We start from the raw sequence: 143,534 nt of genomic DNA on the forward strand, positions 1-143,534 counted from the left end.
GGTTTTTCTGTGCCATTCCAGGACAGACGGCCCCGAGCGGCCGGTGTGAGGCTGGGTTTTATTGCTGGAGAAGAGCAGTGTCTTCGGTAAGTCTGACTCTCGCGTAGATATCTTTTGCCCCCTCTCACTGCACATCCCCAAGAAACAATAGTGACACTTCTACTTGTGTACATATTTGTCTGCTCCAGTTAATTATGCAAAAACCCAACTCTCTTGAGAGATGCTGGGAAAAGTAGAAGGAAAAAGGAGGGCACCAGAAGCAGAGTAGATAAATCCAATTAGGGCAGGAATGGGAATGCTGTGGAAAGAATTAAAGGGCCATTCTGGAGAAGATCTATGTGGTCAGGAAGAGTTGACACCAGCCTGATGGTAGATGATCAATCCCTTCTACTTACATCCAGTAATTTACAGCATGGAAAGGAATGTATATTCAGTCCAACCTCCTCTTCCCTTCTGCTTTTATACCGCAAACATAAAAGGCCCTTCATCAAAGCTAAAAAAAGACCCTATAGGAGTAACTCCATAACAGCAAACAATAAATGAAGCAATGTTGTCATTCTGTATGTTGCAGACATATCGGAAAAGCTCAGTAGGATCTTCAGCCAATACAACATACCTGTACACTTCAAACCCAAGAATACACTAAGGCAGAAGCTTGTCCCCTCCCCCCAAGACAGAAACTGAGCAATGTGGTATATGCAGTACAATGCAGTGAGCCATGGGCAGATCTGTACATTGGGGAAACAAAACAACCACTTCATAAGCACATGGCACAACAACATAGGAAAACAAACACATCAGGACTAGATTCAGCGGTCCACCTGCATTTAAAAGACACAGGCCACTCTTTTGAAGACACCAAAGGCCACATTTTGGATAGAGAGGATCCCTGGTCTGAAAGAGGGGTCAAAGAGGCCCTCTATGTCAAAATTGATCAGCCTTCTCTTAACAGAGGGGGCGGGAAACAGCATCATCTATCTCCAGTTTACAACACAGTCCTTTCAACAGTTCCAAGAAGGCTCCATTCCCATTTGCACCACTCAGGTGACCCCGACAACATGGATAACCCCCCCTCTCCAGGTGGCCTCAATGGCTCTGTAAAAGAAGGCAAGTGACCAGCTGTCTGCAAGGAGTATAAATCCTTCCATTCCCCACCATCCAGTCAGAGCTGAAGAAGCTTCTTGGATGAGAAGTGAAACGTCTTCAAAGAAAGTCCAGTTGCCTCTTGAAAAAGCACCTTTGGGACAACTATGACTTGGGTGGCTGAGGAGCTCCATGGACACTCAAATGTAAAGTGATACTAAGAAAGCAATAGAGGTTCAGCATTATGGAAAATTAAATAGGGAGGAATGCCTCTGTCCTTTATCATCTTTCACTCAGGTATATATTGTATATGTATCTATGTAGCTCTTCTCTTTCAGGTGCCCACTGATGGAGTCACTGGGAACATTTGTCCACCAGGCACCTATTGCCCCATTGGATCATCTGCACCCATCCTTTGCCCTGCAGGAACCTACAGTAACACCAGTGGGTTGAGCTATCAGAAGCAATGCTTGGACTGCCCACCTGGGTGAGTGTCAGCCTTCCCATGACCAGATGAGCTAATTCTATACCTTTAATGGGTATTTATAAATATTTAAGTTTTGTATATTGTTTTATTTGTGGTCTGTACACCGCCCCGAGTCCCTTTGGGGAGAGGGGGCGGTCTATAAATTAAATTAAATTAAATTAAAATTAACCCACAAGGTGTAAAGCAATCTTCTATGTGTTGGACAAGTGTATGGAGGATACTCAGTTAGGGAGACTGGACCAGACACCTGTAGGGAAGTTGAGTCAGGTGACAAACATAACGTGAATAGCTCATGAATTCTGCTACACAAAAAATCTACCTCCTAAGTATTATATCTGTTGGAAGTGGAATTTCAATATTCTGGTGCAGGCTTCCAAATTTACATAACAATTGGGGAAATACAATTTCTGTTATAATGTATGAGATGCATATAATTCTCCTGTTTCATGTTTCAAGGTGATTTGGGGGAAAATGGTAATTGGAACTGAAGAATTAAGTTATGAGCCATGCTTAATCTCTGGTTGAAGTCCAATGATGAATAGGGCTGCATGTCATCTAGATTAAACACACCAGAAAGCGAGGCTTGGCTGATCAGGCTAAAAGGGTGTCTGTTTCAATATTTCTTTAATCTCCCTTTTTTAAAAAGTCAGATGCCTCTGGAATGCATACAAAGAAGGTCTCACGGTCATAATTATCCTGTATTAGTTGGTCACCTTTCCCCAGTGCTCAATAGTCAAAGTCAACTTGCCTCTTTTTATGATTATGATTATTGAAGGCATTATTAAACCCACCCTTCATCTATTTGTTCAAGCCTTTTGGGGGGACGTGGTGGCTCAGTGGCTAAGACGCTGTCAATCAGAAAGGTCGGCAGTTCGGTGGTTCGAGTCCCTAGCGCCGCATAATGGAGCGAGCTCCCGTTATTTGTCTCAGCTTCTGCCAACCTAGCAGTTCGAAAGCATATAAATAATGCAAGTAGAAAAATAGGGACCACCTTTGGTGGGAAGAGACATCTTCAGACAGCACTGGTGAAGCTGGAAGCAGATTCAGACAGTGAGGAGATTGGGGAGGAATATGGGCCAGTCCTGGAGTCTGGAGAAGGCTCTAATGAGGGCTCTGTGTCAGAGAGGGGCCAAGGCTGTATGACAGTTATCAGCTGGCTTCGGAGTCAGACATCAATGAGGCAGACGAACAGCTGGAATCTGTTCCCAGTGTGCGCATGCGCAGAGTTGCCAGACGAAGGGAACAGCTAAAGAACAGGGGTTGTCTTGGGAGTAAGGTCACAGGTGGACAATGAATGGCCCCTCCCAGAGGAAATAAAAGAGGAGTGAAAGAGGAGAGGAGTTTGCAGGAGACAATTAGTTGGCTTAATTGGTTTGTGACTCTCCGAGACTCCTGGCCAAGTTTTGCAGAGATCGGCCTGGCAGCTCTCCAAGCCAGATAAGGTCTGTGACTGTAAATCCTCCCTTGAAAGACTTTGCTGGATGTGAATGAGAAGAATTCACAGTCAATTAATACAAGGGTTTTTTGTTGGGACAAGGAGTTTGCTTCATGCTCTTGGGAAGCCTAAGTCAGAACAGAGCAAATGAATATAATAAAGCTTTTTTTTTTCATTCTAATATTAGGCTTTATTGTGATGGAACAAATACCGTAGCCCCAACGGGACCGTGCAAACCGGGTTATTTCTGCACAGGCTCTGCCAGAACCGCTACCCAGATGATGGTCAAAGAAGGGCATTATACTCTGGAAGGGGCTTTCCAACCTGAACCGTGTCCCCCCGGGACTTTTCAGCCGGTAAGAAGAGTCAGAAGAGTCAGAAGAAGGGACGTGGCAGCTCAGTGGCTAAGATGCTGAGCTTGTCGATTAGAAAGGTTGGCAGTTCGGCGGTTCGAATCCCTAGTGCCATGTAATGGAGTGAGCTCCCGTCACTTATCCCAGCTTCTGCCGACCTAGCAGTTCGAAAGCATGTAAAAAATGCAAGTAGAAAAATAGGGACCACCTTTGGTGGGAAGGTAACAGCGTTCCATGCACCTTTGGCGTTTAGTCATGCCGGCCACATGACCACGGAGACGTCTTCGGGCAGCGCTGGCTCTTCGGCTTTGAAACTGAGGTGATTACTGCCCCCTAGAATCAGGAACGACTAGCACATATGTGTGAGGGGAACTTTTACCTTTCCCTAAGAAGAGTCAACGGAATACAAATGACTGCATTGAAGCTTCAGTTAGCTAATAAGCAGCCAGGATATTTTCAGCATGGAGCACAGAAGGAGACGTTAGACTTATTTGCTTTGGAGTGTGCTGATGTATAGGCCTAATTAGGAATAAAGAGCAACATAGGAAAGACAGCCTACCAGCTAATGACAGTCTCTTTGGGTGATTAAACAGGAAGTTGGCTCATCTTTTGTTATCTCAGAAGAAGCCCTTGCTTTGAGTTGTTAGGCCTGCTCCTTTTTCTCATAACCAATGATTTGACTAATTGCTTAAAAAGCAAATGATCAGGCCATTTGAAATCTGTTCTGGGTTCAGGGCCCTGCGTCTCATCTACATAGAATGATAATGATTCCCTTGCCACCTTCTGCTTCTCTTCTTCTTAGAATACAGATTTGAAAGGGACCTTGGAGGTCCTCTAGTCCAACCCCCTGCTTGAAGACCTCCCAGGTTCCTTCTAGCCTGATGATTCTACGATTGTATAATTAGCAACTGGCTTTGTGATTTGTTGGGTGAATAGAAAAGAATAACAGAGTTGGGAGGGACCTTGGAGGTCTTCTAGTCCAACCCCCTGCTTAGGCAGGAAACCCTACACCATTTCAGGCAAATCGTTGTTCAATCTCTTCTTTAAAACTTCCAGTGTTGGAGCATTCACAACTTCTGGAGGCAAGTTGTTCCACTGATTAATTGTTCTAACTGTCAGGAAATTTTTGCTTCTCTCCTTGATTAGTTTCCACCCATTGCTACTTGTTCTATCCTCAGGTGCCTTGGAGAATAGCTTGACTCCCTCTTCCTTGTGGCAACCCCTGAGATATTGGAACACTGCTATCCTGTCTCCCCTAGTCCTTCTTTTCATTATACTGGACATACCCAGTTCCTCCAACCGTTCTTCATATGTTTTAGCCTCCAGTCCCAAAATCCTCTTGGTTGCTCTTCTTAGCTCCCCCTGGATGGTGATCAGCAAGAGGATGACGAAGGAAAGAAAGTCACTGTAGAACAGTGATGGCAAACCTTTTTAGCACTGAGTGCCCAAACCGGAACGCACGTGCATATGTGTGCATGTGCCGGAGTGCTGGAAACCTGAAGACCAGCTGGCCGGTGCGCATGTGGACATCACCCAGCTTGTCTCTTCAGGTTTCTGGCACATGCCTGCACACTGTCCAGCTGGTCTTCACATGCACCAGAGCACCATAAACTCAAAACCAGATGGTTGGTGCACACATTCCTGGTTTTTGGCTGTTTTTCTGGCTGGTTTTGGTCCAAAAAGCCTTTAAAAAGGCTTTAAATGAGCCTAAAAACACCCTGGAAAACAGCCTGTTTTGGGGGGCATTTTCAGGCCATTTTCCAGCACTCCGGTGCCTATGAAGACCAGCTGACTATGCGCATCAGAAACCAAAAGAGCCACTGGCGACAGCGCATGTACCGACAGAGAGGGCTTTGTGTGCCACCTCGGGCACACGTGCCATAGGTTTGCCAACACGACTCTGGAAGGACATCAACCTCATTTCTTTTACTTCATCTCAGAACTCCTGAGCCTGGGAATGTCGGGTTTTGGAGACTTTTCTTCATTGAAGCGTCAGTGGGATTTGCCCTCTCAACCTCCTCTACTTCTTTTCATTCCAGAGCCTGGCTCAATCCGCCTGCAGAGAATGCCCAGCTGGCATGTTTTGCAACCACACTGGTCTGGTGGAACCATTGGTTTGTCCCAAAGGGCATTACTGTCCAGCTCGAAGCATTCTGCCTCTTCTTTGTCCAGTGGTAAGTTCTAAGTAGCAATAGCCCTTAGACTTATATAGCGCTTCACGGTGCTTTTACAGCCCTCTCTAAGTAGTTTAGAGAGTCAGCCTCTTGCCCCCCAACAATCTGGGTCCTCATTTTAGCCACCTCAGAAGGACGGAAGGCTGGGTCAATCTTGAGCCTGGTGAGATTTGATCTGCTAAATTGCAGGCAGTCAGCAGAATTAGCCTGCACTACTGCATTCTAACCATGGCAGCACGGCAGCTCTTCTATAGAATCTATGGATACTCCTTCAAAAACAATATACATTGATCCTTTCTTTACATACATGGGAAGTCCTCAAATTGCAGCCCTAATGGAGCCTGCCCAGCATAGTTGTGAATTGGGTCATCCCCAGGATTGACCCAATTTTACAACCTCTTTTTGTGGCAGTTGTTATGGAAACACTGCAGTCATTAAGTAAAGGAATGGGTCAACTAGGCTGGAAACTGCAAAACTGCTACAAAGCAAGTCATGCCACACTGCAAAAATATGGTCCAAGTGTTGAGTCTCCATGAGACCATAGGGAGGGGGCGGCCATTGGGACATGAGGTTGTAACCAGGTTGTAAGTACCTCCAGGTACATCTGCGGTAATTTCATATGGTCACTAACTAAGTGACCAGTTGTAAGTCAAGGACGACCTGTACTGGCCCTTAAGAAAACTTCCAAACCTTACAGAAGACTTGCACCTGATTGATCAATTGGCCAAGTCAATTGATTGATGTACCCACAATTTTTCACCCTTTTATTTCGGGACTACAGTCGATGACTGTAGTAGGGACTACCATAGGGATGCGGTGGCTCAGTGGCTAAGACGCTGAGCTTGTCGATCAGAAGGTCAGCAGTTCAGTGGTTCAAATCCCTAGCGCCGCATAACGGAGTGAGCTCCTGTGACTTGTCCCAGCTTCTGCCAACCTAGCAGTTCGAAAGCACCTAGAAAATGCAAGTAGAAAAATAGGGACCACCTTTGGTGGGAAGGTAACAGCGTTCCATGCGCCTTTGGCATTTAGTCATGCTGGCCACATGACCACGGAGACGTCTTCGGACAGTGCTGGGTCTTTGGCTTACAAATGGAGATGAGCACCGCCCCCTAGAGTCAGGAACGACTAGCACATACTGTATGTGCGAGGGAGACCTTTACCTTACAGTCTATGGCTGTCCTGAAAATTCCAGTGAATACTGGAAATTCAAACCCAACTTCCAAATTTTCCATGTACCCATACAATCTTGGGTTTCTGGTTTGAAAGCTCGGTGAATGAAATAAAATTGTCTTTTATCATTTCTATGCCTATAATTCCTTTTACTCCTGACACATTTTCCTCCTTTTGATTTAGGGCACTTATTCAGATACTTTTCATGACACTGGACCAGGGACCTGTAAGCAATGCCCAGCGGGCATGTACTGTAGCAAGGCTGGCTTGGTGGCACCTGAAGGACTTTGCCAGTCAGGTTATTATTGCTTCCAAGGATCTACAAATGCCTCACCAGTAAGTCAGTGCTAACACCCCCTATCCTGCTTCGTTTTAATAAGCTTGCCCCCCAAAAGAGGGGGTCAAATTATTCTCCAAAGCACCAGAGGGCAGGACAAAAAATAATAGTTGGGAACTGATCAAAGAGAGAAGCAACCTGGAGTTAAGGAGAAACTTCCTAACAGTGAGGACAATTAACCAGTGGAACAGCTTGCCTCCAGAAATCATGGGCGCGCCGCTCCCTCACTGGAGGTTTTTAAGAAGAGACTGGACAGTCATTTGTTTGAGATTGTATAAGTTCTCCTGCTTAAACAGGGGGCTGGACTAGAAGACCTCCAAGGTCCCTTCCAGCCAGTGGTGGGGTTCAATTTTTTTTACTACTGGGTCTGTGGGCATGGCTTTGTGGAAGTGGCTTGGCTTTGTGGGCGTGGCAGGAGAAGGATACTGCAAAATCTCTCTCCCCACCCGACTAACCTGCTTTCAAGCACCGTTCTCCTGTTCAGGGCAACAAAAGAAGATCAGCTGGGAGGCAGCAGGGCGGGGCCAGCCTATTTGCTGGTTCTCCAAACTACTCAAAATTTCCACTACTGGTTTTCCAGAACTAGCTGAATATCACCTCTATTTCCAGCTCTATTCTATTCTATTCTATTCTATTCTATTCTATTCTATTCTATTCTATTCTATTCTATTCTACTCTACTCTACTCTACTCTACTCATCTGTTTTAAGTTCAATATTAGTAAATCTATCCTAGTCAATTCTGCAAAAGCAGAGAGGTCAGTTAAAAATGAGTCACCTGGGCTCCACCATCTTCCCTGAGGAGGGGCCATGTTCAATATTTAGCATTTCCAGTCCTGAAAAACATGGACTGAAAAACCTGGATATGTTGCTTGTCAATGTTGACAAATGATCTGCTTGAATACAAGGAATCTTTCTAGACTTTTATCACCGGTGGCATATGTCCAAGGTCAGTTTCAGATTATTGTTTTCTAGGAAGGAATATTTCCCAGTTTCTAGGCTCTTATCAAAGGGTGGCTCAGGGGCTAAGACGCTGAGCTTGTTGATCAGAAAGGTCGTCAGTTTGGTGGTTCGAATCCCTAGCGCCACAAAACAGAGTGAGCTCCCGTTACTTGTCCCAGCTTCTGCCAACCTAGCAGTTCAAAAGCACGTAAAAATGCAAGTAGGAAAATAGGAACCACTTTTGGTGGGAAGGTAACAGTGTTCCGTGCACCTTCAGCATTTAATCATGCCGGCCACATGACCACGGAGACGTCTTTGGACAGCGCTGGCTCTTCGGCCTTGAAATGGAGATGAGCCCTGACCCCTAAAGTCAGGAACGACTAGCACATATATGCGAGGGGAACCTTTACCTTTACCTTCATGTTCTTATCTTGGAGGTGAAAAATGCAGAAAAGCAGAGAAAACAAAGCAGATTCAAGTAGATAACAAACAGGTAAGAAATAAATCTAGCTGCTTATAAGTTCTAGTTTCCAACAGATTCTAGGACCATTTCAAATAATAAAAATATTGCTTGGTCTCGTTCCAAGGAAAAGAAAATTCTTGTTCCTTCTCAAAGATGCTTTGAGATACTTCCTGCCTTCCTTCAAATCTGGGAACTTGGCAGAAGTTTTGCCAGGAAAGTCATGATCAGCTGTAACTAACCTTGGACCATCCTTGATCAAAACCCTAAGTAGTTCCTTCAAGTTTTGAAGACTGGATGGTTTGCATTAGAATGACTTTCTCATGCATAAGTTGGCTTCTTTCTCTTTTCTAAGACCGGACTTCCCTTTGGAGGTCTATGTCCTGCTGGGCACTACTGCCCAGCGGGCACCAAAGACCCCCGGGAAATGCCCTGCCCAGTTGGGACATGGAATGAACAGAAAGGAGGCCGAGATTCCACCTGGTGTCGCCTATGCCCACCTGGGTATTTCTGCAGCAGTCCTGGACGTGTCTCCCCTACAGGACCTTGTGCTCCAGGTGAGAAGATAATAGTGAAATTGCAAGCTCATCTTTGATTGCAATTTGGAAAGGAAGTCTCGTAATATGATTCCTTCCCTAGAGGAAAGCTGACAGTTTTGCTTCTATAAGTGCTTCGGCTTATTGTGGCATCCAGAGCTTTAGTAATTTCAGCTTTGCAATCTTAATGCATTGAATTTAGGTCTGTACTTGGGCCAGGAAATCTACGGGCTCTACTGCGTTCAAAGCGGCGAAGCCCACTTCAAACTAACTTTTCTCTCTTTCCCTTGGATTATTGAGACTCTAAAGATAATGATCCAAAATCAAAATGTAATTTAGAGAGGTTGGAGTCCTGGATTGTAACAGAGGAATTAAGCCTTGAGCAATTATATATTTTTTATACTTCCACCTGCTTTGGATTTTAATATAATACACATTATAGACACGTCCTAACCTATTGATTTGGGAGATAGCTACTTCTAGAATTTCAGCACTAGAAATTGTGGGAGTTATGATCCTATTCAGCTGCAAGGCACCTGACTAGGGAATGCTGGAAAGATGAATAATTTTTTCTGCTCCTTGTTTTTTTCTCTCCTCTCAATGAACAGCATTTGCCTTCCAGTTTGTGATAACAAACTTACCGTATTTTTCAGAGCATAAGATGCTCTGGAGTATAAGAAGCACCTTAGTTTTTGGGGAGGAAAATAATAAGAAGAAAAATTCTGCCTACCAGCATCCATGGTATTCAGCTGACACATAATAACAAGGTCAGCCAATGAATAGGCATAGCAACTAAGTCAGCCAATGAGGGCTATTTGGACTCTGAAACAGTATTTGCCATGTCAGCAACAAGGAGACAGGAAGGAGCCTGGCTTAGCCAAGAACTGAAAATGAAACTGCTTGTGTTTTGCTTGTATTTACTGCTACCTTGGAAAACCTGCTTTTGGTAATGTATTGTATATTATTATTATTTTGAATCCTGCCGAATCAGTTACTGTGCTTTCTGAATGTGATCGCTGCTGCAAACTCTGACCAGCCAGGTCAGCTTCAGCACTTATGGCAGCCTGATTCAGCATAGACTGTCAGAATACCCCCAATCAGCTGTTCCAGGCAGCAGGGGTTGCCACAGACCATCACTGCCTCCATGCCTGGCATTTTTGGCTTCTGTTGGGGCTACAGTCGGTGTATAATATGCACCCAAATTTCCACCCTCTTTTGGGGGGGGGGGGAACATGCGTCTTATACTCCAAAAAAATACAGTAATTCTTGAGTCATTGGCAATATGCAAATTGATACATAATAGAAAACTTTACAAATCTGAAAGTTTGATGTTTCCAGGGTAGGTTTGTATTTCTGCTTTCTTCTGCAATGAAATATGATTTAATGCAATTGATTTCCCCTCTGTTTTCAGGGTTTTACTGCAGGGGTGGGACTCGTGCAGCAAGACCAATGGACAGAGTAACTGGAGACTTGTGTCCTGAAGGTCACTTCTGCCCTGTAGGGTCAGCCATGCCGTCTCCATGCCGAGATGGGGAATACAGTGCAATAACAGGTCAGCTGTGAAAAGGAGGACTCACACTTCGCTGGTAGGAATTGCTGATGGATTTCAGCTGGTTTCCTTCACTTTAACCTCAGAGGCTCAGAAATGAACCTAACTATTTTGTAATACTGTAATGTTGTGATGATGATTCAATGACGATGAGTCAGCAGGGTTATTTAACTGTTATCACTTTAAGAGGCTGTTTTATAAGAGAGGCCCTGTGAGGGCATCTCTCTATCCCTGTGTGCTTCCGTGCTGTAATTGATGATTGATTGCCTGACTTTGCATAGTACATGTATGTATATATCCCTTGTGGCTAAACCACTGTTTGAAAGGCAAACCTCTGTTTACTGTATTTTTATCCTGGTTTCCTAAAAATAGTCACACTGTGCACACTCTGACATTTAGGCTTATTACAAAACCAGTTCTAATTCTGTTTAGGTTCTCCCAAAGTTCTACTGGTGCTTCTTTGGAAGTTCTTGTTCTTCTTCTCCAGTAAGCCAACCTAGACTGTTGTGCTAGGATTTCTGCTGACAAAATAGGAACAAGATAAGCAGCCTTGGGATCCATGTCTAACAAAGCTACATCTTGAGATTTAAGCTAAAGGAGAATTTGATTGAATTCACAAAGAAGAACCAGGACAGTGGCTTACTTCATTTTTTCCTCTCTTCCCCCAGGCCAAGATGAATGTTTCCCCTGCCCAGCTGGTCTTTATTGTAAAAACGGTGTAAGATATCAATGTCCACCTGGATTTTACTGCCCACCAAGGACCGGGGTCTCCTTTTATCCCTGCCCCCCTGGGACTTACAATCCATCTGCTGGCATTGCTCACGCTCAAAGATGCCAGCAATGCCCTTCAGGTGAGCTCTCCCGTCTCTGAAAAAAAAGCCACTTTCATTTCAGTCTATTTAAACTTTGACTGAGATCTCCAAGACTGTGGGCATTGATTGTCATTTCTTCAAGAACATAGCATTTCCAAGATGTTTAAAAACTTGTCCGCTAGATTTTGGAAATATAACCAGACCCCGGTACATATTATCAAATGTGGTGTACATGTGCAAAGGAGAAGAATTATTGGACAAAAGTACATACATGGCAGTAGTGGGATTCAATTTTTTTTACTACCAGATCTGTGGGTGTGGTTTGGTGGGCGTGGCTTGGTGGACATGGCAGGGGAAGGTTACTGCAAAATCCCCATTCCCTCCCTATCAGTTGGGACTCAGAAGGCAGAGAATAGATGGGGGTGGGGCCAGTCAGAAGTGGTATTTACGAGTTCTCTGAACTACTCAAAATTTCCGCTACCGGTTCTCCAGAACTGGTCAGAACTTGCTGAATGCCACCTCTGATACATGCTTAGAAAAAATGTCAGAGCAGCACTTAGTTTATAAGCCAGAATTATTTTTGTTAGGCATAGTACCAGAAAAGTATGATAAAGAAATATATATATATTTGATATTACATGTCTAGACAGCAGCAAGAATTGCATTTCCACAGCACTGGAAAAATGAGAAAACACCTACAGAAGAAGATGTAATTTAAAAAATTAGATTGTGCAGAAATGGACAGATTAACATTAAAGATGAAAGAAAAAGAAGATACAGAGTTTTTTCAAACATAAGATTTGTTTTATAAATGGTTGGAAAATAGAGGTAGAAATTAGGAATGGGAAAAGTATTATAATATAAGCAAAATGAATAGCTGTTCACCAAGCAAGTATGTATGTAATGTGAAAATGTATAAATACGGTAAAGGTAAAGGTTCCCCTTGCACATATATGCTGGTTGTTCCCGACTCTAGGGGGTGATGTTCATCTCCGTTTCAAAGCCGAAGAGCCAGTGCTGTCCGAAGATATCTCCATGGTCATGTGGCTGGCATGATTAAATGCTAAAGGTGCACGGAACTCTGTTCCCTTCCCACCAAAGGTGGTCCCTATTTTTCTATTTGTATTTTTTACATGATTTCAAACTGCCAGGTTGGCAGAAGCTGGGACAAGTCACGAGAGCTCACTCCGTTACACAGCACTAGGGATTCAAACCGCCGAACTGCTGACCTTTTTGATCGACAAGCTCAGCGTCTTGGCCACTGAAACACCGCGTCCCAGAATGTATAAATAAACTGTTTTTAAGAAAGAACATAGCATTTGCATTGTTGCACGTGGCAGGGCCAGAGCAGAGTATGTATCCTTCTCAGTTGGGAAAAAAGGATCAATTTTACTTTATTCAGATCGCTTTGTAAGTTGAAAATAGATTATTTGTGTTTCTATCCAGGGATGTTTTGTGGGGAATCAGGGTTGTCTTATCCCAGTGGTCCCTGTTTGCCAGGATTCTTCTGCAGTACTGGTAAGTTGTGTGTATCGCCTCTTGTTTTAAATTCCAGTTGTACCTATTCTTTTTTTAAAAAAAAGAGTGTTGCAATGGATTGTGCATCTTATGTACATAATCAACAAGCTACCATTTTAACCCATAACCACAGACCTGCGGTCATAGTGACCGCAACTGTTTTTCAAAATGTCCGGAGCACCCCTGTTTTTAGAAATGGACCATTCCGGTTGCGAATAGCTTTTGTTTTCCCACCAATAATCGCGCTTGAGTCAGTTATTTGGTGTTTTCTGTAGCGGCGTTTGAATTTGAGTTGCGGTCATTGTGACCACAGATGTTTGTTAACATATTTCTTTTCATAACGTCGGGGCCAAGTTTTCCGCCAAAAAGAGTGCGATTTGGTGACCCAAACTTCGAATAAACTGTTCTAAAATGGTATGGAGAAGCAGAGAGTGATCTGTGTGAAGTGGAATCCGATTGTGGTGAAAACTTTGTAATGGGCGATGAGGAACCTGCCACCGATTCTTTCCTCAGCGATGCTGAAGCTTCCAATGAAGTTGATGACCAGATACAACCTACGTCGTGCAATAATTTATATGGCAAGAACGAATCCAAATGGTCTTCTGCAACATTTAGAAGCAACAGATCCAGAACATCTAGAAACAATATTGTTGTGCAATTTCCTGGATTACAGCCAGCAGCTAGAAATCTCGGAAACTCCCCTACTCCCCTAGAGATTTGGAAATTATTATTTTCTAAAGAAGTTATGAGTGCCATCATTCAGTGGACCAATGCAACAATGAGAGAAGTTGATATTTGATTTACTCCTCTATACATGAATGTTTAGATCCAACCATGAAAACATCGGATGTCTTTTTCCTACTGAGGTCATCGTGACCTCATGTCTGTAATAGCATAGCTGAAATTGTACCTCTGTGGTTAAGGGTTAAAATCACTGTTTGTTAGATCCATTACTCAAACTCAACCAGGAATTCTGAATGTCCTGAGCTAAACATAGAAAATCATTTCAGCAATCAGGATTCTGGGATTTCCCATCTCTTCCTATCTCAAGCTTAAAACCATTTTTTTTTGCCCTCCCCAGGCTCCGGAGGCTTTCCCCGAGCCTCCAGGAGGGTGAAAATGGCTTCCCCAGCCTCTGGAGGGCCAGAAACGGGTCTGTTTCAAGACTTCTGGGAGGTCTATTTTCACCCTCCCAGAGCCTCCTGCACTTGTCTGGCATGATGAACGGGCCATGTGGAGACTCCTGGGAGTGGTGGGGTGGGCAGGGCCAGCCGGCCCTTGCAATAACCAGTTCGGCAAACTGGATGCAAAATTAACATCTGATTTGCCCAAACCGGTGCAAACCGACTGAATCCCACCCCAGGCTATTTCCAAACATCTAACAGCTAGTATTTGATGTAGACTTCTAAGCTAGTTACCGCTATTTCTGTTCTGATGTTTTTTGTCTTGGCTTTCTCTTCAGGCTCCAGTGTCCCAAATCCTGATGGGATCACCAATATTAGTGCTGGAGGCCCATGTCCAGTGGGGCATTTTTGCCCCGCTGGTACTAGAATCCCTGTGCCGTGTCCGGCAGGTACTTTCTCAGACAGGTATGGCTCTTAAGAACATATGGACTGTGATTACTTGGTCCTCTTGAGAAGGAAGTGCCTCCAGAGGTTGTGAATGCTCCAACACTGGAGGTTTTTAAGAAGAGATTGGACGACCATTTACCTGAAATGGTATAAGGATTCCTGCTTGAGCAGACGGTTGGACTAGAAGACCTCCAAGGTCCCTTCCAACTCTGTTATGCTGAAGGAGAGGGAAAGGCCATACATCATAGCTTTTAATACAATACAATACAATAGCAGAGTTGGAAGGGACCTTGGAGGTCTTCTAGTCCAACCCCCTGCCTAGGCAGGAAACCCTACACCACTTCAGACAAATGGTTATCCAACATCTTCTTAAAGACTTCCAGTGTTGGGGCATTCACGACTTCTGGAGGCAAGCTGTTCCACTGATTCATTGTTCTAACTGTCAGGAAGTTTCTCCTCAGTTCTAAGTTGCTTCTCTCCTTGATTAGTTTCCACCCATTGCTTCTTGTTCTACCCTTTTGTGGATGAGCCAAGCATCGTGTCCAGGGGTGGGATCCTACTGGTTTAACAACCGGTTTGCTGTGCGTGTGTGCACAGTTTAGAGAAGACTTACCTTCCGGATTATTGCTTGGGAAGGAAAACAATTGAGGTGTGGCAATCAACTCTGCCGTGTGACTCAACTGAAAAGATAAAGTAGGTAAAGCGCAGGGACAGGTGGGCAGGTCCACTTGCTAGTGGGAGCGAACCAGTTCACTCTGGTGGTGAAATTCAAACAGTTTTACTACCAATTCTGTGGGCATAGTTTGGTGCGCGTGGCAGGGGAAGGATACTGCAAATTCTCCATTCCCTCTCCTCTCCTGGGGAAGGATGCTGCAAAAATCCCCATTCCCTCCCTACTCCTGGGGAAAGGATATCGAAATAACCTCCATTCCCACCCCACTTTGGGGCCAGCCAGAAGTGGTATTTGCCGGTTCTCCAAACTACTCAAGATTTCCGCTACCGGTTCTCCAGAACCTGTCAGAAGCGGCTGCATTTCACCCCTGATTCACTCCCAGCTGATCATCCGAACCGGTCTGAACTGGTAGAATCCCACTCCTGATCATGGCTCCTCTGGATTGGCAGAGGCAGAAATCCTGATTTTGCTTGGTGAACATAATATTGGCATCTCTAACCCAAGTCATCATTTACAGAGTGTCAATTAAGGGATTTGCTAGCAGATCCAAGCAAGATCTCTTGCTTGAGGAAGAGGTTGCGTCAGAAGACTTCCAAGGTCCCTCCCAACCCTATTATTGTATCTCCTATGAAGTTAGCTGGGAATTCTTGTCTCCCCAGACTGTATCTTTCGCTTGAGACCAGCTGCATTGCGTGCCCACCTGGCTATTACTGCTCCTCTGTTGGCCTCTCGGCACCCTCCGGAGCCTGCTTGGCTGGCTACTACTGCCTACCTGGAGCCACTACACCTTCCCCAGCAGGTGAGAGGGGCCAGCTGGCATCCTGCTGCATGTTCTGTCAGGTAAAGGTAAAGGTTCCCCTTGCACATATGTGCTAATTGTTCCCGACTCCATGGGGCAGTGCTCATCTCTATTTCAAAGCCAAAGAGCCAGCACTATCCGAAGATGTCTCCGTGGTCATGTGGCCGGCATGACTAAATGCCAAAGGCGCACGGAGTGCTGTTCCCTTCCCACCAAAGGTGGTTCCTCTTTTTCCACTTACATTTTTACCTGTTTTTGAACTGCTAGGCTAACCGAAGCTGGGACAAGTAAAGGGAGCTCACTCCGTTATGCGGCGCTAGGGATTCGAACTGCCGACCTTTCAATCGACAAGCTCAGTGTCTTAGCCACTGAGCCACCGCATCCCATGTTGTGCCAAGCAGGGTGCAAATCAGTCTCTTCTCCGTGCAAAGTCCCCATCAGATCCTGTTCTCCTTTCCTTCCAGCACAAAATCAGCTGTGTGGGTGTTAAGCTAACTTCATTCACATTCCTATCCTACCCAATCTGGTTTTAATAGATTAATCAGACGAATTGATTGAAACTGCTTTGTTTACTAACGAGGCATCCCAATTAATCAGGACGTGGTGATGGGTGAGTAGTTGCAGGCGCAGGCATATAAGCATGCCTGTGTTGTGTTGCCTTTAATACAGGTTATTCTCTCTTCCCCTGCAGCAGGTTCAGGGGTAATCTAAATATTAAATGGGTATCACAGTGCAATCCTGCCGAGCATTGCGGTGGCCTAGAGGTGGAGCTCTCACCTCACCATCAGGAGGCTGTGAGTTCGATCCTAGGTAGAGGCAAACATTTCTCTCTCTGGGCATGATGAGAATATATCTGCTAAATATAACTCCTCATTGGCAACAAGAATAGCATCCGGCCAGTAATCACTCAGTTCCATTCAGTTGTCCAGACTCCAACCCGCACGGGATTATGTGGTCATTAAAATATGATGATGACTATCAGTGCAATCCTTCCCAAATTGCTTAAGAATATATCCTGGACACGGTAGCTCAGTGGCTAAGATGCTGAGCTTGTCAATGAGAAAGGTCAGCAGTTCGGCGGTTCGAATCCCTAGCGCTGCATAACAGAGTGAGCTCCTATTACTGGTCCCAGCTTCTGCAAACCTAGCAGTTCGAAAGCATGTAAAAAATGCAAGTAGAAAAATAGGAACCACCTCTGGTGGGAAGGTAGCAGCATTCCATGCGCCTTCGGCGTTGAGTCATGCCAGCCACATGACCACAGAGACATCTTAGGACAGCACTGGCTCTTCGGCTTCGAAACGGAGATGAGCACCGCCCTCTAGAGTCTGGGAATGACTCGCACATATGCTAGCCCTTACCTTTACCTATATCCTAGCAGAGTTTGTATCCCAGAGTTTGCTCCGACCATAAGACCTGTGTAAGACTCCAATCTTGGCAGTCTGCAAATGTAGGTATATTTGCTCCACTGATTACTCATCAAACCGGCTTAGTTTAAAAGGAATTAAACTGGAGGGAGGGGCACTACCTCGATTTGCTGGGGGGGGAAATAATAGAAAAAAGAAGCTAATCTAAAATGGCTTTGCCAGACCACTGTCCCAAATTTCAATCTTCCAAACCTTTTCTCCCCGAGGAAGCGAAAACTAAATTGGGTTTTCATTCACCTAAGAATTTGAGGACAGAGAGTAATACACGAGTGCTTATTTTTGTTTTCAAGCTTCTCTCTCCCTCCCTGCCATTCCTTTATCTTATTTCTTGAGGAGTAGAAGCATCCTCGTAGATTTCCCATTCTTTCTTTCTTTCTTGTAGGGTTTCCAGAACAAGGAGGATTTTGCCCTGTGGGCCACTATTGCCCAGAAGGAACCAGCCACCCTTTCCCCTGCCTTGCAGGGACTTACAATAACCTCACCACACAGTCTGTTTGCTCCTATTGTCCAGCAGGATACTACTGCCCTGAAAACACCACCAGTTATGATGGCTTCCCATGCCCTCCCGGGTTTTATTGTCCTGAAGGTAAGCTCAAAACTGAAGTCCTTAAAAGAAAATCCACAATTCTTTTTTTTTTTTTTTTTTTTTGATGAACTGAAAACAAATTCTGTTTTCCCGTTTGAGGAAAGAGGCGAATCTGATTTTAAAAGGGAAATAAATACAAAGGAAATATTTCAGAGTTTCACTATCTATCCAGATACAGGAGTGCCATCTGCTGACAGTTAGGCACAGTTGTGCAAAGTATCCGAAAGAAGCACATAACAGAAGTGGTAGGTTTCTTTTCTTCTTTTAAAAAATAAATTTTATTCACAGGCATTTGTGAATAAATGCAGTGCAGGGTCAGGCTACACCATTTACAAATAAAAAAGGCCCCAAAAAGAAGAGTGGTGTTAAACATTGATATACAAGCTAATAATAATAATAATAATGATAATGATGTAGTAACAATAGTTTACTGTAACCAAAAAGCTTTTAGCTAGGTTTCTTCTTACATTAAAGTATTGTTATTGTTAAAATACCTTCTTACTTTCAGTGCTAACATTTATGATCTTACTTTGCTCTAATTCCTACCTCTTGCTTCTATCCATCCATAGAATTTATTGCAAATCATATAATATTCTGTATCCTCTTGATCTTTAATTTTGAAGGTTAATCTAACCATTTTGGCACAGTCAATTTTTTTTCGAATTACAGCCTCCTCTGGTGGGGTATTCACCTTTCCCCAATATTTAGCATATATGATCCTTGTTGCTTTGTTCTAGAAAGAACAAAATTCTTGCTAGAGAGGCAAGGTCATCCTTTGTCTTTGCACCTCTGCACCTGACTGGAACTGGATGGGTGGAACTGCCAGTATGGCAGTGGGAGATTAGAGCATGTGATGGACTTGTGGGTGTGGGGACAAGATCTTGAACTTTCAACTGGGTGGGAAAATCCGGGAGCTTTCACCCACGACCCTGAGATTAAGAGTCTCATGCTCTGAGAGAAAGGAGCTGACGTTGCAACAACACGACGTGTGATCTCGGCGCTCCGAGATCGCAGTCGACACTTTTGCCATTGGACGGTCCATCTGGACTTAAACTGTCCCGAAGAGATGGTGACAGGGAAGAGTACATCTTGCTGATCTCAGGGACATCGCAAAGTCCCTGATTGATCCAAGAGAATCTCTTCTAGCCGGCGACAAAAAGCATAGCCTCAAGCTGCTGAAGTCAGGACAGTTCCACAATGGGAGGAAAAGCGGAAAGAGAAAGTGTGTCCATCTGGTGAGGAAATCTTATTTTTATAAAAGACTGCCCCAAAAAGAATGAAGTTAAATTAATCTGGTAAAGAAAAGGAAATAAGCAGCGGAATTGGGCATTATTGAACAGTGTGTTATCTTTTTCTATTTTTTATTTTTTCTATGAATGGAAGTTTTGTAAACATTTTTTCTTTTTAAAGTGAAGTATCGGATTTTCTTCTTTCATTTCTTTTTTTACCTATGGATTGAATCTTTCCCTTTATTTCTACAATATTTGTTGGGATGGATTTTTTCTTTTTATTTTGTTTCATTTAAGTATTTTGTTTCTTCTAAGGCTGAAACATAAAGCAGATATAAAAGGAATATAAAGAAATATGGCCTTGGGCTTATTAAAGGGGAGAGCTTATTGTTTTTGGATTGCCGGGCGGCTGCTCCAAGCCATTATCTAGAAAATTAGCATGACAGGAAAAATATTTTAGACTAACCTTCCAGAAAAGCTACTGTTATTGCTATTTTTTAAAGTTAGTTATTACTGTTTTTGAATTACTGTAAATATTTGATTTAGCCTGGAACCTGTGTTCTGGATCTTAAACTTACTTCCAATCTTACAACTAGGCCAAAAACACATTGCAAACATTGCATGTTTGAGGAATGATTTTGGTTTTTGCCTCTCTTTTGTTGTGCCCCAAAGGAACCAGATATGCCATCCAGTTTCCATGTCCTCGGGGCTATTATAATCCAGACCCCATGGCACAAAGCTTGGACAGTTGCTTACCCTGCCTTCCAGGACACTACTGTGGGAAGGAAAACCTAACTACAGTTTCAGGAAAGTGTGATGCAGGTGAGGCTACAGGTTGAAGAAGAAATGTTTCTGTACATCTGCCAAAATTATCCCCATCTCTATCTCTATCCCCACCTCCTTCTCCACCTCAATCTCCATCTCCACCTTTGTTTCCACCTCCACCTAATCTCCACCTCCAGCTCCACCTTCACCTCCACCTTCATCTTTACCTCCACCTCCATCGCCATCTCTACATCCATTTTCACTTCCACTTCCACCATAATCTCCATCTCCACTTTCTTCTCCACCTCCACCTCCATCTCCACCTTAATCTCCATCTCTGCCTCCATCTCTGCCTCCATCTCCATCTCCACCTCTATCTCCATTTCCATCTCCACCTTAATCTCCACCTCCACTTCCATCTCCACCTCCATGTCCATCTCCCCCTTGACTCCCACCTCCAGCTCCATCTATTTCCAACTCTATCTCCCAGTTTCCCTAATCTGAGGAATCATTAACCTGTCATCCTCTGATTTCCTTCCTGATTAGAACCAGTTCTTCTGTGATGTGTTCTTTTTTTGGTTCGTCTCTTGTAAATCTCACCTTAGAGTAGGAAGGAGATAGGTGCATGAGTCTTTTACAAGACACTTGATTTTGGGATTTGGGAGCAACCCAACGAGCATTGGGTTTAGCTTTGTTTTGCTTTGTTTTTATAAAACATGATTTAGTAAAAAAAAATTGATGATTTTATTAAAGAAATTACAATGGATGTTTAAGTACCCTGCCTCCTTTTGTTGACCAAATTCAAAAAGAGTTTGGGCTGTGCTCATTGAAAATTAGTTGTCCATAGTGCAATCTACCATTTCTTCATGTTCTCCTTATTATGTACACTTATGTGCACTGAGAGCATATGCACCAAAGACAAATTCCTTGTGTCTCCAATCATACTTGGCCAATAAAGAATTCTATTTTATTTCTCCCCTAGGCTGGTTCTGCATTTTAGCTGCTTGGACCCCTCAGCCCTTTGATCTCGATAATTACACCAATGGCAACTGTCTTTGTCCAGCAACAGCCACGGGGGCCAAATGTTCTCCTGGGTCCTACTGTCCAGAAGGAAGTCCTGAGCCCATTCTGTGCCCACCAGGACTTTACTGTAATGCACCAGGTAAAAAGGCATGTGCTTCATTTCTGGATTCACATCACTCTTGGAGTATGAGATTAGAAGCTTTGTGTGCCCAGAAACTCTTTTTAAAAAAAGATTCTTGCAGAAATATCCATCTGTGTTGTTAGCAAAGGGTAGATTTTGTTTTTGTATGAAAAGCCCCAATCTTTCACCTTATTCTATGTTAGGTCAGGCCTCAGTTACGATCCCTTGTCCAATAATGGTCACATCTTAAGACAGTCTACAGCAGGTTCAGAGATGAGTGATGAGGCTGATTAAAAGTATTAAATTGTGGAGATCTTGGTTCTCTCTGAGCTTGGTTGTTTTCTCGCAGACGTTTCGTTAGCCTGTTAGATAGCATCACCCGTGCACAGATGATGTTGTCTCGTTGGGTAATAGCAATGGCACTTAGGCTTTGCAGTGCTTTACAGTCCTCTCTGAGCAGTTTACGGAGTCTGCCTATTGCCCCCAACAGTCTGGGTCCTCATTTTTATGACATCGGAAGGATGGAAGGCTGAGCTGGTCAGGATCGAACTGCTGGCTATGGGCAGAGTTAGCCTGCCATACTGCATTCTAACTACTATGAAGGGAAGGGAGGGAGGGAAGGAAGGAAGGAAAATTACAATGGCACTTAGACTTATATACCACTTAACAGCCCTCTCTAAGCAGTTTACAGAGTCAGCCTGTTGCCCGCAACAATCTGGGTCCTCATTTTACTGACTTCAGAAAGATGGCAGGCTGAGTCAACCTTGAGCCGGTCAAGATCAAACTGCTGGCTATGGGCAGAGTTAGCCTGTCATACTGCATTCTAATGACCGTGAAGGGAAGGGAGGGAGGGAGGGAAGGAAAGAAAGAAAGAAAGAGGGAGGGAGGGGAGGAAGGAAAATAGCAATAGCACTTATATACCGCTTCACAGTGCTTTTACAGTCCACTCTAAGCGGTTTACAGAGTCAGCCTCTTGGCCCGCAACAATCTGGGTCCTCATTTTACCCACCTTGGAAGGATGGAAGGCTGAGTCAACCTTGAGCCTGGTGTGACTCGAACTGCCAAATTGCAGTCAGCCGGCAGTCAGCAGCAGTAGCCTGAAGTACTGCACTCTAACCACTGCGCCACCGAGGCTAAAACATCTGCAAGAAAACAAGCAAGCTCAGAGAGCACCAGGATCTCCACAGTTCACCCTTGAGCTACAAGTATCAGAAATTAAAATTTATACCAAGAATTTGAAGAATTCAGGGATGCTCTTAGCTTTGAGAAGATAAGGCTGATCACGTCACCCTCTTTACGTACCTGGAAAGATTTGTGTCATATGAAAGCTATTGCCTGTTCTTGGATCCTCCACCAAGTTCTTTTCCGTAAGAACAATTGCTCCAGAGAGCTCGCAATCACAGTTTATGACAGAATACAGATGTGAGGAAATTTGCAAGTTGTCTTATAATTGCTTTTCTAATTGATTACTCCTGATATCCAGATATACAGTTTCTTGCATCATTAATCCTGATATTTTATTGTCATTTTTGCCGGCAAGCCATCTGGCAATCAATTAAGCAACGGATTGCACTTAAACACAAGTGACTATTGCGCAATCATCAATGGAGTTGGCATTGAGCTATTGAAGGAGGAGTTTGATGACTTATCAATCATGGGTGGGTTGGGAAGACAGTAATCACAAAGACCATTTCAATATTGTGGGTTGGTTGGTTAAACGTATGGGCCTCCTGACTCCATCCCAACACTTCGTTGCAGAATATACTGAATATGTAAAGAACCCCAGATATACGCTGTGCTTTACACACTTGAGTTAGTGTTGACTCCTGGTGACTGCCTGGAGAGTCTCTGCAATTTTCTTGGCAAGATTTTGGAAGTGATTTATCATTGCCTGATTCCTAAGGAGAGGGTTTGGGCCAATGTCACCTAGACGTTACCAATCCAGGCCTCCTTAGAAAGCAAGAAGCAAAGTCTTGGTCCCGGCAAAACCCCTTTTATTTACATGACTGTGAATTCCTTTCATTCAAGGCTTGGAAAACAGTCTTTCAGAGGAATGTTTATCCACACGCACCTTATCTCGTTTGGAGCGCTGCCAGATAACTAGTTTCCAAGCGCAGGGCAAGGCAAAATCTTGCACAGAATCTCTTATAGTCACCAACAGAAGTTTCCACTCTTGCAACGACCGAAGGAACGAATTGTTTCCTGCAAAAGCCCCCTCCCCTCTCATTCCTCTTTTATTTACTCTGGGAGGGGCCAATCACCTCCAAGGTTTGGCTCTACTCCTAAGTCAACCCTGCTTTCTCAGTTGTTCTTGTCTCTGGCAGCTCAGTGTATGCACACACTGGGAACAGGCTCCAGCTGTTCTTCTGCTTCACTGCTGTCTAGCTCCCTCTCTGTCTCTGACACAGAGCCTTCGTCTGAGCTTTCCTCAACCCCTAGGACTGGCCCATGTTCCTCCCCAACCTCCTCACTGTCCAATTCTGCTGCCAGCTCTGCTAGCCACCGGCGGACCACAACACAGATGCCTTTGTGCCTAAGGCAGGACTAGAAATCACTGTCGCCCAGTTTGTAGCCTGGTGCCTTAACCCGTAGACCAACCTGACTCCCTTTAACTTTGCAATTTCTTTATTTATTTTTGTCTTTTAGCGACCCCATAATCCCTTGCATCGGGGTGGTGTTGGGGCAACTGAATGGAGCTGAGTATTTACTGGCCAGATGCCTTTCTTGTCACCGATACAGAGTTTTGTTCAGCAGACATATTCTCATTGTGCCCAGAGAGAGAAACACCTGCCTCTACCTAGGATCGAACTCACAGCCGCCTGATTGTGAGGCGAGAACTCTACCTCTAGGCCACCACACCACTCTTCATTTTAACTTTGCAATCCTGCTCTGTAAATCCTGGCTCAGCTGACCTCTCTCTCTCTCTCTCTGTTTGTCTATTACCTTTCCTTTGCTGATATTTGTGCAAGTTAATGCTAAGAATCACCCTAAGTTTCAGTTTCTCTTCTTTCCTGCTTCTTCCTCAGGTTTATCAGCTCCAAGCGGTGAATGTGCTGCTGGGTTTCACTGCATTGGAGGCTCTTCTTCTCCCAAGCCGCTTGATGGGATTACTGGCAACATCTGTCCTCCGGGGACACATTGCCGTGAGTTGCATTATCACTTTCCTGGATACTTAAAGTGATCCGATTTCCAAAACGAAGAACCAGGACTAGGTTTAATTAATAAATTAACCAGGATTCACTTATAAAATTGTACACATTTATTAATTAAGCCATAACCTCAAGTACTAGCCCCGGTATAATTTGGATGAAAGAATCATCTTCTTTTAATGACCTCATAATCCCTTGCATCGGGGTGGAGTCTGGGCAACTGAATGGAGCTGAGTGTTTACTGGCCAGATGCCTTTCCTGTTGCCAAAGCGGAGTTTTGTTCAGCAGAGATATTCTCATTGTGCCTAGAGAGAGAAATATCTGCCTCTACCTAGGATCGAACTCATGGCCTCCTGATTGTGAGGCAAGAGCTCCACCTCTAGGCCACCCCACCACTCAATTTGGACAAAACTATCTGTGTTGCAAAACTTCTATTCTATTCCATTCCATTCCATTCCATTTCACTCCACTCCACTCCACTCCACTCCACTCCATTCCATTCCATTCCATTCCATTCCATTCTATTCTATTCTATTCTATTCTACTCCACTCCACTCCACTCCACTCCATTCATTTTCTATATTTTATTCTATTCTATTCCACTCCATTCCATTCATTTTCTATATTCTGTTCTGTTCTGTTCTGTTCTGTTCTATTCTATTCTATTCTATTCTATTCTACCAAAGACAAATTCCTTGTGTATCCAATCACACCTGGCCAATAAAGAATTCTATGAGGATTCTTCTGGCAAAACCTCCTGCTGGCAACGAATACTTATTTTGTCTCCTGCCTTCATGTCACTTTCTATATTCTGATATTTGCAGCACAATCTTTTCTATAACTTGCTTCTTCTGCAGGAGAAAAACTCCCGGCCACCTTGTAGAAAGGCTAGAATTTTTAAAAAATGAAGAGCATAATATTGTTATCTAGCACCTTTTTCTTTTCCTGATCTGGACAGGAGTATCTGGAGCCAGAACCTCGATGGAGGAAGAGTGTCTATTTCAGTTTTAATGGTTATCTAACCCTTGTTTCTTGCAACCTCTTCCCCCCCCCCAAGCTGTGGGGTCTATGGCGCCCCGCCTCTGCCCACCAGGGACCTTCTCAAATCGATTTGGCCAAAGTGCAGTCTCTGAATGTCAACTCTGCCCTTCTGGATTTTACTGTGAAGGTTCTGGATTGACCACCCCCACTGGAGAATGCAAGGAAGGTAGAGATATTTGGCACTCAAGATCTTTCTCATCTGTCAGACCTGGAAGCCATCTTTTACATTGGGCCTTCATTTTGCCACAATTTTCTACTGTGAGAAAATGGGAGCGGGGATTGTATGGCGTATGGGAGATATATAGTCTAAACAACATTCCTTTCTCAGAGTCAAGGACACTTTGCCCTGCAGCTGCAGTGGTGTGACTGGGAGGCGTCTCTTATTTTGGATGGTGTCTGATTGGACCATGTGATGGACATGTGGATGCTGGGCAGGAACTTGAACTTTCTTTTTAAAAAGACATTTATTTATTTTTTGCAATTTCCTTCTGTACAACATTTCCGCCTCGGTATATATCCTTTGTAAATGTACTTCTCCCTCCTTATTTCTGGTCCCCTTTGTCTATACACATGATACTATTATATACATTCCTTAATTTACAATCCTTCATTCCATGCATACATGTTTTTTTCATCTCTATTTATACCTTGCTAATTTCTAACTCTTGTGTCTTCTTCATTTCGTCCTTCCTTAAGCTTTACACCTCTCCTCTAGCCATTTGTACCACTCATTCCATACCATATAACACCCTGTTTCCTCTTTTTCTTTTATTTCTTTTGTAAATTTGTCCATCTCTGCAAACTCTAACACTTCCATTATAACATTCCCCTCTGTTGGTATATTATTAGTCTTCCAATTTTGTGGATATGTTATTCTCGCTGCCGTTATGATATGTATAATTAAATATTGTGGGTTTTTTTGTCATATTTCCTTGTAGATATTCCCAATAGAAATAGTTAATATCTATTTGCTGTTTAGTAATTTCTTCGAGCCATTTTCTTATTCTACTCTACCGCCCCGAGTCCTGCCTGGAAAGGGAGCGGCTAATAAATCCAAATTTATTATTATTATTATTATTATTATTATTATTACTCCAATATTGTTTAGCCTTTGGGCATAACCATCACATGTGGTAATATGTTCCTTAATTTTGCCTACATTTCCAATCGTCCGGTGATAAGTTCGGGTACATTTTAGCCAGTCTCGCTGGTGGGAGATGCCATCTATAGAACATATTATACATATTTTCCTTGTAGGCTACTGCCATTGTCAATTTATAATTTTCATTTCATCTTTTTTCCCCATTTCTCCCAATCAATACTGTAGCCAAAAAGTTTAGCTATAGGAACTTTCATTTGGGTGGGGAAAACCTGAAAACTTTCATATTCGGGTTTTCCCAGACATGCCAATAAATAATAAAATGGGACTTTGAGGAACCTCAAGCCTTGGAGTCTTCTTTCGTTAGAGATGTTACTTGTAACCCTGACATCACCTATGGCTGAAAAATCACTGCAGATTTCTTCTCTCCTGTTGCACTCAATCAGCGGCCAACTTCAGTTCTCTACTTCCTTGTTTCAGGTTATTACTGTGACAGTAAGGAAGGGCCTGTCAGCAATTATACCCTCTACCCATGTCCACAAGGATTTTACTGCCCCACAGGGACCCAGTGGGCCACACAGTACAGCTGCCCCCTGGGGACCTTTGGAGCCAAGCCAAGGTTAACAAAGATTCTGGAATGTCAGAACTGCCCACCAGGAAAATATTGTTCATCTCCCGGATTGTCAGGATCAACAGGTAAGGCAGAAAAAGAAGTCCAAGGTTAAGGATGGTATTAATGTTTTAGGAAGCGTATTTTGTATGCTCTGTGCCAAAAATGAAGAACTAGCCCCTTTGCAAGTTGTTGAATTTCACGTCATGGTAACATAATGGGCAGAGTGACTAAGTCTTGTATAGGTAGCCCTTGACTTATGACCATAACTGAGATCAGAATTTCCATTGCTAAGCAAAGCAGTTGTTCAGTGAGCCGTGCTCAATGTTATGACCTTTCTTTCTTGGCCTGGTTATTAATAGAATCACTACAGGCTCAGTGGTTAAGACTCTGAGCCTGTCGATCAGAGAGGTCGGCAATTCACTGGTTCAAATCCCTAGTGCCGCGTAACCGCGTGAGCTCCCGCTACTTGTCCCAGCTTCTGCCAACCAAGCAGTTCGAAAGCACGTAAAATGCAAGTAGAAAAATAGGAACCACCTTTAGTGGGAAGGTGACAGTGCTCCGTGCGCCTTTGACATTGAGTCATGCCAGCCACATGACCACGGAGTTGCCAGACGAAGGGAACAGCTAAGGAACAAGGGTTGACTTGGGAGTAAGGCCACAGGTGGACAGTGAATGGCGCCTCCCATAGAGAATAAAAGAAGAGCAAAAGGGGAGGGGAGTTTGCAGGAGACATTCCTGCATTCTTGCCAAGTATTGTGGTGTCTGAAACATATCGGCCTGGCCACTCTCCAAGCCTGATAAAGGTCGGTAACTGTGAACTATATTGAAAGACTGTGGGAGAGGAAAGACTTAGCTGGAGAGGACTTCACTCTAGATTAAATAAAAAGGGCTTATCGGGATGAGGACTTTGTGCTGCTGGGAAAGAACAAGATTTTCCTTTATGTTTAGGTGATTGCGCTGCAGGATTTTGGTGCCAAGGTGGAGCTCACGTTCCGAACCCAACTGATGGAGTATCTGGACAGCCTTGTCCTGCTGGGCACTACTGCCTTTCAGGTACAGGAACCTCTCCTTCAGTTTGGCTCCTTCAAATGTCTCTCCTTCATTGGCCAAATGGACCCATTGCTCTCCTTCTAGGAGCTCTCATTCCATTGACCTGCCCAGCTGGAACATGGTCTGGAGATGACGGGAACCCAGATCTCCAGAGTTGCAAGTCTTGCCCTGGAGGTTACTACTGCAATAGCACCGGCCTTGTGTCCCCATCTGGCCACTGTGATGCTGGGTATGTACCAGAGACGTCTTCATCTTTAATCTATGAATGTGAATATCTCTGTCTATATATGTGTGTCATATAATCTGTCAGAGTGTGTTGCAGAAATCAAATCCAGAAAGCACACACAGGTAACTGATTCAGTAGGATTCATTAGCTTCTCTTTATATACATAAGAACACATGAGACATATATACAATACCAAGAGGGGTTCTTCCAATGTGGTAGAGAGGAGAGATTAGTTTCAGATCCAGCAGCAGACTAGCTTTTGAGCCCAGCACAGACTCAGAGCTATAGAACTAAGCCACGCCCAGGCTCCAAAGTGTTTCAGCTCCCATTGGCTGATCTTGTTGCTTTGCCCTATTCCAGTTCATGAATATACTCTGACATAATCAAACAACAGATTCAGCTGCAGATATTAACTGTCCAGCTGTATTTTTTTTCTTTTACTTTCCCTTATTTTATCCAACCTTTTATTAACATTTGACATTCCTCTGCAAATTATTCCCTAGCTCTCCCTGATCCTTATTGAGTTTGGTCTAGTGGTGAAGGCACCAGGCTAGAAACTAGGAGATTGTGAGTTGTAGTCCCATCTTGAGCATTAAAAACTGGCTGGTAGACATTGGGCCAGTCCCTCTCTCTCAGCCCAACCCGCCTCACAGGGTTGTTGTTGTGGGGAAAATAAGAGGAGGAAAGAGGTCCCAATGTAGGTCCCATTATGTAGGTACCAATGGTTCCTTTTTCAAGAAGCAACTGGACTTTCTGAATTTTCTTTGAAGACGTTTCACTTCTCATCCAAGAAGCTTCTTCAGCTCTGAAGAAGTGTCTCATCCAAGAAGCTTCTTCAGCTCTTGATTGAGCTTCTTGGATGAGCTTCTTGGATGAGCTTCTTGGATGAGCTTCTTGGATGAGCTTCTTGGTTGAGCTTCTTGAATGAGCTTCTTGGATGACCTTCTTGGATGAGAAATTTTCAAAGAAAAACCAGAAAGTCCAGTTGCCTCTTGAAAAAGCATCTTTGGGACAACCACGATCTGGATGACAGAGAATCCCCATAGACATTGAGTATTATGTGTGCTTGCCACCTTGAGTTACTTATAAAAATAATAATGGTAGGATAAAAGCCTAACAGGGACGCAGTAGCTCAGTGGCTAAGATGCTGAGCTTGTTGATCAGCAGGGTCGGCAGTTCAGTGATTCGAATCCCTAGCACCGCATAATGGAGTGAGCTCCCATTAGTTGTCCCAGCTTCTGCCAACCTAGCAGTTCGAAAGCATCTAAAAATGCAAGTAGAAAAATTAGGAACTACCTGGTTTGTGGTCAATGGCTTGGGTAGCATTGAGCCCAAGATGCAGAAGTAATTCTTCTTGACATGGCCCCGTTGGTGGCCTCCTTTTCAATGACTGCAAGTGACTTGACTCTCCCTCATTATTAATCAATATTTGTTTCTCTCGCTACTTTGGTAGGTTTTATTGCATTGCAAGATCTGCCACCCCAAGACCCATGGATGGGATTTCAGGTGCCCCCTGCCCTGTAGGTCACTACTGTCCCTCAGGCAGTGCAGCCCCAATTCCCTGTCTTCCTGGCACATACATGGCAGAGACCCATGGAAAAGAATGGTGCCCCTCGTGTCCAGAAGGGAAGTACTGTATACCTGGTCATTTGCCACAGTTATGTCCCAAAGGTGAGTTTTCTAGTGGGCAAAGCTGTTTCATCTATCAAGACTCTGCACTGCAGAGATCCTTACATCCACACTTCCCTCACTCTGGCTCTTTCTTGAAAAGGGTGAGTTTCTAGCCATGGTGATATGTCTGCATCTTTATAGATATGAATAGATTTCCTTCTTTTCATTCTCTCTGTGAGTCAACAGGATTATTTTGTTTGGCATTCCTGGGAAACAAATGAGAGAACTCCCAAAATTATCAGCTTGTCAATCAGAAAGGTCGGCAATTCGGCGGTTCGAATCCTAGTGCTATGTAATGGAGTGAGCTCCCGTTACTTGTCCCAGCTTCTGCCAAACTAGCAGTTTGAAAGCATGTAAAAATGCAAGTAGAAAAATAGGGACTATCTTTGGTGGGAAGGTAACAGCGCTCTGTGCGCCTTCGGTGTTGAGTCATGCTGGCCACATGACCACGAAGACATCTTCAGACAGCGCTGGCTCTTTGGCTTTGAAATGGAGATGAGCACCGCCCCCTAGAGTCGGGAACGACTAGCACATATATGTGAGGGGAACCTTTACCTTCATAACTCTATGAATGATGGTTCGATCTTCAGATAATGATCTATTTCCCCAGCAAAAATCTGGGTCAGCTCTCAGTAGGCTAGCATGTCCTCAGAAGGGCAAAGATTCGGTCCTTAGCATCTCCAAGTGGGACTGTAAGAAAATTCCTATCTTAAATTGGGTGGAACGAAATCCGATACAAATCTCCTGAAATGAGTGAATCGATGGAATGTTTTGTTTTGTTTTTGTTTTTTTTAAAAAATGGCATGTGTAGGTGTGCATTTCCTTACCGGTTGCATTTTTCTCTCCCAAAGAATTAATCCGAGAAAAAAATAGTGTTTTCTCAGATGTTTTTCTCTCCAGGTCTTGAGATTAATGCTCTGCAGCACAATTTCCTCTTTTCTTACAAAAGAGTCTGTCGCATCTTCTTTTTGGTCCTGACCTAAAAGAAACACAGACCTTCATTATTTCCAGAAGCCTTTTTCAGAATTGCTCTGAAAGAGAGAGAGAACTTCTTTGTGCTCGTCTTCAATCTTGCCTGGGCTCTAAGGGGACCCTGCTGCTTTCACTACTTTGCCCATTTCTCTTCCAGGGTATTATTGTCCTCAAGGAACAGCTAATCCACTGCCTTGCCCAGCGGGGTCGTATAATGATTTGGAGGAGCAAGCCAGCTGCCTTCCCTGCCCCGATGGGTGAGCAGAGAAGGAGAATCATGACACCCTGTGCAAAAGAAGAACATGGTCAACAGCGGTGGCCCATTGAATGGGATGGATAAGTTGGAAAATGTTTGCTTTTGCTAAGGGCAACCAAGGGAGAAGGGATATTGGTGACATCCCAGTTGGGGTTGTGTATGACTAAGTGTGTCTTCATTTCGGCCTTTGGGCAGCCTTACTTGATTGATAGTTCCTCAGGTTGACTCAGCTTTCCATCCTTCTTAGATTGGTAAAATGAGGACCCAGATTGATGGGGGCAATATGCTGATGTTGTAAACCACCCAGAGAGTGCTGTAAAGCACTACAGAGTTGTATATGTCTAAGTGCTGTTGCTATTTTTACAGTTGTCTTAAAACAGAACAATTCCATTTATTTCCCAAGATTGTCTCATCTCAAGCCACCCCAAGATCTGGAAATTGGAAAGAGGGGTATTTGGAAGGCAACACCTTTTCTTTTTATTCAGGAACTGAATATTCAGCAGAAATGTCCCATGTAAATTCTGAGGACCAAGATGTTGGGGTTAGGGGTGGGTCACTGGTGTGTGTGTGTGTGTGTGTGTGTGTGTGTTTGTGTCCGTGTTGAATCAGAAATCCAAGTTTCTCCTCCAGCTTTTAGCAGAGGCAACTTGCATGATGCTGCACACTGAAGGTAGGGGAAATCTTCTGTCAGGCCTGCAGCCATATTCCTCTTCGATCCTTGGCCTGCCACAATTTCTATTATTCTACTATCTCTTTTCTACTGTGGGAAAATGGGAGGGAAATTGTATGGAGTAGATGCTATGTAGCCAAAACAAAATTCATTTCTAGAAAGCCAAGGTCATCCTTTGTCTCTGCACCTCTGCACCTGGCCGGAATTGGATGGGTGGAACTGCCAGCCTGGCAGTGGGAGATTGGACCATGTGATAGACTTGTGAGTGTGGGGGCAAGATTTTGAACTTTCTACTGGGTGGGAAAACCGGGAAGCTTTCAAATCCGGGTTTTCCCAGATGTGCCAACATGGCTCTCTTAATAAATTGGAACTTTGAGCAATCCTTTGCCTTGGACTCTGATTTAATTTTGGATGCTATTTGGAACCCTGACATCTTCATCAGATGTTAGGTGAAGGTGACTAGGACACTCACCCAACTTCTCTCTTTGGTTCAGGTGTGTCTATCCCTACTACTGCCCTCCTGGAAGTGCCCAACCACAGCCGTGCCAAGCTGGTTATATAGCCCTGAATGTATCGGGTCTCAGGGGCTCCTCAGATAAATGTTGCAAGGCCTGTGATGCAGGGACCTACGAGAACAATCTGGGTCCCCACCCACCCTGTTTGCCCTGCCCAGCGGGATTCAGCTGTCCTCCAGGTGATTAAGTGAGGTGCTTCTCACTGAAGTCTGTTCTTGAAGCAGTTCATTCAAGAAATGGCAATCCATGAGTGTTAGATGCTCCTCTGATTTATGAAGGAAGAAAGGAATCCACCTCTTCACTGTTCTTGTCAGCCTCACCCATGTGTAACTCTAACACTAGGCTACCCATCAGAAAGAGGGACGCGGTGGCTCAGTGGCTAAGATGCTGAGCTTGTCGATCAGAAAAGTCAGCAGTTTGGCAGTTCAAATCCCTAGCACCACGTAACAGAGTGAGCTCCCGTTACTTGTCCCAGCTTCTGCCAACCTAACAGTTCGAAAGCATGTGAAAATGCAATTAGAAAAATAGGAACCACCGTTGGTGGGAAGGTAACAGCATTCCATGCGCCTTTGGCATCTAGTCATGCCAGCCACATGACTATGGAGATGTCTTCGGACAGTGCTTTGAAACGGAGATGTCTATGGAGATGTCTTCTTTGGCTTTGAAACGGAGATGAGCACTGCCCCCTAGAGCCAGGAACGACTAGCACATATGTGCAAGGGGAACTTTTACCTTTACCTAAGAAAGAGGGACACGCAACAGGAACCTTATAAAAGGGCGTTGTAGAAGATTGAGGTGGAAAGGGGGGTTGGTGGGATGGAGAGCAATCTTGAGCATATCAAAGTAGTTGGGCCAAAACGTACGTTGACTCTTCTTTGATTTGTATGTCGATGGAGTTGAAATGGCATTGGAGAACAGTTAACAGGACTTCCAATCATGTTGACTATCTGGTTTGATCTGATCTGCATGGATTCAGTGCGAAACATATGCTGATTGGAACCGAATCATCAATTCCATTCAGACTTTTAACTCTTGACAATCTCTTGCGTTCATTTCATTCAGATGGTCAGGTCCACATAGGGGGAAGAAAGAGCAGACTTGACTGGGCCCAAATTCAGTCCAATCATGGATGGGGAACCAGGGACAGTCTGTGGGCTTTAGACAATGAATTTGATTTGGCCATTTGATCAATTCACGTTCAAATCTCTGCGTCTGATGTTTGCATACTCCTGGTGATCAGTGCCCTGTAACTGGAAGGAGCCATTTCAACCACTGATTCCAATCCTCTACTCAGCAATCACTCCCCAATTTTTTCACCAATTGCCCTTTTATCACAACTCAAGCTTCAAGACAGTGGAAAATTGGGGGAAATTGGTAGAGGGCTGCAGAGCTCCAGGCTAGACAACTATATTGTCTCATCAATATTCCTTTCTTCCCTTCCTCGATCAGGCACTGCAAGTTTCCTCCAGCATCCCTGTCCACCGGGATATTTCTGTCCTCTCCAGGCCTCTTCTCCTGCTCCTTGCCCCCCAGGCACCTATCGGAATAGCAGCCTGGGAAAGCACCTGGGGGAATGCAGCCTGTGCCCTGCTGGTTTTTTCAATCACATCCTTGCCCAAACTGGCTGTTTTCCATGTGGGAGCTCCTCAACATCACGAGAAGGTGAGTATTGTGCACTTTGGGATCACCGGGTGACAACTATGTGTATTTGTATTTATTAGTTTGTAAAGCATGCACAAGATAGCAGGTATAAATATAAACATGGATATAAACAAAAGAAATGAATACAAATAGGTGGGAACAGTAGGACAGGGACGGTAGGCATGCTGATGCGCTTATGCACGCCCCCTTTACAGACCTTTTAGGAATGGGGTGAGGTCCATCGTCAACAGTTTAATGTTGAAGCTGTGGGGGTTTGAGCATGTAACAACAGAGTCGGATAGAGCATTCCAGGCGTTGACCACTCTGTTGCTGAAGTCGTAATTTCTGCAATCGAGTTTGGAGCAATCATTTGCCCGTGTATTATTGAGGTTGAAGCTGAAAGTATGATAAGAGAGGTGATGTAAATAGAGTGGGTCTAACCGTTTTGCAGTTCCAGATTGCTCTTTTTGCATTATGACTGCAATATGGTACTGCCAAAATGGTGCTCCTAATAAATGGTTTTCTTTTGAAACTTGGCTCGAGGCTCATGAATCAATTAGGGCATCTTTCGGAAACCCGACAGCAACTTAGCCCACAGAAGGAAAGTGGGCAGGGCAACCAGCTCCCAAGGGACCCTCCCTAATTTCTTGGACTGTATAGGGGACGAAGGGGAGAGAAATGTACTTTCAGACTTGCAAAGTTCTGTTAATGTAACCTTCCAATACAGCAGAATCAGTTCACCTGGTCATGCTTTCTGTTTGATCTGCCTCGCAAGGCTGACACCTGTCGCTTTCTCTAGGTGCGACTAATTGCACCTGCCTTGGTATGCACCGGAGTTTTCAGGAATCAGATGGATCTTGCATCTGTCAAGCAGGATACCTTTATTATGATGAAAGAGGGGGAAAAAGCTCAGATAGCAACAGCGACCAAGATTGTCAACCTCAGGTGATGAAGGGTGAAGGGTAACTATATTCTGTGGGAGTGCTGGTGGACTTGCTTCTTAATTTTCCCCCCTTCTCTTTCTTCTTCTTCTCTTTCATCCTTTACTTCTCCGTCTTTTCCTTCCCCCCACTCCTCCTCCTCCTCCTCTCAGATAGAGGAACGCTGTTCTCCAGGGCAGATCCGTCTGGCATCTACACGCAAATGTGTCATCCCTGAACTGTACAACTGCTCCTTAATTTGTTATCCAGGGAATGGAGAACTTCACGCCGAGCTTGGCATGTAAGCTGCAACTTTCCAGAAAACACTACTGTGTTGGTGAGATGAAATCCACTCACCTGCTACCCCCTGAGCTGAAATCTAGACCATCCCCTCTGTGTCTTATTTTTTGGAATTAGATTTTTTTGTGGGGTATGTGTTCTGACCTGAGATAGTAAAAATCTAACTCTTAGTCCCAAAAACTCTCTTTTTATTTAAATGGCTGTGAATTATGTTCATTCACAGCCCATAATGATTCACAACCAATCTGTGAAGAGTCTGACAGAAGTCTGCCACTGTCTTTCAGGGTAAGGCTGATAAGCACCCACCTTTATCTCCCTTGAAATGCTGCCAAAGACCTAATTGCCAATTAGTTTTGCAAGGCCAAACGGAGCACAGAGTCAAAACAAAGCTTCAGAATGTAAACCGACTAGAATGAACAAAATTGCTTCCTGCAAAGTCTCACGTGCATTTGCTCCTCCTTTATGTCTTACGGGAGGGGCCAATCACCTCCAAGCCTTACTCCTGAGTCACCCCTTTTGTTGTAACTGTTCTTGCCTTCTGGCAGCTCTGCACATGCGCAAACTGGGAACAGGCTCCCCCTGTTCTTCTACCTCATTGATGTCAGACTTCGGAGGCAGCACATAACTACCAGATGGCCCTGGCCCCCTCGCTGCCTCCAATGCAAAGCCCTTGCCCGAGCCTTCCCCAGACTCCAGGACTGGCCCATGTTCTTCCCCAACCTCCTCACTGTCCAACTCTGCTGCTGGCTCTGCCGGCCGGCAGCTGACCACAACAGTATGTCTGGTGGTCAACGCAGAAGGAAACAGAACTTGACAAGCATCTCTGAAGTGTAATTTTCTCTAGCCTGGTGTCTTCCACACAGAATTCTTAGCCCGTTGCAGACTAACAAATCTAAAAAAGGCAAGTTGGAAGGCTGCCTTAGAGAATTCTGTTCTTGTAGCTTCTACAGTGTCCATTTTGATTTATGCCAGGGGTGACAAGCTCAAGGCCCGAGGACTGGATCCCGCCTATGGGGTGCTTAGATCTGGCCTGCAGGGCCACCCTGGAAACAGCGAATAACTGGCCCACAATTCTTCTGCCATCAAAGACGCAGCTGGGGAGGTGGCCTATTTTCACTGATAGAGGGTTGCAAGAGGCCATCGCAGCCGAAAATGTAGCTTGGAGGCTCATTTTCGCTGGCAGAGCGCTTGGGCCACCACAGACACAAATGACATCGAGCTGGCCATGCCCACCCTGGCCACGCCTATCCCGGTCCTCCCCAAGGTCAAACACAACCCTGATGTGGCCCTTAATGACTTTGAGCTACCGCCCCTTGATCTATGCTTTCCCACTTCTCAGCCCCAGATGTTGCTCTAGGAAAGCAAAGTTTAAAATCCTCCCTTCCTCCCAGATGGAGACTCATGCTGGTCCTTTGCTTTTCTTGGTCTCTTAAGATGTCACTGTGAGCGGTACGTCTCGGCCGAAGAGCTCTGCGACCAGCTCTGCTTGCTGCGATCCCCTAGACTCTCCCTCAAGTTTGGCCCGGAAAGAGTGCTGCTCCTCACCATCAAGGGGGGCAAGGAACGAGTGAGTAAGGGGATGTCTGAAGTATAGCCTGGATGATGGCGCGTGCTTGTGCTTTGCATGCAAGCTTTTCTGTACAGGAGGGAGCGACACTGAAAGAGAGTGACGACAATAATAGCTTTCTTCAAGGTTGCAGAGAAATCTTGGGAATTGCTTTGGAAATGATGAGAAGTAGAAAGGCAAAAGTGGTTAACGTAGAATCACAGGACTAGAACCGTGATGGCCAACCTATGAAACAGATGCCAAAAGTAGCACACAGAGCTCTTTCTGTGGGCACACGTGCCACCAGCTGGTCTTCACGGGCACTGGATGGCTGGAAAACTGCCTGAAAACGGCCAAAAAAATGCCCAAAACCCCCAGGCTGTTTTTTAGACCATTTTCAAGCCATTTTTGGGCCGTTCTCAGGTCATTTTTTGGGCTGTTTTCAGGCCATTTTGGCCTGAAAAATGGCCAACCAAACGGCCTGAAAACATCCCAGACAAATGTGCTCCTTCTTTCTCTTTACAAACCAGCATGGTGGAGATTCATGGCAGGCACTTCCTGTTCTCCTTCCCACCTTGGTTCTTCTCTGCTTTACAGGAGATACCAAATGTTCTTGGACCAGATCATCACTTTCAAGAAATCCAGCAGGTCCATTTAACGGTCTTCGGCCCCAGTGGTGTTTTAGGCTTCCTTCCCTCCAACCCAGACATGATTGATATTTTCCTCTCAGGTAAAATGTGAGATTTCGTCAGTAACGGAGGGATCTGCAGCTCACTTAAATTTTGCTATACTCCCCTCCCTTCTCCCTTAAAGGATGGCCATCCTGTCTGAAGCTAATAATAATAATAATAATAAATTTGGATTTATTAGCCGCTCCCTTTCCAAGTAGGACTCGGGGCGGCGTACAATGGAGCATATAACATAAAATACATAACAACACCAAACGTACATACATACACAACACATATACATATACACGGAGGAGGAAACAAATTACAACAATAGACAGTTAAAAATCTACTTTAAAATACCCCAATTGTAAAAACCCAATAAAATTAATATTTAAGAACAATTTAAAAAACAGTTTGGAGGAATGGGAAAATTACGATTGCGATTGAGCCAGGCCGGATAATTGAAAGAGGTGGGTCTTCAGCTGTACACGGAAGGAGCGGAGATCGGAAGTAATCCTGATGTCACGGGGGAGGTCATTCCATAGGGCTGGGCCCACCACAGAGAAGGCTCTGCTCCTGGGTGTCGCCCCCCTAATAGGTATCGAAGTCCCAACAACCTGAGGAGGATCACAGATCACTTACTCCTCTTTGAGCCAGTTTAACAGAGTTGGAAGGGACCCCCACACAACTCAAGTGGGGGACCCTACATCATTTCTGAGAAGTCCAGTCTCTTCTTGAAAGTCTCAAGTGATGAAGCTCCCACAACTTCCGAAGGCAACTTTTGTTCCATGGGTTGATTGTTCTCAATGTCAGAAAGTTCCTCCTTATTTCTAGTTTGAATCTCTCCTTGGTCAGTTTCCATCCATTATTCCTTGTCTGGCCTTGGAAAATAGTTTCACCTCCCTCCTCTCTGGGGCAGCCCCTCAAATATTGGAAGACTGCTCTCATGTCTCCCCTGGTCATTCTCTTCACTAGCCATGCCCAGTTTCTGCAATTGTTCATTGTGTGTTTGAGCATCCAGTCCCCTAATCATCCTGGTTGCTCTTCTCTGCACTTTTAATTTCTTTCTTTCGAAGCAGTTAGGCCAGTGATGGGGAGCCTTTTCAGCACTGAGTGTCATGCGCGCTGAGTGTCAGAGATGAACTTCCTGGTTCTAGCGTGCATGCACATCCAATGATCAGCTGGCTGGCACGCAGGAGAATAAGGCAATGATGAGAAGTTCCTAGCTAGGCAATAATTTATGATTCACTTTCCCACAGTGTTATTTTTTTTAAAAAGAGAACCAAGGAAGTGTATTTACTTTCACATGTTTATCTTTGCTGCTCTAGGAGATTCACAGCCAAGATATCGGCGGGACACATCACGCCAACATTTGCCTACCATCCCAAATCCTGTCGCATGTTTGGTGGTAGGAGATGCTATATTTTTCCAGCTCAGCATTAATCCCTCCAGTAAGTCCTGGCACCTGAACTCAATTGTTTTCCCCTTTGAAATGGACATGTTGGCTCAATAGATTCAGGAAATGTGAACAACAGTGTCTTTTAATCCAGGGCTGATGGGGGGGAAATTGTTGGTGTTGAGCTAACTCTAAATATTAAATGACGGTCAACAGACAACATTTTTTGGGCCATGCAGAAAAAAAAAAGTTAACTCATGCTGTGTAGAAGTCACTGTCTGCCAATTCTTCCCAGATCGGGCTTCTAGCCACTACCCTGTCTACCAGAAGGAACATCTTTATAATAGCAACCCCAACTGGGATTTTGGGGCATTCAGAAGGCTGGACCACCTCATCCGAGAAACCCAGCTCAACATTTCCAGGTTCGTTCAAAGGCAATTTCAGGTTTCTCCTTTTGCCTTAAGAAATTATCTGAGAGGTTCCAGCCTTAAACAAAAAGTAGAATGAATTCCTGACTTGGGGTTATCTATGTACTGTATATAAAAGACAAATACCACTCATGCATCATCACGAAATCTCCAGAACCGTAAAGCTTGCAAACTTGAAATTTGGCACGTATGTTCTTCTTGGCTTCTAGATGCTCGCTAAGAAAGGATTTTTTGAAATGACCATCAAGTCATTAGTATTTCTTATGGTATTATTAACACACTCTGATGCTAAGGAATTAGACGTTCTACTCCCTCTCCCCATCTGAAAAGAACTCTGTTCATACTGCCACTTGGGCGTGGGTGTGACCAGTGTGTGACTCACCTGGCTTGTGGGCTGGGAGTTTAGACATTCTACTCCCTCTCCCCATCTGAAAAACGCTCTGATGCTAAGGAGTTAGATTGAGGGAGAGAAGGGGATAACATAGGAGAGGCCTCTGTGGGGCAAGCCTGAGGGAGAGAAGGGGAGAGGAGAGGCCGATCGTAACCACTCATTTATTTTCAAGCTGTAAGTGGTGATTTATCAAGCCTGATCACATAGTTTCATAGTGGAGCATGGGTATTCAGCTAGTTACATATATCTGAGGGAGAGAATACTGAGATGATTAGAAAAAGAGCTTACATTTTAGCCAAAAAATGTATAATACAATACAATAAGTCAATAGCAGAAACATTTAGACAACAGGACCATTTAAAAATAGTGTTGAAATAGTTGGTGAAGTTGTAGTTTCCTGCACTGCTGCACACACAAAGGTTAGCTGATCGTCGCAGGGCAGAAACCCAGAAGAGGAACAGGTGACACAGTGCATGCCAGGCAACATGACTCCATGTGTCACTTTGGGCACATGTGCCATAGGTTTGCCATCACGGGTCTAGGGTGTTATGTGGCAGGTGCCCGTCTGTTTGAATTCTAAGTGCCAGAGCGCTTTAGCTTCTTCGTTTTCTGTTACCTGTGCCTATTCTTGCTTGCAATCAAATGATACTTCTTGGAGATGTTATTATTTCTTCCTTTCCCTCCTAATTAAGGTAACCTCACTGCTTCTTCCTATCTTTCCCTTTGATGTTTTCTCTGCCATGTTTTCTGGCCACTGCTGGTATTACATGTAAAAAAATCAGCTATGAAAATTCTGCAACTGCCCTCCAGATGTCGCCACACTCCAGCAGTTGCAACAGGCATACTCAATGGTGAAGCAAGATAGTAACTACAATTCTGTATCACTTGGAACACTTCTGGTTCCCTTCTCTTGCAGAAGGTAGTGAGGAAGTGGGTCCCCAGATGGGAGGGGTTGCATTCCAGAGACGTAAGAAGCCACTCTGCCCTGATACTATGTGCAAGACAAAAAGGATGAAGGCAGACCCTTCCTGATAGTTCTGAGTCTGTGGTAAATACAGATAGTAGAGTCCACACACAATAGCTGAGGAATTCTGGGTGGTGATGTCCACACATGAAGTGATGGAATGTAGGGAGGAAGTGTGTCCGCAGATGGGAGGGGTTGCATTCCAGAGAAGTAAGAGACAACTCTGCCCTGATACCATGTACCTGGTTCAATGGTAGTAACTCTGAGAGGGATCCTGGAGTCCTAGTAGACAACCATTTAAACATGAGCCAGCCGTGTGCAGCAGCTGCCAAAAAAGCCAACACAGTTCTAGGCTGCATCAATAGAGGGATAGAATCAAGATCACGTGAAGTGTTAATACCACTTTATAAGGCCTTGGGAAGGCCACACTTGGAATACTGCATCCAGTTTTGGTCATCACAATGTAAAAAAGATGTTGAGCCTCTAGAAAGAGTGCAGAGAAGAGCAACAAAGAGGATTAGGGGACTGGAGGCTAAACATATAAGAACGGTTGCAGGATTTGCGTATGTCTAGTTTAATGAAAAGAAGGAGTAGGGGAGACATTATAGCAGTCTTCCAATATTTCAGGGGTTGCCACAAAGAAGAGGGAGTCAAACTATTCCCCAAGGCATCTGAGGTTAGAACAAGAAGCAATGGGTGGAAACTAATCAAGGAGAGAAGCAACTTAGAACTAAGGAGAAACTTCCTGAAGTTAGAACAATTAATCAGTGGAACAACTTGCATCCAGAAATTGTGAATGGTCCAACACTGGAAGTCTTTAAGAAGACGTTGGATAGCCATTTGTCTGAAATGGTATAGGGTTTCCTGCCTAGGCAGGGAGTTGGACTAGAAGACCTCCAAGTCCCTTCCAACTCTGTTATTCTATTCTATTCCATTATTGTGTGTGTGAGAAGAAGGTGAAGGCAGCACCTTCTTAATAGCTCTCAAAGTCTATTGTAGATGCAAATAGTAGAGTCCTCAGACTGGCAAGGCTTTGTCTATAGGTATGAAAACAATAAAGAACTCAGATTTGGAAGAATCACCAGGTGTCATTCTTGGTTTTGGGCCTGACACAGCATAGTCCAATGCCTTTTCCCCCCTTTCAGGTTCAGCCATGTTTTTCTACAACCTGGAACCTACGTGTTTCGGGATAATGCTGTTGAAAGCCGGATGCTCATTGTGGTAGTGAATGAGCAAAGCTTGGGCTGTAATCCCCAGACAGCTTCCTTCCAACCTTCTTCTCCCTACCAGCTGGCTCGTCATGGAGTCTTGAAGCACCCAGTCGTGAATATTGCCCCCGATTGGCCAACTATTGCAGGTAAGGTCAGCCCTGTATGGTGCATGAGAAATATTCTATGGAGTCTATGCTGTGTTTGTCTTGTTATGAAAGACAATATCCTAAATAGGAATGACTGAGTTATTAACCCTGCGTTGGCCATTGTCCTCTCTACTTTGTTGTTGTCAGTTGCGAAGTCATGTCTGACCCATTGCGACCCCATGAACAATGTAGGCCTTCCTGTCCTCCACCATTCTCCCGAGTCCATTGAAGCTCATGCCAACTGCTTTGGTGACTCCATCCAGCCACCTCCTTCTCTGTCGTCCCCTTCTTCTTCTTTTGCCCTCAGTCTTTCCCAGCATGAGGCTCTTCTCCAGGGAGTCCTTCCTTCTCATTAGGTGGCCAAAGTATTTGAGTTTCTTCTTCAGGATCTGGCCTTCTAAAGAGCAGTCAGGGTTGATCTCCTCTAGGACTGACTGGTTTGATTGCCTTGCAGTCCAAGGGACTCACAGGAGTCTTCTCCAGCACCAGAGTTCAAAGGCCTCCATTCTTTGGCGCTCAGCCTTAATGATGGTCCAGCTTTCACAGCCATACATTGCAACTGGGAAAACCAAAACCTCTCTACTTATATTGGGCATATATGGCCTCTTAAATTCCCCACCTCATGCAGATACCCCCATGATTCACAGGAGTATAAGAGGGGGTGCTTCACAATCAGACTTGCAAAGTCATCTGAGCATCCCCTTCCCTCAATCAGGTCCATGTTTTTTTCTGCCCTTTCAGTTGTCCTTTTCATCTTGGGCTTCCTCACCGTGGTGTTGACTGCCCTCTTTTTCCTACTGCGGCCTCCCAGCTGCCCTCCCAACCCAATGAAGATGTGGAAGCCCCAATGGAGGAGTTTAGGAGAGTATCACATCCCATCAGAGTATGTGCTTATTAAAGAGAGGTGAGTGGCGAAAGCAAGGTCAGCTGGTTTGCAACCATGGATGCACCCCCAAAGTTGCCAGAATATTTTATTTCAAAAGACTTTCATCCGATGAGGCTTCTTCCCATTCAATAATCCCTAAAGTTCAGCAGAGAAGAAGACAAATACACATGTTCTGGGTTAACTTCTACTACCTCTAGTAAGTAATTTCCTCTTGGATATTGCTCTCCATTCGTGTGATGGAAGGTAGTGAGAAGGTGGGGGAGTGCATTTCAGAAGAGTAAGAGGCAACTCAGTGCTGACACCATGTGTGAGGGAAAGAGAGTGAGGACAGCTCCTCCTTAATAGCTCCCAGAGTATATTGTGGATGCAGATAGTAGAGTCCAGCAAGATTGTGTAGGTGTGAAAACAATAAAGAATTCAGCTTGGATGAATCACCGTGTGTTATTTTTAGTTTTGGGTCTCACAATCCAGAGTAATATTGATAAGAATATTACTTGTGCATGCTCCTTCTGCGCATGCGCCCGGCTTCTAAAACATGGCTAAATAGGACAGCAAAGAGCTGGGATGGATGAGCAGCCCCAGGTGCAATTTCCACTAGCGGTTCAGGTGAGTCGGTCCGAAACGGCTGAATACAACCTCTGGTATGGATCCCGTTGCCAAATATTATGCTTTTTTTCAGTGTGGTTAGCTTCTTAGACTGTGACTTATACAGGTGATTAGATGTGTGTTTTTCCATCTCTATTTCGTTCTCTTTCAATCTGTCATTCAGCCTCCGTTTCAGCACAACTCTTGGATCTCAAAGCTTTGGAGAAGAACTGGATGTTGGAGAAGAAAGCTTTCCTGGATTATGTAAGCATCTTGCTTGACAATTGGCATTCTCACAAATGGGTGGTGAAGGTTAGCTCTTTCCTCATCCTCTGGGAACAGCCAAATGCCGCTGATGGAAACATGCTTTTCTCCAGTTGGAGCTTGAGCAATGGATCCTGGTCTTCAGAAAAAAGAAGCAGCAGCAGCTCTGTTCCAAATTTGGTTTTCCAAAATGACTGGAGAAAGTCTGTCACCTTCTTTCAGAGAAGGTGCAATCCAGCAATCAACTTTCTAAAGGTGGGGAGTGGGGAGAGATAACTCTCTGGGTGCATTGGGAAATCCTGGCTTTCTTCCTCTATTCATTTACTTCATGATTGATACATGATGCATGAAACATGTACATGAAAACTGATAGATAGATGATTGACACACAGGAAACGTGTACCTGATAGATGATTGATGGATGATGGCTGGATTGATGGATGATAATGATAGGTGATAGATGATAGGTGAAATATGAAGCATGTACATGATAGATTATAGATGGTCGATAGATGACAGATGATAGACAAGAGAGGGAGGGAGGGAGAGGGGGCAGAGAGAATGAGTGTTAAATATTCCCTTCTCACCCTTCTGGGGGGTATGAGTCTTCTTCAATCTTGAGTCTGAGATTGGAAGTCTGAGGATTCTGTTCAGTGTCTTAGCTGTTGCTGGCACTGAGCTCTGATACAATTCCTGAGATCTGTTAGAGCCCCTCTCCCAGCTTAGGAGTCATAGTCCCAGTGTTCCTAGCGCCACTGAAATCACTTTGGCCTTGACTTTCCCCATCCTCCATAGTTCCTCCTTTAGGCCTTGATACTTCCCCAGCTTCTCATATTCCTTCCTGATGTTGCTGTCACCTGGTACTACTATATCTATCACCACCGCTGTCTTCTGGTCCTTGCCCACTACCTTATTGTCTGCTTGATTGGCCAGTACCTGCCTGTCCGATTGGATCCGAGAGTCCCACAGGATCTTAGCCCTCTCATTCTCATTGGCATCTCTTAGATGGACCTTGAAGAGTCTAGTCCACAGGTGTCAAACCCAAGGCCCTTGGGCCGGATATGGCACACAAGGTGCTTAGATCTGACCCACGGGGCCGCCCTGGAAACAGCAAAGGGCGGGCCCAAAGTGCCCCTGCCAGCAAAAATGGAGCTCGGGAGGGTGGCATGCATCCCTCCTGAGCTCCCTTTTCCCTGGCAGAGGGTTGCAGGGGGCTGTCTCAGCAGAAAATGGAGCTCAGGAGCCCATTTTCACTCGCAGAGTGCTTGGGCACCTAACCCTAACCCCGAACCCAAGTGATGTCAAGCTTGCCATGCGCACCCAGGCCCCGTGGCCCTCAATGAAGTCAAGGTCCAGTCCATACTACACTGAGCAGATGGTGACTTGCCAGCTCTTTGGTTGTGCTGTTCAATGTGTCATTCAGTTTGCATGTGGGAATGTGCATACCACATGCACATTCAGCTGAACCTGTAGTGGTATGGCAGCCTGGGTCACTGGAACCAGCAGCCACACAGGCCTGCCACGCCCCCGAACTGGTTCCCCGTTTGCTGCCGTCGCCGCCACCATTTTGTTTTTGAGTTCTGTGCACACGCAGAACAATTTTAATTGAACTACGCACGCGCACACAGTGCACATCCAGCACGCAAAGCGCCGCACAAGCAAACCGGAAATAAAGCCAGCCAGAACCCACCCCTGCTGCATGTGCACAAAGAGAGGCCTCTCGCCCATGCATTCTTGTAGATATAGTTTTACCTTAACATTTCCAAAACGAATTGCAATTGGTAAAGCGACAACGATTCATGGTGATTGTTATGCACGGGATTTGAATCGAAGCACTTTGTTCATACTTTGCAAGTCGCATCAGCTCTTCGGTCCGTTGCATAAGTGGGACCAGGAATTTACTTTTCCAATGTTGCTTAGTCCCTAAGCAATCAGAAGGGCGTGGAACGTTCATCTCCATTCTTCAGCCCTTATTTCCATACAGTAAGATTGCACATTATTAATATGGCTTTGAGACAGGTTTCAATATTTCCAGATGTCCCATATGCTGTTGGAGTTCATACCTGCCAGGTGGAAGCTCATTCTAATGCATTTCTGATTTTATGAGCGTTTTTGCTGCTAGGAGCCGTTGCTTTTGTTGTTCAGTGTATCCAGCTTCTCTCCTTGACTTTCTTCAAAGGTCCCCTAGCAAAGTTGTAAATGAGGATCACGTGACCCGAGTTTTGAAACCATCTGGGACTACTTGCCAGTTCCCCAGGGTGTGACTTTTGATCACGTGACCATGGGAATGCGGCAACAGTCATAAGAACGAGGACCAGTCATAAGTCATTTTTTTTAGCTTTGTAACTTTGAATGGGGATGTTCGGACCTAGGCTTCCCAAAAGCACGAAGCCGACTCCTCGTCTCGATAAAACCCCTTTTATTTAGTTTAAAATGAATTCCTCTCCAGCAAAGTCCCAGCCAACATTCTTTCAAGAGATTTCACAACTACAGACCTTGCTCAGGCTTGGAGAACTGCCAGGCTGATATCTACCAAATGCCGCTATGTAGCAGACAATACTTGGCAAGAAGTCAGGAACAGATCTTCACTCTAATGAATTGAACTAATTGTCTCCTGCAAACTCCCCTCCCCTTTCGCTCCTCTTTATTCCCTCTGGAAGGGGCCATTCATCGTCCACTTGTGGCTTTACTCCCAAGTTGACCCTTGTTCCTTAGCTGTTCCCTTCTCCTGGCAACTCTGCACTTGCACACACTGGGAACAGGCTCCAGCTGTTCATCTGCCCCACTGATGTCTGAGTCCAAAGGCAGCTGATAACTGTCGGACGGCTCTGGCCCCATCTCTGCCTCCGATGCAGAGCCTTCATCAGAGCCTTCCCCAGACTCCAGGACTGGTCCATGTTCCTCCCCGACCTCCTCACTGTCCGAATCTGCTGCCAGATCCACTGGCGGGCCACGACAAGTGATTAAATGAATGATCATAAGCTGAAGACTATTTTTAAAAACTCTGTGAGATCTTCAACATTTTCCGGTGGTGGCGAAGGAAAGCTTCATCCAGCAGATGGCAGCATTTCTACTCTTAGGAAAAGACCTTTGCTTAAAATAATCTGTAATTCACATTAGGAGAGGAAGTTTTTTTTCTTTTCCTAACCATCCTGTAGATTCTATTTGTTCATTTCTCGCTCAGTTCTCAGGAACAATCTCTGACTCACCTATCAAGTGCTTCAAGAGTAGTTTGGAACCATAGATGACTTTCAAGTGTGGCCACTTTGTCCTTCCAGATTATGTCAATTCTCGTACAAATTACAATTGCTCTTATAAATTTCAACAATAAGAAGCAAATATTTGCTATGAGCCTATTCCATAGAAATGAATATAAGCTGAAGAGCTTGCTACATTGAAAAGATTTCATAGCATTTAATAATCAGCGATGATTCATAATTTCCACGGTCTTTAACCTCTATTATGGCTTTCTGGATGCAAAGTTAGATCAGATTTTGAGGTACTTGTGTTGTATCCCACCAGCGGAGCTGGCAGCAGATTCAGACAGTGAGGAGGTTGGGGAGGAACCTGGGCCAGTCCTGGAGTCTGGGGAAGGCTCTGCATCGGAGGCAGAGATGCGGCCAGAGCCGTCCGACAGTTATCAGCTGCCTTCGGAGTCAGACATCAGTGAGGCAGACGAACAGCTGAAGCCTGTTCCCGATCTGCGCATGCACAGAGCTGCCAGGAGAAGGGAACAGCTAAGGAACAAGAGTTGACTTGGGAGTAAAGCCACAGGTGGACGGTGAATGGCCCCTCCCATAGAGAATAAAAGAGGAGCAAAAGTGGAGTGGAGTTTGCAGGAGACATTTAGTTCATTCCTGCATTCTTGCCAAGTATTGTCATGTCTGAAGGATATCGGACTGGTCACTCTCCAAGCCTTACAAAGGGCGGTCATTGTGAACTATCTTGAAAGACTGTGGGAGAGGAAAGACTTTGCTGGAGAGGAATTCACTGTCAATTAAATGAAGAGGGTTTATCAGGATGAGGATTTGGCTTCATGTTGCTGGGCAACCTAGTTCAGAACAACATGAGCCAAGATTTGTGAAATGTCCATTTAAAAGTTGACCCTAGTTATCTATGTTATCTTCCTGGTGTTCTACCTTCAAAATCTGATCCCAGATATATCTCTTTGAGCAGAAATATGGGCGGCATATAAGTTTAATAAATAAATATCCAAGTTTCGTATTGCAACAGCCTCAATATGTGGGGCAGGGGAGAGGGGAAGGACAATACAACTGAGACCACCTACGATCTGTGAGAGGATCTGGAAGCTTGCCTCCTTCATTTAATCATTTCTTCCTGTCTTGTTCTGGTCTTGGAGGTGCTAAGAAGGCTGACATCATATGTATCTTTCAGGCGGTAACCAGTTCGCAGTGAAAAATCTGGAAGATTTCAGTGTACGCACCTTGTATGACAAACTAGAAGATCAGAATTTGCATCTGGCATCCCAGCTTGCCAAACACCGGGCTGAAGTCTCAGTGTTTTATCGAGGAATCGGTCAGAAAATTCAAAGTCTTTGGGTCAGTATTTTGAAGCAGGAAGCATACACTATTTCCCACAAGAACTGACAATGCTGGGAACTGTATCCCCAAACATCAGGAAAGGTCGGAATTTGAAAAAGTTGCAACGGCGGGCTAGCACCAGCCTCCAGTGCAAGCCACAATGATGTCGCGCGGGTCATGACATCATCGCTTAAATATTAGCAACGAGGATGACGAAAGTTGCATTATTTGCACAAGGATGTTTTGATGCTAGTGATGTTACTTTCTTCCGCCTTTTCTTGTGGATGCTCATGAGAGATGATGTGGGGGAATCCAAGGCTGTGTTTCAGGAAGAAGAAGTAGAGATACATCAGCCTTGAATCGTTGCTGTGCAGGAAGAGATGCAGAAAGAGCTCCTCCCTAATTCTTGACAGTGTTTATCAGAGATTTACGCAGAGTGTGCTTTAGTCCAGCAAGATTCCGTCTATTGGGCGAACAGTGATTTAAAAAAACTACTTTGAGCATTTACTCATGCCGTTCTTGGTTTCCCACACCTGACCACTAGACAAGGAAATAATTTCAATAAAATGCAACATCACACCCCTAGGTATGACAAAAATTGGGACTTTTACCAGGGAACTAATGTAGCATTACATTAATATACGTACATGCATAATCTTATCATTGTTCTGTGTATGAGTTGCAAAATATAGTTTTCTGATTTCAGGATATGATACAGGAAGTGGATTTGAACAGACTGAAGGGCTCTGAAGAGGACATCTCAAACAAGGGGACCCAAGAGAGTGAGAATTCTCCAACGAAATCATCGGGGGTCTTGAAAGCCATGGGCTACTCAGGTGGGAAATATAGCTAATTAACATTACAAAGCAGAGGTGATATTCAGCAGGTTCTGACGGAAATTTTGAGTAGATCAGAGAAATGGTAAATACCACCTCTGACTGGCCCCGCCCCCATCTATTCTCTGCCTCCCGAGTCCCAGCTGATCAGGAGGAAATGGGGATTTTGCAGTATCCTTCCCCTGGAGTGGGGAGGAAATGGGGATTTTGCAGTATCCTTCCCCTGCAATGCCCACCAAGCCATGCCATGCCCACCATGCCACGCCCACAGAACCAGTAGTAAACAAAATAGAATCTCACCACAGTTACAAAGATCTCTTAAGTTTTCCAGTCTGGTCCAGACAACTAATCCCATTTAAAATCTGCCTATAATAGGATGGAAGGGGGGAGGTACAGATTTTTTTAAAGCCACTCTGTCCATTTCCATTGTTCAAATCTTCCTATGATGCTGCTATTATCCTTGGGAAGGACTGTAGAATGCCAAATATATTCTCATTCCCCAGGAAAAGTTTGTTCGCGTGAGAAAATACAGTTCCTTTGAGTGCTTAGAGGCTTCCATTCACAGCAATCCAGTCAATTTGCTGAGTTTTGTCTTAGGCGCTGAGTGGCAGGAGGCTACCGAATTAATGAAAATCCTGGGAATCTTGCTGCAAAAAATCCAGTACCAGAAAATAGCCATGAAACAAGAAAAGGCCTACAAATATGATGGTGCTAAGGATTTCAGTCTGGAGAAAAGTCAACGGGCTGCAGTGGAGAAGGAATGCATGGTAAGAATGAAGGCATTCTTGTAAAAACCTCCACTATAATTTCCATTACGAGACAATGATTTCTTAAAATGGTTTATCTTCTCCAGGACACCCACTTTCTGCAGCAGCTCTTGCTAAAAAACAGTGGAATACGTGCCTCCTCCTCTTCCTCCTCCCGTGGGTGTAAAGATGAAGGTAGGGGTTTTTCATTTGATCCTGGAGCATTTGTTCCCTTCCAGAAGCTACACAAGATTAAATTAACAACTCTTAATGTCTTTTGGGCAATGTTGTTCCAGTGAGCTCTTGTGGACCCACAACTCCACAAGGACAACATGCTTGTGTGAATGAACTTCAAGTAAAGGCCCTAATGGCAACTTCTTTCCTTGCCAACCTCCTATATAAAATCAAACATTTTTAAGAAGCAACACGTCGGTGCCCTTGCTCTTTTCCTTCTCCAGGTGATGGAGCAGTTTTTTCACTGGGTCCTCTGAAAATAGCTTCTCGTTCAGCAAGTCGTTTTTGTAACTAATGTCAGCGAGTAACTCTCTGTATCTAAGATTATTTTAGGAGGTCCCAAACCCCAAGGAGTCTTAGTAGATTGAAACAAATGATTTCAATTCATTTCAATCCATGTCATTGTCATCCCAGGAGCAACTGGAGAAGATGACAACCGTCTTTCTTTGAAGACCAGCAAAAATACCTTGGTCACCATGAACATAGCTGGTTTATCACCCCAGCGATTTGCGGTTTATCGCTTTGGCTGCACTGTGGCACACCTGATGGGAAGAGTCTTCTCTTTGCCAGCATTGGTACTCCTATTGGCTGAAGCCATCCCTCAACAGCACTCCAAGGGAGATCAGGAGGCCACTTGGCTTACCAAAGACTGGCACTACGACGCTAGCAACCATTTCCTCTACATTCTTTCATCACACCTGGAGGATGCTGGGGCGTTTGTGGCAGTGTTGCTGAATGCCATGGCACACATCAAAGCAGGTATAATGCATGGGTATTCATGAGCTTAGATGATTGGTGCCCTCAACTCTCCTAACTCTAGCAGGGAGATGCCTCCAAGAGGGCATCTTTAGCATCAAATGGAAGATCAAGTGACCACTGAACCAATTTTTCTATGAGCTTGGTTATTCCTTGCAGACGTGACATTACCCAACTAGGTATCATCATCAGTGGTACCGTATTTCCCCCAAAATAAGACAGGGTCTTATTTTCTTTTGACCCCCTGAAATAAGCCCTTGGCCTTATTTTCGGGGAGGTCTTATTATTTTTGAGGTGCAGGAGGCGGCGAGTGTCGTCCCCTAATGGCTGGTGCTGTGTTGCAATATTTTTGAGGAGGGCTTATTTTCAGGAGAGGGATTATTTTAGTGCATGCACTTAAAAGCCTGATGGGGCTTATTATCCAGGGAGGTCTTATTTTTGGGGAAACAGGGTAGCAGTGGGTAATGAAACATCTGCAAGAAAACAACCAAGTTTAGAGAGTATCAAAGACCTCACAGTTCAACCCTGAATTACCTCTTCTCTTCTACTAGCAGTTTTCTCTATTTCCTCTGAAACATCTCCTTTCAACTTCTACAACATGCTTCTGGCCAAATGTGATGGAATTTCAACTTTGGAGATGCTCATTTGGCCTCACTCACTTAGTAGAGTAAGGAAGATACTCAGAGAGGATTCACACCCTGGTCAGTGTCTCTTTGCACTTCTACCATCAGGCAGAAGACACCAAAGTATAGCCAGCCGAACAAACAGGTTTAAAGATCGTTTCTATCCTTGGTCTGTGAGACTTTTAAATACAACCACAATCACTCCATGCCCACGCTAGGTTTTTTCTTTCTTTTTCTTTCTTTTTTCGTTTCTGCTATAATTTTGCACCAGTGAGGCTAAATCCAATTTCATTGTATTTAAGTACAATGACAATAAAGATTATACTTATTATCTTGGGAAATAATTCAAGGACCTCAAGGGCCTTGAGGTCCTTGAATCCAGCCACCATGGAGTTCAACACGAGGATTTCGTTTCTGGTAACCATCACATCCGCATTACCATGCCTATTTTATTTTGTAGCATGAAACCCTTTCATAGGAAATTTATACAGGACTATCAAATACAAGGATGACAAACTATTGCCACACCAAGCCTCATCCCAGACCATTCCACCTTGTGGTTGATTGACTGATGTGTAATTAGATCCTGGGATTATTTATGGATTCTACTTAGGAAGCCGTTCTTCATTGCTGGAGTTTCTATAACTTGCTTGTCCTCTTTTATCTGCTTTGCATCTTAGGTAACATTGGAAACAAAAGGCAAGTCACTTTGCCTTTGAACACTTTCTTTGTCTTTTCACAAGCTCTTCTGGAATGCTCTTCTCACTCTTGCCCAACTTTGATTAATGAAGGGCTTAGCGTCACTGGGAATGCTTGATCTCAAAGAGTAACATTTGGGAAAGTCAAAGAAGGGACGATGGAGTTTCGAGGAGAAGAAATGGCACTGCCCAACCCAGAGAAACTGTCATTGTATGCATGTTTACTCAGAAGTAGTACCCATTGAGTTTAAGGAATTCATTCTCAAATTAGTGTAGGGTTCAGCTATGGGGGGCATATTTGAAATGTTGAATCGTGGACAATCTTGCCAAATATTTCCCTGGGGTCTAGGGTCATTCATGAAATGCTCAATCCTTAGAAAAAGAGGAGAGCTTGTTCTTGCCTTTTCTTTCAGATGGTTTGGAGATTGCTTTCTATTCCCAACCACCTTTTATTCATGTACTAGCCCATAACCCTGCGTTGTCTGGGTATTTATTTATAGAGGGAAAATGTCTGAACCAAGCATAATTTCTAACGTTGGATTTTCCCCCTTACCAGAGGGAGCCCCCTTGTGGAGTACTGTGAAGCCATTACCATGGCAACTCCACTGCGCTGTACAGTAGAAGCCATTTTATGGCAGAACAGTAGAAGCCATTTGAAGGCACAACAGGCTGTATCATAACAGAACACACACATTGAGAGGGTGTTAGGGGTGTCTTACCCCCACAACATTTGTTTCCAGAGAGTAAGTCATCTGTGTACCAAGTTTGGTTGAAATTACAATTGCTCGAGGCGTTCCAGAGTGATGCTGAAACACACACACATACTCACACACACAAAGAGAGAGAGAGACAGAGACACAGCCATTTGGATGGATGGATGGATGGATGGATGGATGGATGGATGGATAGATAGATAGATAGATAGATAGATAGATAGATAGATAGATAGATAGATGATAGATAGATAGATAGATAGATAGATAGATAGATAGATAGATAGATAGATAGATTTGTAGGATACAACACATGCTTCCAAGCAAAGACTGCACAATACCTTTAAAAACAATACTTATGCAGACTCTTGGAAATAAATTAGGAGAGGGATAGGAGCCAATATTTGGCAGTCTGTTAGCTTTGCATTTAGTGAGTTGATTAAATAAAGAGTATGGTAGACACTACAGGAGGTTTCTACATGGAGGTCCACAAGTGTTATTTTTGCTACTGTATTGGAGATCCCAGATTGTGGATGTAGGTTCTATTACTTTTGAATGAGAAATTTAAGATTATCTATCCAATGGACATGGTGGCTCAGTGGCTAAGACACTGACTTTGTCAATTAGAAAGGTCGGCAGTTCAGCGGTTCGAATCCCTAGTGCTGCATAACGATATGAGCTCCCATTACTTGTCCCAGCTTCTGCCAACCTAGGAGTTCAAAAGCATGTAAAAAATGCAAGTAGGAAAATAGGAACCACCTTTGGTGGGAAGGGAACAGCGTTTTGTGCGCCTTCGGCATTTAGTCATGCCGGCCACATGACCACGAAGACGTCTTCGGACAGTGCTAGCTCTTCGGCTTAGAAACGGAGATGAGCACCACCCCCTAGAGTCGGGAACGACTGGCACATATTTGCAAGGGGAACCTTTACCTTTATCAAATAAACCTTGTGGTGACTGGTTTGTCTCCATTTTTTAAAATCCATTTTTAAAATACACTCAGCCGTTGTCATTTGCTCTCCTTTGTATCTGGAGTTTTTGCTAGAAAGTTGGTTTCCTATTTGGTCAGGATGGTTGAAAGAATGATAGCAGGGGGAAAGGACCAAACAGAAGCTAGACTAAAACTTTGAAAATTCAGGGCCGTTGTGTTTTGAGAGTGGCCTTGTCAACCGACTCTTAGAAGATTAGGAAATTAATCTTAGAGGATGAAGAGAATTTCATTGGCATCAACCCCCTTTTTAAATTTATTTGTGTACCAGGCTCCAAGGAAGCCAACCGCATCACCCCTGGATTTTGGAAAGAGCTGAACAAAGGCATCACAGCTCTGGCAAATGCTTTTTTCCACTGTTCCCCGGATGGAGTGGAGATGACAGAGAAGGTAAATATAAACCTACAGCTGCCCTAATTGGATTTCCAAGCTGCAGTCATTTTTAATGATGAAGATGTTGGGGTAAGGATAGGGAGGAGATCCAGGCTGAAGTTTATCCCAAGTCATGGGTACTCAATATTTCACCTTGGGATAGAGCATCTCTCCTCAACCTATTTCACAGGGATATTGCGGGGATAAATTAGGGAGCATAGGCCTTGAGCTCTCAGAGCAAAGGAAGTATCTAAATGCAATAAATAAGGAAAACTGTAAAACTCATGGACTTACCTAGCAAACAGTTGTATTTGATTCTCCCTTTTTATCATAGTAAAGTTAGGATGATTCAGTGATTGTAGTATATGTATGTGTGAAGCTACCATGTTTCCCCAAAAATAAGACAGGGTCTTATTTTCTTTTGACCCCCAAAATAAGCACTTGGCCTTATTTTCAGGGAGGACTTATTATTTTTGAGGTACAGGAGATGGCGAATGTGGTCACCTCATAGCTGCAATATTTTCAGGGAGGGCTTATTTTCGGGAGAGGGCTTATTTTAGTGCATGCACTCAAAAGCCCAATTGGGATTATTATCCAGGAAGGTCATATTTTGGGAAAATATAATATAGGGTCTCCTGCCTGAGCAGGGGGTTGGACTAGAAGACCTCTAAGGTCTGTTCCAACTCTCTTATTCTGTTATTCCCTCAAAGAAGCCTGAAGATGTTACTCATGGCCCTTTCTGTGTGTTCCAGTTTTATTTAAAAGGATATAAAAGCTGCAGTGGTGCAGTGGCTAGACTGCAGTACTGCTGACTGCCGGCTGCCTGCAATTTGGCAGTTCGAATCTCACCAGGCTCAAGGGGTGAAAATTGAGCATCTAAAGATTTTGCTGTTGTTTCTGGGAAATCTAGTCCTTTTGAGGACCTGTACATTCCTTCTGAGTCCCTTGAACTGCATGGCAATCCATCCAGTCAGTTCTGGAGGAGATCAATCCTGATTGCTCTTTAGAAGGCCAGATCCTGAAGATGAAACTCAAATCCTTTGGCCACCTAATGAGAAGGAAGGACTCCCTGGAGAAGAGCCTCATGCTGGGAACAATGGAGGGCAAAAGAAGAAGGGGACGACAGAGAATGAGGTGGCTGGATGGAGTCACCGAAGCAGCAGGCGTGAGCTTAAATGGACTCAAGAGGATGGTAGAGGACAGGAAGGCCTGGAGGAACATTATCCATGGAGTCGTGATGGGTCGGACACAACTTCACAACTAGCAGCAGCAACATTCCTTGCTTTCTCTCTCTCTCTTTTAGAAATCACTGCAGAATCACTCACCGCTTTGTGTATCTGCTCGGTTGAGTTTTGAAGAACCGTTGAGCGTTCAAAAGTTGGCCAGGCTTGGCTTCCTTGAGGGAGATCCAGAAGAAAGGTACTTGAAACTGTTTGGATTGGATTAGGAGCTAAGCCCTGTGACAGATCAATCATTCGTGAGCTCACCCATTTTCTCTTCTTCCTCCTGTGCGTGGATAAATAACCCAACCCTTGATTAACAATTTTCATCCCGGGAAATTGAGGTGTGCGATTCAGGGCATGCCATCCAAACACAACACATTGGTTTTTGTTTTCGTTGCGTCACGGGAAATCATTACCCAATCGAAGAGCGTCCCGTTTTTGTAATCCGTACCCCATTTATCACTACAGACGCTTGGAGTCAGAGATCAAAAACAAAAGGAGGCATCTCCTAAGATCAGCAGGGAGCGCTAGAGACTTTCATCTCTGTCCAAAAAAAAAACCCCGTGGAGAATAGAAGCTGAATGCAGCCGTCAATGTTGCACTTGGAAGCTAGTGCTTAGAAGCAGTGATGGATGCTAAGCGCACCTCCTTATCTGAGCCTTTGATCAAGTCCAAAAACAGTGAGATCCAGGCTGTCAGACTCGGATTTAAAGCCAGCACGTTGGCAAGCTCAGTGATCTGTTTGAATATTTGGATCGCAAGGAGCAAGCCTTCATTTATAACACTTAGCAATAGCACTTAGACTTATATACCGCTTCACAGTGCTTTACAACCCACTCTGAGGTTTACAGAGATAGCATATTGCCCCCCCCCCCAACAATCTGGGTCCTTATTTGACCAACCTCAGAAGGACGGAAGGCTGAGACAACCTTGAGCCTGGTGAGATTCGAACTTCCAAATTGCAGGCAGCTGGCAGCCAGCAAAAGTAGCCTGCAGTACTGCACTCTAACCACTGCGCCACCACAGCTCTTATATCCTATATTAAATAAAATCTTATATTAAATAAAACTGGAACACACAGAAAGGGCCATGAGTAACATCTTCATTCTTCTTTGAGGGAATAACAGAATAAGAGAGTTGGAACTGACCTTAGAGGTCTTCTAGTCCAACCCCCTGCTCAGGCAGGGGACTCTATATTATTCCGCACAAATGGCTATCCAACATCTTCTTAAAGACTTCCAGTGTTGGGGCATTCACAACTTCTGGAGGCAAGTTGTTCCACTGATTAATTGTTCGAACTGTCAGGAAATTTCTCCTTAGTTCTAAGTTGCTTCTCTCCTTGATTAGTTTCCATCTATTGCTTCTTGTCCTGCCCTCAGGAGCCTTGGAGAAGAGTTTGACTCCCTCTTCTTTGTGGCAACCCCTGAGATATAGTCCTTTTTTCCATTAAACTAGATACCCAGTGACTGCAACCATTCTTCATATGTTTTAAGCCTCCAGACCTCCATATTTTTTATATCATGACAACCTTTTTGTGAAAGTTGGAGGTAAGTAGGAGAAATCATAGGTAGGCAAACTTACATTATATCAAAAGGTAAAGGTTCTCCTCGCACATATGTGCTAGTTGTTCCTGACTCTAGGGGGCAATGCTCATCTCCATTTCAAAGCCGAAGAGCCAGCGCTGTCCAAAGACGTCTCTGTGGTCATGTGGCTGGCATGACTCAACACTGAAGGCGCACACAACGCTGTTCCCTTCCCACCAATGGTGGTTCCTATTTTTCTACTTGCATTTTTTTACGTGCTTTCAAACTGCTAGGTTGGCAGAAGTAGAATATATATATATATATTCAAAAATATGTTTTTCACACTTCTGCAATAAATACTCTTTCCACCTGGAAATTGTGTGGTGTAAAAGAACAAAATTAGAGAATAGGAGGGGGTGTTGCTTTGAATGTTTAGGTAATTGTGACTCAAATCTTCCCATTTTCAACATCCTTTTATCTTTTTTAATGCCTCTCCTCCCATCTGCTTTTCTCCTGTTTATTGCACAGATTTTGAATGGTCTCTCCAATTGTGTATGGATAAGAGAGACGGATGGAAAGATGAAGTTAATTGCGCAACATATCAAAGAGGTTGAATCAGAAGGAGCTCAACATCTGAATATCCAGAGGAAATTACCAATGAACAACTGAAGCAAGGGGGATCTAGGATACTTGACTGTTTTTTTAATCCTTGCCTAATTTATTTAGTTTATTTTTTTGTTAAGTGTCATTTCTGAGCCTGAAAAGAATTGAAAGGACAGAGGCTAGTTATCTACATCTCTCTTGCCCTGTGATATATTGTGTATAAGGGAGCCATTTTTGCTAGAACTTATCTCAATTAAGGCGGGACGCCATGGCTCAGTGGCCAAGACCTTAAGCTTGTCGATCAGAAAGGGAGAGGAGAGAAAAGAGAGAGGGAGAAGAGGAGGAAGAGAGGAAAGAGGGAGGGAGGGAGGGAGAAGAGAGAGGAGAGAGAGGAAGGAGGGAGGGAGATATGGAGAGAGACAGAGAGAGAGAAAGAGAGAGAGATTTCTCTCTTTAAAACTTAATGCTGAGCTTTTAATAAACCGTTGCTCCAACTTCGTAAGAGTCATTTGTTTCCCTAGGTATGGGATGAAGTGAAGTATATAGGTTTGATTTATTCTATGGTCATCAAAAGCTCAGCATTAAGTTTTAAAGAAGGATATAAAGTCCAGCATAGGTTTCCTTCTGCAAAATAAGTTTAAAGAGAACTGAAGAATCTACGCTACGTTGAAGGGGCTGGTTTTTTTTTAAAAAAAGGTTGTTCAGAATATGTTATGCATTCAATGGTACATGAGAATTTATGGTTTTGGCTCATGGTGTAAGTTTCCAGTAAGCAAATAAATAAAACTGTCCTCTAATCATTATTGCAAAGTGTTGTTGTGGGTTTTTATGTCATCTAACACACATTTTAGAAAGCACATTCTGTATGGGAGCTGATATCTGGTAAAATTAGATAAAAGACAATAACAATTGTTTCTCCTTTTTTTATTTTCCTTTTTGGGTGGGTGGGAGTGTCGTCTCCTTCAATATTATTTACTTCAGAGTCTGATTCTGGAAGTTAAAAATTCTCTCTAACCTTATTGTTCCTTAGAATCCCCAGTAGGATTAATCCCAAACCAGAACATTCTCTCCCCCCTTCCTCTCCCTCTCTTTCTCCCCCTCTCTCTCCTTCCCTCTCTAAACCTCTCTCCCTCTCCCTCTCTCTCCTCCCTCCTTCCCCCTCTCTCCCCCTCTCCCTCCCTCTCCCTCTCTCCCTTTCCCTCCCTCTCTCTCCCTCTCTCCCTATCACTCTCTCTCCCCCTCCCTCCCTCTCTCTCCTACCTCCTTTCCTCTTTCTCTCCCTCTCTCTCCCTCCCTCCCTCTTTCCCTCTCCCTCTCTCTCCCTCTCTCCCTCTCCCTCTCCCTCTCTCTCCCTCCCTCCTTTCCCCTTTTCTTCCCTCCGTCGCCTCCTCTCTCTCACACACACACACTCCCTCTCACTCCCTCTTGCTCTCTCCTTTTCTTGTGGTTCTTTTTTCTCATGAATCATGAGGAATTGTTGGTCAGCTGATCTGAACACATGGCGACTTCTTTGTTGTTTTGCTTTCCCTTGGCTCGTCTGCTAGCCAAGATTAAGCATGTTTACCAGCCCTATAATAGGGCATTGTGTCACCCTTGGAGAGCAAACAAATGAAGAACTGGGCAACGGGGGGAAAATACGTAACCAACTTGGCTTCTAGTGAAAAGCTATTTTGAGAAACAATTCTTGAATTACTTTCATTTGAGAGAGCCGTATAGAATTCGGGAGGTGAGGCAGCTCCTTCTGCTCAACTGACGTACTTCTTCCTGGCCTTGTGAACCAAGTTAGTATATGCGATTTCTATACTGCCATCTTGAAATCCTAATGAAGGCCCCGAGTTTTAACATTTACTTGCTCCCGGATGTTGCTGGAAAGCTGTTGGATTGATTGCGCTGCGTTCTTACCTAAGAAAGAAGGTGAAAAATGCATTTTTTCAAGTCATGTCATCTAGGGAAGGAGGACAATTTCCTAGGAAGTAGGACAATGGCTTCCTCCATGGGTAGAAAAGTAAATCCCATCCCCCATTTCTGGGTGTGGGGTGTTTTCTGAAGCATGTTGTGCTTTGATGTTGGGATCTAACAACTCCTTTCTCATTGCGTGTCTTTCTCCCTTCAGATTATCAGTAGAAATGTTTATAACGGTTCTTCATGGAGGTAAGCCAGCTCTCTTTGTTTCGCTTCTGTTATATTCTGTCGATGAATCTGTGTCTGATTGAAGATCTCCATAGCTTTCCTAAAATTGCTCAGGTAGGTCTCGACTTACAACTATAACTGAGCCCAGGATTAGAGCTGTGAATCATGCCAGCCATTAAGCAGGTGACCATGGGATAAAACCAATTTTATGTCCTGTTTGTGGCAGTCAGTAAGCAAACAGGGATGTTGTTGGATTTCTTTCAACTTGGGTTCCGTTCCAAGTGGGGGAAAAGACACTGGAAACATGGAGGCTGCTTGGAAAGATGGTTTAATGGTGGACAGGACCACATGCCTTGAGTTCCTGAACCAAAAAGGGGGATCGCATGCTTCCAGATGTTGGGTGAAGAAGAAAAGAGACCGAGATGCTGAAAGTCCCTGGTTTTATGGCCTCTCTGTGCTTTGATCTTGATCTTGTATTCTGATTGGTTGTCAGACTCCCATGGGGCAATGCAGGGGCAACTCTCTAAGCTGTGTTTTGAGTCCAAGTTTGGTTGAGCATGGCTTCTTCCCAGGTGCCCTGTGGTGAGATGGGTAAAGGGCTAATACTATCATGCCTCAATCCCATCATCCTGAAGCTGAAGGGGGAAGATTTATGTAGAATAGACTGGCTCAGGCCTTTTAATGGCCCATTGACAAAGATGGTGGGTATTAAGAGTGAGTCTGCTTCCTGCCTCAAAACATGTTTCTCCATTTCTGATCCAGGGAAATAGAATATTCTGCCTTTTCAATATTTCCCAGGATATTTCAGTTTTCTAGGAGAGGGGTGGCTTTAACTTACTAACACTGTAAAGCAAATGTCGCACTTGTTAAGCAAACATAGAAGTTATTAAATGAATCCTTGGTTTGCCATGGACATTGCCAGAAATCAGATATAAATGCCAGTTTGCCATAAAATGCCATACATTGTGGTCCCATGTGCCCACAGGACACTGCAAATGCAGGCTGTTTAAGAAGGATGCCATTGGCAATCCCATGATTACAGGGAATGGGGTGGCCATAGGAACTTCAAATCTGGGTCAAAATTAACCCCAGGGAAGTCTGTCATAATTTTCAATGCTAAGCGACTGGTCCTAAATCAAAGATTACCTGCACCCAGTTTCATTTTATGTAAGTCTATCCCAGGGGTGTCAAACTCGATTTCATGGAGGGCCGCATCAGAGTTGCGTTTGACTTTGGGGGGCTGGGGTGTGGCATGGCCAGGGGGTGTGGCCAGTTCAATGTCACTCATCGAGGCTCGGTTTTTGGCTGCAACAGCCTCCTGGAGCCCTCTGCCAGAGACAATGGAGCCAGGAAGGCTGCATGCGGTCCTCCTGGGTTCTGTTTTCACTGGCAGAGGCACCGTAGGCCAGTTCCAGGGTGGGCCCATGGGCCAGATTTAAGCACCCCATGGGCTGCCTCCTGCCCGCGGGCTGCATCCAGCCCACGAGCCTTGACTTTAACACCCCTGGTCTAGTCTATCAAGCAAACCAAAATTAATACGTTGCTTCAGGAATCATCAGAACTGTTGAGGTTCACGATACTGGTCTGTGACTGCAGAAAAGGATTTGCATTGATTTGATTTGGGGGTTCATCCTTTCCTGCGCATACTGCAAAATTTGACTGCTGTTCATTGTGCTTGCTAGCCATTTTGGGTTGACGTCCACTCCAAAGTTGGAGAAATGCTTCAATCTTTGTTTTTTTTTCCCCCTTCCTTCCTTCCTTCCTTCCTTCCTAGAACACAAGGCTGATCTTTTTAATATACACTGCAAAGTCCTGATTTTGCTAGATGACATGAAATACCGCTGTGGATACGAAGATAAAGGTGACACCGCTATGAATGAATAGACATCATCTAAAGTTGGGTTTACATTTAAACCCAATGTCCGTAATAATGAACTTATTTGAATTCACTATACATTTGCCTGTCGGGTAAAGATAAACAGGGGCGTGTATGAAATATGATTGATCCATTTCTAAGAAAGGAACAAGGAAATAGAAGTCCCTTGTAATTCTATCAACGGGTGGTGGTTTGAACCGTATTTACCTTGTTCGGAAAGAATAAGAGGTCAGGGGACAATTTATATAAGCTACTTAACTTGAGGGTCAATTCTGAATTTCAGAGGAAATAGAGCTAGCCGATGAGAGTGGCCAAGTCAAGAATTTACTTCAAAACAAATATCACTATGCGACAGAACTCCTGGGAGAACGAGAGACGTACGTGCTTCTCTGTGTCACAAGTAAGAGCCTTGATTTGAATTTCCGCAACATCCAAAGGCAGCCTGGGGCACATGTCAAGTTGAAGACAAACTGCTCAGTTTCTCCAGTACTTAATCCTAGAACCAAGGACATACCATTTTCTTGGTTCAGAATAATTGCATGTGGATTGGATTCACTAGAACAGGGGTCAGCAACCCACAGCTGTGGAGCTGCATATGGCTCTTTCATCCCTCTGCTGCAGCTCCCTGTCACCAGTCGGCACCACAATTTTGAGAGGAGCTTCTGGTCGGTGGGGGGTGAGGGGGTTCAGAGCACGCCAGGAGGAGACTCTATGGCAAGATGTGGGTTTTTCAGCCCCACAATTGATTGGGCTTTCTGTTAGGACAGGTAGAGGAAAAAGGACGCCACACTAGGAGGAGAGTCTATGGTGGGGAAACCGGATTTCCAGTTGGCTCCAGAATTGAATGGGGGGGGGGCTTCTGGTTAGGATCTTTGTGGCTCTTTGAGTGCTTAAGGTTGCCGGCCCCTGCATTAGAACATAGAATCAATAGGACGGAAGGCATCCCAAGGGTCTTCTAGTCTAACCTCCTTGCTCAAGGCAGAAGACTTTATATCATTCCAGTCAAATGGTTGTCCAGTCTATTTTTGAAAGCCTCCAGTGATAAAAGTATCCACAACTCCAGGAGGCAAGCTATTTCATTGATTAACTCCTTACACTTTCTAGGATGGATCTCTTGTTAACAAGTTTTCACCCATTGTCCCTTGTCCCGTCCTCTGGTGCTTTGGATTCTAAACCTAGAGTATGCCTCCTTCAAGTTGCATCCATAACTCAAGTGATGACATTCATGTGACACTCCTTAGCATCAGAGCGTGTTAATTACTGTATAAGGATTTCTAATGATCTGATGGTCATTTCCAAAAAAAAATCCTTTCTTAGCAAGCACCTAGAAGCCAAGAGCAACATACGTGCCAAATTTCATGTTTGTAGGCTTTACTGCTCTGGAGATTTCATGATGAGTGAGGCGTACATGGCTTATACCAGGAGTGTCCAAACTTGGCAACTTTAAGACTTGTGGACTTCAACTCCCAGAATTCCCCAGCCAGCTCTGCTGGCTGGGGAATTCTGGGAGTTGAAGTCCACAAGTCTTAAAGTTACCAAGTTTGGACACCCCTGGCTTATACAGACAGACAGACAGACAGACAGACAGACAGATAGACAGACAGATTGATTCAGTGCAGAACTGGCTCTTTAAAACTAGAAGATCCATGCTGAAGAAGAATTAACTATAAGCTGGCATGCCAAACTCAATCAGGAGCATTGGCTACAATCTAAGTGCAATGTGAACTGCCTTACTTTGGTTTACGACATTTGTTTAATTGTTGGAAATCCACGAGGACAATTATGATTTCTCTGCTTCAAGTTTTATTTTGCCCTTCCATGTGTATCTATCAACTTTTTTTTTAAAAAAAGGAGAAAATTGTAGAAGGAACTACATAATGACAATTTCATTAAAGCTTTAGGGATTATCTTTGAAGGAAGTAGGCAACCGGATTTAAAATACTGGACATATTCAAATAAGATGCTTGCCACCTGAAAAAAAAAATCACATTTGAAAACACTTTTCAGTTTAAGGAGAAAGTCCTGATTAGTACACCTTATTTTGATTACTAGATTACAGCTGTTTCCATCTTCACGTTAATTGCTTTCTTACCACAGATGGAGAAAAACCTTCGGAGACTGAATTTAGGCCACTGTTGAAGGATGAGCACATTATTAACCCCAAGTTTCTAGGTCAGTAAACAATTTCGTTTCCATTTGTCAGTAAGACCCAAAATTATCTTGAAAATAAAACAAGGAGAGAAAAACTGGATTTCACCTGAATATGTTGCAGATGAGATGTGTTGGAAAACCTAGCTGTATTCAGATATTTCTTAAATTTTCATTTTGTTTATTATTTTTTGTAAAAATTCAAACCAATGGACAAATATAATATGCCTTTTCTTTTTCTGTTTTTTCCATAACGACAACCCTGTTGGGTGGTTTGGGGCGAGAGAAAATGACTGGCCCAAAATCACCCAGCAGGTGCTCCCTAAGGCGGGATTAGAACTCAAAGTCTTCTGGTGATTGGCCCAAATTCACCCAACCAGCTTTCACGCCTAAGGCAGGACTAGAACTCACAATCTCCTTGCTATATCAAAAGCCTATGAACAACATTATTCTAATTGTAAGCGTTTTTGAAAGTAAACGGTTGGCCTGAAACTGAACTTTAGTTAAATAATTACCAATCTTCCAATTAGGCTAATCGTTGCATTTCCCAGTTGAAAAAGCTAGGTTAATTCGGGTGAACTAATCATGCATTCCTTTTACATAAAGCTAAATTAGGAAGTTGTCAGGAGCAGAAGGGACCGTCCCCAAGGATGAAATCCAGAAAGAATCGTCGGAAGTCAACCTTGGATATTCCCCCGGCTGAAGGTACCGTAAGCTTGTTGTTATGAAAAAAGAGTGCGAAGCTTGGTTGATTAAACATTTTGTGATGCTTTCCATGGGCACTTACAACAAAAGGTTTGTTTTGTGACTTGTGCTTGTTAGAGAGATCTTGTACCCTATCCACTTTCAACAAACCAAGACACTTAGGGTTGCTAAAACTTCCAAAATCAGATTGTTGATTCGTGAGGTAACATAAAACAATAAGAGGAAACTTCATCTAGACTTTTTTATATTTTAACACATACGATCAGTGGCGAAATTCAACATTTTTCCCTAGCGATTCTGTGGGTGTGGCTTGGTGGTCCTGTGACTGAGTGGGCATGGCCAACTGAATGTCACGCCCATGCCCAGTCACATGACTCCCACCACCATCAAGCCACACCCACAGAACCCGATAGAAAAAAACCTGCATTTCTATTCTACCTATTTTCTGCCCTGGCTTGGTCTAATATCCTCTTGCTCTCCTTTCACACTGGTAGTGGAAATTGTGAGTAGTTCGGAGAACCAGTAGCGGAAATTTTGAGTAGTTCAGAGAACCGGCAAATGCCACCTCTGGCTGGCCCCAGAATGGAGTGGGAATGGAGATTTTGCAGTATCCTCCCCCTGCCACACCCACCAAGCCACGCCCACAGAATAGGTAGTTAAAAAAAATTCATTTTACCACTGAGGTAAACACTAATCCAAGTAATCCAGAAGCCAAAATTCTCAGTCAGATGAGAAATAACCATCTGATGATGCTACCTAGTTGGATAATGAACCATCTACAAGAAAACCATCAAGCTCAGAGAGCAGCAAGGACCTCAGAGTTCAACCCTGACCTGCAAAAGTTACATTCCATTGGTAACCATCTTTGATGGCTTCCCAAACACTGTAAACCAACCCTGTTTGCAACCTTGCTTATTTTGATTCATATAGTGGCCCATTTCACTTACATGACTCTGGACAGTTCACACGTTCCACCCGTGTTTGATTTATCATTGTTTCTTTCAATTGCAGGCACAAGAAACGCTTCACCCCGTGGCAGCAGAACCAATGTTTCTCCAAAACAGAGCAAGAGAAACTGACTGGGTGGGTGAATTCATAAGCCCTGCTATGTTTTTGGGAATGTTTTTGGTTTGTTGTAAAATGTGGATTGGAATAGAATAGAATAGAATAGAATAGAATAGAATAGAATAGAATAGATATTGGAATGTAGAATAGAATAGAATAGAATAGAATAGAATAGATTTTGGAATGTAGAATAGAATAGAATAGAATATACAATGGAATGGAATAGAATGGAATGGAATGGAAAATAGAATAGAATAGAATTGAATTGAATAGAATAGAATAGCAGAGTTGGAAGGGATCTTGGAGGTCTTCTAGTCCAACCCCCTGCTCAGGCAGGAAACCCTGCACCATTTCAGATAAATGGTTGTCCAACATCTTCTTAAAACCTTCCAGTGTTGGAGCATTCAAAACTTGGGGAGGCAACTTCTGTTCCACTGATTAAATGTTCTAACTGTCAGGAATTATTTTTCTTAGTTCTAGGTTGCTTCTCTCCTCGATTAGTTTCCACCCATTGCTTCTCGCCCTGCCCTCAGGTGCTTCGGAGAATAGCTTGGCTCCCTCTTCTTTGTGGCATCCCCTGAGATATCGGAGCTTACAGGTATCTGCTGAATTCCCTTGCATTCTCACAGGGAAAATATTTGAGCCAGGAAACTATTTTGAGCATTCCATAATCGGAGTTGAATCATCATCAACACCAATTAATTCATCAATGTTATTATCTGCTTTATGCATCACCAATTTGGCAGCTGTGAGTTTCATGTTCACTTATATACTTTTGTATTGCAGCATTGTTTCCCTTTTCATTCAAGAAATGTTTTGGAATGCCTTCTAAGTGCAGGCAATCAAAATATAACACTGTAAATAATAATAAAAAAATTGCATGCGAGCCTCTGTATTGCTTCATACAATGCTGAGAATCTAGAACGGATCCATGCTGCGTCTGTAATGGGATGTGAGAATATTCTTAAGGAAGAGGAGAAGCACAGCCTACACCCGTGGTGGCGAACCTATGGCACAGGTGGCACGCAGAGCCATGTCGCCTGCCACATGCGGCATCACCTGTTCCTCTTCCGGGTTTCAGGCGCACATGTGCATGCGACGATCAGCTGGTCTTCTGTTTTCCGGCGTGAGCAAGCACAGCAGTAATTGGAAGACTTGCTGGCTGCTGTGCATGCATGCGCCAGAAACTAAAAAAAACAACTCTTCCAGTTCCCGGTACTGACACAAACACAAAGGCCAGCTGATTGTTGCATGTGCATTAGCATGCACATTCCTGGTCGTGGCCCAGATAAGCGAAGTGCCATCGCCATCACTGGCCTAGATCATGGTCAGACAAAGGAAATCTCAAATCCAAAGCAAGAATATAATTTGAGAAAGCATCTCCTAGGTGACCTTCCCCGGTTCTAGAGAAGAGGAAGGGAAAGAGCTAGTTTGGCCTAGTGGTTAAGGCATCCAGCTAGAAACGGGGAGCCCGAGTTCTAGTCCTACCTTAGCCATCAAAACCGGCTCGGTAAGTTTGAGCCAATCACCAGAAGACTGTGAATTCTAGTTCTGCTGAAAGTTGGCTGGGTGACTTTGGGCCAAAAACTAGGAGATTGTGAAGTGTAGTACTGCCTTAGCCATGAAAACAGCTGGGTGAGTTTGAACCAATCACCAGAAAGCTGTGAGTTCTAGTTCTACTTTAGACATGAAATCTGGCTGGGTGACTTTGGGCCAATCACCAGGAGATTGAGAATTCTAGTCCTGCCTGAGCCATGAAAGCCAGTTCGGTGAATTTGAACCAATCACCAGAAGGCTGTGAGTTCTAGTTCTACTTTAGACATGAAACTGGGTGACTTTGGGCCAATCACTAGGACACCGTGAGTTCCAGTTCTCCTTTAGGCATGAAAGGTAACTGGGTGACTCTGGCCCAGACATTCTCTTAGACCAATTCAGCTCGCAAGGTTGTTGTTGTAGGGAGAGGAAGGAGTATTAGGTATGTTCTCGGCCTCACATTATTTATAATAATAATAAAGGCAGGATACAAATAAATAAATAAAGAGCAGGGAAGCCCATCCAATTTGAAAGATTCTGTTACCGTATCCTGTCAATATTGTACAGTAAATATTAAATACTGTATATATTAAAAACAGTTTTAATATTCATAACTTTGGTACTCAGATCTGGTCAACCTCAGTGACATCACCCTCGGTCAGCAGTCGTATTTTGCAAAGCCAGTGATTGAGTTCAAACACCAAGCCAAAATCAAACCAAACCAGCTCGATTTTAGCTTTGCACCAGTATCTGAATGCAGCTATTGTGGGATATATTATTGACAACGTTTCTAGATTATTTTCTTTTAAGCAAGGTGGAGAATAAATTTGCAGAAGGATCCAAGCTTATCTTTCTAATATAGAAATATTAATGTATGTTAAAAAGATGTGGAGACTCTAGAAAGAGTGCAGAGAAGAGCAACAAAGAGGATTAGGGGACTGGAGGCTAAAATATATGAAGAACGGTTGCAGGAACTGGGTAGGTCTGGTTTAATGAAAAGAAGGACGAGGGGAGACATGATAGCAGTGTTCCAATGTCTCAGGGGCTGCCACAAAGAAGAGGGGGGGTCAAGCTATTCTCCAAAGCACCTGAGGGTAGAATAAGAAGCAATTGGTGGAAACCAATCAAGGAGAGAAGCAACTTAGAATTGAGGAGAGATTTCCTGACAGTTAGAACAATTAATCAATTGAACAACTTGCCTCCAGAAGTTGTGAATGCTCCAACACTGAACGTTTTTAAGAAGATGTGGATAACTATTTGTCTGAAGTGATGTCAGAAGGATTTCCTGCCTAAGCTGGGGGTTGGAGTAGAAGACCTCCAGGGTCCCTTCCAACTCTGTAATTCTATTCTATTGTAATATCTCCAGTTAGAAGGACAAAGTTCAGTATACAATGAGAAGCACATTTTGTAAGAGATGTAGACAAATTGCTGCCCATTAGACTAATCCATTATTTCTCAATCGTGGCACTTTTATGATGCATGGACTTTGACTTCCTGAATCCACCAGTCATCATGGTGGCTGGGGGATTCTGGGAACTGAAGTCCACGCATCTTAAAGGAACCAAGATTGAGAAAAATTGGATTAGTCAATCAAGTCAACATGGAAAAACATCTTGTGTGCATGAATATTCAGCATTAGGAAAGAAAATAATATATTTTGGATCTTCATTACTTCCTGAAACCTGAAACCACAGGAGGCTAAGGGTGACCTATTTTCAGTTCCATGTGCAGGTCAAACATTGGCCTGGAAACTGGACTTGTTATCATCCATCCAGCAGTCTCTAAGAGCAATTGCCAGCAACTATCACCGTAGCTTTTGAATGGGGTACTCCTATTTAAAGTATTTTAAAGTTTGGCCTGTAGCTGCTAATTCAAAACAATGCATTCAATTTGTGTCCATTAGTTCAACTCTGCAGATATGAATATATATATATATATATTTCCGGTTAACATTTTCATAGAGGAGTTTGGAATGGCTACCATGAGAAAAATCCAACTTTCTTCACGACAGTAAAAATCCCACTTGATTGGACTTGGTTTTTTTTACAAATTCTTTACAGGGCCAGAAGGGGGGGGGAAAGTATTTTAAATAAACTTCTATCCAGGTTTTCAATACTGCTTTGATTTTGCTCCAGTGGGGATGGGGGGAAACCTGTCTCTTGTTTTGTTCCGATCAGAGCAGATTAAATAAGTCTGCATGGCTGCGATGAAGGAGATAAGGCACATTTTTTCCAATGTGAAATATCTGCAGATGAGTGTGTGTGTGTGTGTGTGTGTGTGTGTGTGTGTGTGTGTGTGTGAGAGAGAGAGAGAGAGAGAGAGAGAGAGAGAGTACACACCGTGTTCTTCGCTCATTCTTTTCAAAGAATGTGTTTCTGTTTTGTTGGCATGGCTTGGGAACAGAAAGGATCAGATAAGGTCACACTTCATTTTGAGAATTCTTGTGTTGAGCAACCACCAAATGTATGTTAAAGAGAACTCCAAAATTAACCATATGGAGGGCAGTAGATATATTCATGAACATGCGCCCTAAAGGAAATAGTGTAGCCTTTGTTGTCATTGTACACCATGTATACAACGAAATCGGTTTTAGCCTCACTGGTGCCGTCCATGACAAAAAATACAAAGAACCTAAGTAGCATAAAGAATAATCCCTATGCAAATCAGTAGGGGAGAAAAAAGAAAGACAAAGAAAAAACTAGTCATACATTTCCACGTGTGCATAGAGTGATTGTGGTTGTGTTTAAAAGTCTGACAGCCCAGGGATAAAAACGATTTTAAACCTATTTGTTCATCTTCTGCCCGATGGCAGAAGTGCGAAGAGACACTGACCAGGGTGTGAATCATCTCTGAGTATCCTCCTTACTCTGCTAAAGCAGCGAGACCTGGAGACCTTAAACATTATTAAGCGGGAGTAATTACTATAGCCTTATGCGAACTTGGGCTCAAGGCTATGGAGAGGAATTGTTTTATTCTCAAGTTCCTGCCTTGCGTGTGGAACCAATTTCGTTGTATTTATTTTGTACAATGACAATCAAGGCTATGCTTCAGTTAGATTTGTTTTCAAGTGACCTTTGAACTATATAGCTGGGAATTCAATAGAACGGTTGCATCTTTGGTGTTCTCTCAGCTTGGTTGTTTTCTTGAAGACATTTCATTACCAAAGTAGGTAACATCATCAATTACATTAGATGTTACCAAGTTGGATAATGAAACTTCTGCAGGAAAACAAACAAGCTCAGAGAGCAGCAAGGACCCCTCAGTTCAACCCTAAACTACAAATATTCAAGGATTGGTATTGATAGAATAGGTTTTAAAGCTAGAAACTGAGCCAAAAAACTGGAGGTTTTTAAGAAGAGATTGGACAACCATTTCTCTGGTGGCACGCGCAGCCATTTGTCAGGGCACGCGAGGCGTTGCCCTGTCAGCTGGCCAGCGAGCATTTGCGCACTGGCCAGCTGACTTCGGCCTTCTTTTGATGCCGTTTTTCGCTCTCCCCAAGCGCCAGAGGCTTTATAGGAGCCTGGGGAGGGCGAAAACAGCCTCCCCCACCCCCACCCCCCGGAGGCCCTCCAGATGCTTCAGGGGCCTTCTGGAGGCTTCCCTGAATGCTCTGGAGGGCAAAAAATGACCATACAAGCAAACCGGCTAGTCCGTAGGGCCGTTTTTAGTCCTCTGGAGCCTTCAGGGACTTCCGGTTTGCTTGTAGGGTCGTTTTTTGCCCTCCAGAGCATTCAGGGAAGCCTCCAGAAGGCCCCTGAAGGCTTCGGAGGGCTAAAACCGGCCCTATGAGCAAACTGGAAGTCTGTTCCCGAACTTCGGGTTTGCCCATAGGACCATTTTTCTTGCAGTCCTGAGGCTTCAGGGAAGCTCCTCTACCTTCCGGAGAGCTTCCGGGGAGGTGGAGAAGGCTATTTTTGCCTTCCCCAGGCTCCTATAAAGCCTCTGGAGCCTGGGGAGGTTGAAAAAAGCATGCCAAAAATGTGGGGGAGGGGAGTGCTGGTCATGCACACATGCATGCTGGGGTTGTGGGTGTGGCAAACCTGAGCACGACCCCCCCCTGCGCTCCCCTCACTTTTGGCACGTGAGCCAACAAAGGTTCACCATCACTGGTAGGGTTTCCTGCCTAAGCAAGGGGTTGGACTAGACGACTTCCAAGGTCCCTTCCGACTCTGTTATTCTCTGGATCACATTTTACCTAACCTGCATAACCATAAAAACTCTATGAAGGAAACAGAACTAGGTCATTGTAAAAAGTGAAAGTGTAGGATGGTAACTCAAGTCAGACAGAAGCAATAAAATGCGCAGAGCAGGTTGGACTGGTTTGGCTGCTGCCAGCGGGGCACAGTACAAATTTTACAAAATTAAAGCCCCTGTATCTGTGTCTCTCAAGGGTACCTGCAAGTTTCAACATCTGGTTCCTGGTGTCTGACGGTATTGCTTCAAATATAGCAATAGCACTTAGGTGTATATACCATTTCACAGTGCTTTACTGCCCTCTCTAAGCAGTTTACAGAGTCAGCAAATTTGCCCCCAGCAATCTCACCCACCTCGGAAGGATGGAAGGTTGAATCACCCTTGAGCCTGGTGAGATTCAAACTGCCAAATTGCAGCCTGGAAGTTTTTAAGAAGAGATTGAATAACCATTTGTCTGAAATGGTGTAGGGTTTCCTGCCTAAGCAGGAGGTTAGACTAGAAGACCTCCAAGGTCCCTTCCAACTCTGTTATTCTGCTGTAACTTCTCCAAGACATTATGTTTTGTTTTGATGGACACCTGACTTGCTCATGTTAACTGGACATGATCCTAAGTACCAAGTTTATTAAGAGGAGAAATTCAATATTTTATTGCAGCAGATGGCTGGCTGACGGCAAAATTCATAACAAGGTGGATTTACAGTGCACTAATTAAAAGGGGTGGGATTTTTTTGTCCATAGGCAGTTGAGTAGTGTTTAAGTCTTGGCAATGACAGTAGTTTTCTGCATCTGCACAAGAAATCTGACTTTTCTTCTGGTGAGTCATTTGCGCACAGATTTTAACACTTCTTTTTAGGATGGAGCTAAATGTAGGAAAACACCCACTTTCCAGGTGCCACCTGTAGCCTTTGGTAATATCCAATGCAAATTGGCTTTCAGGAAGCAGAGGCTGGAACCGTCTATATTGGAGAAGTTAATCTGCATGGCATTTCATTTTTATTTTATTTTTTGCATACAACATTCAGATAGAAAAGGAATTGGTCAATATCTTCAAAAAATTGCCAAATCATTTGGTTTCTATGGCAGAGCAGGAAAAGTTTCATGACCATTAATTTTCTGCATTTTTGCAATTGCACAGGTATATTTAGTTGATAACGGACGTGGTGGCTCAGTGGCTAAGATGTTGAATTTGTTGATCAGAAGATCGGCAGTTCGAATCCCTAGTGCTGCGGAATGGAGTGAGCTCCCCTTACTTGTCCCAGCTTCTGCCAACCTAGCAGTCCGAAAGCATGTAAAAAATGCAAGTAGAAAAATAGGTACCATCTTTGGTAACAGTGTTCCATGCGCCTTCGGTGTTTAGTCATGCTGGCCACATGACCACGGAGACTTCTTCGGACAATGCTGGCTCTTCGGCTTTGAAACGGAGATGAGCACCGCCCCCTAGAGTTGGGAATGACTAGCACATATGTGCGAGGGGAACCTTTACCTTACCTTTATTTAGTAGATGAAAGTTAAGCTTATGCATTCTGATAAATTGCACATAAATTGTAGTGTGTTTTAATGTCATGTGTTAATCCTGTCATGGGTTGTAAAACACACATGGTGAATTAGATGGCTACAGCTTGTTTAACTAATCATGTTTGAAATAAATCCTATACTAGCATGTTGTACCATCCCATTCATTGCCATCTGGTGCACACGTATATGCTTATATGCTCACTTACACACAGAGAGGGTGCATGTTATGCATTGACGCACACAAAGCCTTAGAGGTTTTTAGTTCGAGCTATCTTTCATGTTGAAATAGTGACAATACAACCTGATGTTTGGTTAAAGGTGAAGGTAGGGGGGAAATAAAATAAGAATGACTCTGTGTAGCAGTTCAACTGAACTGCTCAACTGAACAAGGAGAGATTCAACCTGGAAATAAGGAGGAATTTTCTGACAGGGAGAACAAGTCAACCAACGGAACAGAAGTTGCCTTCAGAAGTGGTGGGAGCTTCATCGCTGGAAGCTTTCAAGAAGAGACTGGACTGCCTTCTGTCAGAAATGGTGTAGGGTCTCCTGCTTGGGCATGGGGGGTTGGACCAGATGACCTACAAGGCCCCTTCCCACTCTGTTAATCTGTATCCGTTTACTCAACCTGGTGCCCTTCAAATAAATTGGAATTGCGTCACCTACATATTGAGCGTCCAAAAGCAGCGTCCAGGGGGGACCGATTAACTTCAGTTTTGCATCAGCTTCTGCCAACTGTTAAGGAACCAGGCATGACAAAACAGAGATTTTCTATAAAAAGACTTTTATTATCAAACTATATTTGTACACTGCAATCCAGGGCCACGCAAGGCGATCGACACCTGTTAGCTTCCACTGGGATTGCTTGCAGGAGATGGCATGGTCACGCTGAACAACAAAAATACAACTTTGAAGAAAGTGCAAGTCGAAGGTCGCCCTTTTTGCTGTCATGGGAAGGACAATCCTTCGGTTTCTTTCGTTCTATATACAAGAGGCTTCAGACTTCGTACATATTCAAGACTTAAAGGATCGGGCAATAAAAACAGGAAATATTCAAGTTGATAATCCCAGGTGAATTCTTTTACAGTCCCATGGTCCTTCTCTTTTTTTTTTCTTTCCCTCCAGGGAGGAGATCCCGCTACCCATTGATATTGCACAAACACAACTTTGAAGGGGCGACCCAAAAAAAAGGCCCCTGACGTATACCATCCATCACTCTCAGTAGTACATGTTTTTATCCCACCAGCCTGTAGTCAAAGGAGAAAAAATAGGAAAACATAAACATTTTTTAAAAATAAAGCATATTGGTTGGCATAATGAATGCTATTAACAGGAGAAAATATTTGCATCTCAGGGTTGGATTGTGGGGTCTTTGGTACTCTCTGAGTTTGATTGTTTTCTTGCAGACGTTTCACGACCCAACTAGGTAACTTCATCAGTGCTGGACGAGAATGGGGTTTGCTCTCCGCATATCTACAGAGATGATGCTACCTGGATTGGACTGCCATTTGTCAGAAATGGTGTAGGGTCTTCTGTTTGGGTGTGGGGGTTGGGCTAGATGACCTACAAGGTCCCTTCCAACTCTCTTAATCTGTAAGAGTTTTAAATTCTGTTGAAATGACAAGGGCTCTAAAACTATAACTGGCTAATTTAATGGTTCAGGCTGGATGCCTTTGGCTTCTCTCCAAACCAATGAAGCCTTTATTAGAAAGTGAAGTGGAGCCAAGTCTACTAGCTTGCAATTCCTGGGGCCAAGACAAAAAATAATAATAATAATAATTCCTGACCTGAAGAAACCTCTTACATCTTTTTTTTTTAAAGCAAGGGCGATATTGCCTGTGATAACCAGCATTTAACCTACAATTGCAGATTCAGCAACATTTGCTTGGATTGGAATAAGTGTGGAACTTTAAATTGTGCCTAAAACGCTATGCCACTTACTTCCGGGATATCGTCGGATGAATAACTTGCGCATTTCATCGTAGACCCATATCAAGATGGCATAAGGTATGGAGACGAACCAATACTGGAACCTAGAAAAGAGAAGGTTGGGCAGGATTTAGGGAATTCTGCTGATTGGGAATTAGGAAATAAAGTCCAGTACAACTCATGGATACATGCTTCAAAAAGCAGGAATGATACTATACTACAATCACAGCAATGTGTCATTTTAATGTTGTTAGCCACCACTAACTTAATTAACTAATTTAATTAACCACTAACTCGGAGCACCACTGGCCTCCGAAATCACCACAGATGGGGACTGAAGCCAAGAAATTAAAAGGCGCTTGCTCCTGGGGAGGAAAGCTATGGCAAATTTAGGCAGCATCCTAAAAAGCAGAGACATCACCGTGTCAACAAAAATGTGTCTTGTCAAGGCGATGGTTTTCCCAGTTGCAATGGATGGCTGTGAAGGTTGGACCATAAGGAAGGCTGAGCGCCAAAGAATGGAGGCCTTTGAACTATGATGCTGGAGAAGACTCCTGCTAGTCCCTTGGACTGCAAGGCCATCCAACTGGTCAGTCCTAGAGGAGATCCACCCTGACTGCACTTTAGAAGGCCAGATCCTGAAGAAGAATCTCAAATATTTTGGCCACCTAATGAGAAGGAAGGAAGCACTGGAGAAGAGCCTCATGCTGGGAAAGATGAAGGGCAAAAGAAGAAAGGGATGGCAGAGAATGAGGTGGCTGGATGGAGTCACCGAAGCAGTCGGTGTGAGCTTAAATGGACTCCAGAGGAGGGTAGAGGACAGGAAGGCCTGGAGGAGTGTTATCCATGGGCTCGTGATGGGTCGGACACGACTTTGCAATTCACAACAAGAGGAAGCCACCACATGACAGTTGGGTGACCATATACATTTGTTTTAATTGATTCATTCATTAGCCGAACCACAAGAAGCTAAACTTACCGAAGAGGTGTGAAATTCAAGGCATTGATGCTTCCAAGACCGTAACAGAGAATCAAAGCTATTCCTAGCTGTGAAATTATACCGATCCAGATTACTTTGTTCCTGCAAAAAATAATAATACAGCTAAGGATAATCACATTATTTATGAGATGTGCACATGGAGAGCCTTTGATAGTATCAATAGAAAGTTCACATGCAGATGTTAGTATGCAGATGTATGTGGTTGGGTGGCCAGGAAGAGATTATGAAAACCATGCTTGACTTCCTAGATATGGTTCCTCTCTGTGCGTGGATGCATTTTCTTCTAGACCCCATAGCTCCTCAATTTTCATTTTAAGGACTATATATTTCTAGTTGTTTAGGATCACATTCTTGAGGTGCTCCTGAGCTCAAATTGGAATCTTATGGTTCAGTCACGGGCAGTGATGCTTGCACTGCATCTCCTGATGCTTTCTTGAGCCCATGTTTGAGTTCCGAAATTGTTTGGACAACTTTGTGATTTTGTTTTTCTGGGGGTTCTCAGCGGCAACCAAGAGTGAGGAGCAATTGGCTTGTTCTAAAATGTTGAGGCCCATGGAATCAAAGAAATGGTGTAGGGCTGTGATGGCAAACCTTTGGCATGCGTGCTACAGGTGGCACACGGAGCCATATCTGAGGGCACGCAAGGCATTGCCCTATGTCAACTCCAGTGTGCATGTGGGTACTGGCCAGCTGAGGCTTTAGGAGGCTTTCCTGAAGCTTGGGGAGGGTGAAAAATGGCCTAATGGGCCTACTGGAAATCCGGAGGCTTCCGTGAGGCCTGCACGCATGCGAGGGGAGCGTTGGCGGGGTTGTGCACGCATGCACTTGGGGGAGGGCATTGCATTACGGGTGTGGGCACCCAAGCCTAAAAATGTTCGCCATCACTGGTGTAGGGTCTCCAGCTTGGGTGGGTGGGTGGGTGGGGTTGGATTAGATGACCTACAAGGTCCCTTCCAATTCTGTTATTCTGTATCTATGCGTACCTGAAAAGTCCTTGTTGGAAAATGGAGTTCCGTCTGGTCTTCCTGATGATTAAATCCGCCACTTGTTGAATTGTGATGCTGACAAAAAAGGCTGTGTAGCCTGTGAACTGCAGGTTTCTCCTTTGCTCAAAGGTCTGCAGGACATGGAGAAAGAAGAGAAGTTAAATGGCTGAGCTCAAGAGAGAATTTTATGGCGAACGGTGGCCTAGGATAGGGAATGATTCTTGCTAAACTGTGGCTCGTGTTCTGACATGTGCTTTAGCATCTCCGTCTCCCATAGTTTACAAATTGCAGCTGATGGACAAGAGCCAAACTGGGATATTTAGTCAGGCTGCCAGCTCCCAAAAGTGCTTTTTTTTTCAGGAGGCAACTGGACTTTCTTGCTTTGTTTCTTTGGAAGACCTTTTGCTTCTCATCCAAGAAGCTTCATCAGCTCTGACAGGATGGTGGGGAATGGAAGGACTGATATTCCTTGCAGACAGCTGGTCATTTATATCCTTTTAGAGGGTTGTTGAGGCCACTTGGAGGCTTATCTGTGTCCTCAGGTCACCTGAGTGGTGCAAATGGTTCCTGTAGTCTGCAGTTTTTCCTCTGGAAATCCATTCCTACTCCCACACCTTCCCAAAGGGTCTTCATCCCAAATTGTATAGCTAAAAAATCTGTAGAGATTCTCAGTCCTCCAGGTGTCCTAAAGGTGCTTTTTCAGGAGGCAACTGGACTTCCTTGTTTTTCCTTTTGAAGATGTTTTGCTTCTCATCCAAAGTGCTTCAAGGACCCTCTAAAAGGATGCAAATGACCAGCTGTCTGCAAGGAGTATAAATCCTTTCATTCCCCACTGTCCTGTCAGAGCGGAGGAAGCTTCTTGGATGAGAAGCGAAACGTCTTCAAAAGAAAAAACAAGAGAGTCCAGTTGCCTCCTTCAAAAAGCACCTTTGGGACAACCATGACCTGGATGGAGGACTGAGAATCTCTACAGACATTCAAACTGCCAGTGACTATTGGTTGAGTGACAGGTTTGTATGCATCATCTTAAAATAAATGGTGGCGTGGTACAGAAAACACTGCAATGTGAAATAATACAAGTGTCATCGCATAACTGTATAATAAGTAGCAGCCTTATAAAGTGGAATGGGCCCATTGCCTCTGATCCAAGAAAGACCAAGAGTATAAGCTATTTTTCTTTGTCAGCTAACTATGATAGCTTTATAAAGTGTCTTCTATATTGGTAGCTACACTGAGTGAAGGAATCCATTTGATCCTTCCTGGAATTTGATGGTTGACCTCAAGACTTATACTCATACCAGCTCAGTAAGTGGATTAGAGAGATTCCTATGAAATGAATCACTGGAACTATTTTTAGATGTTCCACGCAATATACCCTATGCTACTAGACAACAAAAGAACGGCATTTTTTAGGCTGAACAATGTACAGTGAGCACTTCTAGTATGAAATCTAATCAGTGGTGTGGTCTCTTGGCTGCCGGCCCCTCCAGCAGCCGAATCAGAGGAGGAGGAGGCAGCGTGGGAGTCAGGGTCAGTATTCAAGGCGACCTGAGAGCTCAGAGGGGGAAGAGGGAATGGAGCTGGCAGAGAGAGAGAGAGAGAGAGAGAGAGAGAGAGAGAGAGAGAGAGAGAGAGAGAGAGAGAGAGAGAGAGAGAGAGAGAGAGAGAGAGACCAGCCAGGTCAGCTTCAGCACTTATGGCAGCCTGATTCAGCACAGCTGATTGGTGGGTGGATCAGACTGCCGGAATACCCCCAATCAGCTGTACCAGGCTGCAGGGATTGCCACAGACCATCACTGCCTGCATGACTGGCATTTCTGGCCTCTGGTGGGGGCAGGTGGGGCTACATTTGGTGTATAAGATGCACCCAAATTTTGTTTGAGCGTTTGTTTGGATGGGGAAAACCTGGAAGTGTTCAGATTCAGGTTTTCCCAGATGTACCAATAGGACATCTCTAATAAAATGGGACTTTGAGGAACCTCAAGTCATGGAGTCTTCTTTCATTGGGGGTGTTACAATGACACAATCATGACCTGGATGGCTGAGAATCTCAATAGACACTTGGCCTTCTTCCTACAGTTAAGAAAGAGTGACTGGCCCAAAGTCACCAGTTGGCTTTGGAGCTAAGGTGGGACACAATGAAATGGAATCTCTCTTCTCCTTGTCTTTCACTCAGCCTAACTGATGCCTTCAAATGAAAGAGATTTGCAACACCCTACCCATTCTTGTCCATAGCTGTCCGTCAAGTCAGACAAATATTCCTCTTCCCACGGAATCCGGATATGCAGAAGAGAGTGAGGGAGCCAGCCTTGCTCAGCATAAACGGTGAAATAAGTCAAAAAGGCCCCAATGGTTTGGAGAAGGCCTGGAAAAGAAAAAACAGGATTGGCTTTTATAGGAGAAGAAAGCTGATGAAAAAAAAAGATTGGAGGAATGTCTACTACATTGTTTTCTCTGGAGACATTTGGATCTCAGTTAGCAGGATCCTGGTCAGTGGTGGGATTCAACATTTTTCACTACCGGTTCTGTGGGGGTGGCTTGGTGGGCATGATGTGGCTTGGTGGGCGCGGCAGGGGAAGGTTACTGCAAAATCCCCATTCCCTCCCAATCAGCTGGGACTCAAAAGCAGAGAATAGATGGGGCGGGGCCAGTCACAGGAGGTATTTACCGGTTCTTCAAACTACTCAAAATTTATGCTACCGGTTCTCCAGAATACCACCTCTGATCCTGGTCATTAAAGATGAGAAATAGTCTCCATGTTCACCCATAAAGGTTCCATCCCAACACCTACTCATTCCTCTCTGGTAAGAATTCCCCTATCGTACCAATTTGCAAGTAGGAGTAGACTGCAAGCTCCTGGTTGACCAATCGGTCTCTTTTTTTGTGCCTCGGTTTCCTCTTCATGATGTCACTTTCGGCTTTTTCATAGGCCAGGGCAACAGAAGGAATCTGTACAAGGAAAGACAAGACGTTGCTAGGAACGTTGCACATGTTCGATTGATTTGTGTTCACGCTACACCCAAAATAATCACGGCAAGAAAGTCTAACCTACAATTCCCCTATTAACCTAGGAAGGTATTAAAGGAAGTTCCAAGCTAGTAAACAACAGCCTAATCAACAAACCACCAAGAACATCCTCGCTGACATGCAAGCAAGCCACTACTATATAAACAGAGAGGAAAAACCCACTTCTAACCTTCTAGCACTGATGATGTTACCTTGTTGGGTCATGAAACATCTCTAAGAAAGCCACCAAGTTCAGAGAACACCACAAGTCTACCCTAGCCTTCTCCAACTTATTTCCCTTGGATGTGACATATCACTTGTTTTGTGAGACGACTGGCTATATCAATTTGACAAATTCTAGCACTGTGGCAGTAAGATTTCTCTTTGACTAGAGCTGGGAAAAATGGTTTAGGATTAAGCTATAATCTGAGAATTAGCCCCTTTGATCTCAGAGGGACTTAAAACAACTTTGTATTGATGTTAGCAGTTAAACGAGGACTTCTTTCATTATGTTTTCCCTTTCCCCTTTTTAAAAATTACTAGCTGATAACCTGGCACTGCCCAGGTGTTTATTTATCCCAAGCCTCCTTCCATGAACGTTGCCGCAATGTCTAATGTTGGGTTTTCCCCCTTACCCGAGGGAGCCCCCTTGTGGAGTACTGTGAAGACATTACGATGACAACTCCACAGCGCTGTACAGTAGAAGCCATGTTAAGGCAGTATGGTAGAAGCCATTTTAAGGCACAACAGGCTGTATCTTAACAGAACACACACACCCCCAAGGAGTGTTATGGGTGTCTTACCCCCACAGTGTTTGTTTCCAGAGGGTAAATCATCTGTGTATCAAGTGTGGTGGAAATGGGAAGATAGCAATATGATTTTAAGTCTGGTGTTGACAAATTGTTTCGGTGAACATGCATATGAGAAAGAGGAAGTTTTGTCTTTCAGAAGTCAAGAACTCACAATGTCTGTGCCCAGGTCAATAAAGAGGATGGTGATGGTGCCAATAGGGAGGGGTATGCTGGCAATGATGTAAATCAGGAAAGGACATAATTCGGCGATGTTTTTGGTCAAGGTGTAGGCAATCGTTTTCTTCAAGTTGTCAAAAATCAGGCGGCCTAGAGCAGGGAAACAAGAAGATTGTTGAGAGCTGCCTGAATATGGCATGCCACCTTCTGAGATCTACAACTTCTTTATCAGTTTAATCTGAACACTGTTGGTGGTTGTGTCTGCTACAACACAACACCAAGGAAGCTTATGTTTCTTTGAGTGTCATTACTTGCACTGGGGAAAAAAATCAGCTTTCCAGCAATATTCTCAGGGCTACGTCATTAGTACGCTCAATATGTCTTTCCCTTGAAATTGCAACAAGGGTAGACCTCATCTGTGGACAACTTCAGATAACTTCTGCAGAGGTGATGTTCTCAACATCTGATTCATTTCATGGAGAACGACGAATCAAATGCTACAAAATGTGACCAATTCCTGCAATGTCTACTGCTATTATATGAAGATAAGTAACAGGACATAAAGTTCTAAAACTTACATGGATGGATGGATGGATGAATTTGAGATAAACTGGGCTGAATTTGGCCATGATTGGGACATATGACAAGTTAAAAGCCAATAGGCCTGGATAAAGAATGTTTTCATCAAATATTGTGCAGTGGTGGTTATGAAATTGTCATATTTTCATAAGGATTCTTCTCTAGATAGGTCCAGCTTGCCCTCAGATAAATCAGAACTCCATGATCCATCCAGCTTTAGCAGTGAAGTCCCCCCTCTTTAAAGGTATACCAACGAATGACGGTGTGCGGCTAAGGTTCAAATCATGGCCTGGTTGTCTTACCTTCTTCAACTCCAGTAACAATGGAAGCAAAGTTGTCATCCAGCAAGACCATATCTGCTGCATTTTTAGCTGCATCTGAGCCAGCAATCCCCATTGCAATTCCGATATCTGCTTTCTTCAAAGCTGGTGAATCATTGACTCCATCGCCAGTTACAGCAACTACTGCTTCCTGGAGGACACAAAGATTGAAGAGTATGATATACACCATGTCCATTTTAAGACCCGTGGACTTCCAACCATGTCAACTTTAAGACTTGTGGACATCATGTCCAACCATGTCCAACCATGTCAACCTTAAGACCCGTGGACTTCCAACCATGTCAACTTTAAGAGTTGTGGACATCATGTCAAACCATGTCCAACCATGTCAACTTTAAGACCCGTGGACTTCCAACCATGTCAACTTTAAGACCTGTGGACTTGACTCGCAGAATTCCCCAGCCAGCATGGGTGGCTGGGGAATTCTGGGAGTCAAAGTCCATAGGTCTTAAAGTTGAAGCCCAGAAGTCTTCAAGTTGCCAAAGTTGACCACTCCAATATATATGTATGTTCCAAATTCTTCCCTTGCTTGAGTCTTGTTGTGTTCGCATGTGTGATTTGAGATCTGCAGATAAATATTATGAAGGAAACTTACACTATCAAAAATGTCATTATTCTGCTAAGGGGATGGCCGGAAGAAATATGATTACTATTCAAAAAGGTCTAATCTTCTGCAACAGATTGTTGGTATGCAACATGTGTCAACATTTGAACTTAGTGTTTTTTTCCCCTGACCCAAAGATAAGGAAGAGTACTTTAAAAAAAACAGATTGTAGTTTTGGTGCTTGCTTTGTATACAATTTTTTTTTCAAATATTTTTCTCCCCGTTGATCTGTTTTCAATTTTTTTTTAAAAAAAAAATCTATAATTTCAGTATGAGACAGAATGGGAACAATTAAATAAAAGGATTGATGCCTGATCCTGCTCTAGGCAGTTTGGAAAAGCCAAGCCATTGTATCAATGCTACTAACATTTCAAAAGGGTTGCATAAGAGTTGTTAACCTTGCCCCAAATTGCCTCTCAATCATGCCCAAAGGAAGTGGTTGTACACTGTGGAATGAAGCTAAACGTCGGTTTTTGCTTTGCCTTTTGCAAGTGGAAAATGTGGACCAGTTTGGGGAAGATTTTGTCATTTCTTCTGGGCTTGATTTGTGCAAGGCAAAAATGAGAGGGGGTAGGAGAGAGGGAGAGGGGGGAGAAAGGGAGGGAGGGGGAGAGAGAGAGACAGAGAGAATATTTGTGTTCCTTCTAAGAGCCTCAATTGGTTCAGATAGCTGAATTCTGTTTACATAGCATTTCATTGACCAGTCAACCCAAAGTTTACTGCAGCCCTGTAATATCATAAAAAAGATCTGAATATCAATCAATCAGAATAGAGCTGGAAGGGACCTTGGGGGTCTTCTAGTCCAACCCCTTGCTCTAGCAGCAGACCCTATCTCATTTCAGACAAGTGGCTGTCCACATTCTCTTCTTAAAAACCTCCACTGATGGAGCACCCACAACTTCTAGAGGCAAGCTGTTCCACCGGCTAATGGTCTTCACTGTTAGGAAGTTTCTCCTTAATTCCAGGTTGCTTCTCTCCAAGATTAATTTCCATCCATTGCTTCTTGTCTTGCCTTCTGGTGCTTTGGAAAATAAGTTGACCCCCTCGTCTTTGGGGCAGCCTCTCAAACAATCCAGGTTTGAAGGTATCAAAGAAGCCCCATTCGTTTTGGTTTCTGAATGGGATCATAAAATGTTAGCCTGGCATTCGTGTCTTGTTAGTATGAACCAGTGGTGGGTTCCTGCTGGATCGCACCGGATCGCGCGCGCTCCCTTTCAGCGCTCCACCTGGCTTGCGCGCTCCCTTTCAGCGCTCCACCTGGCTCTCGCGCTCCCTTCCGGCGCTGAAACCGGAAGTACAGTCTTGCCCCGCCCCTGGCGAAGCAACGACGCCTGCCTGCGCTCCACCAGCTCGGCTGGGAACGGAGATGTTTCCTCAGCGGAGCGGAGGCGCTCCGCTCCGCTGAGGAAACATCTCCGTTCCCAGCCGAGCTGGTGGAGCGCAGACAGGCGTCGTTGCTTCGCCAGGGCCGGGCAAAACTGTACTTCCGGTTTCAGCGCCGGAAGGGAGCGCGAGAGCCAGGTGGAGCGCTGAAAGGGAGCGCGCAAGCCAGGTGGAGCGCTGAAAGGGAGCGCCCAAGCCAGGTGGAGCGCTGAAAGGGAGCGAGCGCGATCCGGTGCGATCCGGGAGGAACCCACCACTGGTATGAACTTAAAGGTTAAGTCCACCTGCAGAGAGAGACTTACACATGACACGGTAGTAAGTGGCAGTGGAAGAGAGTATTGTGAGCTGAAGTAGAGAAAAGGTCTTTGATCAAAACAGATGCAGAGAACCTAAATTGGAAAGCATCCATTCCCTTGACATTGCCATAAATTACATGGTGCCAAACAGTTTAGAGGATGGAGCTACTCAACGCAAATAGAATGTGTACAATAGATTCTTTGGCTTTGCCAGAGCTAAAAGCTACTTCGGATGTCGTTAGTGGCAAAATAAGAAGAGTGGACCTTTCAGAAGCAGACGTCAAAGAGCAAAACTAAGTGAGGGTCACTGAACAAACTAGCATCGATGAAGCAAGCTTGATCTTATTCATCTACTACAGGGGTGTCCAAACTTGGGAACTTTAAGACTTGTGGACTTCAACTCCCAGAATTCCCCAGCCAACATGGCTGGCTGGGGAATTCTGGGAGTTGAACTCCACAAGTCTTAAAGTTCCCAAGTTTGGACACCCCTGAACTACTATAATTTGTTCCCTTTGGGTTACAAGTCATCCACTGTGAAAAGTTGACAACCTTCTCCAAACAGAGGTTCTTCTTTTCTCCTCACCTGTCTTTGACAGCCTTCCACAATGATCAGTTTTTGCTGGGGCGAAGTCCGGGCAAAGACAATCTCTGAATGGTGGATTAGGATGTCGTCCAATTGTTCCGAACTCATATCCTTCAGCTCCATGCCATTAACCACGGCTGCTTTGGCTTCTCTGCAAAACCGGACATAAAGGTAAAGGATTTAATGGTCAGCATTAGGTGGTAAACCCACAATGTGGCTTATTTAGTTCTGTCTTGGAATACTATGTAAGTATATCAACCATCACAGTTGACAAACCATGGCTTCATGTTATTTGTAAGTGAGATTTGGTTGATGTAACCTTGCAATAAAGTTAGAGAGAGTACTTCTGGTTGTGCTGGATGACCTCGCAAAACTGGCAACAATCTTGAAAGTCTGAAAAGTGCAGTAGTACCTCAATACTCATTTGGTTCTGGGAGGCACAATGAGTACCAAAAATGATGAATACCAAACCATAAGATTTTCTCCATAAGGAACAATGTAGTGAGTCACAAAGCAGCTGGCAACCACACGTTTTAGCTTGTGCATTGGAGTATCAAACAAACGATGAGTACCAGGACAAAATTTACATGTCAAAATAGCAATAGCACTTAGAGTTATATACTGCTTTGTAGTGATTTACAGCCCTCTCTAAGCGGTTTACAGAGTCAGCATATTGCCCCCAACAATCTGGGTCCTCATTTTGGAAGGTTGAGTCAACCTTGAGCCTGGTGAGATTTTAAACAGCCAAATTGCAGGCAACCGGCAGCCAGCAGAAGTAGCCTGCAGTACTGCCCTCTAACCACTGCGCCACCGTGACTCATACATTGAGTACCAAATTTGATGAGTTTGAAAGCAGTTTGAGTACCATGATTACTATTGTACATCTCCCCCATCTCATCTTTACATCCAAGAAACTAGAGGAGGATTCCTTCTGAGATGTTTAAAAGGTAAAAGTTCCCTTCACACGTATGTGCTAGTCATTCCTGACTCTAGGGGGCGGTGCTCATCTCCGTTTCAAAGCCAAAGAGCCAGCGCTGTCCGAAGACATCTCCGTGCTCATGTGGCTGGCATGACTAAATGTCAAAGGCGCACGGAATGTTGTTCCCTTCCCACCAAAGGTGGTTCTTATTTTTCTACTTGCATTTTTACATGCTTTCGAACTGCTAGGTTGGGACAAATAATGGGAGCTCACCCCGCCACGTCGCACTAGGGATTCGAACCCCCGAACTGCTGACCTTTCTGATCGACAAGCTCAGCATCTTAGCCACTGAGCCACCGCATCCCATTCTCTGACATGTTTACCATGTCCCTATTCTTTCTGTGGGCTCAGCTGCTTCTTATCAGACTGTTGTCTAACCAGCAGCTCTTCCTCCTGTCTCCCAAGGTGATTTTCACATACCCTTCCAAGACCTTGGAAGGAGAGGTTACCTTCTCCCATCCATTTCCATGCCATCCTTACCGTTTGTTCACCTGTTCAACAGGAATGTTGAGGCGCTTAGCGATGTCTTCCACTGTCTCACTGGTAGCCGAAATGATCCCCACACTCTTAGCAATGGCTTTCGCTGTAATAGGGTGGTCCCCTGTCACCATTATTACCTGTAGAATGGATAAATGGTGGGGGGGGGGGGAAATCAGCCCAAGGTGTGTCTCTCCTAAATATTCTCCAGGTCCACTAAAATAGACCATCTGCTACTGGTCGTGACTTTGGGTATCACATTCCTTTTCAGAGAGAAAATTTCAGCATGAAATAGGGAAAACCATTGAGTATGAATGTCTACGGAGATTCGTTCATTTAGTTTGGTTATCCCAAACTGTTCAAAAGGCAATTGGACTTATTTTGTTTTTTTGCTTGAAGATGTTTTGCTTCTCCCAGAACTGAAGGAGCTTCTTGGATGAGAAGCAAATTATCTTCAAGCAAAAATAAAGAATGTCCAGTTGTCTTTTGGGGAAAAAAAAACACCTTTGGGAAATTGGGTATGAAAGATCTACAATGAATTGTCCTTTTGTATTGTCATAATATTTAAGATGGTGGATAGATGGGTGGGTGGGTGGGTGGGTGGGTGGGTGAATGGATGGGATTGTTGAGTTTTGAAATTGTGCTTGTTTTGGAACTTCCTTTGTTCCCGGGTATTATTGCTCTGAAGATTTGGAAATTGTTGTCCTTTGTGACTTTGGGGGGAAAACCTACCTTGATCCCAGCACTACGGCATTTCATTACAGCGTCTGGGACAGTAGATCGAGGAGGGTCAATCATTGACATGAGTCCCACGAAACAAAGACCATTGGTAGGAAAGTTCATGGAATCAGTGTTGAATGTGTAATTCTCTGGAAATTCCTCTTCTGGCAGATGCAAATGACAGAAACCTAGAATCAAGCGAGAATCCACAAAGCAAACTATATTAATAGTGGGGAAAATGATATTCTAACATTGACGTTGATTCTTTATTGATTAGCCCTTGGGCCATTTCAAAGCACAAAGTTCCAGAAACAAACGATTACTAAAATTTGATAAAAGCAATATAAAATGGAATTTGAAAGAAAAATACAATTTAAAATGGAACTGGAATAAAATAAAGTCTAAAATGAAATTTGAATAGAATACAATAATTTAAGATATAGATCAAATATGATAAAATTATATTTCGGTGTCACCCCTGCAATCTACGCCAATCAGCCCCACGTATGCAGATCTCAACCGAATCATTTGTGTTTAAGTACTGTGCTGTGTTAAATGTTATTTTCCAGTTCTAGCTGCACAAAAGGTAAGTTCTTTTGATATGGGGATCCCAATGGGTTCGATATTCTAATAATCATCACATTTTATGGATCAAGGTATGTGTGATCCTCGCCAGCTTTCTTTAACCTGCACTTAGTAATATCTAAGTTGAGTTTAATCCCTTGTGAAACACATTATCTTGTTAAGTGTGTCCAAGAAAATAGCCAGCAGAGCACTTATGTCAGCAATATACAGTTAAAAACAACCCAGTGGAATCAATTTATAGAAGCAACTTAAGCAACTCAAAAGCTTGTATCTTAAATAGAAGTGAGTGGGTGGGCAATTAGTAATTAAGCTTACGTATTTGCGTTGCTCTGCTTGGTTTGGCACAGTCATAAATAAATGCCACCCAACAGTACTGCCAAATAAAAGTTATGACTCTTTCTCTAGAGCAGGCAACAGAAAGAGCAACTGTACATTTGTTTCTTTACAGAAGTCTCGGGTCAATGGTGAGATCTTCCAAGTTCTGAGCATAGAGATGTCCGAAAAGGGTAGGGTTTGATAGTTGAACAGTTCAGGATAATTAATAAAAAGGGTTTGTGTCAGGACAAGGAGTTTGGGAAGCCTAGGTCAGAACAGGGTTCAATTGTGAGGCCCTTGCTGCTCTCTGAGCTTGGTTGTTATCTTACAGATGTTTGCAGGCCCCAGTTCCTTCTAACACTGATGACGTTGCCTACTTAGGTCATGCAACATCTGCAAGAAAACAACCAAGCTCAGAAAGCACCAAGAGGCCCATTTTCATGCCTGAAGGACACCTAGTGGGTGAAGATGCTCTAGGACAGGGGTGTAAAAATCGATTTCATTGAGGGCTGCATCAGGGTTGTGTTTGAACCTCGGAGGCCAAGGTGGGCATGATCCAGGGTGGGCATGGCCATCTCAATATCACTCATTTCGGGGAGACCTGTGTTGGCCCCAGTGCTCTGCCAGCGAAAACGGGCTCGCGAGCTCCGTTTTTGGCTGGAACGGCCTCCTGCAACCCTCTGCCAGCAGAAACGGAGATTGGGAGGACGTCACATGGCCTTCACAAGCTCCATTTTTGACTGGGATGGCCTCCTGCAATGCTCCCAAGCTGCATTTTCACTGGCAGAAACACCTCTGTTTCCAGGGTGGCCCCATGGGCCAGATCTGGCCCATGAGCCTTGTGTTTGACGCCCCTGCTCCAGGATGATTATGTTGCCTCCTTCCAGAGTTACAGTTGAACCAAACACGCTCCTTCTACTTACCAAGTACTCTTTCTCCCATTCCACCTAGGGCCAAGTATGCTGTTTGGAACGCTTCTGCTTTCTCCTCATCCAGAGGCTCTTCTTTTCCGTTAACCAGCATGGTGGTGCATCTCTCTAAAATCCGTTCAGGAGCACCTTTCATCACCAGCAGGAAACGCTTGTCGTTAGGGTCTTCAGTTTCATGGATGGAGAGCTGAAGTCAAAGGAGAAGCAATGACTGAAATGCACTGGTATATTGCGGGGTGGAGTTGGGGCATCTGAATGGAACTGAGTGTTTACTGGCCAGATGCCTTTCCTGTTGCCAATGCAGAGTTTGCAGTAGATATATTCTCATTGTGTCCCAGAGAGAGAAATATCTGCCTCTACCAAGGATCGAACACAGCCTCCTAATCGTGAGGCGAAAGCTCCACCTCTATATATCATAAAATGTGGGTCACACCAGGCTTGGGACCATAATCCCACCATTTGGTGAAACCAGGAAATCTATTTTCCACCCAGGCACCTTGTAGTGTGTTTTAGTTCACAGGACAACCCAGAAAATCATATTCTTACCTGAAACTTGTTAGTGGAATTGAAGGGGATTTCTGCCACTTTCCGGTTTTTCTTCCTGATGTCCATGACGTCGCCCAAAACCACTTCTGAGAACTTTAGAAGAGCTGTTTCTGAAGCATCTCCCACTACTATTCTCTGGAGATTTTGAAAATTTACCTCAGTAAAAAATCTCACGTACCAAAATTATTGTGTACATTTTTGTTATATTAAGCTAAAGGTAAAGGTTCCCCTCAGACATGTGTGCCAGTCGTTCCTGACTCTAGGGGGCGGTGCTCATCTCCATTTCAAAGCCAAAGAGCCAGCGCTGTCCGAAGACATCTCCGTGGTCATGTGGCCGGCATGACTCAAGGCCGAAGGTGCACGGAATGCTGTTACCTTCCCACCAAAGGTGGTTCCTATTTTTCTACTTGCATTTTTACATGCTTTCGAACTGCTTGGTTGGCAGAAGCTGGGACAAGTAATGGGAGCTCACTCGGATACACTAGCTATTCCCTTTATTATATCATGTACCTCTGATTTTAGCCTCATTATTAAAAAAAATATTATCTTTTTTTCGTGGTAAACAATAAGGGATTTGTTTAACTGAATTCTGAAAAAGACAGCTTTCCACCCTAAAAGTCATGTGGCTTCTAAACACTTCCAAATAGTCTCTTAATATAGTTAAATACGCAGCCCACAATTTAAATTTTCCTCTCACCACAAGGGCAGAGCTGCAGCTCCTTTGGTATTTTATTGATTTTGAGGGGCAAAATGATTTTAGCCCATTTGTGGTATGTCCAGTGGTGGGATTCAAATAATTGAACAAACGGTTCTCTCCCCTAATGATTTCTTCCAACAACCAGTTCACCAAACTGCTCAGAAAGTTAACAACCAGTTCTCCCAAAGTGGTGCGAACTGGCTGAATCCCACCACTGCTCTCAGGGCTTAGTTTGGAGAGCTGCTCCTGCAATGTTGAATGTTGAATGTCTGAATTTGGGATCGGAAAGTAAAAAAAAAATGTGATTGCTTGAACCAAACTGTGTTTGTCATAACACCCACAGATTCCTTTAAGGGAACATTTTATGTCAGGGGGAAAAAAGCAATCATTCAGAGGTTGAACAGCTCCGTCTTTCCAAATGCTTGATGAACTACAAATCCCATCATCCCTATCTGTTGACAAAGTGTTGTGGAACTCCAAGGTTGCCTATTCGTATCTTAGATGTTGCAAAGTAAACTTCCTGTTTCCAAAATAAATTCAGAAACTCAAGACAGCTTTTATGGAGTCCTCCATACCTTCATGATGGGTACGTTTCCTTGGCCTGGCCTAAATTCAGCCCGGTTACAAAGGGAGACAATTTTGGATAACGCAGCCCATGTGCCTGAGGTTTGGTCAAACGATTGACCTGAAAACAAAAGGAGCAACAATTATTCTCTGATCAATAACAAGGTGTCAAGTTCCAAAACCCAAGAAAGACAGGATAAGAGTCTTATATTGTTCCTCATTCATAGACGGAAATCTTGCTAAACTAAAGCAGACTATTTGCATCATAAAATATATACTCTGGAAACTATTAGGGGGGAACTGTCTTCACCTTCTTTCTCCCACACTAAATTGAACGGTCTCTTGCTCCTGTGGAGTTCAGCCCATCCCTCCTGGGAATCCAGACTACGTTCCATCACACCCTTGGTGAATTGCCCATCTCTTTTAATTCCAGGCTGATTACTTACTTGACTGATCTTCACTGGTGTCCGCTGAGTAGACTTCATTGTCAAACCATAGGTGAGCTACAGTCATTCGATTCTGGGTCAGCGTTCCTGTCTTGTCGGAGCAGATGACAGAAGTGGATCCCAGTGTCTCTACGGCTTCCAAATTCTTGACCAAACAATTCTTTTTGGCCATCCTCTTGGCGGTCAAGGACAAGCTTACCTATCAATGAAGGAGATGGAATATGTCAGGTACAAGAATTGGATAGAGTTCAAAAGTATTATTTCATGCTACTTATAACAAGAATCTGATCTACTAATGGTCAAGATGAATTGGCGCCAGATAACAGTCAATGGATGTCAAGGGGGGCATGTTTTTGGTCTCTTATGGGGGCGCATAGACTCCAAACTAATGATGCTATTGACCCCGCCTTCAGGCACAGCCTTGTTGTCTCCTACAGAAAAGTCAAGTGGTTTAAGCAGATGTCTGTAAGCAAGGATCAGGGTTTTCCCAACATTCCATCCATGATCCTCATTTATTCATTTTATTTGTCATTTTACTTCTACAATGGCCCATTTGCACAGTGGCTATGTGACTTAAATTAACTTTCTAGAGTTAGGCAATCTAATAATGGGTTGAGCAGATATTCCCGTCCTATTGCAAACATGCCTTGAATAAGGCTGCTAGAAGATGTCTCTTTTAGATAATACTAGCTGATAACCTGGTGCTGTCCAGGTATTTATTTATCCCAGCCCTCCTTCCATGAATGTCACCGCAATTTCTAATGTTGGATTTTCCCCCTTACCCGAGGGAGCCCCCTTGTGAAGTACTGTGAGTACTGTCGCATTACCATGGCAACTCCACTGCGCTGTACAGTAGAAGCCATTTTAAGGCACAACAGGCTGTATCTTAACAGAACACACACACACTGAAGGGTCTTAGGGGTGTCTTACCCCCACAGTATTTGTTTCCAGAGAGTAAGTCATCTCTGCACCAAGTTTGGTTAAAATTGCTCGAGGCGTTCCAGAGTTATATATATATACAGTATCCTCCATATATATATTCTCCAGAGAAACACCCAATACTCAGTTTCAGAGGTCACAGAAGGGCAGAATCACAGAATGCAATCATTTGACCCATCTTTTTTTGACAGGAGAAATGTAACAGGACCCATTTGACTTTTTTCAAACTTTCAAACAAGGAAGAGAGGTAAAAATCAAGATTTAGAAATCGTGTGGTTTTTAAAAATTGTATGATGCATCATTTAACGTGCTAGAAATAGAGGTGAGTGCTAGACTGATATTTTCTTAAGCATTATTTTTGTCAACGAGCGGGGGAAGGAAATATTAGCGAAATTCCCACGGGTGGTGTGCTAAGTCTTGGCAATTAACCTAGATGGAGTTGGCTGAATACAGTTCTGTGTGGTTTTGCACATTTGCATATGATAGTCTATCTTTCTTCATACAGTCCTCTTTCCAACTAAAGGCAGTCCTAATGCAGTTTGCCCATCGTACTCCTAAGTCAGGACAGTGATAAGATAGGCCACTTTTTCCTTTTTTTGCAGTGGTTGTTAAGTGAATCACCACAGTCAGTAAGTGAAACCATGAAGGCTTCTTTGTACCCTGAAAGACATGGTTTGTCACCACCTGCACCAAAGAAGTTCCTTTATCATTCTGATTTAATGTCCTGGAGGATCTTCCTCTGAGTACTAGCTGGACCTGATCCACTTTTGGTCACCACGCTATAAAAAAGATGTTGAGACTCTAGAAAGTGTGCAAAGAAGAACAACCAAGATGAGTAGGGGACTGGAAGCTAAAACATACAATGAACTGTTGTAGGTACTGGGCATGGCTAGTCTAGAGAAGAACCAGGGGAGACATGATAGCAGGAATAATGGATAGAAACTGAACAAATGGAGATTCAACCTGGAAAAAAGGAGAAATTTTCTGACAGTGAGGACAATCAATCCATAGAACAGAAGTTGCCTTCAGAAGTTGTGGGAGCTCCATCACTGGAAGCTTTCAAGAAGAGACTGGACTGCCATCGGTCAGAAATGGTGTAGGGTCTCCGGCTTGGGCAGGGGGGTTGAACTAGATGACCTACAAGGTCCCTTCCAACTCTGTTAATCTATAACTTATTTGTCAGCCATGTGCTGCTACTAGCACAAACTAGAGAATGACTGGAAGGAACTACAAAGGAGAACCAACAATGTGCCAGAACCTTTGCATTACTTAAGAAAGTTCTAAGTGTCTACCACAACATATTGAAAGTTGAAATGCCATGAGGATTCGGCAGAACAGAAGTTTCATTACAAGAGAAGCCACCATTTGAGAACATTTCCACCCAGTACTATGAGAAGTCTTCTCCTAAAAGTTCATGTCCTCTTGTGTTCGGTAGAAGACCGTGTTTCACCTGCAGGCCCAGAGTTCTGCAGAATTACTGAGGGTGCAAGGGAGCAATGCATACTCACCGTAACCGTAGCTAACAGTCCCTCTGGCACGTTGGCCACAATGATACCGATGAGGAAGATGATGGAATCCAGGACGTGGTAATGCATGGAGACCGCAATGATGAAGAAGAGCACTCCAATGGAGATAGCAACACTAGCCACAATGTGGACAAAGTGTTCTATCTCAAGAGCAATGGGTGTCTTCTCGTTCCCCACTCCAGATGCCAGAGAGGCAATTCGGCCAATGATAGTGTTGTCACCCGTGTTGATCACAATCCCCGTGGCGGTACCTAAGAGAAAGGCTTGATTAGCAAGAAGACTAGATCAACAGAAGAGAATAGTTGTGCCTCATTGGTGTCCTGAGGGGTCCTTGGTGCTCTCTGAGCTTGGTTGTTTTCTTCTAGACATTTCATGACCAAACTAGATAACACCATCCATGCTAGAAGGGAGCGGGCTTTGCTCTCTATTTATATACAAGTGGCTTGCCCGGTCAGTATTGGTGGGAGTGTTTTTGGTGGTTCCTGGTGAACACTTCCACCAACACTGGCAAAGCAAGCTTAAACAGAGCATATAAACAGAGAGCAAACCCCACTCCTTTCTAGCCCTGATGATGTTATCTAGTTGGGCCATAAAGCATCTTCAGGAAAACAACCAAGTCCCGATAACACCAAGGACCCCAAAGAAGGCTATACAGTATATTGATAAACTGAACATTCCTTCCATTCAGGTTTTCTTCACACAACCCTGCCTTTTCCTGACACTTCCTCCATACATTCGTGCACACGTACAAGTAGAGACCATCTCCTGGACTTTGGATCAAAAAGATCCCTGTGCTCCAGAAGATTGGGGATCAAAGATCAGCTTCGATTTCCCCCTCCCCCCATACATTTGTTTCCAACTTCAAAAGGTTATGACCTTGTACACTGGATTAAATGTTCGTGTTTTGGCCTTTATAACATACTAGCTGGATACTCATGCATCGCTAGAAAACTATGTGATCAGGCTTGATAATTAATGTTACAATTGACACTTAACGCTTCAAAATTAATGTAGAATGTGTAACTCCTTAGCATCAGAGTGTGTTAATATCAGGCAATTGGCAGTTGGGACAGAGTTCCCGCAGGTCGGATGAGCCACTCATTGGCCACGCCATATAAGGCAACTGGCAGTTGGAACAGAATTCCTTTCAGGAGGGGAGGGGGAGTAGAACGTCTAGGTCCTTAGCATCAATGCGTGTTAATATAATACTGTATAAGAAATACTGATGAGCTCATGGTCATTTAGAAAAATCCTTTCTTAGTGAGCACGTACAAGCCAAGAGGAAGGTACCTGCCTAATTTGAAGTTTGTAGGCTTTGCAGTTCTGGAGATTTTGTGATGAGTGGGTGGTATTTGGCTTTTGTATATATAGATAAGTAATAATGATTAAGGGTGGGAAGTCCAGCCTTAGACCTCACTGGGTTCGGCCCCAAAGTATAGAAAAATGGTAGGTAACAGAGTCTTACTTCTGGTTGCAATTTTATATAGGCACAAAATGGAAAGGTCAGTTCGGGTAACATGTGAGATTGTCATGGCAGGGAATTGAACTAGCTCTAACAGGAGGCAGATGTGAAGCAACCTGCCCTCGGGCAGCAAATCCTGGGTGGCATGGTGAGGCAGGAAATTGTTATTTACTTTGCTTGATTGCAATTTTATTGCCTTGTTCCCATTCTTTGAATTTTATTGGCTGTTCTGTTTCCCCAAAGAAGGGGCTTATGGGATATATATTTTTTCCTGCCTTGCAGGTCAAAGATAAACTAAAATGGAGTCGCCAAGAATGTTCTTGGAGTTATACAAGAGAGACGCGATGTTAAGGAGCAAACCGCCTTGAGCCGTGGCAAGCCTCATCCTGTCCCTGTCACTCCTCTGACACACATACCTTCCAAGCAGGTTGTGGAATAGAAACCAATGTTTTTGGTTTCCAGTGGATTTTCGTGAGTGAATTCACATGAGCGGGACTGAGGTTCTGACTCCCCAGTGAGAGAGGAATTGTCCACCTGTGAAACAAAGATCAACATGAGATTAGGGATTAGGGGGAGGGGGAGGGGTTAGGGTTAGGGATTAGAGGTTAGGGGTTAGGGATTAGAAGTTAGGGATAGGGGTTAGGGGTTAGATGTTAGGGATAGGGATAGGGATAGGTGTTGTGGTAGGGGAAGTGTGATATTATCTCCATCTCTATTAGAGATACATGCTGGATTATTCTTCATTGCAACCTAATTGTTTATTTATATTTTCACTCAACCTTAACAGCTTAATGACCTGTTTCTTTAAAAAAAAATACATGTGTGTCTTTCTCAAACTTTTTGGCATTTCCTGCAAAATAGGACAGCGATTAAGAAACATCTCTACTCCCTGGTACTCATCTTTAACTGGCTTCATCTAAAATATTTTGATCAGCGTAAACAAATCCAAAGTTGAAGTAGAGTTTACACTGTTGTCATCTCACTCTTAGGCAACTACACAAACACTTCAGAAAGGGAACAACTTACAGATTTGCGGTCATAACCTGATAATTCCTGTGGGAAGACTTTTCTTGTAAAAGGATACAGAAATGCTACTTGTAAAAGTTTGAAAGAGTCTCTATGATTTTTTTTTCTCTGCTATTGAACAAACTTGTTTTTCAGATGCTTTACTTCTACTAGTAGCTTTGTAGTTCAGGGTCAAACTTTGAGGGTCCTTGGTGCTCTCTGAGTTTGGTTGTTTTCTTGCAGATGTTTCATGATTTAACTAAGGAACATTATCAGGACTACAAGGGAGTGGGGTTTATGGAGAGGAGGAAGAGGAGGAGAGGAGGAGGAGAAGGACTGTAGGATCCTTAGTGTTCTCTGAATCTGGTCATTTTCTTGCAGACATTTCATTACCCAATTAGGGAACTTCATCAGTGCTAGGATGATGATGATGTTGCCTAGTTGGATAATTTTTCACTTGGTTTGTAAACTTTACCTTACACCCCTGAGACTGGATTAGTCGGATGTCAGCTGGTATTCGGTCTCCACCTTTGATTTCGACAATGTCCCCCACCACTAGTTGGTCAGCTGGAATTTCTCTTTTTTCCGCATCTCTGAAGACAAGGGCTTGCTGGTACAAAAAAAAAAAACATAGAGATGCTTCAGTTGGATAATTGACCTGACAATTATAATATATTTGGAGCCATTCAAAGAAGACAGATCTGCCTAGGGCTAATTGTGTTTACATTTGGGTTCATGATATTCGATGTTGCCCCAAAGATGCTTTTTCCAAAGGCAGTTGGACTTACTTGGTTTTTTTCATTGAAAATGTTTCACCTGTTGGAGGAGGAGGAGGAGGAGGAGGAGGAGGAGGAGGAGGAGGAGGAGGAGGAGGAGGAGGAGGAGGAGGAGGAGGAGGAGGAAATGATTCTTGGATGAGAAGCAAAACATGTTCAAGGAAGAAACATAGAAAGTTCAGTTGCCTTTGGGAAAAAGTATCTTTGAGACAACCATGACCTGGATGAATGAGAATCTCCTTAGCCAATACTCTACGTTGTTCTCCAGATATTATGGGTAAGCTCTAATTTGGAACTCAATATATAATGGGAACAGAGAGCTAACTTCTCTTTTAATTGTATTGACTTCTAGACCAATCTCGTTTACTTCTACCCACTCTAGGAAAAATAAAATGTCTAAGTACCTCTTCTTAGATGCATTAGTACACTAATCATTATTGGAAATTCACCTGTGGGATCATTTTGCCGAAGCTGGCCATTATGTTTGTGCTCTTCGCTTCTTGATAATAAGCGAACATCCCGGTCAAAATGACAACCAATGCAAGGACCACACCCAGGTAGAGCTGGAAAGGAAGGTCATCCAGATTAGATAGAAACAAAAGCAAACTTTTTACAGAAGACTTCAAAAGCCAAACAAATCAGTCACAAGAAAATGGTGATGTGGCATCTTCTCATCTGCATGCAGAAGAAATATCCATCGCTGGAGGTCTTCAAGGAAAACCTTAGACAGCTAATTATCGGGGATGGAATAAGGTCTTCTGGGCAGGAAGTTAGACTAGAAGACCTCCTCGGTCCCTTCCGGCCCTATGATTCTATGATTGTGCCGTTTCACTACAACGGAATCAGGACCGCTGGTCATTTCAATCAATCAATCAATAAAAAAGAAATTGCAAAGCAGCGTGATGGAAGCACGCAACTTCGCAGATGATCTTCAGCCAAGTAACATAACTTCCATCCACTTGGAAGTTACATCGGACTTTGTGATGCTATTCTCCAGAAGGGGGGTGCACCAAAAACGCAAAGATCAGGATAATTCAGGTTTGCTAAGGGGTGAATAGGGTCTTAACATTCAGCAACGCTGAAAATCCACCCCTCCTTCCATAATATATGGCACTTTTACCCGGATTACATGAGAGCCCTCCGCAATGAACTCACGGATCCTTAATTTGATCTAGGTTTTCCTTTAGCTGATTCATACCCAAGAAGGGTCAAGTGAAGTGGCTGCATTGAAGAGATCTTGCCTGATTTGGAAAAGCTAGGCTGCTTGGAACCTGCTGACCCTTGGGCAGGACACCAAGTTGTAGGCTAGACCAAGAAGGTGATAAAACACCATAACAAACAAGTCATCTACTGCGGCCAAAAAAAATAATGATCATAACATGAAATTACCGGGAAGCAATCTAGGCAGCCTTAACCGCTTTATGTTGCAAGAACAACAGTAAAGATTTCCATAAAAACTTACACTATTGGCCATCTATCAACAAGTTCACTTGTCCGTGTTTTATCTTAAAAGCAATCTTCGCTCCTACATTCAATAAAGATTACAATTTTGTCGGGCCAACTTTCTCATACCGGGAAGAAACGTTTTGTCCCCGGGTGGAACATTCATGAAACATGGAGTCCCTGATAAAAATGTGATATGGACGGTCCTTGAGGTACGAGCAGAATTTCCGTTGGCACTTGGTAACAGCTCTTACCGCTTTACAGTGCTTTGCAGCCCTCTCTAAGCGGTTTACAGAGTTGGCGTTTTGCCCCCAACAATCTGGGTCCTCATTTTACCCAACTCAGAAGGATGGAAGGCTGAGACAACCTTGAGCCTGGTGAGATTCGAACTGCCAAATTGCAGGCAGCCAGCAGCTGGCAGTCAGCAGAAATTGTTCTGACCTAGGCTTCCCCAGTAGCACGAAGCCGAATCCTTGTCCCAATAAACTCCTTTTATTTAATTTACAGTGAATTCCTCTCCAGCAAAGTCTTTCCTCTCCCACAGTCTTTCAAGATAGTTCACAATTATGGACCTTTATCAGGCTTGGAGAGTGGCCTAACTCACTGCCAGCAGTTCGAATTTCAACAGGCTCAAGGTTGACTCAGCCATCCATCCTTCCAAGGTCAGTAAAATGAGGAGACCCAGATTGTTGGAGGCAAGAGGCTGACTCTGTGAACCACTTAGGGAGGGCTATAAAGCACTCTAAAGTGGTATATAAATCTATTGTTATTGGGAGGGGGAGAAAGCAGCATAAAACTCACATTGTCAAACGCCGAAGCTATTTGTTGAGAATATTGGATGCCGAAAGCGATGCAGCAGAGGATGGCTCCAACCCACAAGAGGATGGAGAACCCGCCTATCATTTGCTTGAGGAACTTGATGATTTCCGGGGTCGATTTGGGGGGCGTGAGAGCGTTGGGACCATCGCGGGCCAGGATCTCCGCTGCTCGTGCACTTGTGAGACCCTTTAAGCAGACAAGAGGGAGAGAGTAAAATCAACAGTTCAGCACTCCCACAACTTCAGATCTGAAATTGACGAGCTGGGGGGACATTGACAAACCAGTGCATTGGGGGAAGGAAATGTTAATGCCATTTAATATTGAGCTGATATTGGTCCATCTCTCTGTGCTTGTCTATACAGATTACCGCTAGATTCATTTATATCAGCATGCGCGCACGCGCATACACCCACCCACACACACACCAGTAGTGGAATTCAATTTTTTTTACTACCAGTTCTGTGGGTGTGGCTTGGGAGGCGTGGCTTGGGAGGCATGGCAGGGGAAGGATACTGCAAAATCCCCATTCCCTCCTGATCAGCTGGAACTTGAGAGGCAGAGAATAGATTGGGGCGGGGCCAGGGGTGGGTTGCTGCTGGCGTTACTGTCAGTTCGCTTCGCTCACGCGCCCACTGCGCGTTGCTTGTGCATGCGCAGTTGCCTCTAAATTGTTCTGTGCATGCACAGAACATTTTAAAATGACTAAAAAAAACATGCTAGCCATGGCATGGGCAATCAGGGAAGTGGTTCGTGGCGAGCCTGATGTCCCTACCAGTCACAACTTTCACTACCGGTTCACCCGAACCGGTACGAACCAGTAGCAACCCATCTCTGGGCGGGGCCAGCCAGAGGTGGTATTTACCAGTTCTCCGAACTATTCAAAATTTCCACTACTGGTTCTCCAGAACTGGTCAGAACCTGCTGAATACCACCTCTCTCTCTCTCTCTCTCTCTCACACACACACACACACACATGCCCAGCAAACATACGGATGGCCTGAAACCTAAGAAGAGGCAATTATGGATTACAATTGCAACAAACATTTCAAGTACATTATTTCAAGGACAAGAGCACAAATTCTATTTTTAGTGACACACCGAACTAAATAGATTTTAATAGCATTCCACTACTCAGCCGTAACATTTGTGAATGTTCTCAGGCCAATATTGACTTACTTTAATGATGCTGGTGCCATATTTATCTTCTAGTTCTTGAATGCTGAGTTTATGGTCATCCTGAAAGAGTAAGAAAAAGGCAGATGATTAAGGCTTCTTATTTGTTGGTTTTATAAGGACAATGCTTGTCGAAAGACCACGGACTCCACACAAATGCAAAATACGTATGCATAAAATAGTTGATTAGTTCCCTTTGTCACATCTTGTTATGGTCCACCTTATTATAGCTCTCCCGAAATGTATTACTATGTTTCCCAAAAATAAGACAGGGTCTTATTTTCTTTTGACACCCCCCACCAATAAGTGCTTGGCCTTATTTTCTGGGAGGTCTTATTATTTTTGAAGTGCAGGAGGCCCCTTAACCTCGCCCCGTGGATCAACTGATCTAGAGAGGGGTGGAAGTTCTGTCTCTGTTTCTGGCAAAGTCTTGCCAGCTCTAGCATCACTGAGACTGCCTCTCTTTTTGCGGCCGCCACTAAGACAAGGGGTACGGTAGCTAGGGTTTGTGGGAGGGGCCTCCGCGAGGCCATTCCACATGGATGGCAGATGTATGTGGGGTGTGTGGGACATGTTCCCCCTCCTTTCCTCTCAGGAAATTTCAGGGACTGGCTGCGCATGCTCTGCGTGCCATAGGTTCTCCATCACAGCATTATTGCATTGCACCGGATTATGAGATTTTTTTAAATGATTCGTTTTGTGACTTCCCTGCCGGAATGAATTATGACTCGATACCGAAGTAAGCATAAATCAGAAGTCTCATCTAGCAATGCTAAAATAGTCTTTAGCTTGAGGTCTACCGGAGAGCATAATCGTTCTAAATACATTCACTCTCTAGTCAACTGACTTCTGGAGGCTTCATGGAGACCTCCCTGCAATTTTCTTGACAATATCAAAGGGAATTTGTCCTAGTTTTCTCCCAAAAGGTGTTTCCCCTTATTTTCCAACTCATCCTTCACTTCTCTGATTTTCCAATAGTCCTTCCTCCAAGAATGAAGTAGGTGCAATCCAGGTTTAGGTTTTTTTACATCAACCAAGGTCAGCTAAGTGCTGCCATCTAGCTGAATATTGAAATGTTGCTGTCGGTATTGATTGGGTATTTTCAAATCAGACCTCAACTTGGTGAGTCAAGAGACAAGTTTACGCAATTCTTGGCAGGGTTTTGTCCTTGCCTTCTCCTTCCTGGTCTAAGAGAAAGTGACTGGCCCAAAGTCACCCAAACAGGCTTTGTGCCTAAGGCAGGACTAGAACTCATGGTTTCCTCCCTCCCAATCTAACCACTAGTCCAGGCTTGAAGGAAATGTAGATAGATGATAGATAGATAGATAGATAGATAGATAGATAGATAGATAGATAGATAGATAGATAGATAGATAGAAGATAGATAGATTCTGCCTTGGCAAAATTTTGCAATGATGTCTTGCTTAAAATGGAAGATGTACTGTAATTCCTCTGGTTATAAAGCAGTAGCTTTAGATAGATAGATAGTTAGATAGATAGATGGATAGATGGATAGATGGATAGATGGATAGATGGATAGATGGATAGATGGATAGATGGATAGATAGAGATAGATAGAGATAGATAGATGGATAGATGGATAGATGGATGGATGGATGGATGGATAGATGGATAGATAGAGATAGATAGAGATAGATAGATAGATAGATAGATAGATAGATAGATAGATGGATGGATGGATGGATGGATGGATGGATGGATGGATGGATGGATGGATAGATAGATAGATAGATAGATAGATAGATAGATAGATAGATAGATAGATAGATAGATAGATAGGATAGACAGACAGACAGACAGACAGACAGACAGACAGACAGACTCCTGCTGTTTAATGCTTGTTGAAGTAAAAGAGGGACTAAGAATAAATATTGACTGGGAACACAATCATCCAGTTTGGAGGAAAAGCTTGCATTTTTCAAAGAATCAAGAGGAACAAAGAGAAAGATTTCATAGATTTAACAATGATCCTTCAAACTGGGTGAAGCTTATTCACAAATGTAGAGTCAAGGAAGGGACTTGGGAGATCCCGCAACATTTAAGATCCCTTCTTATTCCCTATTGGATAGCTTCTACCGCATCCCTATTGGATAGCTTCTACCGACCTCCAACTACCCAGCAGCATCTCCCAAAGAACAATCTGCTGAAAGCAACACCCTGTCAGCCGCTGGACAGATGTGTATCTAATTTAGATGGTTGCAAAGCCGGTGATAATGTTATTGGAGCAGTGTTTGCTTTGCTCTAGCTGAACCTGGCTAATGCAAGGTGATTTACACACATTTGAAACCAATCTGATACAGCCGGAACCTTGAGCCAAGATGCCGGATCATTTCCCAGGAGTAATACATTGAAGAGTTTGGGATCTCTCTCTCTCTCTCTCCCTCCCTCCCTCCCTCTCTCTCTCTCTCTCTCTCTCTCTCTCTCTCTCTCTCTCTCTCTCTCTCTCTCTCCCCCCCCCCCCCCCCGTTTCTCTCCAAATGGATATTAATCTTCCTGATGAAATCTTGGGTGGAGCCTGACAAACAAGACTTGTCATGAAGGAAGGAGAAAACTCAAGATTGCACTGATTGGTATCTTCCTTGTAACAAAGATTGCAACTTGTTTGCAGAGGCATCTCAGTGTGTTTTCCTGGCTATCGACGGTTAAGGTTCACGGCGCTGCGGAAATGTTGTGGCCAGAGAAGACATCGATTTTCCTAACTTAATTGAATGGGCCAGGAGTGGATTACGTCTCTTTGTGCGATCTTGTTGCCTTCATTCATAGATCTGGGACTAATTTGCCAAGGGCAGAGGCCGCTTTTGTAAGCAGCTCTGCTTTGGAACAGAAGTCTCAGGATTTGTGGATAGAGGCATCGGCTTAATAAAATTAGGGTAATGATAGTATTTGCCTACCTAATTGAAATGCAATTAACTTGCATATGGAACACCATTTGCGTTTGGAGAGTAAGGGCACAAAGCTATTTGTTGTCATAGAGATGAGTCATTTGAGAAGCAAACTGCTTCCCGCTCCAAGACTGAAACTTTTGTATTAATAATCATTGTCCTTAAAAAGAAAATCAGGAAAACAAGAGATCTTCTATTCGATCTACCTACCTGTGCAACCATGAATTAACAAGAATGTATGCTGGGATCTGCGAGTCACTTACCAAATCCAGCTCTTTCTTAAGCTCTTCGGTCTTATCTTTCTTTTTATTGCCTTTCAAATCATTTTCGTTTTCGTCTTCCTTGTAGCCGTCATCCACATCCTTGGTCCCACTTATCTCTATTGAGTAGATATCCGGATTTTTCTAAAATGTAGTTCAGCAGGAAAGTTAGTCGGACTTATTTTGGTTAAGTCACCGGTTTATTTTCATGTGTCCATTCAAAGGACTCTGTCTTGCAAGCCAACCCCCCATAACTTCCCTTCTGCCTTTACTACAGTAGCTACTTGGAGAATTGTGTGAGATAAACAGTAAACAGTAACATTTGGAAGGGACCTTGGAGGTCATCTAGTCCAACCCCCTGCTCATGCAGGAGACCAGTACTAGGGATTCGAACCGTCAAACTGCCGATTGACAAGCTCAGTAATTCTATAACCCCTTTTTGTAACAATCCTGCAAAACTTTAATTTGGAGATGTGTTCTGAGTTAGCTGTTATTAGAATGAAGATTGTGCGTTCCTTTGACCCTCGTGCTACAACAATCTTATCAGTGTCACCACCACAAGCCAAAGACAACACAACGCTGGATTGCTGAGATATCTGTTTTACATTTCTTTGCAAACCGAATCGGATCAGGTGGAAACTCAGACAGGGAAGCAAAGTGGATAAAAGAAATAAAACCTCTACGAACTCAATGAATCGTTTATGTTTTACGGGGTAGACTGTGTGGGATGGAGTTCACCATTTTTATACACATAACTTCCCACATAATTGATCTATAAAATTGCAATCCACTCTTTAAACCGCCAGCAAATGGTTGACTCCATTCCTTTCCAGATTCTTTGAGACTTAGATTATTGCACTGCTAGGCATGGTCATGTTTGGTTTCACCAGCTGCATTTCTGGTTGCTATAGCAATATGGGATGCAGTTAAAAGCCCTTTAAAAATCCTTGTTTTCATTTTTCAAACAGTCATTCATATCATTTATTTGGTCTAACATTGATGGGTCTTTTAATTATTTTCCTGCTTGTGGTTTGTTTTTTGTTTGTTTTTTAAATCACCCTTGTGTAACATTTTTTCCCTCTAATTGGTATTACCAGGAGTCCCATAATTTAGCTTAACTATTCATACGTTTAATTACTGCTTGAGGATTTTACAGAAAGGACAATATTTTCGATTCCGAGCATTCGTTTCTCCTCCAAATATCATCTCAAATCCCATCTTCTCCTATTTGGGATTTCCAAAGCACTGCTCCACATTCTTTTCTCCAAACTTAGCAAAAAAAGAGCAACAGAGATGATACAGGGACTAGAGCAGGGGTGTCCAAACTTGGGAACTTTAAGACTTGTGGACTTCAACTCCCAGAATTCCCCAGCAAGCCAATTCTGGGAGTTGAAGTCCACAAGTCTTAAAGTTCTCAAGTTTGGACACCCCTGGACTAGAGTATTGGTATCAAATGCGTAGCGTCCCTTTGGCATCATGTGACATATCGCAATGTTTTCCCCCTTCACAAAGCTAGGGTGGGCATGACACATTCGGCCCACAGGCCACCAATTTGACACCCCTGATTGGATAAACTGTACGATGAAAAATTAAGGGACCTAAGAATGTCTAGAGCAGGGGTGTCCAAACTTGGGAACTTTAAGACTTGCCAAGTTTGGACACCCCTGCTCTAGAGCAATAGAAAAGGACTAGGAGTGACATGACAGCTATCGTCCACTACTTAAGAGGTTGCCACAGAGAAAACAGGTTCAACCTATTCTCCAAAGCACCTGAGGGCAGAACAAGAAGCAATGGATGGAAACTTATCAAGGAGAGAAGCAACCTAGGACTAAGGAGAAATTTCTGGACAAAGTGTCCTTCTAGAAGACCTCTAAGGTCACCTCTGTTATTCTAATTTATTCTCCAACCCACCATCCTGAAGGCAGGAAAAGAAGCAATGGGTGGAAACTAAACAAGGAGGAAACCAACTTAGAACTAAGGAGAAATTTCCTAACAGTGAAAATAATAGACCAGTGGAAGAACCTGCCTCCAGAAGTTGTGGGTGGTCCAACACTGGAGGTTTTTAAGAAGAGACTGGGCAACCGTTTCTCTGAAATGGTAGAAGGTCTCTTGCATGAGCAGAAGGTTAGACTAGAAGACCTCCAAGGTCCCCTCCAACTCTTTTGCCTTGGACAGAACCAGATTTTTCTTATGCTCTGCTAGCACTTAAAAGTTACAGTTGTAGAAGCTTGCAAGTGTAGATCCGGAAGGGACCACAATAATTATCCAATCCAAAACTTCTGCAAGTAATTAACCCATCGTTAGAGATGACGATCCATCCTCTCCCTAAAATCTTCCAGAGATACACAACCATCTCCAAAAGATTGCCCCACTTACTGTATATGCAGATCTCACCACCAGGAAGCCTGAAACGATCTATTGCAGCAATAGATAAGCAACTCCGTTGCGTATTGTGACACAGAGCCAGCATCTATGAATTCCTGGGGATCAATGATCTCGGCGCCCTGAGCTTCTGAAGACGGCGCGGTCTTCATTTTGAGATATTAGGGGGCTTCTCTCTGTTTCGGCAATCTCAGGGTCGTTCTTGTTAGGCTGGCTGAGTTTGCCGAGAATGCCAAGGGAATTTTAAAAGCCCTTGGAATGACAAATTGGCCGAGATCCTTCCCCAGTGGATGCTTTTCAGATGACTGAATTCAGAGGAAGGACCATCGTTCAGAAGAGGTTTCAACTCAGCCAAAGGGGGTAGGTTGCAGACGGTGAGAAGGATCATATTTAAGAAGAGATTAGACAGCTATTTGTCTGGAAAGACAGAAGGTCTCCTGTTTCTGCAGGGGGTTGGACTAGAAGACCGCCAAGGTCCCTTCCAATTCTGTTATTCTGTTATTTCTGTTCAGTTATCATTTAAATGAGGTCATGGAGAAACATTGTCATTTAATCTAGACAATCCTGAGTGATAGATGAGAGAGGGACAAACTCTCTTTCTCTAATGGTCAGATTTAAAATTCTGCTTCAAAATCAGAAGTATTTTGTATGCTCTCTCTCTCTCTCTCTCTCTCTCTCTCTCTCTCTCTCTCTCTCTCTCTCTCCCTCTCCCTCTCCCTCTCCCTCTCCCTCTCCCTCCCTCTTCCCCCTCCCCTCTCTCTCCCTCCCTCTCTGTCTCTCCCTCCCTCTCCCTCCCTCCCTCTCTTCCCTCTCTCTCTCCCCCCTCTCTCTCCCATCTCTCCCCCTCTCTCCCCCTCCCTATCCCTCTCTCCCTCCCTCCCTCTCTTCCCCCTCTATCCCTCCTTCCCCCTCCCTCCCCCTCTCTTCCCCCTCTCCTTCTCTCTCCCTCCCTCTCTCCCCCTCTCCCTCCCTCCCTTCATCTCTTCCCCTCTCTCCCCTCCTCTCTCCCTCTCCCTCCCTCTCCCCCTCTCTTCCCTCCTCCCTCCCTCCCTTTCCCCCTATCTCAATCCTTCCCCCTCTCTCTCCCTCCCTCCCTCCTTCCCTCCCTCCCTTCCAAAAATGTCTTCAGGTTTCCCCAAAACCAAGCTCCTTCACCCCAAACCCTCTTGCTAAAATTTTGCTGCAAGTTGCCTTTCAAACCTCCCCCTACCCTCCAAAAATAAAAGCTCACACATCTTCCAACGTCAGAGAAGAGCCACCTGTGGGTTCTTCACCATTCCCAAATTCCCAATTCACTCACCTTTCCCATTTTGTGACTTCCTCTTCCTTGGACCAGGGAAGAGAAGTGGGAGGACGATGCGTTTCTGGAAGGCAGCCTCAACCCGTGGACCACAAAGAGCTGGCTCAAAAGTACCAGAGCAGGTGCTAGAACCCAGCTAGAACCCAGAAGTTGGACTGGAGGAGCTCTGGAAAGAAAGAGGCTCTTACAAAGAGACTTTGTAACCTCCTAGTAGGTGATCCAAGGTGAGCTGGAGCCCTCTTCAAATTTAGGCATCCTTTGGATGAGACAGGTTCACCTCCCTGTGGGAAGCATCTGTTACCTGGTGGCCTTTTTATGAAGGTAAGCTAAGCCACGCCTCCTGGTCTTCTCCCAGTCATTCCAGGCTGAGCTTCACTCAACAGTAGGTGGAAGCATACCACAATAACAGGCAACGTCCCAGGTCAAAGCTGCTAATTATACTTTGCAAACTTTGTTCCCTGCTCTCTGGGCTCCATAAAAGCATTGAACCTTTCCTTTCCTTCTCCTTTTCTTCCCCACTCTCTGGATTAAATGAATGAAAACGAAAGAGATCTATGTTAGACTTTACAGTTTTCTTTTCTGATCAGGGACGAGAAGAACAAGACGAAGGGGAAAATGTACTTGGCACCAGTTCAGACAGATTAGCAGAGTTGGAAGGGATCTTGTAGGTCATCTAGCCCAACCCCCTGCCCCAAGCAGACTACCCTACAGGTAGCCCTCTACTTACAACTCTAAGTCTCTGTTGCTAAGCGAGACAGTGGTTTAGTGAGCTTTAGCCCCATTTTATGACCTTTCTCGCCCCTGTTTTTAAGTGAATCAATGCAGTTGTTCAGTTAGTAACCCGGCTACTATAAGTGAATCTGGATTTTCCTATATTGACTTTGCTTGTCAGAAGATTGCAAAAGAGAATCGCGTGATTCCAAGACACTGCAGCGGTCATAAGTATAAGTAAGCCCTTTACTTATGACCACAGTTGAGGCCAACGGTTATGTGGCTAAGTGAGACATTTGTTCAGTGAGTTTTGCCCCATTTTGCAACCTTTCTTCTTGCTGTTGAAAATTCCCCAGCCCCAAATTTCCCATTGCTAAATTGTTAAGTGAGAACTGCCCCCTTTGATTTTTCTCGCCAACCATCGTTAAGTGAATCACTGCAGTTCTTAACTTAGTCACACGGTTGTTATGCGAATCTGGTTTTCCCATTTAATTTGCTCATCAGAAGGTCGCAAACAGGGATCACCTGACCCTGGGATACGACAACCGTCGTAAGTGTGAGTCAGTGGCCAAGGGCTTGAATTTTTTAATCACATAAAATGGGGGACTTGCAACGGCCGTGAGGAAAAACGCCTATAAGCTGCTTTTTTCCACTGCTGCTATAACTCTGAACGGTCACTAAACTGACTTTTTGTTTTCAAACAAGTCTTTTTTTTAAAAAAAAAATTATTACAAATGTTAAATTCTTTTGTAAACAAAGTGTTGCCCGGGTTTTCCCCTTTAACATTCTCTCATGCACATAATTCATTTTACATCATATTTCCATCTCCAATTTTAGCCCTAGGATTTCCTTCCCTTATTTTCCATCTTAAACTGAATTTTTTCCGTAGCACATAAACAATATCATTATTTGCCCCTTCAGAAATAAACCAAATTGATCATTTTCATTTTCCATCGGTTATTCTGTTTCCTATAGGTAGCGTATAGCCTCAAATGCAATTTTTATATAATAAGCATTTTCCTTAATTAGTTATCCACGACGAATAAGATTAGTATAATTCCCTTACATCTTAATTAGCTACATATCATTAACAGTATTAGCGTATTTCATTTTATTCTAGAAATATATCCCTTCTTTCCCTTCCTCCTTTTCTAACCATTTTCTCTTAGTTATCTCTTACTCTCTTTAATGTTCCACTTTTGATTAACTTTCTGGTGTTCTTTTTATCCCACGTTCTTAGATTCTTTTTTTTCTTTTTATATGTTTTATGCCTTTTCTTCTGAATCTTTTCTATCACTTTTCAATAGATTGTTTGAATAACTGACTGTTGTAAATAAAGGACTACCTACCTGTAATCTAGTGGAACCTCTCTGTATTATTAGGATCACATTTCATTTTCGGTTCTCCAGAATGGCTAGATTTCTTATTTTGTAATCTTTACAATGTAAGGCTGGCAAAACGAGATGGTTTGCTATTTGAGCTGTTCTCCACAGACACTCTTCAACGGAACGGCTCCCATCCAGAGTGTTCTACAGCTAGTCAACATTAACAGAGTTGGAAGGGATCTTAGAGGTCATCTAGTCCAACCCCCTGCTCACACAGGAGAACTGTACGAGGGATTCGAACTGCCAAACTGCCGACCTTTCTGATCCTTGACTTACAACTGTTTTCTTAGTGTCCGAAGTTACAACCGCTTTGAAAAAAAAAGTGACATAGGACTCTTTTTCACACTTACGACCACCGCAGCATTCCCGTGGCCAAGTGATTTACGCTCGGATGCTTGACAACTGACTCACATTTATGACGGTCGTAGTGTCCCGGGGTTACATGGTCCCCTTTTGTGACATTCTGACCAGCAAACTCAATGGGGAGCTCAAATTCTCTTATCAACCATGACAGTAACTTAACCACTGCAGTGACTCACTTAACAACAGTGACAAGAAAGGTTGTAAAATGGGGCAAAGCTCACTGTGCAAATGTCTCACTTAGCCACATAAATGTTGGGCTCAATTGGGGTCATAAGTGAAGGAATGACTTATACTTATGACTGCTGCAGTGTCTTGGAGTCAAGCGTCCTTCTGACAAGCAAAGTCAATGGGGAAACCGGATTCACTTAACAACCGTGTTATTAATTTAGGATCTGCAGCAATTCACTTAACGAATGTGGCAAGGAAAGTCGTGAAACAGGGCAAAACTCATTCAACAAAGCCAATGGGGAAATGAGATTCACTTAACAACCATGATAGTAAGTTAACAATGGCAGTGATTCACTTAACAACAGTCACAAGAAAGGTTGTAAAACGGGGCAAAGCTCACTTAGCCATTGTCTCACTTAGCAACATAAATGTTGGGTTCAATTGTGGTTATAACCTGAGGACTCCCTGTATTTATTTTTCTGGGCCAATTTTGGAGGTTCTTATTGGGATTTCAGGAAAGATTCCTGTATAAAATGTTTAAAACAGCTGCTTAAACTAAAGAAAGATGAAATTAATTTCATCTTTTGCCAAGACAATCTCAATCTTACATGGGAAAATATACAACAAGACCAGCATACCTACACCCGTGAAAATCTATGAAAACATAGATTTATATGTTTACATACATACATACATACATACATACATACATACATACATACATACCTTTAAGTTTTCTTGTCGTAAAATATGCGGAATGGCTCTTGAAAAGCTCGTGTAGATTATATATCTCTGTATCTGGGATCATATAACTTGCACGTTTTTGTCTGTGTGTGTTTTTCCAGACTTAGTTTGCATTCCTTTTATTTGTTTTGTCATTATACTTTTATGTATTGTTTTTCTGATTTGTTTCTTTTTTTTTATACTCTGTTAACAAAAGCAAAATGTAACTTTAAAAAAAAAAAGCAGTGTAAATTTTGATATTGGAATAGGTGGTGCTCGATAGGGAAACAGAATTCAGAGTCATTTTTTCCCCCACTCTCTCTCTCTCTCTCTCTCTCTCTCTCCCTCCCTCCCTCCCTCCCTCCCTCCCTCCCTCTCTCTCTCTCTCTCTCTCACTCTCCCTCTCTCTCTCTCTCTCTCTCTCTCCCTCCCTCCCTCCCTCCCTCCCTCCCTCTCTCTCTCTCTCTCACTCTCCCTCTCTCTCTCTCTCTCTCTCTCTCTCTCCCTCTCTCTCTCCCTCCCTCCCTCCCTCTCTCTCTCCCTCCCTCCCTCCCTCCCTCCCTCTCTCTCTCCCTCCCTCCCTCCCTCCCTCCCTCTCTCTCTCTCCCTCCCTCCCTCCCTCCCTCCCTCCCTCCCACTCTCTCTCTCTCTCTCTCTCTCTCTCTCTCTCTCTCTCTCTCTCTCTCTCTCTCTCTAACCCAGGGGATTATTTTAAGAATCGTTTGGCATCCTGAATTTGTTTAATTAGTAGTTTTGCTCATTTGCATTGTGTAAAACTTCTGATTATACCTACATATAGCCGTACTTCCTGGAACAGACTTTGGATTAGAAGAAAGCCAAAGGTTTCTATAGGAAGGGATTGTCTCAAGAGGAAATGTACATTTTAAAAGTTGCTATCCTTGGACCATTCTTTAAAAATTCCAGTGGCTATTTTTGCGGTTTTTTCAAAGTGGTTTTTAAGATTGTCTTTTTTTATTCTTATCTTTTCCTTTCCTTCCTTCCTTCTTTCTTTTCCTTCCTTCCTTTGTTCCTTCCTTTTTTTCCTTCCCTTCCTTCCTTTCTTCTTTTCTTTCTCTTCCTTATTTTCCTTCCTCCCTTCTTTTCCTTCCCTTCCTTCTCTAACTTCCTTCCTACATACCTACCTACCTACGTACCTACCTACCTACTTACTTACCTCCTAGTGACTGCCCAAACCAGGCCCTGTGGTTTTCTTGGCAAGATTTTTTAGAAACATTTTTTTCCATTGCCTCCTTCTTAGGGCTGAGAGAAAGGGACTGGCCCAAGGTCACCCAGCTAGTTTTGTGCCTAAGACAGGACTAGAACTCATGGTCTCCCAGGTTCTAACCTAATACCTTGACCGCTGCAGTACATCAAACTGGCTCTTCTTTTGTCTTTAATTGTCATACTAATACGAAATGATAAAGGATGACACTATCTAAGAATAGAAAGAGGGAAATGTGTGTTAACAAAACCTTAAGGAAAGCACTAATGCTAAAAACATGTCCACGTCCATTTGAAACATAACAACAATTAACTATATATATATGGCACTAAGGTCCCTCTTAGCTTCTAGGTGCTCAATAAGAAAGGATTTTTTGAAATGACCATCAGATCATTAGTATTTCTTATACAGTAATTAACACGCTCGGATGCTAAGGAATTAGACATTCTACTCCCCCTCCCCACCTGGAAAGAACTCTGTTCCAACTGCCAGTTGCCTTATATTAACACACTCTGATGCTAAGGAGTTAGACATTCTACTCCCCCTCCCCACCTGAAAAGAACTCTTTCCAACTGCCAATTGCCTCACATTCTGTTACCTCAGTTCAAACTGGCAAATGTTGCACTCCATTACTCAGGAACAGTCTGGGGCTCCTTACAGTACTAAACGTCGGTACCTCACCAAAATGTCTACGCCTTTCACCTATGGAACTGCTTCCGGACTCAAGGCAGCGGGAGCAATATTCCCATATGTGTTTCAATCACCGACCACCACTGAGCCAACAGATTGAACTGCAGTGAACCAGATTCCTCCTGCATTGCCCGATTACATAGTTTCATCATGAAGCACTGGACACGAAATCCAGATAGTTTGGAATAAAGGCAAAGGAGCTGAGATGAAATAAAATCAACCACACTTATTCATTCAATTGCAAGAATGAATAATGAGGCTAAAGCTTAAGTATTTTAGATCTGTCCTGTGAAGGTTAGAGTCACCGAAGAAAACTCAGGGGGGGGGGGGAATTAAAGATAATTTTTTAAAAAGACGTAGATCGAAGATATGATGGTAAGTGATGACCAATCAGGAACTTAGAAGAACTCAAAGATGTAGTTACAGAGAGATGATCCTTGAGGTGAAGGTGTTGTCCTTTAGGTTAGGAAGTGTTGAAATCACTTGTCTAAATGAACATTCCCATCAGTGTAATGCTGTCCAGAAGAAATATTTTAGGAGCAGAAGTCTGTAGGTGTGCATATGATGCCAGCAGAACGATTTTGAAACTCTGAATCTAGACTTCAAGAACAGAAGGAAACTCTTCAACCTCTTCACACATTATTGTCACTGTCCCAAGACTTGCTTGTTACTTGTGCATGCAACGTTATCAACATGCTTAGATTTATCCCAAATGCAGGGTCTAAAACAACATCGGGAGACAAAGAAACAGCCCCTTAGACTGCATTCTCCTATGGAAGTCTCCATTAATACGAATAGGATTGAAAGTGGATTGAATTAGTTGATTAATCAGTGGAACAACTTGCCTCCAGAAGTTGTAAATGCTCCAACCCTGGAAGTCTTTAAGAAGAAATTGAATAACAATTTGTCTGAAATGGTATTGGGCAGGGGTCAGAAACCCCTTGGCTCTGGAGCTACATGTGGCTCTTTCATCCCTCTGCTGCAGCTCAAAATATTGGTCAAACCCACCAATGTGCCATGTGATTTATTGAGCTTTTTGACCCCTGGTAGGTCAATCAGGGATAAATCCAAGAAAAGAAAAGTTTCAGAAGAAAACATTTAATTCAACTACATATGCTAGTTCTGTGGCCACTCAGGAAATAATCCGGCATAGGAAGGCTCCTGGTGTTTTCTTTTCTGTGGGAAATGGATCCAAATATCTCTTTGAGCGTATAAGGTTACTCCTGGTATAGGGTTTCCTGCCTAAGCAGCGGGTTGGACTAGAAGACCTCCAAGGTCCCTTCCAACCCTGTTCTATCCTTCGAGCTCAAACTGATTAAATGTGGAGGCCGGTGAATGGGTAATAATAATGCAAGAAGGAATTGCTTTCTTACTTCCTACGACTTGACTCATGCTTACAATTCCCCTTGGTGTGATTGTGATGCATCAGTAGGGAGATGGATAAAGTTGAGCTTCACCTCTTCCGTGGAAGCATTTTTTTTTGAAGCACACTCTTTTGAATTTCCAATTCCCTGCCAGATGTTCTACAAGGCGAGACAACTCAGCTCCAAAATTTCAATCAGGGCATTTCTCCAAGCCTTCTCTCCGGAGGTAAGGAGATTATTTGCTTACATTGAGAAAGAAGAGATATCTAGGTCAACATCTTATGGTTTCCCAGAACATTGCATTAAATCCCTCCATTCTGGGAGATTCGGAAATCTATGGCCGGATTCCCGTTCTCCCATTCTGCCTAACGCAATGTTCAACTCTGTCAGTTCTGAACATTGGGATGAGTAATTCATCCAAGCGCCAGAGTGTATATACCAGATATATCAACCTAGGTGAGCAGCGCAGTGGCTCCTGCGGTTAGAACACTGGGCTGACGATCGGCAGCCTCGCATTTGAGACCCGTTGCTGCCTGGTTGCATGTTGAGTTCCCTGTCGCATGCTCCCTCTCCTGCCGACCCAGCTGTTTGGAAGCAGGCAACCGCAAGTAGATTAATGGGTACCACTTTGGTGGGCTACTTTAGAATAGAATAGAATTCTTTATTGGCCAAGTGTGATTGGACACACAAGGAATTTGTCTTTGGTGCAGATGCTCTCAGTGTACATAAAAAGACCAGATACATTCATCAACAATCATAAGGTACAACACTTAGTGATAGTCATAGGGTACAAATAAGTAATCAGGAAACAATTGATATCAATATAAATCGTAAGGATACAAGCAACAAAGTTACAGTCCTGCAGTCATAAGAGGGAGGAGATGGGTGAGAGGAACGATGAGAAGATTAATAGTAGTGCAGACATAGTGAATAGTTTGACAGTTGTGGGAATTATTTGTTTAGCAGAGTGATGGCGTTTGGGAAAAAACTGTTCTTGTGTCTAGTTGTCTTGGTGGGCAGTGCCCTATAGCGTTGTTTTGAGGGTAGGAGTTTAAACAATTTATGTCCAGGATGTGAGGGGTCTGTAGTTATTTTCACAGCCCTCTTTTTGACTCGAGCAGTATACAGGTCCTCAATGGAAGGCAGGTTGGTAGTAATTGTTTTTTCTGCAGTTCTAAATATCCGTTGAAGTCTTTGTCTGTCTTGTTGGGTTGCAGAACCAAACCAGACAGTTGTGGAGGTGCAGATGACAGACTCAATAATCCCTCTGTAGAACTTCACAGGGATGCAAAAGGAGCCCCCAATGGGGAGTCCCCGGGGTGATGTCACCAGCAAATCCTTCCTCCCTATTCTACAGAGGCAGGTGGTGTGGCATTGGTTCAATTGTCTAGTGTGCCTCTAGTGTATACAGTCCAAGTCTTACTGGCATAGACCTCTGCCCTAATGACCAGCTGGGTAGGTGTGGCTGGGTGCTCATGTGACTGGGTGGGCGTGGCCAACTCAACATCACTCACATCGAGGGGCGCTTCTCCTTGACTGGCCTCTTGTGACAGTGGGGATGCGGCAACAGTCGTAAGTGTAAAAAATGGTCATGTCACTTTTTTTCAGCGGCATTGTATCTTTGACTGGTCACTAAATGAATTGCTGCAAGTCAAGGATTTACCTGTACAAAAATACAAAAAGCTTTCTTGCTGGCAAAAAGCTGCCTTAAATACCAATCATTAGATTAGAAATACCTGAAAAGCAGAGTACAAATCAGGCAGGGGTGACAGAGCACCTTGAGGAATTAAAATAGTTAAAATGCAATGATTTCTTCCAACAACCGGTTCTCCGAACTGCTTAGATAGTTAACAACTGGTTCTCCCAAATAGGCGCGATTGAATCCCACCACTAAAGCCAAGCGGTATATCAGAAGACCTAGACGTTTTATGGACAACTCGACCACACCAGAGAGATGTGAAATGGCTGATGGTTGGGAAACTGCCAGGCAGGCAAGGTGGAGAGATCAAGCAGGGAATTAACCTTGAGTCATTGCGTAGCCGTGAGAAACCTAACACTGACCTCCCTCCCCTAAGTTCCACAGGACTTGACCTGGTTGTCCCCAAGGGAAGGCATACAGTTTGGGAAGGTTCTTGTATTTTAAGCAGAATGCAATGTAGTAGTTAGCTTGAACCCTACACATGCCCATCTGGTGGCCGGAGCCTGACACAGATTGAGTGAGCAATGCATGGAAACATGCTGAAAGGGAGATCTCGTTTGCATAAGAAGGGTGCCACTCCTGCTGCCTTCAAAGAAGAATGCCATCCCACTGCCAGTGTTGAAAAAAGATTTAGCATCTGATTTAGTCGGCTTTTTTTTGTAAGGAGGGAAGGAAGCTGACTTATTCTGTGCTATGGGAGAGAAATGTTAAGGGGGAGGAAAGCTACTCCATCTCCAGTTTTTTCCTGTTGCAATTGCTACTCCCAGATTGTCTTCAGGAACTGGGTATGTCTAGTTTAATGAAAAGAAGGACTAGGGGAGACATGATAGCAGTGTTCTGATATTTGAGAGGCTGCCACAAAGAAGAGGGAGTCAAGCTATTCCCCAAAGCACCTGAGGGTAGAACAAGAAACAATGGGTGGAAACGAATCACGGAGAGAAGCAACTTAGAACTGAGGAGAAATTTCCTGACAGTCAGAACAGTTAATCAGTGGAACAGCTTGCCTCCAGAAGTTGTGAATGCTCCAACACTGGATGTTTTGAAGATGTTGGATAACCATTTGTCTGAAGTGGTGTAGGAGGTTGGACTAGAACGTCATTCCTGCAGAGATGTGATTGGTCCCCACCTTGACACTCTTCCACAAGGCCCTAAAGTCATGGTTCTGTCAACAGGTCTGAAAACCTAGGATGCTATGGAGCCCACCAAGTATATGATCTCATTGTTGTCACCAGAGATGGGAGTTTATGGTTTTTTGTACTGGGGTTTTTTGAGCCACCCAAAGTCACCATGAGTGAGTGAGTTAGGAGGTTATATAAATTTTCTTTATAAAATAAAAGTAAATAATAATAATCTAATAGGTATTCTGGGAAAACTAGTGGATTTAACACACTCTGGGGAAGGGGTGTTCTTCCACTGAGGCCCTGTCATGAATTTCTTCCATTGAGATTCTGTCATGAGTTTCTTCCATTGAGGTCTTGTCTTCAGTTTCATCCATTGAGGTCTTGTCTTGAGTTTTTTCTGTTGAGGCACTCTCTTGAGTGTCTTCCATTGAGGTCTTGTCTTGAGTTTCTTCTGTTGAGGCCTTCTCTTGAGATTTTTCTGTTAAGATTCTGTCTAGAGTTTCTTTCATTGAAGCTGTCTTGAGTTTCTTCTGTTGAGACCCTCTCTTGAGTTTCTTCCATTGAAGCCCTGTCTTCAGTTTCTTCTGTTGAGGCACTCTCTTGAGTGTCTTCCATTGAGGTCTTGTCTTGAGTGTCTTCCATTGAGGTCTTGTCTTGAGTTTCTTCTGTTGAGACCCTCTCTTGAGTTTCTTCCATTGAGGCCTTGTCTTGAGTTTCTTCTGTTGAGGCACTCTCTTGAGTGTCTTCCATTGAGGTCTTGTCTTGAGTTTCTTCTGTTGAGGCACTTTCTTGAGATTCTTCTGTTGAGATTCTGTCTTGAGTTTCTTCCATTGAAGCCCTGTCTTGAGTTTCTTCTCTGAGGCCCTGTCTTGAAGAAAAGAAGTCCTAAGCTCATCAGGTCTTCTTTGAACCACACAGAATATTATTATCTTCTTTTCCTCCTCTCACCACGAGATGACCTCGAATTCTGACCTGTGGTGAAGAAAACGCTGGTCACAACCAAGGATTCACACTACATGACTCTCTTGCCATATGAATAATTGCTGATATATCTGGAGAATTCTTCTTAGCCACACCTCAGAACCCTTTGTTGGGAAATCACCTAACAACACCTATTTCCATGGCAAATCAACTAAAGGACATTAATTCCCACTTGGGTTTGCACAGTATCTTCTTTCTCCTTCTTCTTTGTCTAAGGGCGCACCTTCGTCTAATATGGCTTAGTTTACTGTGGGGGAATCAGTTCAGCCACTGTGGTTAAGAGATTTGGAATGATGTTTTGTTATGTGGTGCAAAACCAGCTGGTTGTGGTTTGTTTAAGAAACCATGCTTAAACCATGGGTTTACACAATAGATGAAACTTGGGGCATCGCTCATGCAACATACCAAGCCAGATGTATGAATGTGGTCATTGTTGTTTGAGATTAAGTCAAACATTTGTGAGTTACAGATATGCATACCTGGTGAAATCAACCTATTATTTCACCAACCATACTTAAATAAATCATGGCTTAGATGCTGGGAAAAATTGCCACATAGTTACATATATTTTTTTGATATTCCAGACTTTCCAGCCTCTAACAGGAAATACAGGTGGTCCTCAATTTATGACCATTCATTTAGTGACCATTCAAAGTTACAGGGACACTGGAAAAAAAATGACTTGCCAGTGGTCCTCCTCGCGCTTAGAACCATCACAGCATCCCCAGGTCACATGATCAAAATCCAATGGCTTAGCAACCACCATTTATTTACAACAGCATCCCGTGCTCGCCATTTTCAACTTTCTCTGCTGGTTTTCAACAAGCCAACTCAATGCCTCGTGTCCCACATTCGCTTAACAACAGTGTGATTCTCTCTTTTTTAAAAAGTGCTTTTATTTTATTATAATATAAACAATCCATCGTCCATTAAACAGTGAGCCGTCTGGCTTACAAATATTTTGTGCAATAACAATTCAAATTTGGATTATCATATTCATTATTCATCTATTTCCGTTTAATACCAATTTTTTAAATATCTAATACTATAACAAACCTCTTCTTACTTTATTTACCTTGATGAATTGTATTAACACTATTAATGCATTTTTACAGAGCTAATTTTACTTCTAATTCTTATATTTATTCTCTAACCATGGATAAAATGATTCCCGTTTAATATAATAATCAGTTTATTCTTTCTCTTTAATTGCCATTGTTAATCTGTTCATTTCTGCACACTGTAATATTTTCCTAATCACCTTCTCCTCTCTGGGAATCCCTTCGCTTTTCCAATTTTGTGCAAATACAATTCTAGCTGCTGTTATAACATGAATAATCAAATATACATTTTCTTTACTATAGGTTTCTGGTAAAACAGTGTGAATCTGTTAACAACCATGTCCCCCCCCCCCCAAAAAAAAAAAAAGGTTGGAAAATCAGGCGTAACTCTGATTGGAAAAGAGCTGAAGAAGCTTTTTGGATGAGAAGCGAAACATCTTCAAAGAAAAACCAGAAAGTTCCATTGCCTCTTTGGCAAGCTGGGGAAGCACCTTTTGGACAGGTGTAGCTCTCTTGCAAGGCCGCCTTGCTTAGCAACAGAAATTCTGCTCCCAACCGTAGTCGTAAGTTGAGAAATATCTGTACACACCCACAGTCAAAATGATAACGGTGCATCATAAATCCACCAGCCAAATGATGCATTTGTGTCCTGCATCAGCAGGTCTGACCAACGTATCCAAGTTACAACTTTTGTGCCGTGATGTCACGATGCACAAGACAATCTTGGCTGCCCCAGGCCTATTTCCCCCCCTTATTTCTTTTGGTGAGCATCCTTTAAAACATAGATGACGTCTTCTGTTCAGAGGAATATCTCAGGGCAGCCCATCTGCAGAGATACGGAGAAGATCCTCTTTCATCAGAGCTGGCCTGCCTAACAGGTTAGGTTTTCCCAAAGCTGCGAAAGTCCCCCTTGTATGGAAATAATGGCAGTTGTAAAAATGCTGAAGCAAATTCCTTTTTTTCTCCTTTATTTTCCCCTGGTATTGCTTGGGTTGTCATTGCTACCCTGATCCCGGGCTACGTCAGAGATGATGAGGGCGCTTGTCACTGCCTGGCCAATGCCTTTTAGGCTCAAATGACAGATAATAGATCGACCCTGGAAGGGAGAAAAATGACAAATGCAGGCCCATATTTGCCTCATGATTAGGGGACTGGAGGCTGAAACATATGAAGAACGGTTGCAGGAAATGGGTATGTCTAGTTTGATGAAAAGAAGGACTAAGGGAGACATGATAGCAGTCTTCCAATATCTCAGGGACTGCCCCAAAGAAGAGGGGGGTCAAGCTGTTCTCCAAGGCACCTGAGGGCAGGACAAGAAGCAATGGGTGGAAACTAATCAAGGAGAGAAGCAACTTAGAACTGAGGAGAAACTTCCTGACAGTTAGAACAATTAATCAATAGAACAGCTTGCCTCCAAAAGTTATGAATGCTCCAACACTGGAGGTTTTTAAGAAGAGATTGGATAACCATTTGTCTGAAGTGGTATAGGGTTTCCTACACCACTAGAAGACCTCAAAGTTGCACTAGAAGACCTCCAAGGTCCCTTCCAATTCTGTTATTCTATTCTATTCTATTCTGCATTATCTTCTACTCTACTCTACTCTACTCCACTCCACTCCACTCCACTCCACTCCACTCCACTCCACTCTACTCTACTCTACTCTACTCTATATTCTCTTCTCTTCCTTTCCTTTCCCTTCCCTTCTATTCCCTTCCCTTCCATTCCAATCCAATCCAATCCATTCCATTCTCCTCTGCAGAACTAAGTCTGGCTGGAGGGAGACAAACTCTACCATCCATCCTTTGCTTTTGGGGAAATCACTGTAGATGAAATGAGGTGATTGTAAATGAAATTTCAGAAATAAATCATCCCATCGGCCATCGGAAGCTAAGACTGTTCAAAGGTCTAGTGAAAGTCCTTTAGAAATGAGATCGCACGCTGACTTCAGTATTGATGCATAAAATATAGAACCCTAAGTCCAGAATGGGCCACAGAGGTCTTCTAGTCAACCATTAATTAAGTGCTGACTTCAGTATTGATGTCTAGAACATAGAACCCTAGGCCTGCAAGGGACTTATGACCGTTTTTCACACTTACCACTGTTACAGCACTCCCATAGTCATGTGACAGAACTTCAGACGTTCAGCAACTGACTCATATTTATGATGGTTGGTCCGTCCCGAGGTCACGTTGATCCTCTTTTGCGACCTTCTGACATGCAACGTCCACGGGGAAGCCAGATTCCATGAACCACCGTGCTGCTAAATGAACAACTGCAGGGATTCGCTTAACAATGGTGGCAAGAACAGTCGTAAAATGAGCCACCGTTCACTTTAACAAATGTTTCGCTTAGCAAGGGGAAATGTTGGCCTCAATTGTGGTCATAAGCCGAGGACTGCCAATAGCCTGTTGGGATGCTGGATGTGTGGATGCCTGGACATTAATTAATGAATTAGGCAGTGGATGACTAACAGTATTAGAGGGTGGCAGAGGAGGAACCCAATTGACATATCAAGGTACTTGACAGAGGCAATTTATTTTTCCATCACAGGCAGGCTGTTGTCGTAACCTGACCTTGGTGGATTCCATGAATCCAGAACACCAGCTCACCGCACGGGAGCTGGGAGATCCAGAATGCTGCTTCATATTGTAGTTGTGCAACAGCTGTCAATCAAAATGCCCAAGCCCCGGTGCGTTCCTCACACTTCAAAAGAAAGAGCAGGGTGGTCTAGTTTGGAAATTAGTCACCATCGGTCAGGGCTGGCTAACGAGCACAAGATCGGTGTAGAATTCCATTTGTCAGATGGACAAATTAACAAAAGAAATCCAGGGAAAAGAAGAAACAGAATATTACCAGATATGGGATAAATGGTATAGGTGGATGGAGGAAAGAAACCAGGATCAATGAAGGAAGTCAATAAAGCCCAAAAATAGTAGTTAAAGAGAATTAACACACACACACACACACACACACACACTCAAGACAGTTTAAATTTACTAGAGTAATATAGCAGATAGATGAATAAAATAAGAGGGTTAAAAATGGTGCAATGCAAATGAAATATACTAGAAGGGGAAATAACATATTGAGAATTGTATTGATTTGTAATTGCTATTAGAAGGAACAGGAAGTCCCTGTTCGTACTGTATTGCGTAAATGTAGTGTATGGCTAAGTTTTGTATGTGTGTGTCTTTTGTATGTTTGTAAATAAATAAAAATACATATTAAAAAAGAGAATTCGGTTTGTCAGATCTACCTCATCTCGAAGTAAGAACGATCCTTAACTACATTTATCAAGAAAAGTATAATTCACTAGAAGTCTAGTGAATTACAATAATGCATAGCTGGAACTGAAAGTCGCGCGCCAAAATCCCCAAGTCTATTTTTTTTTCCTTTCTTAGTTGCCTCCCATCACTGAGCCCCCATGTTCAATCAACTACAAACAAGATGTTTTTAGAATGATCACGTCTGGCTTAGTATGCAGCTGTTTTCCATTCTTGCTGGTCGGCATTGAAGCTCATCTCAGAGAGATACAGTTAAGTTTAGTTTCCCCTGAAGCATCTCCCCTCCCACCCAGCCCTTCCATTCCCCACCATCCAGTCAGAGCTGAAGAAGCTTCCTGGATGAGAAGTGAAACGTCTTCCAAAGAAGAAAAAAACAAAGTCCAGTTGCCTCCTGAAAAAGCACCTTTGGGACAACCTTGACTTGGATGACTTCAAGCTTCATCCAAGAAGTTTCTACAGCTCCAACAGGATGGTGGGGAATGGAAGGAGCTGTCTAGAGCTGAAGAAACTTCTTGGATGAGAAGCGAAACGTCTTCGAACAAAAAAAAAGAAGTCCACTTGTCTCCTGAAAAAGCACCTTTGGGACATCCATCGCTGGAGCTTTACAAGAAAAGATTGGGCAACCATTTGTCCAGGATGGTATAAGGACTCCTACCTCGGGTTGGGGGTTGGACTAGAAGACCTCCAAGATCCCTTCCCCCTCTTGATTGTATGATACAATCCAGAAATCCTCCTCGCTGTTGAATCAATTTAAAGCGGGACAAAATGCAACTTTAACACGAAACTATCAGTCGAAGGAACGAAACTAAGGGACGCAGTGGCTCAGTGGCTAAGATGCTGAGCTTGTCGATCAGAAAGGTGGGCAGTTCAGTGATTCGAATCCTTAGCGCTGCGTAACGGAGTGAGCTCCTGTTACTTGTCCCAGATTCTGCCAACCTAACAGTTTGAAAGCACGTAAAAAATGCAAGTAGAAAAATAGGAACCACCTTTGGTGGGAAGATAGCAGCATTCTGTGCACCTTCAGCGTTTAATCATGCCGGCCACATGACCACTGAGACGTCTTAGGACAGCGCTGGCTCTTCGGCTTTGAAACGGAGATGAGCACCGCCCCCTAGAGTTGGGAACAAGTAGCACATATGTGCGAGGGGAGCCTTTACCTTTATCAATCGGTATCTTTACTGAATGATGATGATCAGTTGTCTCCTATAATTTTGGCTGAAAGGTTAAAAGCCATTTGTAGGTTTTTATTCAGGAAGATCAGTGTGAGTTTCCCCCCTAAAAGGGAGTTAATATTAGCGATGTTTTGAATATTCTGGAATACTTAGAGCAATATAATGAAAAGATATTCTTGGATGCAGAGAAGGTTTCTGACTGTTTTAAGAGCTTTAAAAAATTGGATCCAAGAACATTGATACAGAAGATCTGAAAGATAATATTCACTTTCTCCCCTTATTCAGACCTTCTCCTTTTAGGATTAAGGGATAAACAGCTAGGAGAAAAAAAAACCATGCAAGATTATTTTAATATACAATCACAACTGTGAGCTTACTGTATGGAAAGATTTAACACTACCCACTATGGGAGAACGGTTGCTGAAGTGGGCAGATTTTGCTGAAATGACTAAATTAACTTCTCTATGTAGATAAAATACATTCATATATTTATTGCTGCGTGCAAGTTTTTTGCATAAAAATAAAAAAAAAAGATTTGTGGTTTTGATTAGACAGGACAGATTATAAAAAGAAAAACAATGTGATTGTACCTTTAAAGAGAGGTTGAAATATATTTGCATTTATATCTGTTGTGAAGACTATCATAAACACCTTCCTTAAACTTTTTTCTTTTCTCGTTTTCTTTAACTTTTTTCTTTTCGTTCTCTTTTCTCATTATTTCTTCCATTTTCTTTTTTCCCCTCCTTATTTTCTATTAGGTTGTGTTACCCGTTTGTCTTTCGGTTTAAAAGTTTTAATAAAAATGAGATTTTTAAAAATGTATTCTATTTTCTTTTCCCTGAATGCAGCTTTGCTTGGTTTCTATTTACCTTTGCAACTTCATTCAGCAAGGCAATGACTAATCAAGTTACTTGTAACCTTTCGCCTCCTTTCTTCCCGATGGCAATTCTAAGGTGATTTATTTTAATTATACTCCGTGGCTGCTCAAAACCAGTCTGGGTACTTTACTAGAAGCAAACCGAGAAGGGGAAAAAAACCGCTACAAAGTGAGAAAGGTTCCTCGGTTAGATATCTGAAAATGGCATGCTGCGTCTTACTGAGTTAAAATTTGCATTTTGGCTGCATTTTGGGAGCCGAAGCTGCTTCTCCCAGCCCACTCACCCAACGTTAACGCCGCCAAAGTCATCCTTTGCTCGATTTCATTTTCCACGTTGGTACGTCACGTTACCAAACTAACTACAGCTAGTCCTTGACTTATAGTCATTCGTTTAGCGACTGTTACAACAGCGCTGAAACAAAAGTGATGTAGGACCGGTCCTCATTCTTATGGCCATGGCAGCATCCCCGTAGGACTGTGGACAAATTTCAGGCACTTAGCAATCAGCATGCATTTATAATCAAGGAGAAAATCAGTCTAGAATTAATCAAGGAGAGACGTACTGTAATTAATCAATGTAGAACTAAGGAGGAATTTCCTAACAGTGAGAACAACTAACCAGTCAAACGGCTTCCTTTCAGATATTGTAGGTGCTTCGACGATAGCTTTTAACGAGAAACTGGACAACCTCTTGCCTGGAGTGGTGTAGGGCAGGCGTGTCAAACTTGTTTTCATTCAGGGACGCATCAGGGTTGTGTTTGACTTTGGGGGGGGCAGGGGGCATGGCCAGCTTGACGTCACTCATGACAGGGGCGCCTGTGGTGCCCCAAGTCCTCTGCCAGAGAAAATGGGCTCCTGAGCTCCGTTTTGGGCTGTGATGGCCTCCTGCAACCCTCTGCCAGTGAAAATGGAGCTTGGTGGGGCTGCATGCCTCCTCCCGAGCACCATTTTCATTAGCAGAAGCACCACGGGCTGGTCCTTCATTGCTTCCAAGGTGGTGCCATGGGTCAGATCTAAACACCCGCAATCCGGATTTGGCCCCTGGGCCTTGAGTTTGACACCCATGGACTATGGTCTCCTGCCTGAGCAGGCGGTTGGACTAGAAGACCTCCAGGGTCCCTTTCAATTCTGCTACTCTGCTATATCTGTTATAACGGCGGTAGCATCCCCGGATTAATTCAAGAATGCCTCCTCAGGGTTATCAAGGCATTCACTTCACAGCTACACCAGAAGCCTGGAGATGCTTTAGCTTCCTTAGATCTCGACTTCTAACACCCATCCCACAATCTTAGCCGCTGAGCTACCGCAAACTTTTGCTTTAAAGAAGAATGTTTATTTTGATTGATTCACTTTCAAACTTGGGCTGTGATGAACTGCTAATGAACCTGTAGCAAACAGTGTTTTGAAAGCAAAGTTAAACATTGGCAAAAGACGCGGAGCTAGAGTTGTTGATTTTCTTTTTCTTTTTTTGAAGTCATGGTCCTATTCTTGGAGTGTAACAAAAGGCCGAGCCCTCCTTTTCCCATCACTGCCTCTGCAAAACCTTCCAATAAAGCAAACACTCGGCTGCTTCTTTCCTTCCTGAATGTTCTTGATGCTCTTGGACACATAACTCCCTTCACTTGTTAAAAAGAAAGAGGAAAGGTTAAAAGAAGCAAAGGGCCTGGATTAAACTGCACATGCAGAAAACTAATTTTTGCCTAATCCTTTTTGGAAGGAGGGGGAAGTTCAAGCCAACTTCATCCAAACGGATTTGCTTTTTCATGGAGCTCGTCCTCAGCCAGGAATGAGGATGGTGCATCCTTGGCTTCCATGATCCTTTGGTAATACGTAATGGAACTCTAAGTCATCACTCTTCAAGTGGTTTGTTGCATAATGCCATTGGAGGATGGAGCAAAGATAAGGAGAAATAGTTCCTTTGAAAAACTCCATTAAAAAAAGGAAAGAAATTCAGGGGCAGCTATTTTTTTTTCTTTAGCAGAACACTTTAGCTAAATCTCTCCATTTAGATGGCTCCTTAACACAAGCCCATGAGAAAGAAGAGAAGAGCAAGAAAGAGGATTAGGGGACTGGAGGCTGAAACATATGAAGAACGGTTGCAGGAATTGAGTATGTCTAGTCTAATGAAGAGAAGGACCAGGGGAGACATGATAGCAGTCTTCCAATATCTCAGGGATTGCCACAAAGATGAGGCAGTCAAGCTATTCTCCAAAGCACCTGAAGGCAGAACAAGAACCAATGGGTGGAAGCTAATCAAAGAGAGAAGCAACCTAGAACTAAGGAGACAGTTAGAACAATTAACCAGTGGAACAACTTGCCTCCAGAAGTTGTGAATGCTCCAACACTGGAAGTTTTTAAGTGGTGTAGGGTTTTCTGCCTAAGCAGGGAATTGGACTAGAAGACCTCCAAGGTCCCAACTCTGTTATTCTATTCTAAATGCAGGCTATATTGCCCTTGCTGTCTTTTGAACTCAATGGTAGGCAATCTATGGCTAAAGTAGAGTTGAACTACAACTTCCAGCATGTCTAAGAAGGATGACTAAGAGTAATGGATTCTGGGGGTTGTAGTTCAACAACGCATACAGAGGTCCATAGTGGAGAGAGGCCCTTCTTTCAGTCACTCATCCACCCTGTCATCTTCCTTACTGACTACTACAATGCGCTCTACAAGAAGAGTACCTGGAAGTTGCAGCAGAATGCGGCATGAGCATTTATAGACATCCTTAGGATTGCACATGTAACATCTGTGTATTTGCTCCCTTCTCCTCTTCCAAATACTCATGGGTGACCCTACCATTTGCCATTTGCCATTGCTTTGTATTATGAATTTGAAGTCCCTTACTTCAATCCAAAAATGATTAGCACTCCAGTATCTGCAATGCATTTTATTTATCAAAATATTTTTAACCTTCTGGACACACCACCTTTAGTACAACTATCAGATCTCACATCACCTTTAGTACAACTAAAAAAACCTAGAAAGTCCACTAGATGTCGGCAAAGAAGTACAGACAACTCACTGTTGCCAACAGGTTGACGTTTGTATTTTTGCAGTCTAGATAAACTAATCCTAAACTTCAGCCTTTCTTTCTTTAGACGTAGTGTAAATCATTTGGAATTCCAAAAGTTGAGGATTTAGTATTTTTGTAGGCATCTCCAAATAGATTAAAGATAGCTTCAGCAGAGGCAAGGAGAATCATGCTGAATTAAAAGTCTAGGAAAATGAGATATTGAGATATAAATAGATATAATGCCCGACAGAACCTAAAGTTCAAAACTTGGCTAGAAAATACTGGAATTTAGGAGAACATAAATTCTCTATGATCTTGGAGAAGAAATAACCTGCTTTATTTGTTTACCTTTGGTGTCAGCAAGGCAGGGTCAAAGCAAGCAACTGAGTTGGTGCACATTGATATCTGTAAGAAATAATTGGTATCAACATTAGAAAGGTACTCCAGCATTTCTGATGTGAAAAACTACCTTCAGAAATAATTAGGGTCTCTGGAGCAACAGGACAAAAATAGGAAGACATCAGACCAGTGGTGGGATTCAGCCAGTTCGCACCTATTCCGGAGAACCGGTTGTCAACTTTCTAAGCAGTTCGGGGAACCGGTTGTTGGAAGAAATCTCCTTTTGTTTTTTCCCACTTTACAGGGCTAATCCTGTAAGGAAGGCAGGAAGGAAACATTCTGGTGTTGTTTGTAGCCTAATCTTTATTGCCCTGCTTACAGAAACTGCCTCTCCGGTTAACCCTTGTTACATTGTCACAGCTAAGGCGAAGCACCCATTGACGTGAGTGATGTTGAGTTGGCCATGCGCACCCAGTCACATGACCACTGAGCCCCGCCTATCCAGTTGGTCATTAGGGCAGAGAACCGGTTGTTAAATTATTTAAATCCCACCACTGCATCGGACCCTCCTAGAAGGCGAAGAAATGAACCACTGTAGGAATTGCAGGAGCAACTACTACTGTTCCAAATCCTCCTTCAGAAAGGAAATGCTTAGAAGGCATTGTCTCATCATTCCTTTGAAGTTGAAGCCTCAGCCTCAATCTTCTGGAGATGATTCCATCCTGTCCCTTGACCTTGTGAAAAGATCAAAAACGGGAGCATTCTTTTGTCCTCCTCTTCTTCTCATTATCCTCTTCTGCTAATAGGCTTTATAATCCTTTATTACGTAGCTAGCTGTGGTTGTCTTTCCAGGATGGATGGTATGGATTGGACGAGAATATTGTCTGAAGGGTGACTGCTGGATTAAGATGCAAAGCCAAAAGAATCACATGATGACACAAGTAGAGCCACATTTAATCTATCATCACCAGGTTCTCTCTTTGTTGGTCAGATTATGAGTGATTAAATCCTAGTTCTCTGGATTTAAAGGAATTTTGGGGGATGTTATTCTTTGTGCCTATCACAGGTCTCTGTCTTTGATTGAAAAGAAGGACTAGAGATGACAGAATAGCAGTGTTCCAAAATCTCACTGGTTGCCACAAAGAAGAGGGAGTTGAGCTAGGACAAGAAGCAATGGATAATCAAGGAGAGAAGCAATCTAGAACTAAGAAGAACTTCTGACAGTGAGAACAATTAATCAGTGGAATAATCTGTCTCCAGAAGTTGTGGATACTCCAACACTGGAAGTTTTAAAGAAGAAGTTGGACAACAATTTGTCTGAAATTGGCATAGGGTTTCCAGCCTGAGCAGGGAGTTGGACTAGAAGACCTGCAAGGTCCCTTCCAACTCTGCTATTCTATTCTATTCTATTCTATTCTATTCTATTCTACTCTATTCTATTCTATTCTACAAGGTCACTTCGAACTCTGTTATTCTATTCTATTCTATTCTACCCTACCCTACTTCACTCCATTCCATTCCCTTCTTTCACTGAAAGTTTGTCCAACTATTTTCTTCTCATTTCATCCCCTCTGTCTCGCACCACCTCCTTCAGATCCATACGGTCATCCCAATGTCATCCTTCATAGTGTCCAGCCAGTGGGTATTAAGGCAGCCCCCTCTCCTTTTTATGCCGATCCCTCACAGCATGATTGATTTTTCAAATGAGTTAGTTCTCTATCTTTTTTATGTATGGTTTTTTTTTATTGGTTTTTTTCAAAATATAAAATAACAAAGAATTTTTTTTAAGGAGTGGAATAAGAAGAAAAGGAGGGAAAAGAAAAGAAATATAGTGTGAAGGGAGAAAGGGGAAGAAAAAGGCACCAAGGTCTGACTCTCTTTAGCACAGTAAAAGATAACAACATTACAACCTCAACTTTTTGCCTTTACACAACAGTGCAAGCTATTTCTAGAACAATCAGTCTCTCTTGTTAACAAAATCAAAGTTTCGTTTTTGTTTTTTTTTTCATTGCCAGCACAATGCAATTTCAGAAGAGAAACAAGGTTAGATATAGTCTCTTCTTTGGGATAAAAGAATCAATTTGACCATCTCTGCTTCTCATTCCTGCGGGGAGTAATATCAAGTAAATTTACTTCTCATGACGTGACCAAATCTGACAGCCTCTTTTTGACGATATTCAAGTGATATAGAACAGAATAGAATTCTTTATTGGCCAAGTGTGATTGGACACACAAGGAATTTGTCTTTGGTGCAGATGCTCTCAGCGTACATAAAAAGACAAGATACATTCATCAAGAATCATAAGGTACAACACTCAATGCAGTGGTGTGATTCACATTTCTTTACTACCGGTTCTGTGGGCATGGCTTGGTCGGCATGGCAGGGGAAGGATACTGCAAAATCCCCATTCCCTCCCAATCAGCTGGGACTCGGGAGGCAGAGAATAGATGGGGACGGGGCCAGCCAGGGGTGAAATTTACCGGTTCTCCGAACTCCTCAAAATTTCCCTACTGGTTCTCCAAAACTGGTCAGAACCTGCTGAATACCACCTCTGAATTGATGGTAGTCATAGGGTACAAATAAGCAATCAGGAAACAATATCAATATAAATTGTAATACACTGTCCACAAAGTGTGTATGGTGTGAAAAGAAAATAGAACATGTTTTTTAAAAAAGAAAGACATGTGTTTAGTCTTGATGGGCAAAAATGGACTCCATGAATGATTTCCTTTGTTTCAAACGCATCACATTATTGAAATCTACTGGAGCCCCACCCACCTTTCTCTGTAAAAGAGCACAGGATTATCTGAAATTCTTAAAAGTGGATCTTGGCATGCCTCCTGCAAGAGGCAGCCAATTTTCTGTGCAGTTTAATGCAGCCGATTTAAGGCTGATGCCAGGAACTTAGAAAACCTGTTTTTCTATATTCTCTCTCTCTCTCTCTCTCTCTCTCTCTCTCTCTCTCTCTCTCTCTCTCTCTCTCTCTCTCTCTCTCTCTCTCTCTCTCTCTCTCTCTCTCTCTCTCTCTCTCTCTCTCACACACACACACACACACACACACACACTTTTAAGGGAAGCTTCAATTCAGATAGGAAATTAAGGAAAAGTCAACATTTTCTGGAAATGCTTCCCAGAAGGATATCTGAGCATCCTGCTGCTCGGCAAGCTCAGTTTCAAGCGTGTTGCTTTCTACCTTCTCTCTCTCTCTCTCTCTCTCCCTCCCTCCCTCCCTCTCTCTCCCTCTCTCCTCTCCTCTCCTCTCCTCTAATTTTTTTTAGTTCTCTCAATCAGGAAGTAGACATAGATTAATTTCCCAAGATCAAAATAACCATACCACCTACACTGAAAGAGAGTCTGAGTCAACTCAATTTGTTTGGGTCTGATAAATTATGTAGGTCATTCAGAAGGCAGCTGAAAACAGCCTTATCCTCGGATAATCCGGGGGGCCAAGAAATCCACTGGGCTCCCCGAGAAGCATTTGGGAAGTTTTTGGGAGTACTTGATCCTTGGTCCCCTTTCTGAACCTTATGAAGGAGGTGTGGGGGGAGGCGTTCTCATCACATTGGAGGGACTGGAATGCCCTACATTGAAATGTTCCGTGGACTCAGCAGTTTCATAAATAGCAAGTGCAAGACTCCACAGATCTAGAAGGATGTGGCCCATTAATGCACAGCACACCGTTCTACTCCACTGAAGACTTAGAGACACAGATAGATACAGATGAACAGAGTTGGAAGGGACTTTGTAGGTCATCTAGTCCAACCCCTCCCCCCCAATCTCTCCCCACTCCTGGGGGAAGGTTGCTGCAAAATCCCCATTCCCTCCCCACTCTGGGACCAGCCAGAGGTGATATTTGCTGGTTCTCCAAACTACTCAAAATGTGTGCTACCGGTTCTCCAGAACCTGTCAGAACCTGCTGGATTTCATCCCTGGTCTAAGGGCAGCAATCCTTACAAGACCATTTGATCAGCATTCAGTATGATATAACTGTTCTACTGTCAACTTGCCTCTTTCCATTTAGGATAATCAAGAGTATATGAGTAGTCCTTTACTTACAACCACAATTCTGTTGCTAAGCGAGTTGATTGTTAAGTAAGTGGCAACCAGTTTAATGACCTCTTGTTAAGGCAATCTCTAATTGTTGAGTGAACCATACTGTCAGCCTCAGTTTCGCAATTGCTTTCGGCTGCCATTGAAACGGGGGGGGGGGAGGCATGGTATTTGGGAAGGGAAGTTTTAAGTATAGGAGAGATTGAAACTGGGGAGTTTTGTTCTCACCATCTACTGCGCATGTTGGAGATAGTGCTTGGAGTCGGTCAAGGCCAACCGTCCTGCATACCAACCTGATGATGCTCCTTGAAGATGGGTCCCTCATGACACCTAAGGGATTTGCAGATTGGACAGTGGGATGAGGGTTACCGGGGGGGAGGGGGTTCGGTCACATACTGACATGTATGACTTCGCGTGCTTTTGCCTCGGATCTTGCTTTGCTTAGCTGCTATCTTTTCATAACCAGTAAAAGGGCTTTTAATTCTGAAAACGTGGAGTTAAGTGATTTCTTTCTTGGCTACTGAGGGAGGCAGCCGTGACATTAAGCAAGATCTCACTTTCGCACTCATCATTAAGCCAGATGCCGCTTCTCCCATTGACCTTGCTTGCTGGAAGCCTGCTCAGAAGATCACAGATGGTGATGACATGACTTCAGGATGGCTACAGTCATCATAAATACATGCCCGTTGCCCAGCACCCAAAATTTGATCACGTGACAATGAGGATGCTGCAACCTTTGCAAGTGTGAGCTCCAGTCGTAAGTCAGGCTTTTCGGTGTCCTTGCAAGTTCGAACAGACACTAAACAAACGGTTGTAAGTCAAATACAACCGTAGTCTAATACAAGGGAGGGTGATCTGTGGCACTGCAAATGTTAGTCCTTTGCCTGACGGCTTCAGCTCATTACGGCGCTTCACGCCCTTCAGATAACGCAATTCTCCTTGTTCAGTTGATGCGGAGGATGCTGTAATACATCTTGAAGAAGGCATGCAAAGATGGAAACAGTGAAAGAAAGGAAGGAAGAGAGAAAGAAAGAAAGAAAGAAAGAAAGAAAGAAAGAAAGAAAGAAAGACAGGAAGGAAGGAAGGAAGAAAGAAAAAGAAAGAAAGAAAGAAAGAAAGAAAGAAAGAAAGAAAGAAAGAAAGAAAGAAGGAAGGAAGGAAGGAAGGAAGGAAAGAAAGAAAGAAAGAAAGAAAGAAAGAAAGAAAGAAAGAAAGAAAGAAAGAAAGAAAGTAAGTAGCCAAATCTGAAGGTTGAATGGGTTTGATAATTTTATCACTTAATTGTTTTATGGCTATTTTATAGGGATTGATTTTATGGCTGTGAACCACCCTTGGCTCCTTTAAAGTGGCCAAACCCTCTCCATCTCTTAAACCAAGAATTAAAATACAATTTTCTGCTCTTGTTTAATTGAGCACCAGGCCCGGAGATCTTTCAACAGATCCCGGGAATGCTGCATACTCCTTCCTCGGCCCCTCCCTCCAATTCCCCCCCACCTCTTTGGAACAAAAGAGGCTGCACGAAACGTGAGCCAAGAACTTCTTGGCTCCAAGCACAAAGCGGGAAATGTTGCCCTTATTTCTGCAATCGGAAATACCAATTCAGAGACCAGCCCAGGCTGGCCTCATTTCAGACCGAAAAACATGCTGGCACGTTTTTTTCAAGGCATCTCTGGTTTATTGCTAAGCATGGGTGGGGGGGGGAGGTCTCTATTGGGGCATTCCAAACTGAGGGGCTGGCCCAGATCTGTGGGTATCCCACCTCCATATTCATTTGTTCCTACTTTCATTCGTTGGTTCATTCACTTAAGTTTATATGCCACCGATCTCAGCATTGAGCGACTCCGGGCAGCTTACAAGCTCATCAAAATAGCAATGTGTAAAATATTAAAACATAGGAGCACTCAAGATGAACAAAAACTGGATAAAATTGGGTTTATTTCTAATTGTAGAGTCTGTTGCAACCTCGGGGGGCTGGCTGAGACCACAGTATTTGTTTTATTATTTTATTATATATTTTATTATTTTATTTTATTTCATTTTATTTTTATTGTATTGTATTTTATATTAAATTGTATTTTATATTAAATTGTATTTTATATTAAATTGTATTTTATATTGTATTGTATTTTATATTGTATTGTATTGTACTTTATTATTTTATTTTATTATTATTTTATTATTTTGCATTGTATTGTACTGTACTGTACTTTATTATTTTATTTTATTATTATTTTATTTTAATTCAATGTATGTGCCACCCATCTCACCATTCTGCAGCTTCTGAATGCTCTTCAAGGGTAGTCCTGTACTGTATTGCAGTAGTCCAGATACGGGATGACCAAGGTAGGAGTAACTAAGTTGAGGGTCAGTCACGTTCCCAGATTTTCTCTCTGCACAGAGAAAACGTCAGCTCGGAATCAGGAATGTTGCAGTGGGAATTCTACTTGGAAAATTAGTCTGATGGACCTCCATGGCATGCCGCTTTTCTCACAACAAAGTCAGTGAGCTCTCCCTCCATCACTCACAGTCCCCCCATGCTGCAAAGCTTTTGACTTTCTCTTTTGAGAGACGGTTCTCTTTGAAATAAATTGCTTAGCACAAGGAGGGATCAGACCTGGAAGAGCTGTCTAAGGTTGTCACTTGCTCTGAAATAAGAGTGCATGGCTTCTGTTGAGTACCTGATGGCCGACCCTTTCTTGGTGTGGTCTGTTGAGATGGCTGTTCTGCCCTAGGCTTCCCCAAAAACTTAGACTACTCGTTGTGTTGCTTAAAATCCTCGTCTAGGAAAATCTCAGCCCAGGAGTACCACAATTGTGACTGCATCTATATCTCGGTGTGTCAGTGAATGCTACAGGTTGGACAGCCATTTGTCCAGGATGGGGTCTTTTCCCATGGGCTGGACAAGATAACTTCTAGGGTCTCTTCCAGACCTGTGATTGGGTGATTGAGTCTTCTTGTCAACTGTTTCTAGTTATCTTTATGACTTTCCGTTTGATTGGAAACCATCTGTGCTCAGTTCCTTTGACCAGAAAAAGATTCCAACTCTTGGAAGGTTCTCATCATTTTTGTTCATTAGAATTAATTATTTAATTTCACCTGAAACAGCAGGTCTATCTGGTGAACCGTCACTTCTGGTGAATTCAACCCCTGGATCCTCTGTCCCCATTTTCAAAAAAAAATGATTGCCTTGACCCACTTCTGGCCTATAATAATTTGTTGGCTCAAGTCATTGTTCCTTCTTCTTTCCTTGAATTAAAAAAAAATATCCCAATGATTTCCTTTCTCAATTATATGTTTAGTAAGAGGAAAAGGATCCAGTTGTAAATATAGTTTGAACATCCTCCATTGGATGATGGGAAGTCAGTAACTCTTAAGATGCTGAGACTGAGGGCCACACCTTAAATTTATCCCAACTGGTAGCTTCAAACGAGGTCATGGAGGCACTGAACCAATTAGGCTGTTTAGATCAATATTGTCCCAGACTGATCTGTGTTCTTTCGATGTTTTCTTCCCTATCTCTCCATTAGCCATGATGGACACATCTGGAATTTGGACAGCACCTCATGGAAGATAGCACAGATATCAAGAGGCAGAAGAACTTCTTGAAAATGGCACCCATGATTGACATGAATGTCTAACCTTGGTGACTTTAAGCCCTATTTCCATTATGGCGAACCTATGGCATGCCTGCCACAGGTGGCATGTGGAGCCGTCTCTGAGAGCCATTGCCCAGGTCAGCTTCACCGTGCATGTGCACATCTCCCAGCTAATTTTCGGGTCTCTGCCAGGAGACATATATGCATGTGGGGGGGACGGGGGGGGCTGCGCATGTGTGGGAGTCATGTGTGCATGCACAGGGGTGCATGAACCTGTTTTTGCCCTCCCAGAAGCTCGAGGAAAGCCTCTGGAGTCTGGGGTGGGTGAAAAATGCAACTTCCGGAAGTTCTGGATGTCTGGAAATGGGCCTATTTCCGGCCTCCGGAGCCCGAAGGAGGCCGTTTTTACCTTCCCGGAGGCTCGATAAAAACCTCTGAAACCTGGGGAGGGCAAAAACACCACCACCACCCTGCATGGTGCAAGAGGCTGGGGAGGCTGCATGGGTGGGAGGTGTTTCTCACACGCATGCGCTTGGTGGGGGTTCGTGCGTGCATGCACAGGAGGCAGGGCGCATTGCATTGTGGGTGTGGGCACGCACCCAAACTATTTCAGCACGCAAGGACAAAATGTTTAGCCCTCACTTCCCCATGGACTTCAATACCCAGAATTCCCTAGCTAGCCATTCTGACTGGGGAATTCTGGAAGTTGAAGTCCACAGGCCTAAGTGAGGCAAATGTAAGGTGCTCTTTTAAAACGGAGGAGCTGATTGGGCCATCCCGAATATGGAGGATCCCCAAACAACTTTTGATGGTATGGATTATCTATGTAGCCCTCAATTTACAACAGCCCATTTAATGACCAAAGTTACCAAGGCATTGGGGGGGGGGGGAATGGCTTATGACCCTTTTTCACAGTTACATTCTATCTACCCTCCCCATAATCCCGTGATCAAAATCCAGATGGGTGGCGGCTGGTTCATACTTATGACCATTGCTGTGCCCCAAGTTCATGTGGTCCCCTTTTGCAATCTTCTCACAAGCAAAGTCAGTGGGGAAGCCAGATTCACTTAACAACTGAGTTAGTAGTTTATCAACCGCAGTGATTCACTTAACAAATGGGGCCAGAAAGATCATAAAATGGGCAAAACTCACTTCATAAATGTCTCACTTAACAACAAGAATTTTGGACTCAGTTGGGTCATCCTATCTGTATTCACTGCATGAAAAATTAAAATTGATGCACAGAATATTTACTGAATCGTGTAAAAAATATTGTTTTGTGTGTTAATAGGATCGATATTAACAAAAAAAGAGGGATATGGTGTCTCAGTGGCTAAGACGCTGAGCTTGTCGATCAGAAGGTCGGCAGTTTGGCGGTTCGAATCCCTAGCGACGCGTAACGGAGTGAGCTCCCGTGACTTGTCCCAGCTTCTGCCAACCTAGCAGTTCGAAAGCAGGTAAAAAATGCAAGTAGAACAATAGGAACCACCTTTGGTGGGAAGGAAACAGCGCTCCGTGCGCCTTTAGCGTTTAGTTATGCTGGCCACATGACCACGGAGACGTCTTTGGACAGTGCTGGGTCTTCGGCTTTGAAACAGAGATGAGCAGCGCCCCCTAGAGTCAGGAACTACTAGCAAGGGAAATCTTTACCTTATTAACATAAAATATTTTCCATGAAAAAACTATATTTTTAGCAAATAAAAAAATGATAAGAAGAGGGACATTGTTTGACATTTTTGCAAATGTCTTCAATATCTGGCAAATCATGTTGATTTCACAGGTTCCTGAGAAAGCATTGGGAGACCCCCAGAGGTCCTTGGGAGATACATTAGATATGCTAGGTTCCTCCTTCCCTGGACTTTCCCTAAAGGAAGTAGAGAATATTGGATATCTTGCTGGAAATCTTAAATGATGCAGGTAAGTCACTGATAATATCTGCCACCAAAATTATCTAAAAATAGAGGGTGGAACCTTAGTGCATCTCAGCTGGAAATAAATTCTATGGGGATTTTGAGGGCAACTAAGCAAGCTTTCTTCTGAATGAGTCAAAAACCTCATCATAAAAATTGATGGCTCTTCAGCTTCTGTAGGCCAGTATGATTCGAATGAAGGACACATTCATTTGCCTGAATTAGTTGCTCGACAAAAAATTCACCATGTGTCTCCCAAACCAGGACACCAAGACTCAAGTGGTTGCTAATTTGCTAGCTCTATTTTAGGGATGGAGTCATCCCCAAATAAACAAACAACAGACAAACAAACAAACAAACCTTGTCAAAATTGTGGAGGTCTGGTTTTGTGTTGTAGCCTACTCCTACTATCTACTCATTCATAGATGGTGAGAGGTGAAAACTAGGTCCCAAGACCACAGAATCCTTCTCATGCCAAGAGCAGAGAATCCTTGCCCTAACCAAAGCCTTCGTTCTGAACTACTGACCTAAATACCGGTTGTCAGGCTCTGTTCTTTCCAGAACCTGCAGCCACCAATCATGAGTCACCCAGAATCTCCATCCTGTTTATACTTTGGTTGGTGTCAAGTCTAAATTCCATTGGCCTGCTCTAAGTCAATCTGGCCCATTCTCATCTCCAAAGGAGAGTCAACAACTTGGGTGATTTCGGTCAAGGAAGCAACTCTTGCGATATCAGCAGTGAGTATTTCACTCCTCAGGGTTGATGGAGTTGCTCAACTGTAGCCAAAGACAATGTTTTAGATGGCCAACCACATTGTTTGAAGGTGTGTCTCCCTCGGTCTATTTTGAATGCATTTATGCAGCCCTCACCTTCTCCTGTATGTCTTGTTTAAGGAAAAGAAGGACCAGGGGAGACATGATAGCAGTGTTCCAGTATCTCAGGGGCTGCCACAGAGAAGAGGCAGTCAAGCTATTCTCCAAAGCACCTGAGGGCAGGACAAGAAGCAATGGGTGGAAACTAATCAAGGAGAGAAGCAACCTAGAACTAAGGAGAAATTTCCTGACAGTGAGAACAATTAATCAGTGGAACAACTTGCCTCCAGAAGTTGTGAATGCTCCAACACTGGAAGTCTGGAATCAGGGGGTTGGACTAGAAGACCTCCAAGGTCCCTTCCAATGCTGTTATTCTAAATTCTAAGGACCATACTTTCCCTAAAAGTGGACATTTTGGGAACAAATGCAGAATTCAAAAAGAAGAACCAAGACCAGGAAAAGAGCTCATGGACAGACTGGCTCATATTCCATAAATTTAGGTGTATATAATTAACTAGATTAAGAAGATTGCTTTCTATTTATCTACCTTTAGTATCTAAAGAGTTAGGGTTTTTATTTAAAATACTTTAAATTTTATGTCACTTAGAATGCCTTATTTTGATTGTGATGCTTCTGACATGAATAAACAAACAAACAAACCTATAGTAAGTTTAGCCTATTTACTACAAGAATAACTATGGTTTAAGATGCTAGCATCAAAGTAAACATATAGTACCAAGGCCATTAAGGTTATAGAAAGTCAACAATAATTACAAATAAAGAAAACTATGTAAGTTATATACTATTTTATGAAACTATGCATTTACTGCTAAAATGATTAAATTACGTGGCTAAGAGTATATAATCTCACTAAAAATGGTAAAATCTATAGGTATTTCAAGCTGAATCTTAATGATATGATTGAAGTACTGTGGTGGAGAAAATTAGGCAGCGTATAAAACAGATTTAAAGATTAAATGGTCATTACTTTAATCTTCAAGCTGAGAGCCAGTTTCATCTAGTGGTTAAGTCATCAGGAAAAAAGCAGGAAATTGTGAGTTCACTAGGAGACTGAATTCTAGTCTTTTTTTAGGCATGAAAGCCAGCTGGGTGACTTTGGGCCAATCGCTGGGATATGGTGAGTTCTAGCCCCGCCTTATGCATAAAAGCTATCTGAGTGACTTTGGGCCAATCACCAGGAGACAATGAATTCTAGTCCCACTTTAGGCATGAAAGCTGGCTGGGTAACTTTAGATCACTCTCTTTTAGCCCAGCCCACCTCACAGGGTTGATGTTGAGGAGAAAATTTTCAGCTTCAACCTCAGTTCTTCAGCTTCAACCGCAATAATACACAGGCAAACAATCGATACAAACTCAAGGTAAACCGCTCCAAACTCGATTGCAGAAAATACGACTTCCACAACAGAGTGGTCAACGCCTGGAATGCTCTACCTGACTCCGTTGTTACATCCTCAAACCCACACAGCTTCAACCTCAAACTATCTACTGTGGACCTCACCCCTTTCCTAAGAGGTCCATAAATGGGGGGCGCATAAGCGCACCAGCGTGCCTTCGGTCCCTGTCCTACTGTCCCCATTTATTTGTACCCATTTCCCTTGTTCATGTCCATGTTTACACTTACACCTGTTACCTTGTACACATTTGACTAAATAAAATAAAAATAAAATAAATAAATGCAACCCCTTCGTTCTTCTTTTGTTGCCCCTCAACTGTATTTCAAGAAGATGTCAACAAAACTGCACATTTTTGTCCCAGAGGCGCCATTTTCCAAAGTCTTCAAAGATACAAAACACACTTATAAAATTTAGCTCATGGCCCTTGATGCTTTTAAAACTCTGCCCAACTGTCAAAGCCATGAAACATGGGTCAAAATTGTTCGGTCCAATACTAAGCACCTTTCTATCATCAACAGATAGACAAACTGCATTGGCCTGGAAGACTGGATTTATATATCCATGATTGGGTGGAAATTGCCAAGCCCTGGTTTAGTTAATGATGCTGAAACCTTTGCTATGCAAAGCAGGTACTTTCCCACTATGTTTTTCCCAGAAGGCGGAGGTGATTTAAGTAGGTATGGACATAATTGAAGATAAAAACGGAGAAGGACGGAATTATGGATGGAAATCTTCTTCCTCGCGTATTCCCACAGGTGCAGGGTCTTCTTTTCGGATCATTGAATGCAACTTTGCACAGTCAGCTGTGTCTCCAGGGTGCAGACCCACAGCTTGTATATCTCTGTTGATGGTGTCTCGCCATCTCTGTTTTGGATTCCTGCAAGGTCGCCGGCCATTGGCTTCTAGTTGGTAGGCAGTCTTGGCTACGATGGAAGGTGCTTCTCTCAGGACATGTGCCTACCAGAGGAGTCGGCCTTCTCTCATCTTCTCTATAATTGGTGCCACACCAAAATGTTGTTGAATGGTGTCATTTGTGACATGGTCAAGAAGGGAGATGCCCAATCTCCAACAGACCATTTGCATTTCCATGGCATGGAAAGAGCTTGAGGTCTCTGTTGTTGGTGGCCAGCATTCAGTGCCATCCATAGGAACTATGGAGGAAGATGAAGAATGGAAAACGGAAAACTTGCTTTCTGATATAAAGTCAAGAAGTATCATGGGAGGACCATAAAAGAACAGATGAGAACCAGGTGGTGTACGCAGAATGTGAAGGATGGGGAGCTGGATATGTCAGAGAGGAACATGACTGGTGGCCATAAGAAATAGAAGTAGAAAAGAGAATCCAGGGTTCTCCGCAGTTGATTTCCAAATGCCCTGTGTGAATTCCTCTTGAAAAGAGGAGAGTGGAAGTATCTGAGATAGGAAGGACAAAATTATATATTTAAGAGTAAAAAAAGGCAAAGGAGTCCCTGCAGATTTGACTCTGCTAGTAGTTGCTAAAAGGGGTGTTACTCATCTCTGCTTCAAGGCCGTTGAGCCAGCATGATATCACGGAACACTGTTACCTTCCCACCAGTGGTACCTATTGATCTACTTGCATTTGCATGGCTTTTGATGACAGGAGCAAGAATGGGAAGGTCCAGTTGACTCTTGAAATAGCACCTTTGGGACAACCCTGAGCTGCATGACTGAGAATCTCCATAGACCTTTTGCCATTTCTGATTCTGCTAAATATCTTAAGAACAGTGTAAAAGAGGGATGGAATCCAGCAAGTTCTGACAGGTTCTGGAGAACCGGTAGCAGAAATTTTGAGGAGTTTGGAGAAACAGCAAATACCACCTCTGGCTGGCCCCAGAGTGGGATGGGAATGGAGATTTTGCAATATCCTTCTCCCTGGAGTGGGATGGGAATGGGGATTTCGCAGTATCCTTCCCCTGCCACAGCCACACCACTGGTGTGAAAGCATAGTTCATAAAAACTTGCTAAATGTATCATTATTTTAAATGCTGAATAATTCCATCCACACACACCCCTCTCTACCTTCAACCCCCCCCCCCCCAAGATTCCTTTCAAAGGAGGCAATTTGGATGGAATTCCCATTCATGGAGGATGAGATCCTTGCCTTAATGAGTCATCAGATGTTATCTCCTCTTTTTTTTTTTTTTGCCCTGTTTTCTATGGCTTGCAACCACCCATCAAGCAGGACTTATCACATGGAAAGTGCAAGCCAAAAGATATTTTTTCAGAGTGGTGAAAGATTATAACGGGGAACAAAAAATGTCACCAGTAAGATCTCCTGCAATATTCATTGACAGTTGATTACGCCAATCAAGTTTGGGGTTGACTTATAGTGACCACATTTAGATGTACTTCAGAATTCTCTGCCCCATCCTCATCCTTCACATCTTCCATCACCCTTGTAAAGTAATAAAAAATGTTATTAAATTTGATCAACTAACGATATTCCTATATAAGGGCGTCCAGGGGGGCAAATGGCGACGTGTCTATGACAACATCATCCTTTCAATCCTATGATTTTCTTATTTGCGTTGGAAGTCAGAATAGAACAGAATAGAATAGAATAGAATAGAATAGAATAGAATAGAATAGAATAGAATAGAATAGAATAGAATAATGTAGAACAGAACAGAACAGAACAGAACATGAGCTGGAACGGACCTTGGAAGTCTTCTAGTTCAGCCCGTTGTTCAAGCAAGAGAACCTATACCATCTCCAACAAGTGACTGTCTAGTCTCTTCTTAGAAACCTCCAGTGATGGAGCACCCAATATTTCTGGTGGCAAGTTGTTCCACTGGTTAATTATCCTCACTGTTAGGAACTTTCTCCTTAATTCCAGGTTGTGTCTCTCCTTGATTAGCTTCCATCCATTGTTTCTTGTCCTGCCCTCAGGTGCTTTGGAAAATAATTTGACCCCCTCTTCTTTGTGGCAGCCCCTCAAATACTGGAATACTACTATTATGTCCCCCCTAATTCTTCTTTTCTCTAGACAAGCCAAACCCAAGTCCACCAGCCATTCTTCACATGGTTTAGTCTCCAGGCCTTTGATAATCTTAGTTGCTCTTCTCTGAACTTTTTCCAAGTACAACCCAAATTCCAACACAAGTACATCTTGGCCATATTTCTACGACAGCACAAACAGGTGGAATTGAGCAGTCGTTTTGGCATTTTCATAATAGACCGTGGAGACCTAGTCAATAATTATCAGAATACGTTTGAAAGAGATAGAGAGACCCTGACAATTAGGTAGAAAAGCATGTGCCTTTTTCACAAGCGAGGAACCTTTTTTTTTAAAAAAAATCACAAGACAACAATATTGCAATATCATTTTGTTGGGAGAAATGTCCTTCTGGGTTCAGTTCCAAGTGTGGGGGAAAGACATTGGAAACATGGTGGCCGTTTGGAAAGATGGTTTAATGGTGGACAGGAACAGATGCCTTGAAGATGGATTAAGGAGGAAAAGGGGGAAGAGATACTGAGAATGGCTGAGTTTTTATACCCTCTCTGGGCTTTTGGATTTGAGCTTCTATTCTGATTGGTTGTCAGACTCCCACGGGGCCATGCAAGGGTAACTTGTAGGTTGCTCTGAGTCCCAGCCTTGGTTGAGCCTTGCTGGGTGATGTAATCTTCCCAGGTGCCTTGTGGTGAGATGGGTAGAGGGCTAATCCTATCATGTCCTGAGGGCCATGTCTTAATCCCATCACCCTGGAGCTGCAAAAGGGGGCCAGCCAGGAGCTGCAGGGAGCTGCTTTGTCTTTAAAATCACGTTTCTCCTTTTCTCATCCAAGGAAATACAATATCTTGCCTTTTTAATATTTCCTAGGATATTTCATTCTTCTAGGAGGGGTGGGTGGGTGAGTGCTAACTTTCTACAGTTTTAAATCTTCATTTAACCTCTCACGAGATTAACCATCTTCTTTGGGGGGGGGCAGGAAATGCTTGCTTTAGTCATCAGGGGTCATAAAACCCTGGTCAGAGTGGGGAGACTGAGAGGGTGAAGGGCGTCATAAATTTTTGAGCCTTTTTTGCATATTTCGTGACGTTCTGCTTATGTATGCCGGGAATTGTTTTTGTTTTTTTAAACTCCGGGTGTGAAAGCGCACGTTTCTCTGGGTTGCTCTGTGCTGTCCCCGTGTGGCTATGTCAAGAATTGCAGCTAACCCTTCAAACCATTTGAGGTTGTGTTAGAATAGACGAGGAATCCTTAGTGATTCAAAGCTTCACCTGTTATTTTGTTTCCTTACTGTTCCTGCAAAAGGAGGGATTTGGCTTCAATTTAGAAATTGAATATTTGCAGTTAGGAGGGTTCATGAGAAGTTTGCTTGGAAGATGCATTTTAATCTTCTTTCTGCTTTTTATCATCAGTTTATTATCTTCTCTTTTGTTCCATCGGTCTCTTGCTGTTTTCTATTAGCATCCCTTGACCTTTATTTATTGTTTTATTCTGCTTTGGATTTTTTCTGTAACTGCGGTTGCAATTCTATTCTATACTAAAACTATAAAGGCATCTTCATGACCCTGGAGAACTCAAACTACCTGGATGTAGGATCTTTTCCCATGTGTAGCCCAAATGGATCAGTTTCCATATATTTCTTAAAATGGGAATTCCCTTTTACGGTCAGCCAGAAGACTCCACTGTATGCTGACATTCAATAAAATGTACTCCTAAAAATGTACATCCAGTATAGCAATAAAATCTACATAGCATTAGTGATTTGTAGTCCCTTGGCTCTTAAGTAAAAAGGGAATCAAAATATTTTCAGTAGGTACAGAAATGCAGAAAGTGAGGAAGAAAATGAGGAAGAGAAGAAGATCAGGAGGAGGAAGAGAAAGAGAAAGAAGAAGGAAGATGAAAAGGAGGAGGAGAAGGAGGAGGAGAAAGACAAATAAGAAGAGGAACATAAAAGGAAGAGGAAAAGGAGGAGGAGGAAGAGGAGAAGGAAGAAGAGAGGAGGAGGAGGA

At 43.5% G+C, this 143,534-nt stretch overlaps 4 protein-coding genes and 1 long non-coding RNA gene across 10 annotated transcripts; 4 read left to right on the top strand and 1 right to left on the bottom strand.

Moving 5' to 3' along the window:
* Positions 1–24,111: 24,111 nt before the first annotated feature.
* Positions 24,112–34,002, top strand: LOC309396007 (uncharacterized protein; the record flags this gene model as incomplete). The annotated part of the gene is made up of 6 exons (XM_081960716.1): positions 24,112–24,188; positions 25,252–25,401; positions 26,815–27,030; positions 27,896–28,000; positions 28,082–28,226; positions 33,813–34,002. The coding sequence occupies exons 2-6, from the start codon at positions 25,263–25,265 to the stop codon at positions 34,000–34,002; spliced, it is 795 nt and encodes a 264-aa protein (XP_081816842.1). The 5' UTR covers positions 24,112–24,188; positions 25,252–25,262.
* LOC309396008 (uncharacterized protein) lies at positions 31,664–57,847 on the top strand. The gene is made up of 19 exons (XM_081960717.1): positions 31,664–32,486; positions 33,757–33,969; positions 34,748–34,893; positions 35,042–35,169; positions 36,603–36,735; positions 37,312–37,444; positions 38,714–38,836; positions 39,077–39,203; positions 41,710–41,921; positions 42,663–42,825; positions 43,577–43,656; positions 48,052–48,215; positions 48,904–49,033; positions 49,631–49,800; positions 49,887–49,974; positions 50,428–50,772; positions 54,061–54,179; positions 55,465–55,580; positions 57,436–57,847. The coding sequence occupies exons 3-19, from the start codon at positions 34,774–34,776 to the stop codon at positions 57,440–57,442; spliced, it is 2,358 nt and encodes a 785-aa protein (XP_081816843.1). The 5' UTR covers positions 31,664–32,486; positions 33,757–33,969; positions 34,748–34,773; the 3' UTR covers positions 57,443–57,847.
* Positions 57,848–59,043: 1,196 nt separating this feature from the next.
* LOC309395924 (uncharacterized protein CXorf65 homolog) lies at positions 59,044–88,882 on the top strand. Of its 6 annotated transcripts, none has more exons than XM_081960606.1 (8): positions 59,044–59,291; positions 59,624–59,661; positions 61,415–61,501; positions 61,800–61,916; positions 63,614–63,688; positions 64,271–64,369; positions 65,381–65,452; positions 88,379–88,882. In XM_081960606.1, exons 2-7 carry the CDS (start codon positions 59,637–59,639, stop codon positions 65,446–65,448), a joined length of 471 nt encoding a protein of 156 aa, XP_081816732.1. In that variant the 5' UTR covers positions 59,044–59,291; positions 59,624–59,636; the 3' UTR covers positions 65,449–65,452; positions 88,379–88,882. The 6 variants fall into 6 exon arrangements, with proteins under 6 accessions (XP_081816732.1, XP_081816734.1, XP_081816733.1 ...); XM_081960608.1 differs by lacking the exon at positions 88,379–88,882 and adding an exon at positions 81,310–81,335; XM_081960607.1 differs by lacking the exon at positions 88,379–88,882 and adding an exon at positions 72,300–72,327.
* ATP12A (ATPase H+/K+ transporting non-gastric alpha2 subunit) lies at positions 72,811–106,802 on the bottom strand. The gene is made up of 23 exons (XM_081960570.1): positions 106,598–106,802; positions 102,919–103,059; positions 99,756–99,815; positions 98,562–98,765; positions 96,767–96,880; positions 96,017–96,151; positions 94,953–95,070; positions 93,057–93,325; positions 90,610–90,808; positions 90,175–90,284; positions 88,903–89,037; positions 88,351–88,543; positions 86,540–86,715; positions 85,811–85,947; positions 84,352–84,502; positions 81,447–81,615; positions 80,561–80,715; positions 79,417–79,540; positions 78,811–78,956; positions 76,589–76,722; positions 75,585–75,686; positions 74,618–74,709; positions 72,811–73,923 (listed from the first exon to the last, which is right to left on the bottom strand). Exons 1-23 carry the CDS (start codon positions 106,604–106,606, stop codon positions 73,895–73,897), a joined length of 3,102 nt encoding a protein of 1,033 aa, XP_081816696.1. The 5' UTR covers positions 106,607–106,802; the 3' UTR covers positions 72,811–73,894.
* Positions 88,992–94,946, top strand: LOC309395926. The gene is made up of 4 exons (XR_014176006.1): positions 88,992–89,290; positions 90,525–90,661; positions 91,740–91,870; positions 94,819–94,946. It is a non-coding gene; the product is annotated as an uncharacterized lncRNA (long non-coding RNA).
* Positions 106,803–143,534: the final 36,732 nt, after the last annotated feature.

Source organism: Natrix helvetica (assembly GCF_964273705.1).
Source record: "Natrix helvetica genome assembly, chromosome: 8".
In the NCBI taxonomy this organism is placed as follows: domain Eukaryota; kingdom Metazoa; phylum Chordata; class Lepidosauria; order Squamata; family Natricidae; genus Natrix; species Natrix helvetica.

Coding starts and splice junctions, on each gene's coding strand:
- LOC309396008 (XM_081960717.1), top strand. CDS start 34,774: ATGCACCGGAGTTTTCAGGAATCAGATGGATCTTGCATCTGTCAAGCA. Junction 41,922..42,662: donor CGATTGGCCAACTATTGCAG/GTAAGGTCAGCC, acceptor CTGCCCTTTCAG/TTGTCCTTTTCATCTTGGGC. Junction 50,773..54,060: donor CATGGCACACATCAAAGCAG/GTATAATGCATG, acceptor TTTGTGTACCAG/GCTCCAAGGAAGCCAACCGC.
- LOC309395924 (XM_081960606.1), top strand. CDS start 59,637: ATGTTTATAACGGTTCTTCATGGAG. Junction 59,662..61,414: donor TATAACGGTTCTTCATGGAG/GTAAGCCAGCTC, acceptor CTTCCTTCCTAG/AACACAAGGCTGATCTTTTT. Junction 63,689..64,270: donor TATTAACCCCAAGTTTCTAG/GTCAGTAAACAA, acceptor TTTTACATAAAG/CTAAATTAGGAAGTTGTCAG.
- ATP12A (XM_081960570.1), bottom strand. Junction 98,766..99,755: donor ATGGCACCAGCATCATTAAA/GTAAGTCAATAT, acceptor GTCTGCTTAAAG/GGTCTCACAAGTGCACGAGC. Junction 80,716..81,446: donor TGTTACTGGAGTTGAAGAAG/GTAAGACAACCA, acceptor TCCCTGCTCTAG/GCCGCCTGATTTTTGACAAC.